The following is a 114,250-nucleotide window of genomic DNA, read 5'->3' as shown; positions in this document are numbered from 1 at the left end:
CGAAAAATACGGTAATCAAAACAACAACAACCCAATAACCCCCCCTAAAAATTCATCTGTGGTCCCTGAGATGTTACTGGACTCTAAACTCCCATTATCTCTATAGCCAATGGTTAGGAATTATGAGACTTGCAGTCCCCCAACATCTGGAGAACTGCAACTTAACTCATGGTGTATAGATCAGTGTTTCCCAAACTTGGGGTCTCCAGCTGTCTTTTAGACTACAACTCCCATCATTCCTAGCCAGCAGTACCAGTGGTCAGGGATGATGGGAATTGTAGTTCAAAAACAGCTGGAGGTCCGATTTTGGGAAACACTGGGATAAATACAATCCTGTGTAGATTTGTTTCCACAAAGCATTTGAATTTTCTTTCACTGGGATATGTGTTGGATCAATTTTTGCATGTAGGCTATGTCTTGGCTTAACATAGACATCCTTTTAATAACTTGAAGGAACTAACAAGGTCTGACACATGGTGGATTTCAACATTTCATTTATAGTGCAATCTTATGCATGCCTATTCAAAAGTAAGCCCATTGAGTTCAGCATCGCTTACTCCCAGGAGAGTGGGCATACAATTTCAGTCTTGGTGTATTATTGAGTGGAGAGTGACAGTAAACAAGAACTATTAAGTTTGGCTTCTCAATCAATTTCTATCAGGTATAGTTCACTACATTAGTTTAATACCTTGGACAAAGAAATGGATCACATCTTACTTAATTGGCAGCAATACAGTAGTGGGAAGATTTAGGCAGTCTAAACATGATATTTCAATATTTTGTAGAGTTGGTCTTGCAAGAATATGAAATTCAATCAGTTTTCACAGCTTTTTCATATACTCAACAACAAAACGGGCAAAGCATGAAAATCTGAAAAGGATGAAATGAAACAATGAAAGTTGTGATATACTAAGAGCTGGGAATTTCTCATGTGGAGCAGCAAAGAAGTATTAGAAAAACCAAAATAATTTAACACGTTTTAAACCAGATTCTTTTACATAGTGAAACTCTTCATTGGCTAGGTTAAAACAAAGTGCAGGAGTTCAGTTGGATGATGATGATGATGATGATGATAATAATAATACATTTTATTTATACCCCACCCTCCCCAGCCAAGACTGGGCTCAGGGTGGCTAACACCAGGTATAAAAACAATTGATTAAAATACAACTTAAAAACAAGATTAAAACACAACATTAAAATGCAGCCTCATTTCAGTAGCACTCAAATCAAAAACTCTTTGGGGATGAAAACGTCAAATCTTCACCAAGGCCAGCTATCTAAACTGGTCCTACGTGGGCCAGAAAAAAGCCAGGGTAGTCCCCAAATAGGAGTTCCATCACAGAAAGAGAAAGGAAAGGGGGGAAGGGGATCAAGTTGATTCCAAACCAAAGGCCAGGTGGAACATCTCTGTCTTAAAGGCCCTGCGGAAAGAAATCAGATCCTGCAGGGCCCTGGTCTCATGAGACAGAGCGTTCCACCAGGCCGGAGCCAGTGTTGAAAAGGCCCTGGCTCTGGTTGAAGCTAATCTGACTTCCTTAGGGCCCGGGACCTCTAGGGTGTTGCTATTGCCAGAATAAGGTTCTGGCATCCTTTGCCCTTCATCTTCTGTCAACCCTGAACATGGTTTGAGAGTTGGACAAATTCATAGAGGCTGTGGCTATCAGTTGTCATGGCGATATGCTCCTTCCACTCTCGGAAGTTGCTGAGCAAAAACAAAAAGCCATTGCCCTCATATCCTTCTTTAAGGCTTCCCAGAGGCATTTTGTTAGCCACTGTAGTAAACAAGTTGCTTGGCCTTTGTTCTGATCCAGCACAGATGCTCTGGAGTTCTTAAGGATCAGGCATAGGAGCCATAGATGCCTCCGGATCAGAGAGACAGCTTCCAGCTCTGTGACTTCACGCTGTTTTTTCAGTCTTTTCCATAATTTTGTTTGTCTGGTATATTTATCAATTTCATGCAGCGAAGGGCTCTAGGCGGTGTACGATGAAAGCATCAAAATGCAAACACGATAACAAAGCCAACAAAATGGGGAAAAAAATAGAAATCAACGCTGGCACGCTCATATTAACGTTTAAAAAATTTAAAAGACCCGCATCCAAGCTAAAACCAGCTAATCGTCATCCACTAAACAGAGGCTAACAATGAATTGCATTAAAATAACATTAAATTGTTAAGACATGTAGAAAGCCCTGCGGCACAAAAAATATATATTAAAGTTAGGTACCAGACAGACCTATTTAGAGGAGAGTTTTCCACAAATGTAGGGCCACCACTGTAATGACCTGTTCTCTCATTCAACTGACCGTGCTCCAGAATGAGGAGACATTCTGAGGAGATGCTTCAATTGGACATTGTACACACAGCTTCCCGTGGTTTAACGGTCTGAGTTTGCTCAATATTAACATACCGGTTCACCACATTGAATAGAATCCTGCAGCATAGCAAGGCACGCACAAAGGATCATCTTCAAATCTTACAGATACCTCCTGAATCAAATTCAAGGCTGCACTCTTGAAGCTGACACACAACTGTAGTATCATCATTAGGATACTTCATCTCAAACCTGAAGCCTGCTTTGTGTCTCAGCCTCTGCATGATTAATCCTAATGCCCTTTGCAGATGAAGTTGAAATAATTAAGATGATTTCTCATGTGTGTGATGCTAGCTCTCTGCATGAGCAGGAGATGGAAAGAAATGATAACTGCAGCCTGAATTTCTTGAAAAGGAAGTTAAGAGTCATTTCTCTCCCTTCCTCCCAGTGTTTTAAACTTGAAACAAAACAAAAACAAAAAATCTTCAGGGATTTACTGCGCACTTAATGATGTAGACTCTACGAAGGCTTTTTTACTTGTTCATTCACACATGGGACTTTTCATTATCACATGCAGGAACTGGAATGTTTTTTGTTATTCTTACTGCTTCTAGTTTAGAAGTGACAGATAGTTTTGTCAAACACGATTTTGCCTCAGAGTCGTCTTCTTTTTATTCCTTCCATTCTCACAATTTACCACAATCTGTCACCGGCCCATTTCCTTTCATTTACTTCCTATATAGGTGGATATTATTTCCCTTTTATCTGTAAAGGGAAGAAAAACAGACTTCCTGACAATACAAAAATGCCATTGACTTCGACATTCTGCCAGGTCCAAATCTGAGAGCTATGGACGGCTTACAAATGAAAGACACGGAGAAGGACAAAATGGAGGAAGAGGGTGACTGGGTTTGATTATTTTAATAAATCAATCCATTTGAGCTGCCCCTCCCCATCATCTGCTCTGCTGGATCAGACCAAAGTCCTACCTACAGTGGTACCCCGCAAGATGAATGCCTCGCAAGATGGAAAACTCGCTAGACGAAAGAGTTTTCCGTTTTGGAGGTGCTTCGCAAAACGAATTTCCTATGGGCTTGCTTCGCAAGACGAAAATGTCTTGCGAGTTCCTGCGGGTTTTCTCTCTCCCCCCCCCTTTTCCCCAAGCCGCTAAGCCGCTTATCAGCTGATCCGATCAGCAGATAAGCCGCTAAAAGCCGCTAATAGCGCTAATCCGCTAATCCGTCAATGGGCTTGCTTCGCAAGACGAAAAAACCGCTAGACAAAGAGAATCACAGAACGGATTCTTTTCGTCTTGCGAGGCACCACTTGTAATCTACTATTCTAAGTGCAGAGGGGTCTGCTAGATCAAGCCATCTGTCCATCTGTGCCAGCATCCTGTTCTTACAGTGGCCATCCAGATTCCCGTGGGAAACCTGGGCACAAGATGAGGAGGCATCAGAAGCTGAAGAGGTAACAGGGTTTAGTGAGCGGGAAGAGGCTGTGGCAGAGAGCCGGACAGAATCAGAGGCAGAAGCGGAGGCTGGAGAGGAGGGGAGGCTAAGAGGCAGAGATGAGGCAGGCTGCTGAAGGAGCCAGGGAGTCTTCCCCTCTTACTGAGACCAGCTCCCCTCTCCCTTGGTCTCCCAGAAGAGGTATGAAGAGGGCAGAGCAAAGGCACACCAGGCGAAGAAGTCTCAGGTCGCTTGGGAAGGACCCCGGGGAGGAGGAGACTTAGAGAGTGGTGGGAAAGACAAGTCCTTGCAACTGCTTCATTGGGGCAAGGCCCACTGGGAAGAGTTGCTTGAGCTGTTCTTTGAAGCTGGCACCTTGGGAGCTCTTGCTGACTGACTCCTGGCTCCTGCCTTGGCAGCTGTCCCATCCAGTTCAGCTGCACCAAATGCCTGTGGGAATCCTATAGGCTCTTGACCTGGGTCCTGCTAGGCCTACATAGCCGTCACAACCAGCAGTTATGGTATATTCCATGTGCACAGTACAGCAGCCATGGTGGCTCTAAATGGATGACACCATGCCATCTGTGTATGTCTGCTGTAGAAGCTGCTTGGACCTTGGCGTACAACTTGCTGCTTCAGATAAGTCTTGTGGAGACCTTGTCACCATGATTAGAGTAACAGGGAAATCAACTAACACAAGCAGGACACAGGCACAACAGTAATATATATATACAGCGGCTTAGCGTGAGTTGTCAGCACCCGGGGCAACGCAAGTAATTTGCGCCCCCTAACCCGGGGCAAGGCAAGTAATTTGCGCCCCCCCAACCCCTAACCTGCGAGTTGCCGCTGGCGCTGCCGCGCAAACAACGCTGCTTGCCCGGAGGAGGATGGAGGCAGAAGCAGCCGCCGCCTGTGGCTGGGCCGAGGGGATGGTGGCGGCGGCAGGGTGCAGAGGCTGCCCGTGCCCGGCCAGGCGTCGGTGGCGGCGTCGGCGCTGCTGCAGCGGCTGCTCCTCCTGCGAGCAGTGAGCGGAGCGGAGCCACAGCGACGGCGGGGGGCGCGCGCGCTAGGGCGCAAGGCTGGCGGTGGTGGCGGGGAGCCCGGCGGAGGAAGGAACTTGTCCCTTCCCTCTGGACTCGCGCCCCCCCAGATGTTGCGCCTGGTGCGGTCGGCACCCCTGGCACCCCCCACGCTACGCCACTGTATATATATATTTATTTACATTTATACACTGCCTTCGAAGCAGTTTACAAAAACAATACCCTAGCTACAGGGAAACCTGGGCACAACCCCAAGACTCGGGGAGTGGTGGGGAGTGGTGGGTGAGGAAGGTACATCTCTCTCCCCCCCCCACCAAAAACTGCTATTTGCATTTCAAGGAAAGCTCCCTCTTGGAAAAGGAAAATGGCTGCCGAATGCTTGAAGCGGGGTTTTGAGCTCTAAGGCCAACTCTAAGGCAAGTTTCTGCTCTAGAACCAACCCTTAGCACTTGTTTTTATCCACTCTTCCATTTTACTTCTTAACTCCTTTTAGTGCTTCGTTTTGTTGTTGTTGCTTTTATAATTTTTTTATTAATTTTCACAAAATTATAAACAAAACAAACAGATAGACAAACAAACATAGATCATAAGCTTATTAAAATTACACTTATTAACATTGTTAAGTGACTTCCTCGCTTCCCCTTGGTTGAATTTCCATGCACATCCTTTTAACGGTTTTCCAAATCAAAATTCTTATGAAATTTAACTTAAACATTAACATCCTTATATCCTTTAATTTTAAAATTAAACATATTAAATCATCACGTAACTTGTATGAATTCCTAAGCCAATTAAGTATCTGCAAGCTATTTCCAATTAATTTAATTTTACATATTTAATTAAATAATCATTAAATTTTGTCCATTCTTCCTGATACTCCTCCTCCTTCTGGTTGCAGACTCTCCCGGTTAGGTCGGCTAGCTCCGAAAACTCCATCATCTTCATTCGTTTTTTTGTTTTAATTGATTGGTTTATCTCATTGTTTTATTGTTCTAACTCCTCTAAACTGCGAGGCTGCATGAAGCTGGGCTGAGCACTTTGCTAGGCAGTGCCAAGCACAAGATACTAGTTATAAATTAAGGAAGAGAAACATCTTGATTATCAGAACTGTTGACGAGTGAGCCTCTTGTGCCGATAGAGCAAATAGCAACTTCTGAGAGACAGTATTTTGTTAGGACCTTGGAGGCAGAGAAATAAACTTCCCCTCTCCACTGTGCCCCCTGTCCTGAGGCTGTTCATGTTTCCATAAGGCTATTATTTACATAACAAAAAGCATGCATGCAAATTGCATTCGGAGAAGTAGCATTTTATTTAGTTTGGCCTTCTAACTCCTCTGTGCCCCTAAGCGTCTCCATACTGGAAACTAAAAAGCAGAAGGATTTTCTTTTTAACTCGCCTCTGGCTATTACTAGCTGAAGCTAACAAGTAGCTAGAGAATAAACAAAATAACATCTAAGAAAACATGTTTAGCAGAAATGTGCGGCAGCTCACAGTCCTGCTGGGCTATCCAAATAATGCAGCACCGTTGCCTAATGACATGATGGGGAGCAGGAGGAGGGCAAAAGTTACTTCCCAAATGTTGGCCGACATCCGGTTTTAAATACTTTCGTACAGAGCAGTCACAGACTACCTTGTGACATGGGGAAAGAAGAATGGAAAGGGAATAAGGTACAGGCGATAAATCAAGGAAGGGCCATAGCTCAGTGGAAGAGCATCTGCTTTGTGTGCAGAAGTTCCCAGGTTCAATCCCTGGCCGGTATCTCCAAATAGGACTGGAAAAGACCTCTGTGTGAAATCCTGGAGACTGCTGGGATGTGTCCGGGGAGACGGGGGCATTTGGCAGGCCCCCAGCTGGCTCCATGGGAACTCGGGTGGTGCTGTGGGTTAAATCACAGAGCCTAGGACTTGCCGATCAGAAGGTCGGCGGTTTGAATCCCCGCGATGGGGTGAGCTCCCGTTGTTCAGTCCCTGCTCCTGCCCACCTAGCAGTTCGAAAGCACGTCAAAGTGCAAGTAGATAAATAGGTACCACTCCGGAGGGAAGGTAAACGGCATTTCCGCACTCTGCTCTAGTTCACCAGAAGCGGCATAGTCATGCTGGCCACGTGACCCGGAAGCTGTACGCCGGCTCCCTCAGCCAATAAAGCGAGATGAGCGCCGCAACCTCTGAGTCGGCCACAACTGGACCTAATGGTCAGGGGACCCTTTACCTTTACCTGGCTCCAGCCACCGGCCAGCAACCAGGCGAACTCCAGAACAGAATCAATCAGCAACTTGAGCCTCAGATTCGTTCAGAAGCTGAGCACACTCTAATCAGCAGAGTGAATAACTTCTCACAACGGAAGTGGCGGACAGTGACATGTGTAAGCATTATTTACAGGCATTTATTCAGCGGGTGATGCAATTAGATAAATAGGTGACCCGGAAGCTGTACGCCGGCTCCCTCGGCCAGTAAAGCGAGATGAGCGCCGCAACCCCATAGTTGGGCCTGACATTGCACTTGCAACATGCACTTGTGACGTCACGCTCATGGCATACGACGTGCACTTGTGAAGTCGCTCACAGGACATTGCATGTTCAGGAGAAGGCCGGGCGCTGTGCCAAGCCCCCTGCATCTTGCACCGGAGCACCCTATGGTTGGAAGAAGGTTGGGTGCTGTGCTGAGCCCTGCACTGAGTACCCTGCACCCTCTTGGCTCCTAGAAGTTGGTTCCTATGTACCTGAATACCTATTGGGATACACAGTGTTTAGCTGATGGGCTCAGAGTTAAACCACACACTGCACTTAGGTCACAACTTCACCGTTTAAAGGACATCGAAAGCACATGGCTGCCTCCCAAGAATCCTAGGAACTGTAGATTTGTGCTGGGAACTGTAGTGCTTTGGAGGGTAAACCCAGAAACTCCAGCGGGTGCAGAATACCGCTGCGGGACTCCTTACGGGGTCCTCGCCGCGGGATTACATTCACCCAGTGCTATACCAGCTGCACTGGCTCCCAGTGGAGTACAGGATCAGGTTTAAGGTGCTGGTTTTAACCTTTAAAGCCCTATACGGCCTAGGACCCTCGTACCCACGGGACCGCCTCTCCTGGTATGCCCCACGGAGGACCTTACGGTCTTCAAATAAAAACATCTTGTAGGTCCTGGGCCACAGAGAGGTTAGGCTGGCCTCAACCAGAGCCAGGGCTTTTTTGGCTGTGGCTCCGATCTGGTGGAACGCTCTGTCACAAGAGACTAGGGCCCCGCGGGACTTGACATCTTTCCGCAGGGCCTGCAAGACAGAGCTGTTCCACCAGGCCTTTGGCCAAGGCACAGCCTGACCCCCTCCTTCTGTAATCCTCATAGAACTCTACCCCAATGCTTGCCATTAATTTGACTCTGAATTGATTTTAGAATGAATTGATTTTAGAATGTATTTCAATTAATTTGATTGTGATTTTATGTAAACTGTGTTACTTTTATTGTTGTTAGCCACTCTGAGCCTGGCTTCAGCTGGGGAGGGTGGGATATAAATAAATTTTTATTATACAGTATATTATATAAACTGCAGCTGCAAATATTATTTTCTTTTTTTGGGGGGTGGGGGAAGCCACGTGTCTTAAAGGCATGGTGTCGATTTGACCTTAATTTGCCAACGGGAACTATTTCTGCTTTTTGTTCAGCCTCATATAGCTGTGTGGAAGGGTTGGCATTCAGTGTAAACATCTCCCTCCCCGTGGCTGTAATTAACTTAAGAAAAACAAGAGACTTTAGATACACACTATGCATGATGTATAAAGCACAGTTTGACCCTCAAATTCTCTCCTTTTTTTACCTCAGCCATCGCTGAACTCTTGCCAGTTTATCAATTTGGAGCCCTTTCACCAAAGCCATGGAGAGCTTTGGGTTTTATTCAGAATGCTTGTTATTTGAGGGAAGGAGAATTGCTGGCTTTAGTTGCCTCCTGCGTACCTCCTGCCTTTTTAAAATCTCAAGCAACCGTGGCGCCAAAAAAATGTGTGGCCCCCTGCCTAACCTAGTTGACAGGGATCTAGTGCCTAGGGTTGGTGGAGAAATTTGATTCAGTTTGCATTTTAAGGGCAAACCTACCAAATCTGCCCTTTCTAAAACACTACGCTAACTGAAGCACAAGACATCTTATGAAATTCACAGAGTTTGGGAGTGGATAGAAGTTTTTATTGCTTATTTATCCCACCCCTCCACTTTATATAGCTATTTATTTATTTATTTATTTATTTATTTATTTATTTATTTATTACAATCAACAAAATAAAAACAACAACAACAACCCTAAAACCTCTAAGCAGGTTACCAAAGGAACAAAATAATAAGATTATCAGCAAAAGAAAAAGTATTTTTTTAAAAAAACTATTTGGATAAGATAAGCTTAGCCCCCCGCCCCCCGATTAAAACACACAACTGGATAGAAAAATGTTTTTAGTAGGCACTGAAAATATTAGAACGCAGTGCCTTCCAATGAAACTGAATGTTGAAAGGTTCAGGACAAAGAACTTCTTGACAAAGCACACAGTCAAACTATGAAATTCACTCCGACAACTTGAATGGCTTTAAAAGACAAATTCATAGAGTATATAGCTGCTAGCTATAGTACCTAGCTTCTACCTCTAGAGTCTGAGGAAAAATGCCTCTCTCTGTATGCCAGTTCTGAGGGAGAGACTGCTATTGAGCTTCTCAGTTGGCCACTGTGGAATAGGATGCTGGACTAGACGGGCCTTTGCCCTGATCTAGCCGCAAGGCCAGCATCTTAAAAAGCAGAGACATCACCTTGCCAACAAAGGTCCGTATAATTAAAGCTATGGTTGTCCCAGTAGTGATGTATGGAAGTGAGAGCTGGACCATAAAGAAGGCTGATAGCTGAAGAAGTGATGCTTTTGAATTATGGTGCTGGAGGAGACTCTTGAGAGTCCCATGGACTGCAAGAAGATCAAACCTATCCATTCTGAAGGAAATCAGCCCTGAGTGCTCACTGGAAGGGCAGATCCTGAAGCTGAGGCTCCAATACTTTGGCCTCCTCATGAGAAGGGAAGACTCCCTGGAAAAGACCCTGATGCTGGGAAATATGGAGGGCACAAGGAGAAGGGGATGTCAGAGGACGAGATGGTTGGACAGTGTTTGCGAAGCTACCAGCATGAGTTTGACCAAACTGTGGGAGGCAGTGGAAGACAGGAGTGCCTGGCGTGCTCTGGTCCATGGGGTCATGAAGAGTTGGACACGACTAAACTTACTAAACAACAACAACAAAGCAGCAAGGCTCTTCTTCTGTTCCTAAATTTAAGTTATTGCATCTGACAGCAGAGAGCATAATATATACTTCAGTCTCTCTTGTTCACAGGCTACATATTGGAACCCGATAGGTTTGCCAAGGAGAGGTACCAGCCGTGATCATCACAAACTGTACTGGGAGTGGATGGCTGGGCGAGAGAGAGAGTAACTGAAATTAATGCATTTGGCCTCCAATGGTTCCAGCTGGAAATCGTCTCAGGGGTGTGATAAAGTCATCTCTGCTTCCTTCAGCTGCCGCTGTCACACAAACCATGTCATTAATTCTACCTGCAAGGATAAAAGGAGTTGGAGAGGACGCTTTTCAGAGTCCGCTATTGACGAACTGCGACGGAAAGCCAAATCTGCGAAATAACTAAAATAATGCTGGTCTTTTATTGGACCAGCGTCTGCTGGCAAAGGAACATGGCAGCTTTTGAACTGCTGTCCAGCTGCCAGGCATAAAAGGCTGGGACGTCTTCTAGATCCTGCATAAGATCAGCAGGAATTTTTATTTTTGTTCATTGTCATCTACCAGTTGCCACTCTCTTTGTCTATGGCAGAGGGGGAGGGTTCAACTCCACCAGCTCTGTCAAAAGACCAGCTCCATGTGCCCACCCACCCCCAGCATTAACCGCGCCCCCCCACGCAGGATTGAACTTCCAGCCTGTCAGGGACCCTCTGTTGCACACCCAATCACTGCATAGTATCAGTTGAATCCATCAGCTGATATGTGGGAAGTACAATCCGACTTGCTATCTCATTACAGTGGTACCTCGGGTTAAGAACTTAATTCATTCCAGAGGTCCGTTCTAACCTGAAACTGTTCTTAACCTGAGGTACCACTTTAGCTAATGAGGCCTCTGGCTGCTGCCTCACCGCCGGAGCACAATTTCTGTTCTCATCCTGAAGCGAAGTTCTTAACCTGAAGCACTATTTCTGGGTTAGTGGAGTCTGTAACCTGAAGCGTATGTAACCTAAAGCGTATGTAACCCGAGGTACCACTGTACAGTGGTACCTCAGTTTAAGAACTTAATTCATTCCAGAGGTCTGTTCTTAACCCGAAACTGTTCTTAACCTGAAGCACCACTTTAGCTAATGGGGCCTCCCATTGCTGCTGCGCTGCTGCTACACAATTTCTGTTCTCATCCTGAAGCAAAGTTCTTAACTCGAGGTACTATTTCTGGGTTAGCGGAGTCTGTAACCTGAAGCGTTTGTAACCACAGGTACCACTGTATTACATAAGATGATTGTGAGTGGTCCTGTCCAGATGATAAAGGTAAAGGACCCCTGGATGGTTAAGTCCAGTCAAAGGCGGCTATGGGGTGCAGTGCTCATCTTGCTTTCAGGCCAAGGGAGCAGGTGTTTGTCCAGAGACAGCTTTCCAAGTCATGTGGCCAGCAGGACTAAATCACTTCTGGTGCAATGGAACACCATGACAAAAACCAGAGCACACAGAAACGCCTTTCACCTTCCCGTCGCAGAAGTACCTATTTATCTACTTGCACTGTATGCTTTTGAGCTGCTAGGTTGGCAGGAGCTGGAGCAGAGCAATGGGAGCTCACCCCGTCATGGGGATTCGAACCGCCAACCTTCCAATCAGCAAGCCCAAGAGGCTCAGTGGTTTAGACCACAGTGCCGGATGAGGGAGAGATCAAGGGTGGTATCAAACTAATGCATCCCGTCAGTGCAAAGATTTCCATTTGTGTATTGGAAATCCCTGCCCTCACCTCTCCCTGTGTACCCCACAAATCTGTTCTAGGTATTCCCCCAGTTCTCTGGATCAGATTTTTTTGAGGGTGGGTGGACATGAGACACATGCAGGGGGAGAATGTAGTACAGTGGTACCTCAGGTTACAGACACTTCAGGTTACAGACTCCACTAACCCAGAAATAGTACCTTGGGTTAAGAATTTTGCCCCAGGATGAGAACAGAAATCGTGTGGCAGCAGGAGGCCCCATTAGCTAAAGTGGTACCTCAGGTTAAGAACAGTTTCAGGTTAAGAACGGACCTCCAGAACGAATGAAGTTCTTAACCCGAGGTATCACCGTAGTTGAAATCCACTTAAAGATCTGGCCTGCCTAGGCCAAATGATTCCCCACCACTAAGCTAAACCAATGAAAGACGTATTTCCCCTCTTCATTTATCCTGAAGTATAATGTGATGGCTGCCGTATGTCAGGGCCATTTCCCTCTGTTCGCGAAGCTACAATCTTTTGCATTAGTTCCTGAATCATACATTATGTCGGGGGAGGGGGGAGTCCTTGGAATGGGTTCACCTAGCCGACCTGAAATGCAGCCTTAACTGAGCAAGATCCATTTGTGAGGTCACCAGCGTAATGTCCCTGCCTCCTTTCATCTGGCAAAGGCATCACTACAAAGACTTGCACGGTTATAATAGCCGGTCTGTGCGTTTTTGCAAAGTGCTTTTAATTCAGCTCAGTTACATTCTCATGCATGCCTTTCGCCCTCCCTCCCCAGCAACATCCGAGCAGCAATTGGCATATGGCTGGCAAAAGTTGCTCTGGGAAAGCGATTAAGGGAGCAGGAGCAGTCTGTGATGAAAGGCTGAAATGACAGGGGTTGTTTCCCTTTGAGAGAAGGCAAGACAGAGAGCAGGAAGTGTTACATACAGAAGGGTGAAGAAGGCACATACTGCAATGACTGGTGCGGTAAAAGATGCAGAAGAGGAAGCCTCTCTCATCAATATGCAAGGATGAGCAGAACACTAAAAAGGAAAGGGACTCCACAACAGGTTGCAGATTTGGAATGCCCATCAGCTTGGGGGCGGCGGCCCTCGCAAATGTTTTATTTTGAGGTGGGGGCAAAGATCCCTTGGCCCCTAGGAGTTGGCTCCTATGATTTCAGCTTTGCATGCAGAAAGTTCAATCCAAGTAAAGCTGAGAATGGCCACTACCATCCTCTAGGCAGCGGTTCTCAACCTGTGGGTCCCCAGATGCTGTTGGACTACAACTCCCATCATCCCTGAGCTCTGGCCTTGCTAGCTAGGGGTGATGGGAGTTGTAGTTCAACAACATCTGGGGACCCACAGGTTGAGAAAGGCTGCCTCAGGGTCTGTCAAAATAGGTGATACTCAGAAAGTTCCACCAAGGGTCTGACTCAGAATAAGCTTCCTATGTTCCAGATGGGCAACTGCTCAGTCCTGTCTTGTGGTTCTTTAAACTGGTCTTGGACTGGACAGCCCTTTGGGTAGAGGGCACCAGGGCTGGCTCACCCATGAGGCACGGTTGTTAGTGTAGCTTGCCAAGTCGTTTGGGGTTGCCCGTTTCAGTCACCAGAGTCACTCAGAAAGTCTTCCAGAATCTCCTTTCTCAGTTCCACTCATCGACTGGTGAACTCCCACCTGGGAATAAACACCTCGTCCATTTCTGTTCTTAAAGTATTTGTTGCAGAATTAACACTACAACCTATATAACTACTGGTCTAAAGGAAAGCGAAATGGAACTATATACAGAGAATAGTTCTGTCCCACTCCTCTTCAGCCATCTCGGCCAGAGTTAACAGCCTTCACACCACAGACCACTTCTCTCTTCCAGAGCCTGCCTTATAAAGAAGCCTTTTTTCTTTTCTTTTTTGCTAAGGGCAACCCTGTTGCTGGGGAAGACCTGTTGCCAGGGTCAAACTTGTTGCTATGAGCAAACGTTTCTGAGGATCAATTCAAGTCACTAACAAAAGTGAGGCAGCTGCCTCAGGCGACAAGATCTACCTGGGCAGCAGGTCCAGCCTCCAAGGAACGCATTGCCCACTACTACTGCCATTGCTGTGGCACCAAAAGCTGCCTCTACAGAGGCCTCTTGGTGGGCAGGGGGTGCTGCTCCTCCCCCCTTCCTCCCAATGTAAATAATAATAATAATAATAATAATAATAATAATAATAATAATAATAATAATTATTATTATTATTATTATTATTTTATTTACGGTGGTACCTCGGGTTACATACACTTCAGGTTACATACACTTCAGGTTACAGACTCCGCTAACCCAGAAATATTACTTCAGGTTAAGAACTTTGCTTCAGGATGAGACCAGAAATTGTGCTCCGCCGGCGCGGCAGCAGCAGGAGGCCCCATTAGCTAAAGTGGTGCTTCAGGTTAAGAACAGTTTCAGGTTAAATAAAGACCTCCGGAACGAATTAAGTACTTAACCCGAGGTACCACTGTATATCCCGCCCCCCCCCCAGCCAAAGCCGGGCTCAGAGTGGCAACCATTGGGCTAGAGTTCTGTGAGGATTACTGAAGGAGGGGGTCAGACTGTGCCTTGGCCAAAGGCCTGGTGGAACAGCTCTGTCTTGCAGGCATTCTGCACCTGCTGGAGTTTCTGGGTCAGTCTCAAGGGCAGCCCCACGTGGAGCGAGTTACAATAATCCAGTCTGGAGGTGACCGTCGCGTGGATCACAGTGGCTAGGTCAGTGCGAGAGAGGTAAGGAGCCAACTTCTTAGCTTGGCGGAGATGGAAAAATGCCGCCTTTGTTATAGCTGCAATCTGCGCCTCCATGGAAAGGGAGGTGTCGATGATTACACCCAAACTCTTACGCCCCCGCAAGAGATGGGAGTTGCCCCCCCCCAATCCCATATCGTCCCTTCCCAGCCAAAGGACCTCTGTCTTCGATGGATTTAACTTCAAATGGCTCCCATGTAACCATCCAGTCACAGCTTCCAAACATCTGATCAGTGTGTCTGGGGCTGAGTCAGGATCTTCATTCCCTCACTCCACCCCCAGTTATTCCTGAGGTAGATCTTCACTTGCCCCTTCTTCCCTCACCAGGTGTGGGTGCCATTTTGCGATTCGCCTCAGGTGCCAAAATGTCTCGAGCTGGCCCTGGGGGGAACCTTCAAATGGAGGACTGGCCAGAGGCTGTGCACCCAGGGGTGGGGCTAGCCACCCCTGGGGGCAGGGCAAGCGTCCCAGGGGGGCAATGTCAACCCCCTTCAGGGATGACACCCGAGGCGAGCCATACCCACCCCACCCCCTTCCTCTGCCAATGGGACTGGCCGCGCGCAGCATCCAAGAGAGGTCAAAGGTTTATTTTGTCATTTCATTTTTATATCCCACTTAATCATTAAGTGGTGTACTTAAATGACAAAAAAGTAAAAATATAAACCATACAGTAAGGACAATAAAAATTCATTAAAATACTGACCACTGCCTTAAAACGCCTGCTGGAATAAGAAAGCTTTTGTTCAGCAAAAGAAGTGTGCGTCTAATCTCAGTCTGGGGGGAGAGTCACACACTTGGGCCCACAAAACAGGCCCCGTCAGCACTCTACATTTAAAACAGTACAGTGGTGCCCCGCAAGACGAATGCCTTGCAAGACGGAAAACTCGCTAGATGCAAGAGTTTTCCGTTTTGGAGGTGCTTCGCAAAATGAATCTCCTATGGGCTTGCTTTGCAAGACGACAATGTCTTGCGAGTTCCTGCTGTTTTTTTCCCCTCCCCCCCTTTTTCTAAGCCACTAATCCGCTTATCAGCTGATCTGATCAGCAGATAAGCCGCTAAAAGCCGCTAAAAGCCGCTAATAGCGCTAATAGCGCCAAGCTGCTTATCAGCTGATCCGATCAGCAGATAAGCCACTAAAAGCGCTAATAGCGCTAAGCCGCTTATCAGCTGATCCGATCAGCAGATAAGCCGCTAATAGCCTCTAAAAGCCTCTAATAGCGCTAATCCGCTAATCCTTCAATGGGCTTGCTTCGCAAGACGAAAAAAACCGCTAGACAAAGAGAATCACAGAACGGATTCTTTTCGTCTTGCGAGGCACCACTGTATAATACCATTTTAGACAGCCATGGCTCCCTTCCCCAAAGAAACATGGGAACTGTAGCTTGTTAAGGGTGCTGAGAGTTATTAGGAAACACACTCAGAGAGCTCCAATTCCCAGGGTGCTCTGGGAATTGTGGCTCTGTGGTGGGAACAGGGTTTTGTTTTTGTTTTTTTGAGGAAGCCATGAGAGATTAAATTGGTATGAAACTGCTTTAAATGTATAGTGTAGATGGGGGCCACTGAATGTACAGTACAAAGTGGTTGGTGTTTCATGGGGGACACAGTTTTAAAATGTGGTTTGAAGTGTATTCAAATACATATATTAACATTAGACCAGCGGATGAACGAAGAGGATGAGCTTTATACATATTCCATCTTAAGAGACAAATACAGATTACCTACAAAGGCTCAATGGCAATATCTCCAGATAAAACACTTGCTAACCACCACCTACGGACCAGCAGCTTTTACAGCCTCAGAGACCCCAGAGATATTGAAGCAGTTGATTAATTCTTACGCAATAAAAAAAATGGCCATCAACATATATAAATCTTTGTTACTAGCAAAACAAATTGATATGCAGGTATTGAGGGAGGAACGGAATAAAGAATTAGAGATCTCAATTTTATTGGGATTTATTGATGTTTTAATGTATTTTTAATCTTTTGTTGGAAGCTGCCCAGAGTGGCTGGGGAAATAATAATAATAATAATAATAATAATAATAATAATAATAATAATAATAATAATAATAAATTTCAACCACACCGTGCTATAACAAGGGTGTCTCTGGACCTTAAATTGAGGCCCATTCAACAAAACATTAATATTTGGAATATACTGGACCCCATTATGTTTGTTTAAAAAAGGGCTATTTAAGGTAATCTAACTGTTGGAGATGCAATAGGGATAACGCTTCTTTAAATCGTATGCCTTTTCATTGTCCTATATTGAAAGAGTTTTGACAGAAGTTAACTGAAACTATCAACAGAACTGTACGGAACAGCCTTACATTTACAGAGCAAAATATCCTTTTGAATTACTGTATATACCCAGCACATGGAACCTTACAAAAGGACAATACGAGTGGACTCTCTGTGCCATTACTACATCAAAAAGACTGATACTGATGAATTGGAAAAATAAAAATGCGGCTCCTTTCTACGATTGGATTGAAGACTTATACAAACTCACAACATATGAACAACTTGCATATAAGCGCAGACTTGCCATGGACAAATTCAATGATATTTGGAATCCATTCTTACAAATACTGTAATAGGTGATGATGATGATGATGATGATGATGATGATTATATTAATATTATCTGGTGGAGTACAATAACAACTTTGTAAAGTATACAGTTTTGTGTGTCCCCCTCCTGCCCTTTACTTTCCCTTCTACACTGGCGCTGTTTCTCTTTTTCTTTCTCTCTCTTTTATTTATGTATAATTATGTACTTTTTAACTTTTAATAAAGATGTCGGGGGGGGGAGAGAATTAAAAACAACAACAAGCAAACAAATACACATATTGAATGTGGGCCATGAAATGGCTGACATTCTTTCCATGGAGAAAACTGGCAGCTGGTTTGCGCTGTCCTTCTCGGTGGGTGGCTGTCAATCCTGGGAAATAATAGTAGTTTTAAACAATTCATGTCCATTTGTGTCTCCAAGCTGTATCATTATCTCAAATCTTTTTTGCCTGGCTTTTGTTTTTATAGACAGGAAAGGTAAAATAAAGTGAGGTGAAGTGATTCACCTCGAGTCAAGAACAGCAGAGCTGAGCTGTCGCTGCCTCACACCTCTCTGTCAGGGAACGACATTTCCATGTTCAGAAAAAAAAGGAAAACCGTTGTGGTGGCTGCGGATGCTTGCGGCTCTCAAAGAAATGGTCATGGTGTTCTCCAAGCAAGTCATCTCTCTTTCATCTGTTTCCAGGGCCTTGGAGTCTCTGCTGGGAGGTCACTCTGGGCTGATTCTGCACTGTGGGGGAGGGTGTGTGTGTGCCAGGATGCAACCTGGGCATAGCTGTCAACCGTCCCTTATTTGGCGGGAAACTCCCTTATCCCAGCGCCGTGCCCCGCTGCTGTCCCTTATTGATGATGTCCCTTAAATTTTCCGGGTTTCATGCTCGCCCGGCTCGGGAGGGAAGCAGCGGCTCGGGGTCCTCCGCCTCGAGAGAGCGTGCATGCACGACCTGCCACGTCTCGGTCTCTCCCTTTTCCCCCTCAGGGGCGCGTCACAAGGAGACGGGTGGCGGTGGGCGGGCAGGCAGCCCCTCTCTTGCGAGACTTCTGCCACGCTGCCAGGGGAAGCCGGAGGCGGCGGCTGAGGCGGCGGCCTGAGGGAGGAGGAAGAGGAGGGGATGGGGAGGGACGCAAAAGGGCGGCGCTTCAGTGGCCGCGGCGGTGCCGCAACCACCTCATGCTGGGCTCGCGGGCAGCATGGGCGAGAGTCTCTCTCCCTCCCTCCCTCTCTCTCGGGTGGGGAAGGGCCGATGGAACTCCTGGCGCCAGGACGACGGCATCCCCGATGTGCTGCTTAGCATACCTTCCAACCAGTTCAGCATCCTAATGTAGTGATTTCCCCCTCTGCATCCCTTTCATAACTCTATTTTTATAAATCATTTGTCCATCCATAGTTCAAATTTTTACTACAAGTTTTCTGTCAATCCTACCAATGTATGTAACTCTTTACAATAGCTTTTCCAATAAATTATAAACTTTCCCCATTCTTTATTAAAGAGGCCCTCTTCCTGGTTTCTAATTCTGCCTGTAAGCTTTGTCATCTTGACGTCGTTCATCAGTTTTGTCTGCCACTCTTCTTTGGTCGGAGTTGTAGACCCTTAGGATCATCTAGTCCAACCCCCTGCAAAACACAGCCAGTCGCAGCAAAAGCAGCACGGCTCCATCAGTGCCGGATTTCTGTATAAGCTAAGCAAAATCCCTTATTTTGGCTGCTGATCCCTTATTTTCGAGGCTGCTGGTCCCTTATTTTCAAATCTGTATGTTGACAGCTATGAACCTGAGTTTGCAGAAAACATCCAGGCACAGGGAGCAGCTACACAGGTTACTGTTACATGCATCGCAATCTCTGAGCAGTTCGTTTTCCCTGAAAGGAAGGTCAATGGAAACTATGGTGCCTGTAGGGTATATGGTTCTGTTTACACATATACACAACCAGGGCCGTCTTTAGCATATGCGCAAATAGCGAGGACTGGCTTGTTATATCTACCTCCCTGAAGCTCAGCACTGGCACTCCCCAGGGATGCATGCTAAGTCCATACCTGTATTCATTGTATACATATGATTGCATTTCATCTGACCCATCTACTGCAATTACAGTGGTACCTCAGGTTACATACACTTCAGGTTACATACGCTTCAGGTTACAGACTCTGCTAACCCAGAAATAGTACCTCAGGTTAAGAACTTTGCTTCAGGATGAGAACAGAAATCCTGTTCCAGCGGCGTGGCAGCAGCGGGAGGCCCCATTAGCTAAAGTGGTACTTCAGGTTAAGAACAGTTTCAGGTTAAGAACGGACCTCCGGAACGAATTAAGTACATAACCAGAGGTACCACTGTATTATGTTTGCTGATGACACCACCATAATGGGTTTAATTACAGGCGGAGACGAATCGGCGTACGGGGGGAGGTTCAAAAGGTATCTACATGGTGCTCAGAGAACAATCTGCACCTAAACATTGGCAAGACAAAGGAGATGGTGTTGGACTTTCGGAGGAAGAGAGGGGAGCTAGCCCCGTTGAATGTCAGGGACGGCTGTGTGGAGAGAGTCTCTTCCTTTAAATTCCTGGGAGTCCATCTTAGTGAAGATTTTACTTGGAAGGTCAATACAGCCCAGGTGGTTAGGAAGGCCCAACAGAGACTTCATTTCCTTAGGGTCTTGCGAAAGAACAATGTTAGACAGCAACTGATGATTTCCTTCTATCGGTCCACGATAGAAAGCGTTCTCTCATACTGTATTACGGTGTGGTACGCTGGTTTGACAGCCATGGACAGAAAGTCCCTACAGAGGGTGGTGAAGACAGCACACGATATCATGGGCTGTCCCCTGAGTCCGCTAGATGTTATCGCGGGAGACTGTTGCCTCAGAAGAGCGAGGAACATTCTCAGGGATGACTCACACCCTGGCCTCAGGCAGGAGATATAGAAGCATGATAAGCCACACCAACAGGTTAAAGAACAGTTTCTGCCCGTGGGCCGTGAGGCTGCTGAATGGAAGACAGCAACATTGCAGCTGACGTTCGGGGCTGGTGGTCGTACGACAGCACACAGAGTGTAACAAGGACTGAGAGATTGTGGGGGGGGGGCGCTCATTTAATCTCATTGTAAACAGCTGGTACAGTGACAATACAGTAATTCTATTCTATTTCTATTTCTATTTGCCAAGGTGCAAAGATCCACCCAGCGCCCCCAGATTTTGTTTAGCCACCCCCAGATTTTTTAGGGGAGACGAACTCAAAGTTGTTGTGCTTTTGTTTGGGAGGGGGGAAGCCAAAGTTGTTTTGGGGGAGGAAAATCGTTCACCTATAACAACGACGCAGTGGCAATAACTGTCGATCACACAGGGTCCCCAGACGTTTCACCGTCTATTGATTCCTGTGCCACCACTTTATTTCTCGCTGCCACCACCCAGGCCCTACCTGGTACAATACTGGGTCCAGTCAGGGTTAAATTGGAACATAAACCTCTGTTTATTTATTGCAGTTTAACAAGTGTGTGGTTTCATAAACGGTATCGGTCCATTACAATCATGGGGTGCCTATCCAGACCTATAACTTCTGCTACCTGCTCTCACTCACTAAACCATCTCTCAGATATTTACTTGTCTTCCTAGCCCCTAACTGTTCCTGACTCAGCTTATTTCACTACACTAACTCAGCCTACCCACAGACTCTATCCCAATTCACTCCCACTCCAACCAACCACCCAACTCCCAACAACTCCTCCTTCACCCCTCCCAGAGCTGGTTATATAGTCCCTCTGACTTCACCCCCCCCCTGGGTTCTGATTGGGTAACTTGTTTAACTATTTCACCTCCAGCACTCTCATATGTTAACGTCACAATAACTGCTTTTGTTTCCTGACTCGTCAGGAATATTTGATGCTACGGAGTAACAGAGCGGCTGTGGAGTGGGGCGGGGACTTTCACTCCATTGCTTTTCACTGCCGCTGACTGAGAGGGACCGGTATACAGTAGGTATACATCTGGCACCACCCAGAATTCGGCACCCGGGTGCACTGCACCCCTTGCACCCCCAGGTAAAGACGGCCCTGTACACAACCTGAGCATAGGATGGAGAGGCTCACAGCATTAACACTCCTGCAAGCTTTGCTTCCCCATTAAGTTTCCAGGGAAGCCCTAGGTCACAGCTTTGGATCCAGCACAGAGCTGGACAAGACAAGCTTCTGTGTCTCCAGCTTCCAGCCAAAACTCTAATACCCATATAAAAACTCAATGGCTTATTGTCCCCCACCCTGGGATGGCGTGGCATCCAGCCAGGTGAGGGGCAGTGGAGAAAGGCTCTCCCATCTGCCTCTACGGCAATTGCTTAGGGTATGTAAATGACAGCACATAACTGGTCAGCCAATATCATTACTACCCTAAACAAAGGGACTGGGTTGGCTGGTTTCCTATTATTATTGGGAGTGGCCGCCGAGACCATATAACACTGGTCCTGAAAGACCTACATTGGCTCCCAGTACATTTCCAAGCACAATTCAAAATGTTGGTGCTGACGTTTAAAACACTAAATGGCCTCGAACCAGTATACCTGAAGTATACTGGTATACCTCTCTACCCTCATTGTTCAGCCCGGACACTGAGGTCCGGCTCCGAGGGCCTTCTGGCGGTTTCCTCACTGTGAGAAGTGAGGTTACAGGGAACCAGGCAGAGGGCCTGCTCGGTAGTGGCACCCACCCTGTGGAACGCCCTCCCATCAGATGTCAAGGAAATAAAGAACTCTCTGACTTTTAGAAGACATCTGAAGGCAGCTCTCTTCAGGGAAGTTTTTAATGTTTGATGTTTTATTGTGTTTTTAATATTCTGTTGGGAGCCGCCCAGAGTGGCTGGGAAAACCCAGCCAGGTGGGCAGGGTATGTATGTATGTATGTATGAATGAATAAATAAATAAATAATTTCAGTTTATATCCCGCCCCTTATCAGAAGATCCCATTAAAGCACATTCCAGAACATCAATGATAAAATTATAATAAAAAGCATACTGACAGCCTAATAATAAAATAGTCATCATAATAACAGTCATCTCCTCAGCACTTTCACAGGCCATAGAGTATTTACCGTATTTTTTGCACCATAACACTCACTTTTTTCCTCCTAAAAAGTAAGGGGAAATGTCTGTGCGTGTTATGGAGGGAATGCCTACAGGTGGCATGCCTACGGATTTTCCTCCTCTAAAAACTACGTGCATGTTATGGTCGGGTGCGTGTTATAGAGCAAAAAATACGGTAATAGCCATGGGTCTGGGTAAAGAGGAGTGTTTTTGTTTGGCGCCTAATGACATGTAGTGACGACGCCAGGAGAGCCTCTCTGGGGAGAGCATTCCACAACCAGGGAGCCACCACAGAAAAGGCCCATTCTCTTGTTCTCTTATACAATGTACCCTCTCAGATACAGGATCGCAGGTTAGGAACTCACCCACATCATCCAGGCTGACCTCCTTGGATCTGCAATATTATGTAGCATATATACCGTATTTTTCGCTCTATAAGACGCACCAGACCACAAGACGCACCTAGTTTTTGGAGGAGGAAAACAAGAAAAAAATATATTCTGAATCTCAGGAGCCAGAACAGCAAGAGGGATCGCTGCGCAGTGAAAGCAGCAATCCCTCCTGCTGTTCTGGCTTCTGGGATAGCTGCGCAGCCTGCATTCGCTCCATAAGACGCACACACATTTCCCCTTACTTTTTAGGAGGGAAAAAGTGAGTCTTATAGAGCAAAAAATATGGTAATTGCTCTGTCTATTAGGGTTGCCATATTTCAAACAGTGAAACCCCAGAAAGAAAAGTTGTTGAGCTTTTTTTGGCAAATTCACAAAGAAAATGGAAGTTTTTGAGCTTCCGACTGCAACCCTGCAGTCTATACCAATGTTTCCTACAGCACTGACACATAAATGAATGCATTTCTTTAAATATCCATACAGATGGCTTGGAGAAAACCCTGGTTTCTGCCTTCCTCTGCATTTGATTCATAAAGTCACTTGCCTTAATGTCAGGCCAACCAAGTGATGGGACAGACAACCCCTTTCCTCTCTTAAGGCATATAAAAACACGAGCTGGCGTCACCTTGGGTGTGAATTTGTGTTTTGCTGCCTGAAGTTTTGCTGTTACTTGTTAGAAACAGCAAGTGTTATATATAGTATTTGTGGAGTGAGGATAAAGTACAGCCACATGAATGTGAATTGAGTCCTGCCAGTGAAAGACCTGCATAACAAAACAACAACAACAACATATTTATACCCCGCCCATCTGGCTGGGTTTCCCCAGCCACTCTGGGCGGCTTTAATATTAACAGAATATTAAAATACAATAATCTATTAAACATTAAAAGCTTCCCTAAACAGGACTGCCTTCTTGTGCAACAGGGATTCCCCCCGCCCCAACCATTGCCTCCCCAATGCTCCACTTCTCGAGTTAAGCAGAAAATAGTCTGCTCCCTTGATTCTGCCTTTCCAAATGGTTATTCCTCACCTGGAGACTTTTAGGACACTGAACTTTCAGCACTGGAAACTTTAATGCCAAAGAGTTACATGAAGAGTGGCCGTGAGACAGTGGAAACACAGCTTGGTGGTTTTTTTTATCAAGCTCCTTTATCCTGGTTTCATTAAAAGCAGCCAACTTGACACCAGTGGTTTGAATGCAGCATCCCTTGAGAAGATCTGTGGCCAAAGACAGCGGGGTACTAATAGCCTAGACAAGATATCCCAGCAATCTTCCACCTCAAATGTTCAGTTTGGCTTGCGTCGCGTAGAAATAATAACAGCCTGTGTGTTCGTTAACAGGATGAAAGCAGTCAAAGCAAAACAGAAAAGAAATCAGTTCTCGTATTAAAGGGCCACTTAGGTTGATACACGTACTAGTAAGAACAGAGAAATAGTAAATAGGTGGTAGAAGAGATGGGTGGATCTGTCAATTTCAGGTCTCTCGATTTCTCATTTTTCCAACATTCCGATCTCTACATTTATGCAGCAAGTGGTGAATTTTCTTTTTTCTTTTTAAATCCTCATGAAAATTTATTCAGCATTTTGGTATGAGTTTCTCCTGATATAACACATTTGTGTTTGCAGTTTTGACCTATGTACACATTTTTTTTTGCAAGCTATTTATCCCACCATAATACATTTTTGTTATTTTCACCAATTCATTCATTTCAATGCACCCTATTACCTGATATATGCATTTTTGTAAACACTGGTTGAACGCTTGCAAGATTCAGATAAGTGGGGATTTCGAAGGATGAGCGTGCTTGGATTCCCATATTGTTTTGGAAAGTACAAATTTGATAAATTTGACTTTAAATGTGAACTGGATTGCTTTCTTTCTCCCCCCCATCCCTAATGGGTGGCAATGATTTCTCATGCCTATTTATTGGGGAGGGGGGCATTACCTGAGTGTGGTAGAGTGAGGACCCTGGCCCTGACTGTGGGCATAATTTAAAAGAAGAGCAAATGGCCAGCTCTTTCATCATTTCATTTCTTCACTGGGTATGTCATTTATTAATTTATTATTAGATTGTTGGTGAGTGCAGTTTGCTCAGGCGGTGTTGTTGATGAGGAAGAGCAAGCTGCTAGATTTGGCTTCTGCAAGCCTTGTGCTTGACTCTGGAGGTTGTTGCTTTTGAAAACACTGCCATTCGCTTCTCAGGTGGTTTTTAACAGCACAAGTTTCATAGCACCTTTTGGTTCGTGTTTGATTTGCACTCGCAACCCGCCAGTGGATGCAGGGACTTGACGTTTGCTTTTATATGTGGATATTTGCTAAGATTTAAGGGTTTTCTGGAGAATGCCTAGCTGCACACCAGATGCATTGCAGAATAGTAAAACTGGCCATTGTCTCACACTCCAGGCTATGCTGTTGTGATTGCCTCTGAATTAAGCCATTCTTCTTTCCTGAAGCTTTTATGAGCTAGCCTTCCTTTCCAGTGCAACCCACCAATTTCTATGGGCTTATGATAAGGCATACAATTTTTTTTTTTTTTTTTGCATTTTAAAATTTTTTATTAATCTTTCCATATATATACATTAAATCCGTGTTTCATACATCTCATTCTTTTGGACTTCCTTCAACGTCCTTGACATTCATTCGTATTTATCTCTTTATAACGCATTCCAATCTTTCGTACTGCCATTAGTATCATTTTTCAGACATTGTTTTCCATAAGCAATACTTCTTAGTGTTTTACAGTGCCTCTTTAAATCCTACTAGCGTTGTGTTTACTAAACATTTGTTCTCCAGATAATCCGCAAATTTTCCCCAGTCATCTATAAATTTTTGATCCTTCATATATCTAATTTTCCCTGTTAATTTATCTAACTCCGCATATTCCGTCAATTTTAATCTCCACTCTGTTAATGTTGGGCTTTCTTCCTGCTTTGTATGATAAGGCATACAATTTTACTGCAACATAGCTCTGCCTTGCACACACAAGAGAGCCTGCCTTTTCACTGTTCATGAAAAGTGGAGCTTGTCCCCTGTTATATCCACCACCCTGAGTCCATGCATGGGAAATAAGTTCAAGGAATTATTCACTAACTACTGTGTCCTGGCTAGCCTCCCCACTGCACTACTGCTAGCTGTCAGCCAGTGGACTGAAGCTCAAGCCAGACAAGATGGAGATACTATTGGTGTGGTTTGGTCAATCAGGTGAGCGTTCTTCAACCTGATGTGGACTCCCCTGGATAGATCAGGTTTATAGCTCAGAGCGAGAAGGTGGAGGCTCTTAAAATTGACCCTTCTTGGATCCCAATCTCAAACCACTGAACTAAGCAAACTTTTACTGCCTAAGCATTGTGTACCAGCTGTGGCCAACAGCGATAGACTTGTTTATGGATATAAAATTTACAACATGTTATGGTTTAAGAGAAAATCATATGAAAATGATATATAGTTGGTATCTAACACCGAGTAAACTGGCAAAAATGTATAAATCTAAAACAAGTGTTGGAAATGTTAAGAGAAAGGAGGTTCTTTTTATCATATGTGTTGGTCTTGTAGTAAGGTTAAAGCATACTGGGAAATGATATACAATGAATTGAAAAGGGTGTTCAAATTACCTTTTCTTTAAAAAACAAACAAACAAACCAGAAGTTTTTCTTTTGGGAATTATAGGGACAGAACTACCCACAGCAGCAATAATGCTACTTGCCCCAAAGTGGAAAGAAGAAGTCCCAGCAAAGGAAGAATGGATACAAAAACATGGAATATGCAGAAATGGCAAAACTTACCGGAAGAATAAGAAAGCAAGATAAACAAACTTTTTATAAAAGAATGGAAACGGTTTATTGAATATTTACAGATAAATTGCAAACAGATAAAAACATCAGCAGGATTATTGTAATAACCTGCAGTTTCATAAGAGTAGATATTTAAAGTAGATAATTAAATGAGCAAATTAAATGAATTTGGATATGCAGAAGATATTAAAAATAATAATTAAGGAACTGCAGAAAGAGGAGGAAGGAAGTCAATTTTGGAAATGTTATATTGATAGTAAAATTAATGAAATGTATAAACTTGAAAAAACTTTTTTTAAAAAAAAAACACACAGTGATAGGCTTGCTGCTGTTGTCCTTTCAGGCTAGACTGTTGCATTTGGATATATGCGTGGGATCAGTTTGGAGATGTCTTGAAAACTTCAGTTGGTCCAAAATTACTGCAGCACGGCTGCTGGAGCAAGTTGGGTCATACAGAACATATCTTCCTGTTGCTTAAAAAGCTGCACTGAGAGCCAGAGTGGTGTACTGGTTAAGAGCGGTGGACCTGTAATCCGGTGAACCGGGTTCGCTTCCCCACTCCTCCACATGCAGCTGCTGGGTGACCTTGGGCCAGTCACACTTCTCTGAAGTCTCTCAGCCTCACATACCTTACAGAGTGTTTATTGTGGGGGAGGAAGGGAAAGGAGAATGTTAGCTGCTTTGAGATTCCTTCAGGTAGTGATAAAGCGGGATATCAAATCCAAACTCTTCTTCTTCTTCTGCACTGGCTGCTGAGTGCAATTCAAAATGTCAAGAACATAAGAGGAGTCTGCTGGGTCACACCAATGGCCCATTTAATGTGGCATCCTGTTCTCATAGAAATCAACCCATGGGAAGCTCACAAATAGGACTTTAGTGCTACAGCACTCTGCTCATTTGCGATTCCCAGCAACTGATATTCGGAGGCAAACTGCCTTTGAAAGTGAAGCTACATGGCCATTGTAGCATGTCCTCCCTGGGTTTGTCTAATCTGTTTTTAAAGCCATCCAAGGTCGGCCACCACTCCACTTCTGTGGGGAGTATGGCTCCTCCCTGGGGAGAGCATTCCACCAACAGGAGACCACTGCAGAAAAGGCCCATTCACAAAAAGTGCATATGTTAGGGGGATAGGTGCAAAAAAGAAAGAAAGAATATATTGGTGAAAACAACGTACAAGTGCATAGTATTAGAGGAGATTTCTTGCAAAAAATGTGTACATTAGTCAAAACTGTTTATTAGGAGAAACTCACACTAACAGGCTGAAGAATTTTCTTGAGGGTTTTGGGTTTGTTTGTTTTAATTAAAGAAAATGTAAATTGCTGCAGAAATGTGGAGGACCGCATTTAAGACTGGACAAATAGGAACTGAAATTGGCAGATCTGCCCATCCCTATTCTCAGAACATCTCTTTGGCTGTATTTATGCATCCTTTTCACAGTCAACACGAAAAAGGGATCAACACGACTGCAGAAATAGACGCAGGCTGCTTTCCAGCTATAGACACACTCTGTAGCTGTGGCTTCAAATGTGAAACCCTCTTTGGGAATCAGTAGTCATGCTGGGAGGAGTAATTATTCTTCTGTACCCTTGTACCCTGTCCAAAGAACTGGTTTGTGTGGCTACTTATTTTTAAAAGATGTCTCCATGTGCACAGCGCTGGCAGAAGGAACAGAGAGAAGCACTGCTCATTAAGCCAACATTTGTGCCTGTGGTTTCCTAGGGAGACATATGTGGAGGCCTGATTCCTCATGAATTTAGCCCCTAGCTAGATGGCAAACTGGTACAACCTCAATAAGAAACTGCTGCGATCTGGAATAGCGATTATTATTCTTAATGGTCCCTCTGTATAATTTAGCTTTTTAGAAATAGGAGCTGAAAGCAGATCCACTCGTCCTGGTCTCCCCCAGCTGGACTCCAGCTTGCATCCAGAGAACACATTGTGTTTGCGGTACCTCTTAGCAGAGGGGTAATGGATGCTTTGAGCCATGCTCAGGTGAGGCAAAGTCTCATTCAGGCAAGGGGAGGCAAGGCAAGACCTTTCAGGACCCTGGCCAGAGGAATGCAAAAGACCATTGCCTTGTTCTGCCACCACTGACTCCTATGGTGTGGGGATGGTGGAAGCTGTTCTAGGAAAGAGTATTCCAGCAAAGCTATGTCTGGAAGAACTGGGGTGATGTTATGAATATTCTTCATTTTGACTGTCCTCCAGGCTTGAGAGGAACATGGCTGTGCCCTGTGCCAGCCCCTCCTCCAACCTGGGGAATTGTAGTTGACCTATCAGCCAGCTGTCTGGTCTGCAGCTGCTGTTGCTGAATGCCAGGTCGACTCTGAGTAAGATCTCCCTCATCTATGAGGAGAATTTCCTCATTCTTCCATCCTTGTGCTATCAAGACTCTTGCCGCTGTTGTAGCATACATGCAGTAAATAAGTTCTTTATTTTTCTTGGCAGGTCTTGTCCTACAATCCCTAGCAGAAATGCTTCTGTTTTTTTTTTTACAAATGTCATTTTTTTTACAAATGTCATTTTAAACATTTTTTTCCAATTCATTATATATCATTTCCCACTTTTTTAAAACTTCTCTAAATTCCCACCACATATGATAAAAAGTCCCCTCTTTTTCTTTACATTTCCAACATGTGTTTGACCCGGTTTTGTACATTTTTGCTATCTGTACTGGTGTAATATACCATCTATACATCATTTTCATATAATTTTCTTTCAAAAGAGAACAATCTGTAAATTTCAGATTTACTTTCCACAATTTTCCCTCAAATTGTATATTATGTCCTATATCCTCTGTCCATTTGATCATGACCGATTTGACCTCCTGGCTGAATAACATTATTTGGTCTTTTAAATGTGTTTGTTGGAGGGGAGTTGTTGGTTTGTTCTTGATTTATTATATATTTCGTGTTCTCATTTTGTATTTTTATGTTGTAAACTGCCCTGTGATATAATAATGATAATGATAATGATAATGATAATGATAATAATATAGTCATACTTTGGATCCCGAACCCCTTGTGAGTTGAACTTTTTGGCTCCCAAACACCGCAAACCCGGAAGTGAGTGTTCCAGTTTGTGAACGTTCTTTGGAACCTGAACATCCAACGTGACTTCCACAACTCCCGATTGGCTGCAGGGACTTCCGGAACGGATTCTGTTCAACTTCCGAGGTACCACTGAACTGGTTTATCCAAGCAATAGAGATTTCTGTTATGAAATCTCTATTTTATATAACCAGGAGATGCAGAGGGTAAGCGCTCTTGCAGAAAATTGGCGGTATCAGTAAAGCGTTGCTATTTCTCACACGTTGAGAGATCAGGGAAAGTGTTACGAATTTTGCTTCTGAGACTCTGTCCTAATTTTGCCTCCAGGGAGAGAGGGGGGCAAAAACTACAAACAGACATGGTTCTCTTCCTTCTCCATTCTCTCATCTTTTGACCCATCCCTGCCTTGACGTCTCATATGTGGGGTTAGAAAAAGGAGCCACAACTGAGTTTGTCGGATAAGAATGAAAAACCACCCACTGTCCAAAGGACAATGTGAAGCCATTTCTGCTAGTTGCTTTCTTTCAAGAGCATTAATTAGGAAAAAGAGAGAGTGCCATTTGGCACTATTATTAGTAATTATGAGATAACAAGCATTTCAGAGAACGAATGAGCAGAAATGGATAAAGCGCGGCAGTTATATAGAATGTTACCATTGTGCAAGCAGGGAATAAAATCCAATTAATTAAGGCTCAAAGATATCTTCCAAATCGTTTTCAGAACTGGGCTCTCATCGTCCTAACCTACAACCCCATTTCCTGAGGAGCAGTTCCATGAATGTTAATAATGCTACTTCGGAGTAAGTGAATTTTGGATTGCAGTCTAACAGCAAGATCCTGGGACCAGCTGCGAAGTCAAATATGTGCTGAAAAGGGCATACTAACTGTTGCAATTTTTGCTATTTATTTCCTTGCATCTCTTTTAAAGTTTTCTCCCCTTTCATATTTTTACCCAAGGGTTTATGCTAGCAATGTCACGTCTTCCCTGACATTTTAGAGACTCAAGGGGAGGCCTTGATAACTGAATCTTTATCATTCATTCATCACAGACACAAGCAGCGCATGAAGATCTGATGCATGTTAGATGTGCTTTGGGGGGGCGGGTATGGGGTAGTATTTCTGGTGGGGGACACATGGTGCTCCTTCTGGGTTTGTTTGTCCACCTTTGGTCGCCAGCCTGAACTCAGCTCTCATTTGTGGCTCCAAAAACTGCCAGCATGCGACAGCAGCCACAGTGCTGCATGTATTCATGAAAATGCATGTATTAGTGAAAAATAGCATACCAGAAATGCATTGTAGCAGGGGAGATTGCTTTGCAAAAATGTGTCTAGCAGGTAGAAGGCAGCCCTGTTCAGGGAAGTTTTTAATATTTAATGCTGTACTGTTTTTAACATTTGATTGGAAGCCGCCCAGAGTGGCTGGGGAAACTCAGCCATATGGGCGGGGTATAAATAATAATAATAATAATAATAATAATAATAATAATAATAATAATAATAATAATAATAAAATTGCATACAAAAATGTGTGGATATGAGGATAAATGTGTGAAAATTGGGATAAATTTACACTAACATCCTGGTGAATTTTCACGAAGACTTAAAAAAATAAGTCACTAACTGGAACTGTGGAAAAATTTGTAACCAAGAGAACGGAAATTGACATATTTGCTCACCTCTAGTTCCAAGGGTTAAAGGTAAAAAGCACCACCTTCTCTCCCCCCTCCCCCCCGATTTAGGGGTTCACATGCTGTACAGGCTTGCAATTGTATTCAGGTTCCTTTTCTTGAGGTGCAGGTGTGATTTTCTGAATTGTGTTTTGGATGCCGTTCTTTTGGTGCAAGGAAACCATGATCCTGATCGTACTATTCATACACAGCCTATTCTGACGCAAAGAGGAAACTCTGTGTCTTCCTCTCAGCTCCCTGAGACGGGAGCCTCTTCAGTCTCACAAAGTCCCCTTCAAGTTCCCAGGTGTCACGTGACGCTGGAGGGCTCCAAAGTTCACTGGGAGTCCAAGAGGAGATAAAGTGCAATCAACAGGCTGCAAAATGAAGCCTCTGCCTTTCTTCTACATTTTCTTACATCTCCTTGGTAAGTAATAGATGGCGACAGAAGCACATAAGACTGAAGGATGAGGGAGAAACCAGTCCACCCACATGCCCAGCTTTTGTGATGAGCAATGGGACTATGAATCTGGTAGTTTTGTGAGTTACTTAAATTTCAAGCAGGGGTAAAAAAATCATTTCCAGGTGGACAAAGAGATAGCACTGGAGTGGCAATCTACATATCCAGAGCAGTGCAATTATGAAAGTTGGATATTTTCTGAGTTTTTTGGGGGGTCTGTCTTCTATCCCTGAATTCCCGACACCCCACCCCCACCCCATGTAAGGCCTGAAGCGATGCACTGTAAAATGACTTCTGTTGAATATGCATGGCTATTTAGCATTCAAAGACCACAATTCCTTACTGCGGGAACCGAGTAAAGCAGAAGACAGAATATTTATAGAAATGGAAAACTGGAATCAAAACTGGACAGCAGCAGTCCATGCAAAATCAGCAGCAGTAGTAAATACTAGTACAAATAATATGTAAACAGAAAACTTGATTAAAATCAAGCTCCAGGGGAAGAGGTTTTTAGAATATTTCTTTGAGCATCATTTTCCTTGTGAAAATTGCTTCCCCCTCCCCAGATTGCTATTTTCCAAAACAATACACAAACAGTAACACAGCTATCATTTGAAATTCAGAGTTCTCAAATTTTGTTTTGCAGATCTCTAATGCAAACATGTGTCTACTAGGGGGCAAATGTGCATATATTCATATAATTCACATATTTTTGAACATAGCACTACAAAAATGCACTCTGTTAGGGGATATTGCATAGACGAGATTGCTTATGATGCCCTAAAATGCTGATGAGTTTACATTGTTGTTGTTGTTTAGTCGTTTAGTCATGTCCGACTCTTTGTGACCCCATGGACACTAGAGCACGCCAGGCACTCCTGTCTTCCACTGCCTCCCGCAGTTTGGTCAAACTCATGCTGGTAGCTTCGAGAACACTGTCCAACCATCTCGTCCTCTGTCGTCCCCTTCTCCTTGTGCCCTCCATCTTTCCCAACATCAGGATCTTTTCCAGGGAGTCTTCTCTTCTCATGAGGTGGCCAAAGTATTGGAGCCTCAGCTTCAGGATCTGTCCTTCCAGTGAGCACTCAGGGCTGATTTCCTTCAGAATGGATAGGTTTGATCTTCTTGCAGTCCATGGGACTCTCAAGAGTCTCCTCCAGCACCATAATCCAAAAGCATCATTAGGACTTTAAAAAAACACACACACAAAACCACTCAGAAACTGATGTGGAAATGTAGCAATCTGAGAGAAACCAAAAGTGACAGATTTTGTCCTTCCCTGCCTCCAACAAATATGATCATCAAATAAATATCAAAGGCCCTGAGAGTATGGAACAGCCATTGTTTGGAATCTACTCTGTTCTCTCAATCTCGAGCTGATTGTGAACCATAAAGACATCCCTTCTTACTCACGGCTGCCTCATTAGCCAAAAAGCACACAATTTCTGTTGCTTCCTTGCCTCAGACAGGTGAGGAATTAAAAAGAAGAAGCAGGATAAGAAATTGTTCTAAGCTTTTATAGAACGTTCGCTCTGGAGTCAGATCTTTCATATTGGACACATCTAAAACAAACCCAGTAACCTTCCTAGAGCCTCGGAGCTTGGAATCCAACTAATTAAACTTCCACCATCGTTGGCCCACAGGGCACCATTTCTTCAGAAAAAGGCTTTATTATCGTGAGCCGTCCTGCCGCCCCCTTATTCAGCCAGCAGCCTTCAGCTTGGTGTGACTTGGCCACTCACAACACTTGCTAACTAACTCACAATCAATGGACCAAAGACGCTTAAGCGCTGGGGGCTGGGGGGGGGGGCTTCTCTGTCCAGCTTCAAGCAGTGCTTGGAAGTCATTTGCTCATTTTAGGCTCAGAGCAAGGTTGGGGCGAGAGAAGGATTATTCAAAGGAATCGGATCCTCCTCCACCCCCTGTGTTTTGTTTTGCTTGTTTCTGGCTAGAGCTTCTTGGCTGTTAATAAGCGATTTCTGGAGAGAGGCAGGTATATAGGGGATGTGAGGAACAGACTCTTTGTTTGTGCGTTCCTTTGCCACGTGTCTGCTCCCAACATACGGCCATTTGCCCCTACCCAGCCACCCCCAGCTCCTGCCCCCCAAGCTGGCTTCTTTGCTAGTTCTGAGGCAGGGAGGATGGGAACGGAAAATAATTGATGGTTGCTTAGCAACCACCAGGCATGGCCTACAACTTGTGAGGGACTGAGAAGTATATCTGGAGATGGGCAGGCAACACTTGCTCCCTCTCTAAAAAGACACCTCCCCCCCCCAAAGATACACACATGCCGGCGAGAGAAACTGGCCTTGGCAGAGAAACTGGTAAAGCAGACTTTCCCAAACTTAGTATGGTTGAGGGAACAGACAGAGCAGGATGCAGGAGAACTGTGACAGGGCTTCCTGAGGTGCGCAGATCAGACAAGCACACATGCCCTCTTGGTGAGTGGGATATTAAGGCGTGCCATTTTAGGGAGTGATACTTAATTTTTTGCTATTTTCTTAATGGGTTTTTTTTTTGTAAAAATATGTTTTTGGGTGGAAGAATTCAAATCTGCTCTTATTTTTGTGATTGCACAACATCTCGTTGAGTAAGAAGCACACAAGCTGCTTTCAGAAAGCCAAAGAATTTTAACGTTACCTTCTGAAAATGCCAGGTGACGCTAAACAAATAAACAAGCAAAATGAATACATAATATAACTGCAAGTACTCTGTAATCACTTTTCATGGTTTCTGAGCCATTTTACACGCATTTTACTCACCAATTTAACAGAAATATCATTGGAATTCCCAAGTCAGGCTGCAACTTCTTAGCACCCCTCATTTTAGAAGCTGAAAGCTGAAAAATTCAACATGCCCTAGTGGGATATTGCCACTGCCGGCCATGCCCCCAGGCCCTGGAGAGGCCTCCTGGAAGTTGTACATGATTCGGCACGTGCGAAAGGTGGCCTAAGTGTTTATCGGTACATGGGGGTACAGGTCGTCCATGAGAATGGGAAGCCTGATAAGGTGTCTTAACATGCTTCACCCCTCCTCCTTTCATACCTAGGGCAAACATATGACTGCATGGGTGTGCTAGAAGATACTGATGATGGATGCACTATTATCATTATCATTTCATTTATATCTATATCTCACCTTCCCCCCTAATAATAATAATAATAAATTTATTTATACCCCACCCATCTGCCTGGGTTTCCCCAGCCACTCTGGGCGGCTTCCAACAAAACACTAAAATACAATACAGTGGTACCTCGGGTTGCATATGCTTCAGGTTACAGACTCCGCTAACCCAGAAATAGTGCTATAGGTTAAGACCTTTGCTTCAGGATGAGAACAGAAATCGTGCTCCGGTGGCGCGGCAGCAGCAGGAGGCCCCATTAGCTAAAGTGGTGCTTCAGGTTAAGAACAGTTTCAGGTTAAGTACGGACCTCCGGAACGAATTAAGTACTTAACCTGAGGTACCACTGTAACCTATTAAACATGAAAAACTTCCCTAAACAGGGCTGCCTTCAGATGTCTTCCAAAAGTTTGGTAGTTGTTTTTCTCTTTGATATCTGGTGGGAGGGTGTTCCGCAGGGCGGGTGCCGCCACTGAGAAGGCCCTCTGCCTGGTTCCCTGTAACTTGGCTTCTCGCAGGGAGGGAACCGCCAGAAGGCCCTCAGCACTGGATCTCAGTGTCCAGGCAGAACAGTGGGGGTGGAGACGCTCCTTCAGATATACTGGACCGAGGCCGTTTGTGGGACTCAAGGTGGCTTACAACTAAAATGTTGTTGTTTAGTCATTTAGTCGTGTCCGACTCTTCCTGACCCCATGGACCAGAGCACGCCAGGCACTCCTGTCTTCCACTGCCTCCCGCAGTTTGGTCAGACTCATGTTTGTAGCTTCGAGAACACTGTCCAACCATCTCGTTCTCTGTCGTCCCCTTCTCCTTGTGCCCTCAATCTTTCCCAACATCAGGGTCTTTTCCAGGGAGTCTTCTCTTCTCATGAGGTGGCCAAAATATTGGAGCCTCAGCTTCACGATCTGTCCTTCCAGTGAGCACTAAGGGTTGATTTCCTTAAGAATGGATAGGTTTGATCTTCTTGCAGTCCATGGGACTCTCAAGGGTCTCCTCCCGCCCCATAATTCAAAAGCATCAATTCTTCAGCGATCAGCCTTCTTGATGGTCCAGCTCTCACTTCCATATATCACTACTGGGAAAACCATGGCTTTAACTATACGGACCTTTGTTGGCAAGGTGATGTCTCTGCTTTTTAAGATGCTGTCTAGGTTTGCCATCGCCTTTCTCCCAAGAAGCAGGCGTCTTTTAATTTCGTGACTGCTGTCACCATCTGCAATGATCATGGAGCCCAAGAAAGTAAAATCTCTCACTGCCTCCATTTCTTCCCCTTCTATTTGCCAGGAGGTGATGGGACCAATGGCCATGAACTTCGTTTTTTTGATGTTGAGCTTCAGACCATATTTTGCACTCTCCTCTTTCACCGTCATTAAAAGTTCTTTAATTCCTCCTCACTTTCTGCCATCAAGGTTGTGTCATCTGCATATCTGAGGTTGTTGATATTTCTTCCGGCGATCTTAATTCCGGTTTGGGATTCATCCAGCCCAGCCTTTCACATGATGAATTCTGCATATAAGTTAAATAAGCAGGAAGACAATATACAGCCTTGCCGTACTCCTTTCCCAATTTTGAACCAATCAGTTGTTCCATATCCAGTTCTAACTGTAGCTTCTTGTCCCACATAGAGATTTCTCAGGAGACAGATGAGGTGATCAGGCACTCCCATTCCTTTAAGAACTTGCCATAGTTTGCTGTGGTCGACACAGTCAAAGGCTTTTGCATAGTCAATGAAACAGAAGTAGATGTCTTTCTGGAACAACTAAAATAGAAACAGCTAAAGACATTTTAAAAAGCAATTGTTAAAAAACAACTAAATGTTACTTTGGCATGGCTAGTAAGTGTGATGCTAAGTAGAATCTTAGAGCTGGAAGGGACCTTGAGGTTCATCTAATCCAACTCATTGCAACGCAGAAATCCTGCCCACAGCTAGTTGGGCTTCAACCACCCACCTTCTGGTTAACAGCCAGTTGTGCTGACTCATTGCGCCACAGTAGTCAAGAGGACTCCCATTTTGACTGGAGCTGCCATAGAGGTTGAGGAGGGTGTTTTCCTGGTGTAAATGACCACTCCTAATGGCTCTGCACCTGGGAAAATATAAATACTGTGTAGGCTATCTTTCCCCTCCCCCTTTTGTGGCGAATCAAAGCTTATGGGGCTTATGGCCTTCAAATGAGTGAGTCAGGGCCCAATGGTGGCCTATAGTGGTCTCCAGCAGTAGGACTACCACCATATAAAAATATGGTGAAAAATTCAAAGGTGGGCTTTGAATCCGTGTCTGGGCTAAATATACGGCTTCGGCCCAGTATACCTGAAGGAGCGTCTCCACCCCCATCGTTCTGCCCGGACGCTGAGGTCCAGCGCCGAGGGCCTTCTGGCGGTTCCCTCATTGCGAGAAGCAAAGCTACAGGGAACCAGGCAGAGGGCCTTCTCGGTAGTGGCGCCCTCCCTGTGGAATGCCCTCCCTTCAGATGTCAAAATGATAAACAACTACCTGACATTTAGAAGACATCTGAAGGCAGCCCTGTTCAGGGAAGTTTTTAATGTATGATATTTTACTGTTTTTTGGTTTCTATGGAAGCCGCCCAGAGTGGCTGGGGAAACCCAGCCAGAAGGGCGGGGTACAAATAATAAATTATTATTATTATTATTATTATTATTATTATTATTATTATTATTATTATTGGTCCCTGTTTGTGGGCAGTTGATTTAGATGAGGAGACTGGTGTGCAGGAGGCTTAAACAGCCTCTCCTCCAACGCCACTACTTAAATGGAAAGTGAAACTCTTGAGGCAGCTGTAATTTAAAGAACACATTACAGTTTTGGGGGGTTTTTTAAGCAACATATCAGGAGATCTGATCATGGTTGTACCATGTGGTTTTGCTCCCCATCACCCCCGTGACTTAAGAGAAATTCACTACTTAGACTTACTTTTATAGACTCAAAAAGAAAATTTAAAAAGTAAGGGTGAAACTTGACGTGACATTCATGTGCCCAGGTTTCCCCTTCTAAAATAGCAGCCGTTGGAGGGGGGGAACCCCCTTGGAGGAGGCCATTTAGAAGAAGAAAAACTTTACATGTCTTGAAACGTGTAACGCCTTTAACATTATATCTAGTAATTTAGTTCTAAGAGGAGCTCGCCCCATTTTTGTTTAATCACAAGTATTACTATGAGTATTACTGGGTTGTTAACTAGGGATGGGCGAATTGGTCAGTTTCATTTTCTCTCAGTTGCTCATTTTCCCAATCTTAAATTCAGTTCCCCACATTTCCACAGCACGGTTTACAGTATAAAGCCAGAAAAATACATAACAAGCAAAACTATACCACCACCACCCAACTTAAAAGGCCATAGATTGTTTAATTAACGCAATGATAATATAATAATACATTTTTCTTTATACCCCGCCCTTCCTGGTTCAGAAAACCAGGCTCAGGGCGGCTAACAACAAATTTAAAACACTTAATTGATGCAACAACAAAAACAACAGCATAAAATACAGTATAAAACGTGAATAACAATAAATTCAGAATTCAAAAATCAGTTGGGGGGGGGGAATTCATCCAATAAACATTAGATGATCACCAGGGCTAGCTGGCTAAATTAGTCCTATTTGGGCCAGTGAGACCAGGGGAGAATTAGCTGTGGGATCCCAGAGCAGGTAATCTTCATTAAAAGGGGAAGGGGAGGGAAGGAAGGGGAATAAAAGATCAGGCTAAGTGCAAATTGAAAGCCAGGCGGAATAGTTCTGTCTTACAGGCCCTGCGGAAGGAAGTTAAATCCCAAGGCCTGGGAGAAGAGGAATGCTTCTGCCTGGTGCCTAGATATAAGTACTGAAGGTGCCAGGTTAGTCTCCCTGGGAAGAGTGTCCCAAAAGTGGGGCGACACCACAGAAAAGGCCAATCCTCATGTTATTTATTACATTTAAATACCACCTTTTCTCCCAAGAAGGTCAAGGTGTAACACGGTTCTCCTCCTCCTCATTTCATTCACACAACAACCCTGTTGTTAGGCTGAGAGACAACTGGCCCAAGGAGACTGGCCCATAGCCCACCACTCTAGCCATCACACCACACTGCCTCTGTGTATCATTGGCTCTCATGTATCATTGGCTCTCGCGCCCCCTACTGTCTAGGCTCCCTACCTTCTGCTCAACCACTCACCATGGGTGCCAGCCATCACTGCAAGCAGTAATATATACCGTATATATTGGGTTTGTTTTGAGGGGTTGCTGGTGGGAAAAGGCATGGACTGGATGTCTCTGGCTCACTATGTTTCTCGCCGTGTCTAATGAGGACAGGTTGGGCAGAAGCAGACACAGGGATCAGACGGGAGTTTTTGAATCTGCAGGCTGGAGGGGGCAGGAGGAAGTTCCACCAGAGCAAGGAGCTTAATTGTTGTTGTTGTTTAGTCATTCAGTTGTGCCCGACTCTTCGTGACTCCATGGACCAGAGCACGCCAGGCACTCCTGTCTTCCACTGCCTCCCACAGTTTGGTCAAACTCATGCTGGTAGCTTTGAGAACACTGTCCAACCATCTCGTCCTCTGTCATCCCCTTCTCCTTGTGCCCTCCATCTTTCCCAACATCAGGGTCTTTTCCAGGGAGTCTTCTCTTCTCATGAGGTGGCCAAAGTATTGGAGCCTCAGCTTCACGATCTGTTCTTCCAGTGAGCACTCAGGGCTGATATCCTTCAGAATGGATAGGTTTGATCTTCTTGCAGTCCATGGGACTCTCAAGGGTCTCCTCCAGCCCCATAATTCAAAAGCATCAATTCTTTGGCGATCAGCCTTCTTTCTGGTCCAGCTCTCACTTCCATACATCACTACTGGGAAAACCATAGCTTGAACTATATGGACCTTTGTTGGCAAGGTGATGTCTCTGCTTTTTAAGATGCTCCTCAAAGCAAGCAGCACATTATTTGAGCATCAGCCACACAGACAAAAAAAGAAAGATCACATCGCTTGCAAAATTCGCCCTACTGGCCCTTAGCGTCACTCACCAATGCAAGTAGGAAGGCAAAGAAGATTCTCGGGCCACGGAGATGACTTAGCCCTCCTAACAAGACATAGCAAGCTCTCTGTGAAGAAGCAAAATACCCTTGGAGGTTTAGAGTAAAGCTCGTGGTGCTCCAATCAGGAGCACTCAGCGTTGTTGCTGGGAAACTGATCGAATTGCATGTTCTCTAAAAGAGAAGGCTGTATGTCGCTGTGCTCAAGCTACAGGTGCGATTCTTGGGTTTTGTTTGTCCACCCTAGACTCGCAGCGAACATGCCTGAAATCTGGAAGGGGCAGAAGTCCTGCCAGCATTTGCTATCTGTCGTGCACACACACACACACACACACACACACACACACACACACACACTGCTTTGGGGGGAGGTAAATAAATAAAATAATAATAATAATAATAATAATAATAATAATAATAATAATAATAATAATAATTTTTTATTATTTATACCCCGCCCATCTGGCTGGGCTTCCCCAGCCACTCTGGGCGGCTTCCAAAAGAATATTAAAATACTATAATACATCAAACATTAAAAGCTTCCCGAAACAGGGCTGCCTTCAGATGTCTTCTAAAAGCCTGGTAGTTGTTGTTCTCTTTGACATCTGGTGGGAGGGTGTTCCACAGGGAAGGCGCCACTACCGAGAAGGCCCTCTGCCTGGTTCCCTGTAACTTGGCTTCTCGCAGTGAGGGAACTGCCAGAAGGCCCTCGGTGCTGGACCTCAGTGTCTGGGCAGAACAATGGGGGTGGAGACACTCCTTCAAGGTATACTGGACCAAGGCCGTTTAGGGCTTTAAAGGTCAGCACCAACACTTTGAATTGTGCTCGGAAACGTACTGGGAGCCAATGTAGGTCTTTCAAGACCGGTGTTATGTGGTCTCTGCGGCCGCTCCCAGTCACCAGTCTAGCTGCCGCATTCTGGATTAGTTGTAGTTTCTGGGTCACCTTCAAAGGTAGCCCCACATAGAGTGCATTGCAGTAATCCAAGCGGGAGATAACCAGAGCATGCACCACTCTGGCGAGACAGTCCGCAGGCAGGTAGGGTCTCAGCCTGCTAACCAGATGGAGCTGGTAAACAGCTGCCCTGGACACAGATTTGACCTGTGCCTCCATGGACAGCTGTGAGTCCAAAATGACTCCCAGGCTGCGCAGCAGAGACGGACATCTTGCCCAAATATGCTGGATTTTGCCTGTTCAGCAACTCCCTCCCCCTCAAAGATGCTGCACCAACTGCCCTTCTGACAAGTGATGACTGGAAACATCCTTTTTTGGTTTGGGATTCAAGCAACGGGACTCAGGATGCTTCCTCAAGCGTGGCTCTTCTGTGGCCACATTTTGCTTTGTAGATTTTCTTCAACATTTCTAAATAATGGCAGCCGGCGATCCTTCGCCATAATGAGCCCAAAGCACTTTCTTGGCTGCCCTCTTCTCAGTAGATTGGGAATGGCTTCAGGTGTGAAAGAGGGCTGGGCGGGGGCGAGGGCGGTGAGCAATTGCCATGCACCCCCTGTTTCTGCAGTTAACAGCTTGCTGCCGTTACCCCTCTGCCATTTCTGCTTTGGATGCTGCAGCGAAAGCAGGAACTGCCTGTCAATCTGCTTGCTGTAGTGCTTGCTAGAGTTTGCCAAAATATATGAAGCCATTCTCTGCCTAGAAATCGCCTGCAGACTCGGCTCTAGTCTTTTGTGAGCTGAACAGTAGAACATTGTGGGAACAGCAGGGCAATCTCTCTCTGGCAAACAGCCATAGTTTGGTGGTACAGTATAACTCCTGGTTCCAATTCCCTGCATTTTCACTCAGGGCTAGGAATTCACCTAGGCTTCCTGGTGTATATGAGGCTTATTTTGATCAGAATCGAGTATATACTTCTAGAGTTAACACTAAATTTGTTTTTTCTGGTAAATGAGCCACCGTAGTAGCTAGAGGGCCATGAAAATTTGTGTCCTGGGCTTTTTAGACTTGTCTACCTATGTGCTATCTGAAACCAAAGGGGCAAATTTCAGATGTGAAATATATTGGTATTATTTTCATTTCTCCTATCCCACTACCACTGTTAGCTTCTCCAGTGGTCTTGCTCCACAACAGTTCAACACACCTTTACAACATCTGTGCTTTGTTGTTGTTGTTGTTGTTTAGTCCTTGTTGTTGTTGTTGTTGTGTCCAACTCTTCGTGACCCCCTGGACCAGAGCACGCCAGACACTCCTGTCTTCCACTGCCTCCCACAGTTTGGTCAGACTCATGCTGGTAGCTTCGAGAACACTGTCCAACCATCTCGTCCTCTGTCGCCCCCCTCTCCTTGTGCCCTCAATCTTTCCCAACATCAGGGTCTTTTTCAGGGAGTCTTCTCTTCTCATGAGGTGGCCAAAGTATTGGAGCCTCAGCTTCAGGATCTGTCCTTCCAGTGAGCACTCAGGGCTGATTTCCTTCAGAATGGAGAGGTTGGATCTTCTTGCAGTCCATGGGACTCTCAAGAGTCTCCTCCAGCACCATAATTCAAAGGCATCAATTCTTCGGCGATCAGCCTTCTTTACCGACTCTCAAACTTTGGGGTTGTTGAAAGATACACAAGAAAATAAATCAATCAATTTGACTCAAATCAATGTGACTCCAATTGGGTCTCTTAGATCCATTTTTTTTAAAAAGCAATGTGGAGTAAAGTTGCTTCTGGGCCCTCTCTGGAATTAGCTGAAGCTTCATTAGATTCATGGTAGATCTGTCTCTGGCTGAGAGAGACCTGGAGAATTTCTGCCAGCCAGCAACATGTCTGCCTAACCAAGAAGCCATTTCTGCAACGCTTGTGTCCACACAGGCACAGCAGTCCCAGTCAAAGCTTATTGTTATTGGTGTTATGTATTGAAGTTCTCACCCTGGGCCAGCAGGGGGATACTGTAGATAGTTCAGGTCCCCATATGCAAATAAAGGATCAAAAGTGACGTTTAGTGATTGGATAGTTACAGAAAATGGTTACTGTTGCGTTGTAGTGAAACTCTATATAAGCAGGCTGGATGAACCCTTCAGTTCAGTTCTGTCCTGGCCTGTGAATAAACAAGAGCTGTTTGAAGAATCGCTGTGTCGTCTGATATGTTCACCCACAACTTAACAATTACCTTCTGTGGTTTTTTGGTCATTCTCAGGGACTTCAAGTGCAGTGTACAAACAATGGATTCCAGACACCAATTTTGAAAATGCTTCCAACTGGGATAAGGGCCGAACCCCGTGCGGCAACGATGTCGCCCTTTTTCGGAGCAATGAGGTACCTGGTTTTGTTTCTTAAAACACACACACACATAAAATTTACTGTGGCGAGTTTTTCTGGCAGTTTGTGAAACCGTGTCCCTGCTTCTTCCAGGTTGTGTCAGTCTATGTCCAGTCATCCCACTCCTTGGCAGACATGGTAAGTGCACCTGAAATCGTGGCATGTAGAATCGAACGCAGGGCAGGTGGGGCTTGTCTACCTGGGAAGGGAGCCCATCTAGGAGAAGGAAAACCCTGGTCCAAAACTCTGCTGCCTTGCAGGACATCTTTGGAAGAAGAGAAGGCCAAGGAGTAAGCCCTACACAAATGCAGAGTGGAGTCCCTAAGACGTTTCGGTGGCTCACTGTATGCCTCCTTTTGGCAACTGCTGCAGCCAAGCTGGTGCCAAATGTAAATAATAATAATAATAATAATAATAATAATAATAATTTATTTACACCCCACCCTTCCCGGTTCAAAAACCGGCTCAGAGCGGCTAACAATAAATTTAAAACACTTAATTGATGCAACAAAAAACAGCATAAAATACAATATAAAACACGAATAACAATAAATTCAGAATTCAAAGATCAGTTTAGGGGGGAAATCCATCCAATAAACATTAGATGATCACCAGGGCTAGCTGGCTGAATTAGTCCTATTTGGGCCAGTGAGGAGACCAGGGGAGAATTAGCTGTGGGATCCCAGAGAGGGTAATCTTCATAAAAAGGGGAAGGGGAGGGAAGGAAGGGGAATAAAAGATCAGGCTAAGTGCAAATTGAAAGCCAGGCGGAATAGCTCTGTCTTACAGGCCCTGCGGAAGGAAGTTAAATCCTGCAGGGCCCTGGTCTCATGGGACAGAGCATTCCACCAGGTTGGAGCCATCACTGAGAAGGCCCTGGCCCTGGTGGAGGATAATCTGACTTCCTTAGGGCCCGGGACCTCTAAACTATGATTATTCATGGACCTTAAGGTTCTCTGCGGGGCATCCTAGGAGAGGCGGTCCTGTAAATACGAGGGCCCTAAGCCCTGCTTTCCTTTGGACCACATCAAAGAGGCCAAGAGGCGATGTCTTGTCAACTGTGCAGCCCAGGACATGCATGCACACTGCCAGGGAGGTCACTTCAGTACTGCTTAACACTGAGGTTTTGACTTCACCCTCAGAGGCACACTCCATTGTTTGTTGAGCCAGATGGATGAAAACAAATCTCAAACACAAATAAGAAACAGGGTAAAGAGTGGGATGCAGGGATTATCTGAGGGAGGCATGCATTAGGAGCCAAGGGGGCAGCAGGGGTCACTAAGAGGGAAGTGGGTATCAGGAGGGCGTTGGAGGTTGGGACTTTGGAGCACATTGACAGCTTATTTACAATTGACCAGGCTAGAGCTCAGAGCGAAACACCTTCCTTGTTTCATATTTAAAGTTTTGCTGCTTTTATTGCTTTCAAAACTATTTCCTTTGGTCACACTTGCATGTATTTACCATTCTGGGTCATCACCAATCACAGGGGGAAGCAATTATTGGCAATAGCTACTAATTTTCTTATAAGTTAGTTACCTGAAAGAGGTGAAGTTTTGTGCATGTGCAGTAAGTAGTTCTATATAAATATTTTATGCTATAAATTGCGTTATTATCTTCCTTGGTGGGTCGTGCAAGCCACTATCCTGAATAATGTTTTTTATAGGGTGGGGAGCCCTGGGGATGAGCTTATGGAACCAAGGGGTGGTGAACTGAAAACGTTTGAGAACCACTGGGTTAGATGAACTAGCTTGTTGACTATGTTGGAGTAGGACTAGGGGTCCATTTTTCTGTAGGTTCTTATTTTGTTGTATTAGCTGCAAGCTTTGCCATGTTGGAGGTATTGAAACAACAACAAAATCAACTTTACAGCCGTTTGTTGGATGACATTGATGTCTAGTTTTATAAGAAAGGTATTTTAAAAAAGTAATTTGCATTCACCCTTTAAAAACCACCTTGTTGTTGTTTAGTCGTTTGGTTGTGTCTGACTCTTCGTGACCCCATGGACCAGAGCACGCCAGGCACTCCTGTCTTCCACTGCCTCCCGCAGTTTGGTCAAACTCATGTTGGTAGCTTCGAGAACACTATCCAACCACCTCGTCCTCTGTCGTCCCCTTCTCGTTGTGCCCTCCACCTTTCCCAACATCAGGGTCTTTTCCAGGGAGTCTTGCCTTCTCATGAGGTGGCCAAAGTATTGGAGTCTCAGCTTCAGGATCTGTCCTTCCAGTGAGCACTCAGGGCTGATTTCCTTCAGAATGGATAGGTCTGATCTTCTTGCAGTCCATGGGACTCTCAAGGGTCTCCTCCAGCACCATAATTCAAAAGAATCAATTCTTCAGCGATCAGCCTTCTTTATGGTCCAGCTCTCACTTCCATACATCACTACTGGGAAAACCAAAGCTTTAACTGTATGGAGCTGCCATCAAATAAATTTAATTCTGGTCCGGGAGTGATGTTTTTATAGCATTCATGCACGAATGTCAGTTTTTATAATGTAACAAGAAAGCAGGCTAAATACTAAAGCAGCGGCTTTGAAGCTTTCTTTCTACACTCACATTAATTTGTTTGCTAATGGACCCCTTTGTCTCTGATGCCGGGCTTTGTGGCTCACAGTTTGCACTGTGCTTTAATGTTGAGCCATTTACAAAGCTATATAATAACTGAAATGTGGAAAGTTGGGAAAGGCTGTGACTGAGTGATAGAACTTCTGCTTTGCATGTGAAAGGTCCCAGTTTGATCCCCAACATCTCCAGGTATTTGTATATAGAATATTTGTATTTTTAAAATTTCTATCCTGCTGTTCTGCCAGTGCGGAATGCAAGGCAGCAAACAGCATAAAATAAAACAGATACAACAACAACAAACCACAATATATAAAACCTCACAATTAAATAAATAACCCTCCTGGAAACAGCACTGGAAACACTCACTATTTAAAAGCATGCACACACACAAACACCCACCCACCCCCAGAAGACCCTGCTGCTACGACAGTTACTCTTATAAGAGTAACTACTGTATTTTTTGCTCTATAAGACTCACTTTTTCCCTCCTAAAAAGTAAGGGGAAACGTGTGTGCATCTTATGGAGCGAATGCAGGCTGCACAGCTATCCCAGAAGCCAGAACAGCAAGAGGGATTGCTGCTTTCACTATGCAGCGATCCCTGTTGTTGTTCTGGCTTCTGGGATTCAGAATATTTTTTTTTCTTGTTTTCCTTCTCCAAAAACTAAGTGCGTCTTGTGGTCTGGTGCGTCTTATAGAGCGCAAAATACGGTATTTTGCCTGCCTGTGAAAGGAAAGGGGGGGAGCCTACCCTCTTGTGGAAGGGAGTTCCAAAACCTAGGAGCAGCCACCAAGAAGGCCCCTTCTGGTGTCCTCACCAAACTCGCCAGTGAAGGTGGCGGAACTGAGAGAAAGGCCTCTCCAGAAGATCTCAAAGCCCAGGCAGGTTCATTCAAGGAGATACAGTCCTTTGTTTCTCCTAAACTGTCATCTCTTTCTCAGACACTCAAACCTTAGCTGGAGAAAGCCCTTTCCAAGCTCTGATGGGCCTCTCGTTCAAAACACATGAGAGACTCCTTGCTAACAGGAGACCATTGCCTAACCATGAGCTCCCACTGATAAACAACAACAAACCTCCCAGACTGCTAGCCAGCAGTCCACCGAAGAAATAAATAAGGCCACCCATCAGCCATAACATTATAGCTGCCCTCCCTTGTCTTTCTTTTCAGTCTATGCTATCTCCGCAGGAGCCAAAGCATCCAGTTGCAACCATGCAACGAGGGTTGTCATATCCGGAATACTGCAGTCGGCAACAGTGTCTGGGCAGAAATCGGGACAGTGTCCAGGAAAATACAGGCGTATGGCAGCCCATGTCGGCAGTGCTGTTTTTGCTGCTTTTCCATAAAAAAATAGCTCAAAAACAGCATTTGCCCAAAAAGCTCAACAACTTTGGCCAAAAAAGCTCATCAGCTTTTCTGTCCAGATTTTCACTGTTTGAAATATGGCAACCCTGGAGGCCACTGACTGAGCAGAGCCTGTTTTCGGGCATGTTCTGGAGGGAACAATTCCACGTTTGTGAATCGCTACATGACTGAGTGGTTCTCTCCTCCTCTCTTCTGTATTCTGTTGCTTCATCCAGGTGCCCAAGCAAGAGAGCGTCATGCAAAGATGGGCTATACTCTGAGATGCCGTTTCCCATCCAAGAATATCATTTTTGACTCCCATGCTCGGCCGTTCTCAGAGCACTTAAATAGCCATGTGAGCACACAGAGACGAAGCAAAACTACTTTGCAGCAAGGAGCCCTTTGTTGCTGCTGTAAACAACGATTGTGTCAAAATATACGCCTTTTAATTCTCCCCGCCCTTCTGCTTCCAACAGCGCTTGTTCTGGGAAATGGCAACTGAGGTTGCTACGGTGATTTGATTTTTCTCAGCCACTGACTTACCAGCCATTATCTAGTTGAATTCGGGAGAGTTTGTATTCTGCAGTGGCACAGGACAAAATGAAAGGGCTGTCTTGCCCACGCAGGATTCTTCCCACCCGCCCTGGACGTTGGCCCAGCTCTAGGTCCTACCTCCATTGCAAGAGCAGTTGGTTGGGGACACATGGCAGGGTCTTGTCAGCTGCTGCACCCAGGCTGTCGTCCTTTCCACCCTGGGAGACCCAGTTGGCAGTGGAAGCTGGTCTATCACATACCCTCCAAGTGCCCCGATTTTCCAAGGACAGTCCCAGAAATTATGAAAGCCATCCCAGCTTCTGATTTGATTCTGTTTCCCCCGCCAGTGCTACCGCTGCTGAGCTCAGGGGGAGGATGTTTATCCTGAGTGGCAGCTACAAGGGAGCATTGGGTTACCTCTCCACAACTGCTGCTCCCAGCCACCTCCTATGGGCATCTCGTAGCGGCTACTGGAGAGTAGGCAAGGAGGAGGAGATGCTGTACCTGCTGAAACCCAGCCTTGAGTGAGGTGCCGGCTCTGAGGTGCAGGCAGAGGGCTGCCCTGGGCAGGAAGAAAGGGGAAATGGAGCAGAGCACAAGGGGCCTTATTTTTTTTTTAATGCTTTGTGCATCCACGTCTAATCTTGCCCCTTTCTCAAATTTATTTATCGGTGTGTGGCTTTGTCAGAGACTGATCTGAGGGGGACTGGACTAAGGAGGGATGGTGGAGACCGGCCCACCCTCCTCTTGAACCTTCCAGAGAAGAGGAAGACAATATTGATTTACAGCCGTGGTTAGAGGAAGGTCACAGCCCAGAGACAGGTGAACAGAATAGTTGGGAGGTGATGGGAGAAGAGGAGGGGGAGACAGAGACAGAGCAGCCAGCTGACATGTTGTCACAGATTCCTGATCCCCCTTCTCCCAGAACCCGGCGTGCATTGAAAGTGCAAGAGCAAAGAACTCAGAGACAAATAGCCCCTGGTGGCCGGGGAGCGGGAGTGTTGTTGCCAAGAAGGGAGGGGGGAGGAGTTCAGTAGGAGCAACACCATGATCCGATCGGATGCCTTTCCGCCTCTCTCTGTGAATCTTGAATAAATACGTCGGCAAGAACGTCTTGTTTTCCCCGTTCACATCCTGAATGGAACGTAAGACGCGATGGCGCATCTATGCGTGTGTGGGTCACATTTTTTCGCACATGCGTGTGATGTCATTTTGAGTGTCTGTGCATGCGCGAGCGGCGAAACCCAGGAGTAACGCACTCTGTTACTTCCAGGTTGCCGCAGAATGCAACCCGAAAGCACTAAACCTGAAGCAGATTCAACCCGAGGTATGACTGTATACCTTTTCTCCAAGGCGTTCGGTGTACTAATCTTAGTCCCTTCCATACCATCAGCTGGATAGCTCAGCTGGTTAGGGGGTGATGCTGGTAACACCAAGGTTGCAGGTTTGTCCCCGTAAGGGATAGCTGCATATTCCTGAATTGCAGCAGTTTGGATCAGATGATCCTCAGGATCCCTTCCAACTCTATGGTCCACACTTTTTCCTCGCAACAACCCTGTAGGCTAGGCTGACTGCCCCAAGTTCACCTAGTGTGCTTAACGGCTGCGTGGGGATCAGAATCCTGCTCCCCCCAGTCTATCAAATACTCTAACCCTTTGTTTTTCTCCTCTTTCCTAATGTCCACTGACAGAAAGCAGACAGAACTAAGCTGAAATAATACAGGAAAATTGTGGGGGGGAAGAAGGTCACTTGGCTTCTAGTCATTATGGTGTGTGTGTGTGTGTGTGTGTGATTTGCCTCTTGCACCATTTGGAGTGGGTGGTTTGTAAGAAGGTTTGTGTGCAAGTGCCTCTGTTCAAATAGCCACTATAATTTTATGAGCCATAATTTATCCAAGCTGCTTAAACTGCTAATTACTTGGATGTTTTAATAAGACAGCATGCTGTGTTTAACTGGTCTATAAACACCCACATGAGGAATTTTGTATCTCCCTGTGTATGCACTAAAAAAAAAAGCATGTGGAATGTTAGCAGACAGGAAATGGACAGGTGGAATGTTTGGAAATATGGGCCTTATTATAACGTTAAAGCTGAACAGTTCCAATTTCTGCAGAAGGTTTATGGCTTAATGGTTTGTGGTTATTTCTGGCAAAGCACTTCCCATTCAAAAAGAACTGCAAAGTATCTGATTAGGATGCTGATACAAAGTGTTGGGAATATAGAGACCTGCCGTATACAGAATCAGACCACTGCTCTGTTTAGCTCAGTACAGTGGACCCTCGGGTAACGTAACCTTCAGGCTGTGACCGTGGCAAACCCGGAAGTGGGTTTGCCGCTCATGCATGCGCAGAAGCGATCTGTGGCTCTGCACACATGCGCAGAAGTGATCCTCCACTTACAAAATCTTTGGGATATGGCCAGGCCTCTGGAACGCATCCTGTTCGTAACCAGAGGTACCACTGTATTGTCAACACTGACTGGCAGCCGCTGTTCAGGGTTTTAGGTACGGAACCAAATAACCCAGCCTGAAGCCCTGGAGAGCCACTGCCAGCCTGTGTAGGCAATATTAAGAGAGATGGAGCAATAGTCTGACTCAGTATAAGGGTGCATCGTGTGTCCTCCAGTGAATCTTAACAGTTTGGAGAATCGGGTCCAAACAGATGCAATTCAGTAGAGACAAATGTAAGGTTCTACGCTTTATATGTCCAGCTGTCCTTTGTCAACAACAAATTGTCGCTGTTTTTTGTGTTCAATATATGCTACATGGTAATTTGCAACCAGCCCATGCAGAACGTAGGCACCCTATATATAGAAGTGAGCAAACCAGTGATATTTTAGGGAGCAGGCCAGCAGGCGGGCCCATGACTTACATCATAGGCGCCTACACAACACAAAACCCTGTTGCTGTATGTAGGTTTTATTTTATTTGTTTTTTATCTTATACTTTGGAAATGTACATCCAGTTTTTTCCCTTTAATTCCCCCCCCCCCAATATAGTTTGTTTAGCTTGTATAGCTTGTTTAGCTTATATGTAAATCCGGCACTGACTCAAATGCTCACAAGGGTTCCGAAAGGGTTTTTTCTCCCTGATGGAATCGGTGAGCTCGTTCGGACAACCTCAGTGGCGTAGCATGGGGGGTGCAGGGGGGGCCGGCCGCACCGGGCGCAACATCGGGGGGGGGGCGCGCTCCCACTCGCAGCTCTCTGCCCCTACCTGGCTCATTCACTCTCTCTCACTGCAGTGCTGGCTGTGCGAATCCGATCCAAGCCGCTGGGTCGCCGCCCACTGTGGAGGGGGTGGGTGCCAGGCGTGCGGTGCGGAGAGAGAGCGAGGGACTATCTGGGGGAGGGACAGTGCAGCGGCCGCCCAGCGCAGCGCTGAGCGCGGGAGAGAACCACACCAGACCAGACCAGGCAGCAGCAAGAAGAAGCTGGCAGCGGCGGCAGGTTAGGGGTTAGGGGGCGCAAATTACTTGCCTTGCCCCGGGTTAGGGGGCACAAATTACTTGCCTTGCCCCGGGTGCTGACAACCCATGCTACGCCGCTGGACAACCTGATTATTCAACGTTCATACTGAATTGCTTGTGCAACACTTACGTAGAGATTAGAAAACCTCCAGTCTTTATTGGACATCTGTTCTAATCTGCTTGCTGGAGGGTTATACAACAATGAGCATTCACCCCGATTGCATCCTGATTTGCTTTCCCAGTGGCTGTGCATTTTCCTCTTAACTGGTCATCCCATATGTTGTAGTGCAATTCTGCATGATTTCCATAACCTCAGAAAGTCCTTAAAAAGAAAAAAAAAGATGATTTGTTGTGCCAGACTGCACAAACCTAAATTTCCAGTATCAGTTCTCAACCTGGGATTCTGTCACTTATAGTTCCATCTCTAGAAGGGAAAGATGATCTCGTGGGACGTGGGCAGTGCCCACTGCCAGCACCGTGCTCCAAGATAAGCTTTTAGGCCTTGGTATGGCGACAACAGGACACGGGTGGCGCTGTGGGTTAAACCACAGAGCCTAGGGCTTGCTGATCAGAAGGTCGGCGGTTCGAATCCCCGCAACGGGGTGAGCTCCTGTTGCTCGGTCCCTGCTCCTGCCAACTTAGCAGTTCAAAAGCACGTCAAAGTGCAAGTAGATAAATAGGTACTACTCCGGCGGGAACGTAAACGGCATTTCCGTGCGCTGCTCTGGTTCGCCAGAAGCGGCTTAGTCATGCTGGCCACATGACCCGGAAAGCTGTCTGTGGACAAACAGTGGCTCCCTTGACCTGAAAGTGGAGATGAGCGCCGCATCCCATGGTTGGCCAATAAAGCGAGATGACTGCTGCAACCCCAGAGTCGGTCACGACTGGACCTAATGGTTAGGGATCCCTTTACCTTACTATGGTGACAGCAGAGGGTGCTTGCCCTTTGATCTTTCTGTGAACATTTGAATCGAATGCACATTCATGCCTTTGTGAGCATTTGATTGGAATTCTTGCTAGTAGTCTGCAACTATGGAGCAAGCAGCAGAATGTTTATTCACCCCCATGTCTGGGTAAGTGTGGCTTGGATTGCAGCCTTAACCAGGCCTCATTAAAAATAATAACAATACTATTTTGAATTATAAGTGCTTTGTATTTTATCTTTAAACCATGCTGAGAGCAAGCGCCATCTGAAAATATCCCCCCTCCCTTTCCCACTGCAGAGACTGCCTCTCCTAAGGTGATCCTAACTGCAGCTCACGCAAACCTTGTCTAAAAGCAAATAATCCTTTTTTTCCTTCCGAACTACTGTTTTTATGCTCGCATGCAAATTGATGCAGACATAATAGATAAAATAATTGGCTAAGGCTCATTCAATTAAAGACTTCTTTAACCGAGTGCTTTTATCAGACTTAGGAGAAGGAAACATGGACCATGATAATGGGAGTGTTTCGTGTTTTTGCATAGAAGTCTCTATTTAGGGATCATTAACTGGTCTCAGCTCCTCCCCCCCCTCACCTCTGCTTACACTGGCTGCAAAAGCAGATGTCATAAAGCTTGATGCCATGAGAAGCACAGCCATGAGGGCACACCTCTGGGGCAGAAGTCAGGCAGGAGCCCTATCTGGAAATGCCAGAAGAAGCAGCTAGTGACCAGGGGTCAGCAAACCTTTTCAGCAGGGGGCCGGTCCACTGTCCCTCAGAACTTGTGGGGGGCCGGGCTATATTTTGAAAAATAAATAAATGAACGAATTCCTATGCCCCACAAATAACCTAGAGATGCATTTTAAATAAAAGCAAACATTCTACTCATGTAAAAACACACTGATTCCCGGACCATCCGTGGGCCAGCTTTAGAAGGTGATTGGGCCGAATCCGGCCCCTGGGCCTTAGCTTGCCTACCCATTGCCTACCCATAAGGGCAAATACGGGTGAAACTCAGATAATTATTTCAGTAATTCAACTTAAAAGGTGAACCTAATATATGAGATAGACTCATGACATGTAAAGCGAGATATGTCAAGCCTTTATTTGTTATAATTGTGATGATCATGGCGTACAGCTGATGAAAACCCCAAATTAACAATCTCAGAAAATTAGAATATTAAATGAAATCAGCAAAATGAGGACTGCAAATAGAGCAATATTGGACCTCTGAGAAGTAGAAGCATGCATATGTACTTAGTACTTGGTTTGGGCCCCTTTTGCATCAATTACTGCCTCAATGCGGTGTGGCATGAATGCTATCAGCCTGTGGCACTGCTGAGGTGTTATGGAAGACCAGGAAGCTTCAATAGCAGCCTTCAGCTCTTCTGCATTGCTCGGTCTCTTGTCTCTCATCTTTCTCTTGGCAATGCCCCATAGATTCTCTATGGGGTTCAGGTCAGGTGAGTTTGCTGGCCAATCAAGCACAGTAATCCCATGGGCATTGAACCAGGTTTTGGTATTTTGGCAGTGTGGGCAGGTGCCAAAGTCCTGCTGGAAAATGAAGTCAGCATCCCCATAAAGCTTGTCTGTAGAAGGAAGCATGAAGTGCTCCAAAATCTCCTAGTAGACAGCTGCGTTGACCCTGGACTTAATGAAGCACAGTGGACCAACACCAGCTGATGACATGGCTCCCCAAATCTCTTTTCTGATGAGAGCAGCTTTTGTATCTCATTTGGAAACCAAGGACTCAGAGTCTGGAGGAAGAATGGAGAGGCACACAATGCCAGATGCTTGAAGTCCAGTGTGAAGTTTCCACAGTCTGTGTTGATTTGGAGCACTTGATGCTGCTATTGAAGCATCCTGAGTACATATGCATGCTTCTACTTCTCAGAGGTCCAATATTGCTCTATTTGCAATCCTTGTTTTGCTGATTTCATTTAATATTCTAATTTTCTGAGATTGTTAATTTGGGTGCTGTATGGTGCTGTTCCCACCAGCCTCTGTTTACTCTCAGGTAGCCCCCACCTGCCTACCTTCTTACCTGAGCGCAGTCCAGAGGGCGGCAGCACCTGTCTGCTTCCTTTTCCTTAGCCTCAGTGTTCTCCTTGTTTAACTCAGCAGAGAAGAGACTGGGGATGAAACGAGAATTAGCCGGCTTGCTCCAACTGCTTCCACCCATTCCCACTCCAGCAGAAACTGGCCAGTTCTGCATTAAATTTGGGAGCTTCTGCATGGAAAACTCTGCCACTGAGCTGCAAAGTCGAGGGCCTTTGCCAAAGTCGAGGGCCACTCTGCAGAACGAATAGGAGTGCCCCCAAATTGAGCAGGGCTAGCTAACAAACCTTGTAAAATAATCCATGTGGGTCGTCTAAACAGTCTCCTCACCCCGCCCCCAAAAGCTGATTAAATCCAGCGTCTAAAACTACCTCAGTGCACTGTTGCTGCCATGGGGCACTAGGTTTAAACTAACCATTGATTCAATTTAAGACTGATATTATAAGCTGGAAGATGATCTGGAAACCAAATCTTATGAGGTGCAATTGAGGGAGCTGGAGTATGTTTAGCCTGGAGAACAAAAGACTGAGAGAAGATATTTCCAAAGCCCGTGCCAGATTTACGTATAAGCTCTCTTGGGGGCCCCCCAAAAAATTAAAGGAAAAACAACAACCTGGATGTACATTTCCAAAATATAAGATAAAAAACAAATAAAATAAAACCTACATACAGCAACAGTGTTTTGTGTTGTGTAGGCTCCTGTTTGTTATGTGCAAATGGCTTTAGATACCTGTTAGGTCCATAAATTACCATATAGCATATATTCAACACAGTAAAACAGTGACAATTGGTTGTTGACAAGGGACAGCTGGACATATAAAGGGCTCCATTACCTTCAGTAGCTTAGGGCCTCATCAAACCTAGAGCCAGTATGTAGTGGTTAAGAGCGATAGTCTCGTAATCTGGGGAACCGGGTTCACTTCCCCGCTCCTCCACATGCGGCTGCTGGGTGACCTTGGGCTAGTCACACTTCTCTGAAGTCTCTCAGCCTCACTCACCTCACAGAGTGTTTGTTGTGGGGGACGAAGGGAAAGGAGATTGTTAGCAGCTTGGAGACTCCTTCGGCTAGTGATAAAGCGGGATATCAAATCCAGACTCCTCCTCCTCCTCTTCTTCTTTTTCTTCTTCTAACTCTGGCCCTGTCCAAAGGGCTGTCACATTAAGACGGAGCAAGCTTGTTTTCTGCTGCTAAAGGGGCAGGACCTGAACCAATGGATTCAAATTGCAAGACAAGAGATTCCAAATTAAACATTAGGAGGAACTTTCTTATGGTAAGAGCTGTTCAGCAGTGGAATGAGCTCCCTCAGAAGGCAGTGGACTGTCTTGTCATGGGAGGTTTTTGAATGGACGTTGGGTGGTCGTCTGTCAGGGGTTCTTTAGTTGTTATTCCCCAATGGCCAGGGGTTGGATTAGATGACTCTTGTGGCCCCTCCCAACACTACAAGTCTTTATTTCAATAATTCAAAAATCCTGGTCCCCAATGTGGCCAGGGGCAGCTCCTGATATCATAGACTCATAGAGTAGAATTTGTAGACTTGGAAGTGACTCCAAGGGTCAAAAATACAATTTTAAAAAAATCAAATGTGGTCATTTGTATTCCAATGCCTCCATGCATATGATTTTGTTGAAAGGCGGCTTGGATGAAGCCCACAAGAATGTGTGTCGGGTGACTTTTCCCGTGGTATTTCCCCCCTCTCGTTTGCTCATCTGTCATGGGTACTTTAGCTGAGATTCCAGCATCGCAGTGGGTTGGGACTAGATCGCTGTTTCGCACCCTTGGGATCTCCGGCTGTTTTCGGACTACAACTCCCATCATCCCTAGCTAGCAAGACCAGTGATTGTTGGGGATGATGGGAATTGTAGTCTGGAGACCCAGGGTTGGGAAACAGTGGACCAGGTTACCCTTCCAACTTTACAATTCCAGGGTTTTGTACTTGGCCTTATGCCAAATTCCTATAACAAGAGACCAAGGCAACTTCACCAGGTTATTTAGTTGCTGTCAGGCGAAGTGTGCTGGGCCCGGGGGTAACCCAAGCAACACCATCCAGGTCCAGTCCCAAATCCAAGGGTTTCGTGAGGAGTCAGTCCGACAGGGCCAAGGCAGGACACAAGGCAGGGTCAGGCACAGGGTCTCAGGCAGGTTCTAGCAATGTTGCTCCCACAACCTGGGGTGGGGTCCGACAGGCTTTTATCTCTGTCGGGGTAACGGCTGGTCCTGATCCCCCGGTGACTCACCTCCCTGTCTCGCCCGAAGGCGAGCACTCCTCCTGCGAGTACTCAGGTCTCTCCTTCTCTCAGACCTCAGTCTCTGCAGCTCAGGAGACGTCGGTGGGTTACTAGACCCAGAGGCCACCTCAGCCTCTCCTGACCCAATTGGTAGTGGAGCAGCTGTAAGTGATGGACCAGCTGGAGGCAACGAGGTAATCCCCACATCTGGAGCCAGGGCAGGCCCCTGACTTGGCCCAGCTGGTGCTTGTTGCAGGGGAACCTGTGCAGACTGGGGCTCTTCAGGATCAGGCCCCAGACTTGGTTCAGATGCCGCCTGAGGCAAAGGATTCGGTGCAGACTGAGACTCCTCTGGCTCCGAGTCCGAGCCCAAGTCCCAGACCATCACACGAAGGGAACAGAGACCTGCATTTATCGCACTAGAATCCTCCAAACTGGAAATCTTTCAAGGGTAAAGTCAGATTTTCGGAGGAGGGGAGAGAAGCAGGGCTCTGTTTTGAAGTCTCCTCAGTGCCGAGGCTCCTTTTAAAAATCTCGGCATGTTCACGCAACGCACATAATTCTGTACGCCTGCCATGCTTTCCTGTATTAATCTCGCTCCCGTTTTAACAGTGGCCCATAAACCAGCTGCAAGTGGAAATCTAATAGGAACCGTTATGGAGGAACAGGCTGCCAGAACTTGCTTCCCAGCTGACTGGTTCACCCCTCACATTTCCAAGGAGGAGGCCTGGCATTAAACATTTAAACGGCCCTGGTAATTCTGTCCTCTCCTGCAGAGCTTCCTTTTAGAGCTTAAATCCTGCGAGGATTCCAAGTACCTACAGCTCCCCAATCGAACCTAATTTCTGAAACAGGCACAGAGGAGACAATGAGAGCAGCATTAGCCACCCCCAACCCATTTATTTTTTAAGCATTAAAGGGATAGGGCAGGCCAGGAGCAGGGGAGAGAGAAAGAAACCATTCTTCAAAACCCACACTTCTCTGAATTTTGCAATGCAAGTTCTCCAGCTCAAGTAATGCATACAAAAATGCACGTGCTAGGATAAGGTCTGCATATAAGGTATATATTCTTGAAAATAGCATACAAACACTGCATTATATTAGAGAGCATTGCTTTGCAAAAGAAGAAGAAGGAAAAAAGGTGTATATTAAGCCAAATTGCATACAAAAACATGTATACGTATGAGCAGAAATCCGGAAAGAAATGCAAATGCAGGGGTTCCAAACTGTGGTCCGCGAGCTTCATCCAGGTGCTTTGCAGCATGTCTGCAAAAATAAACTTAAAAATCGTCCAGCATCCAGCCCATTACAATTGCTACGACAGGCAGCAAAATTATGAAGTGGCTTGCCAAGATCCTCAACAAATTATTTCAAGGGGCAGGGGGCAGGGGAGTTTGGGAACGACTGTGCAAACAAATTTTCATGAGGATTTCTTTAAAAATAAAATAAAAAATCACAACCTGCTGTGGAAATGTGGATAATTGAATTTGAGACTGGAAAAACGAGGACCCGAGGGAAACCATGATTGGCAGATTCAACCACCCTAAGATAGGCTCACCGTATATATTTGTTAGCAGATTACAAAGCAGAGTCTGACTTTTGTTTCTTTAGAGCCACAATAGGCAAACTTCAGGCTGGTGGGATCTTTTGGGTTTTTGGGGTTTTTTTACCATTTCCTTGTGTCTGTTAGCTAGAGCAAGATGCCGAAGACATGAAAGAACTCTGAGCCCAGGAGCTCACAGTCCTTTCACACACAAATGTGGGGAAGGGTCTGTGCAGAAGGTGGGCTCTCCTTAAATGGAGGCTTTTAAACAGAGGCCATCTTTTGGGGATTCTTTAGTTCTGGTTTCTGCTTCGCAGAGGGTTGGACTAGATCCCTCCCAACTTCTGTGATTCTGCGAAATCCGCTTCCGCAACACTCCCCTCAGCTTTCTTAGTCTCAGTAGTATGATTCAGAGCAAGGGGAATTATTTTTGTGGTTTCATAGCTAAACAACTGGGAGTCAGGACTCCTTCCTGATTGACTTCAAATCGCCCAGAGATCTTCCAGTAGAAACCGATTTACTTTATGCCCACCCCTCTAGAGCAGTGTTTCCCAAACGTTTTTGGGCAACGGCACACCTGTTAGCCGGAAAAAAATCTCGCGGCACACCACCATTAAAGCCCCGCCCCGTGACGTCAGCGCGCAGCGTCACGCCGGGAGGGACGCACAAAAGCGAAAGTTTTTTCCCTCCCCCTTGCCGGGGTGGGAGGAGGCAGCAGAGCGAGGGCAGCTGAGGCGGCGGCGGCTGTTGTGGTGGTGGCGGCGATAGCGGGCGGAGGAGGGGGCGGCGGCGGGAGTTGCTGCTGCTGTTGTTGCTGCTGCTGCCCGGACATGCCGGCCTCCTCCTCCTCCGCTGTCTCGCGATCCTCCCTTTTGCGCGCGCTGCCCCGCCGCTCGGCACCACCACCGCGGAGCCGCCCCCGGCTCGACGCGGATCCTCGCCGCCGCCGCCGCCTCTCACCGCCCGACTCGCCCGCCTTCCTCCCACGGCACACCAGCCGATGTCTCACGGCACACTAGTGTGCCGCGGAACACCGGTTGGGAAACACTGCTCTAGAGAACTGAAGTATGTCTGAAATTGGATTGCTGCATGTGGTGCATATATTTGCCCTACAATTGCTTCTGGCTAAACAGGCTTTGCAGGTTTTTGTACGGCAACAAAACATGCCCAACCTGTTTGACCAGAAGTGATAGTCGGACAAAGTAAATATGTTGTATGGCCACATGGTGCGAAGTGAAAATTCTTTCAAAGCGTTTTGCGTTGTCTTAGAAACGATCCTGCATTTTCTGGTGAAGTTGATTGTTGAAGCAAAAGACTCTAGATTTGAAAATTAAGGACTTCTTCTTTCATCAAATCTTGCAGACACAGTAGCTTATTATGCTATAGACTTAAAGCCTATAAGGAGTTGCACTTTCAGCTGTGCTTAGCCGTTCTAATATACAAACGTATGTCCTGAGCTTTCCTTTTGTATAACTGTCTACCCAGGAATCAAGTATCATTGCAGTTAAATCAGCGTATTATGCCTGCAGGGAAAATAGGCTGGATTGAACAGAAATTAGTTCTCCTTGGTAAGGTAGCACATCTGAAAAGGATCTAGTGGGTTAACATGAGCCAACAGTGTGATGCAGCGGCAAAAAAAGCTAATGCTATTCTAAGCTGCATCAACAGAAGTATAGTGTCCTGGTCAAGGGAAATAACAGTACCACTCTATTTTGCCTTGGTCAGACCACACCTGGAATCTTGTGTCCAATTCTGGGCACAATTTAAGAAGGATATTGACAAGCTGGAAGGTGTGTAGAGGAGGGCAACCAAGATGATCAAGGGTCTGGAAACTAAGCCTGATGAGGAATGGGTGAAGGAGCTGCGTATGTTTAGCCTGGGGGAAAGGAGACTGAGAGGAAAATCACCTAGCAGTGAGGGGTGAAGGCCGCTCCCTGCAAGGCCCTTAACACCTGGCTTAGGGGGCGGGGCCCACACTCACCCAGCCCTACTATGTTAAATATGTATTCTGTAGTTGACCTCCTTTGTAATGTTTTATTTTGAAATCTTTAAGATAATATTTTAGCTTTCTGTTATGTTGCTTTGACTGTATACTCTATAATTGATTTTCTTCTGATTGTTTTATTTACATTTTATTGATTTAATATGCTGTAAACCGCTTTGAGATTTTTCTTGAATAATAATAATAATAATAATAATAATAATAATAATAATAATAATAATAATAATAATAATTTATTATTTATTATTTATACCCCGCCCATCTGGCTGGGCTTCCCCAGCCACTCTGGGCGGCTTCCAAAAGAAAATATAAAGGGGTACAGAAATTTTTAAAAATAAAAAATTAATAAAAATAGATATGTTAGCTGTCTTCAAATACCTTCACATGGAAGATAGAGCAAGCTTGTTTTCTCTTCTGCTCTGGAGGGTAGGATTCGAACCCATGGCTTCATGTTACAAGTAGGGAGATTCCAACTAAGCATCAGAAAGAACTTTCTGACAGTAAGAGCTGCTCAACAGTGGAACGGTCTCCCTCGGGAGGTTGTGGGCTCTCCTTCCTTGGAGGTTCTTAAGCAGAGGTTGGATGGCTGTCTGTCATGGATGCTTTAGCTGAGATTCCTGCATTGCAGGGGGGTTGGACTAGATGACCCTCAGGATCCCCTCCCACTCTACAGTTCTATGCTTCTATGACTCCAGGTCACAGCCCAGTCCTTCATTTGTGTCTTAGGGATCTAATGGGTGGCTTGATGGGGATGAATGAGCTGCATCTCTTGCCTCTGCATCTCTTGCATTACTGACATAAGGGCAGTGCAGGATCTACATTTTTTGCCTGTCAGTTTTGACAACAGTGCCGGATTTATGTATAAGCTAAACAAGCTATAGCTCAGGGCCCCACTTTCTTGGCCACCACCCCCCAAATTTTTTTAAAGGAAAAAACAAACTGGATGTACATTTCCAAAATATAAGATAAAAAACAAATAAAATAAAACCTACATACAGCACCAGTGTTTTGTGTTGTGAAGGCTGCTATGTGTAAGCAATGGGCCCCGCCTGCTAGCCTGCTCCCTAAAATATCACTGCTTTGCTCATTTCTATACATAGGGAGCCTACATTCTTGCCAACAAAGGTCCGTATAGTTAAAGCCATGGTTTTCCCAGTAGTGATGTGTATGGAAGTGAGAGCTGGACCATAAAGAAGGCTAATCGCCGAAGAATTGATGCTTTTGAATTATGGTGCTGGAGGAGACTCTGGAGAGTCCCATGGACTGCAAGAAGATCATATCCATTCTGAAGGAAATCAGCCCTGAGTGCTCACTGGAAGGACAGATCCTGAAGCTGAGGCTCCAATACCTTGGCCGCCTCATGAGAAGAGAAGACTCCCTGGAAAAGACCCTGATGTTGGGAAAGATGGAGGGCACAAGGAGAAAGGGACGACAGAGGACAAGATGGTTGGATAGTGTTCTCGAAGCTACAAACATGAGCCTGACCAAACTGCGGGAGGCAGTGGAAGACAGGAGTGCCTGGCGTGCTCTGGTCCATGGGGTCACGAAGAGTCGGACACGACTAAATGACTAAACAACAATAACAACATTCTGCATGTGCAAATGGCTTTAGATACCTATTAAGTCCATAAATTACCATATAGCATATATTCAACACAAAAAATGGCGACAATTTGTTGTTGACAAAGGACAGCTGGACATATAAGGGCCCCATGACCTTCAGCAGCTTAGCGCCTCATCAAACCTAAATCTGGCCCTGGTTGACAACACTCCGTGTAAGGAGGCTTCCTAATAGTGATGCAAAACATACGGCATCTGGATGCTGCCCTCAAATTTGATGAACCTACTGATGTCTTGCACTCCTCAACACGTTCGTTAAATTCACAGTTTGCCATTTCTGGTGCGCAGCCTTAAGTGCACGCCAAGAGAAGGTGGCATGCGAATCAGCCGCGCACGAAACCCAGTGGACTTAGACTGCATGTGTGAAGCTGCCTCAGCCGACCTGTGACAAACAAGAGGTCGCAGTCTGGTGCCACAAGGCTTGGCAGCCTTCGTCAATCTAAGCCCTGCCCCGAGGCTGCGATTTCAAAGAGGCTCTTTGGGTGCCCACAACGGCTTCGTTTCAATCTCACGCAGAAGTCGCTTAAGCAGGGGCAAAAGCCACTTCCATGGAACAAGCACCATATGGCTGCTGAATGGGGGCATTATGGAAGAGAAAGCTGTGCAGATGTAACTACAAGGAGGGGCCCCCTTTGCAGCGACTGCCAATATATGGGGGTCGCTTCCGCCTTTGTGCGGCAGATGGGGAGGTGAGAGGCGGTCGTGGCGAGCAACACACAATTCCCTGCTCTTGTTCCGCATTCTCGGGGCTTTGCTTTTGTAGATCACGAATGCCGCATTGACAAATCACGTCCCCCTCTTCCATTATAAATAAAGGGCAAGCGTACGTGTGGCTCCAGCTCATGCCTCTGAAGAAAGAGTTGCTGACAGCTGCTCGTCTGGCATTTCTTCGTCTAACCCTTAGGATCAAGATATGGCCAAAGAAGGAAAACAAAGGAGCAAATAAAGAGGGCTGAATTGTTGACACCTGACCAAAAACATAGAGTCTCTCTCCGGCAACTCTTTCAACCATTCCACCCCAAACCAGAGACCTAAGGCATCTGAGTAGCATCTTCAGGGAATGGTCCATTGCACACTGCATCCTTGCTATTTAGGCAGGCAAGGAGGAGGAAAGCAAACGAAAGAGATGGCTGCCGGGGAAGAGGCAGAAGGTGACAACGTCTAACAAGAGTTTGGGGTCCCGGTGGTTTATTCTTAGCCTCCTAATTGGTATGGGAAGAATGTACCAAACTTCGCTTCAGCATCCTTCAGCTAGCAGGAAGGTTGATCTTGAAATGCCAACTGCTCTCCAGAGAGGCAGCTCCTACCCAGCTGAAATGTTCCACTGAAGTCTTAAGGGCCTCAAATGTTTTCAGCCTTCCCCTTTCCTCTAAAATAGCGGGGATACTGGTTAAAAAGAAGCAGAGATCTGAAAGGGATTATGACAATTCGCATTAAGCTGATGAATCAAAACTCAGGCAGAGGCTATTTACCAGTGGGGTGCGGTGGGGGGTCAGGGATGGGGAAGGAATTTGATGCCATTTCCCTTTGAAAGCAAACCTGACTATCTCTCATTTTCTGAAACCTGAAGCGAATTGAAACACAGGTATGCCTCAAAATTCACACTTTTGCATTCCCATTTCTCGAGGCAAGTAACGCGTACAAAACAATTATTTCTTTCAATTAACAAGTTGTATTGATTGTAATAAATCCTATACACAGTGTATAAAAATACATATATGAGGGTAAAATGCACATTTGAAGTATACATATTAGTGAAAATAGCATAAAAATGCTTTGTATAAGGAGAAATTGCTGTTTAAAAATGTGTTTTAGGGAACACTGCATGTGTACTGGGAGGAGTTTGCACTGAAATGCTGCTGGATTTTCATGAGGACTATTTTTATTTTATTTTTTTAAAAGTCCCTCACAAACTGATGCAGAAATGTGGAGCCCTGAACTGACAGTCCCCCATCCTTACCTGGAAGTGAAACTTTAATCAGTGACTCCGCCAGAGAGCTGGTGAAATCTGCCTTGGCTTTTCCCATGACATGTCCTAGGAAATAATCTAGGTTGTGAATATACCCTGTCAAACATCCCCTTTCCTAGCTTCTACCTCTGGAGACATGTACAGACCCACTCTTATCTCAAAGGGTGAATCGACACTACAAACTTCCATTAGTTTCATATGACTTGAACTGATGCAGTTTCTGTCCAAGGGACCTGGGCAACTAGTTTGCTGTTGTTGTTGCTGGCATCTGTCCGTCTCGAGAGACAACACAGTGCGCCTCTGGGGGAGAAATCAAACTGAAGTGTGCAAGCCTGGGCAGCGTGTGTGGAGGTCCAGGGCTGCCCAGATGACAAGACCCCCCTCTCTGAGGCTTGCTGATGTGGTACAAAGGAAAGCAAAGCAATACAACAGCTTGGCTGCAGGAGTTGCCGAAAGGAGGTCTAAACCACTGAGCCTCTTGGGCTTGCCGATTGGAAGGTTAGCGGTTTGAATCCCTGCAAAGGAGTGAGCTCCCGTTGCTCTGTCCCAGCTCCTGCCAACCTAGCAGTTTGAAAGCATGCCAGTGCAATTAGATAAATAGATACCGTTGCAGTGGGAAAGTAAACAGCATTTCTGTGCCCTGTGGCTTCCGTCATGGTGTCTTGTTGCACCAGAAGTGGTTTACTCATGCTGGCCACATGACCCAGAAAGCTGTCTGTGGACAAACGCTGGCTCCCTTGACCTGAAAGTCGAGATGAGCGCTGAATCCCATGGTTGCCTTTGCCTGGACTTAACCGTCCAGGGGTCCTTTGCCTTTTACCTACCTACAAGGTGAGGAGATTTCACCCCTCCCATATCCAAGAATCTGCTGATGAGTCTGGTGATTTTCCAGAGAGGAGGGGCGGTGTTCTGCTCTCTACTTATTCTGCTCCAGCCTAACATCAGTCAGTCAGTCAGTCAGTCAGTCAGTCAGTCAGTCAGTCAGTCAGTGTGTCGGAGAGAGAGAGACTGAGTGTTAGAGATCGTGTGTATAGATAAGGTTGCTGCTAAGAGCAGCTGCAGACACTCAGTGCAGTTCAGCATTCATTTATGCTTAGACCTCATTTAGCTCTGTATATAGTTTGTATTATAGTTGTAGTTAGAATAAAGAAGATATTCTACAGAGCTGCTCTCCGAGTGGTTTATACTCTGCTATACTCTGCTGTGCGACAACTGTCTTCTTGTGGGTGAATCCGGTGCTCACAACACTAAGCTGTGAGTCCACAGCACTTTGACCTGTTCCTGTGCAGAAGGTGGTCTCTGGAAGTGCTACCCAGGTCACCTAGCCCAGTCGGGGTTGAAGTGGATGAGTCCAGTTAGTGGCACTGGCTCAAGGGCGATGCTGACACAAGGCACCATCCAACCACCTTAGAGACTCCACTCCAGTTTTGTGTAGTGTTTTTACTCCTTAGCCTTTTCTTCTCCCAAAAATATCCCACAAGGCGATAGTGGTTTAGGATCAGAGTTTTCCTTCTCTTAGATGGGCTAACTTCCGAGGTCAACAAGCCCCATCTGCCCCTCACTTCCCTCTACAGCATGTGCAGAATGTAGGAGTAGTAGTAGTAGTAGTAGTAATAATAATAATAATAATAATAATAATAATAATAATAATAATATATTATTTATACCCCATCTATCTGGCTGGGTTTCCCCAGCCACTCTGGGCAGCTTCCAACAGAATATTAAAATACAATAATCTATTAAACATTAAAAGCTTCCCTAAACAGGGCTGCCTTCAGATGTCTTCTAAAAGTCTGGTAGTTGTTTTTCTCTTTGACATCTGACGGGAGGGCGTTCCACAGGGCGGGTGCCACTACCGAGAAGGCCCTCTGCCTGGTTCCCTGTAACTTCGCTTCTTGCAGAGAGGGAACTGCCAGAAGGCCCTCGGCGCTGGACCTCAGTGTGCAGGCTGAACGATAGGGGTGGAGACGCTCCTTCAGGTATACTGGACCGAGGCCAGTATAACTGCCTTCTAAACTCTTGGGCCTGCTGTGGGTCTCGTCTGCTGAATCCTCAGAAGTCTGTCTTCACATGCAGGGGACGTCACTGAGGGTTTGAGACCCATCGGCTACCCTCACCTGGTTTAGCCAGCCAGTCAAACCGGTCCCAGGGTGTGGCCGCTGTCACACATGCTGACAGCTTCTAGGAGCCACAGGTGAGAGCTAGATGCATGCTGGGGACCAAAGATGGAGAAGCTACCCCAGAAGGAGCACAATATGTCCCCCTAATGGAGGTCCTACCTACTCTAAAACCCCATACATCCCAAATTTTATTTTCTGATATTTAATGCCCCACTGCGTCACTTGGAAGGACCCTCTCCATGTTTTACAAATGCAATGAGATATGTAAAAGCCCTGTTGAAGAGCTATCTTTCACAAGGTCCTCTTGGAAGAAGGAGATATTATTCAAGGAATCCGAAGTTTGCAGATGTTTTGGGCCACAACTCCCATCAGTCCCACTGCCATACATTAGAAATGCAACACATTTTGGCATAGCGGAAAAGGCTATGACCAGGTGGTCCGTCACCTGCCCGGGTGCTAATGGCTGGTGGGTCACTTCAAGGCCCATCTGCTCTCAAAGCTTCACGACCTTTCAAGAGGTCTTGGGCGAGACAGCCCATCGCAGTGTTTCCCAACCTTTTTTGGGCAAAGGCACACTTGTTTGATGAAAAAAATCTCGAGGCACACCACCATTACAGCCCCATGACGTCAGCACGCAGCGTCACGCCGGGAGGGACGCACGAAAGTGTAAGTTTCTATTTTTTTCCCTCCCCCTTGCCGGGGAACCTCCAAGCTTTGGGGGGGGGGAGGAGGCAGCAAAGCGAGGCAGGAAGGAGAGCGCGGCTTGGCTGGGTGAGCTTTGGCAGGGGCAGGGAATGAGAGCCGCGAGGCGGGCGCTGCGGACGGAGGCGCTGCCCGCCGAGCTCGCAGGCAGCCAGGCAGGCAGACGGCGAGAGCCCCGCGCTGGGCGGCCTCTCCTCACCGCCGCCGCCCCGCCTCTCACCGCCCGACTCGCCCGCCTCCCTCCAGGCAACACCTCGCGGCACACCAGGCAACATCTCGCGGCACACTAGTGTGCCGCGGAACAGTGGTTGGGAAACACTGAACTAGAGAATGGTCCTCTGTAAATAGGACACATCCCTCCCCCAGCAGTTCATCTGCCCATGTTGTCTCACCCTCCCATCCTGTGCAGCGACACCAGAGATCACATCAGAGATAAACAGTGCTGCTTTTGTTGCTTTGTAAAGGACGATTTAAAAACCGTAACCGCCAGCTGCTTAGCAAAGGCATTGGTGTGCTGGTGTGTATGAAAGGAAGAGGGTATATGGGGTTTTTTCTTTTTTTCATTTGCTTCTGAGCAGCAGAAAATTTGGGCATATAAATATAGGGTACTTCTGCTCCAAACCCTTCCTTCCTGAGTTTGATCAATACATCATTTAGCAGCAGTGCTCCCAGCAAAATGAACATCAATTCCACGATTGGCAGCGGCCCAGTGTCGAGAAGATTGCTCCATCAGGTTGCGTAAGAGTAAATGACAGCCAAAAACTGGCTTGGGCTGCCTAATGGTCTATATTTTCAGATGTGCTTTTTTTTGTGGCACTGCAAAGAAGAAGGAAAATTCAGAGGCTTTCAAAGAGAGGCCAAGCCAGGCCAAGCCAAATGAAGAGATTTTCAAAAGAAAGGGGGGGGGATTTCCTTTCAGAGATGAGAGTGGAGCCAGAGTCCCCCTCCACAAGACCCCCACTGTTAGCATAGCAAAGCACAACTGGTGCACACAAGGCCTTCAGGTTTTGTTGGATAAATTCCCCCCCCCCCCCAGAAATTTTTTATTAGTTTTTTTCCAAAAGATTTTAAAACAAACAAACAAACAATACAAACAAACATAAATCTTCGCTCTATTTAAACCAAACTTCAGTAACTTTGTTAAGTGACTTCCTCGTATCTCCCTGGTTGAATTTTAGCGCAGATCATTTTAACGGTTTTCCAACACCAACATTCTTAAAAAATAAAAAAATTCTTCATTAATATCTTTCTTTCTTTTCAATTCAGCATTACGACATCTTAATTCATCACTTAACATATTAAAATCCTAAGCCTATCTGGTATTTACAAGCTTTTTCAATTAAATTAACTTAACATGTTTAACTAGATAGTCTTTAAATTTCGTCTATTCTTCCTGGTAGTCCTCCTCCTTCTGGTCGCGGATTCTCCCAGACAGGTCGGTTAGCTCCGAGAGGTCCATCATCTTCATCTGCCAGTCTTCCACTGTTGGTAGGCCTCTGGTTTCTTAATGAATGTATATTTCAACATTTTTTTCAATTCATTATAAATCTTCTCCCAGAAGTCTTTCACCTTGGGGTTTTTGATGGATAAATTTAATGAAATGTAAGAGCATAAGATGGATCTAGCCTAACATCCTGTTCTCAAAGTGGCCAACCAAAATCATCAGTGAGAAGCCACATGTAGGAGCTGAGTGCAACAGCATTCTCCTGACTTGTGATTCCCAGCAACTGCTCCTGAGTTGGCTCAATTGGCAGAGCAAGAGACTTTTCATCTCAGGGTTGTGGGTTCGAGCCCCATGTTGGGCAACAGATTAGTTCCAACTCCACAATTCTATGATTCTATGAAACTGGTATATTCAGCTGCCTCTGACACTGGAGGTAGAATTTAGATACACTAAGCTTCATTCATAGTACATCCACTGAAATTAACAAGCACAATGACCATTAATTTCAATAGGTCTGCTCTGCCTAGGACCCACGTTCCTATGGGACAGCCTCTCCTGGTATGCCCCGCGGAGGACCTTAAGGTCCACAAATGACAACACTTTGGAGGTCCCAAGTTCAAGGTGGTTAGATTGGTCTCAGCAAGGGCCAGGGCCTTTTCAGTACTGGCCCCGACTTGGTGGAACGCTCTGTCACAAGAGACTAGGGCCCTGTGGGACTTGACATCTTTCTGCAGGGCCTGCAAGACAGAGCTGTTCCGCCTGACCTTTGGTTTGGACTCAGTCTGACTCTTATGTTTTCCCCTCCCCTTACGGTTTTGATCTATGGGCTACTTTTAAAATGAGGCTGCTTTTTAAATTGCATTTTAACCTGTATTTTAAATTGGTGTTTTTTCCCCTATTATGTTTTTATTGTAATTTTATTGGTGTTAGCTGCCCTGAGCCCGGCTTTGGCCGGGGAGGGTGGGGTATAAATAAAATGTATTATTATTATTATTATTATTATTATTATTATTATTATTATTATTAAAAACTTAACTGAATACCACCCCATTGAATCAGGCCAAAGACCCATTCAGTCCAGCTTCCTGTTCTCACAGTGGCCAACCAGTTGCCTATGGCAAAACTGTAAGCTTGGCATGAGTGCAGCAGCGCTCTGCCCTGTTGCAGTTCCTGGCAACTGGTATCCAAAGGCAAACTGCAGTGGTTTTCAACCCTGGGGTGCCTTGAATGATGGCCAGGGGTACCACAGGCAACATTGGCCTCTGTCCCTCTTTCCTTCCCTCCCTCCTCTGCTGCCCTCTTGTATCTCTGCCACCCTAAGGCTTACACAGCTGTTTGCTGCAGCAGCCCTGGCTACAGGCGCCGCAGGCGAATGGTGCCTCTGGGGTTGTCCAGGGGGTGCCTCCCAGGCCCCTGTGGGGCAGGGAGGAGACACCTTTCTTTGGGGAGGAGGCCCAGAGGACTCCCAAGGAGAGGGGAGAGGAGAGGAGGCTGAGGGAACACTCCACAAGGGAGGGCGTTTGAAAAAGATTGAAAGGCTGCCAGCTTTACAGGCAAGGGGTGACATAAGTGGGCTCCTGAGCCCCACAGGGTGCTGCAGTAAGAATGTAGTTGGTCAAGGGAGCTGTGGACTCAAAAACGGTTGAAATCCTCTGGCATATTGAGTACAGATGCATGCTGAATGCAAAATCAAACAGCACCAGGAGGGGGTTTGGTTGGCGAAGACTGCTGTAGAGCATGAATAAATGAATGAATGAAATATATGGATATATACATACATAGCTATGATACTGATTTCAATCCTGACCTATGTTCCTCATAAGCAGTGCTGTTTCTTTCCTGCTGCAGTCCAGCTTCTTATAAAAACTACATTATTTGCCTTGCAGTCCACTCTGGTGGAATTCGACATAATTATTCATGCAGTTATCGTTACGCTATTCGACACCATCCATTTCAGCGCAAAGGAAACACAATGCAAATTGGACAGGCGATGGGGGAGCGAGTAAGCAATTACGTATCCTTTGTGGACTGAAAACAGCAACAGCGATTATTGATCGTAGTTGCTGGATTGATTTCTGTTCTGGACATGGGAGGAGTAAGTGAACGCCAGCAGTTTCCACTCCCGTTTCCGCTAAAATTCTACAACATCTCTTCCTGGAAGGGTCCGTTTCTCAAGTGGCCGATCGCACTCAGGCACAGACACAGAGTTGCAGAATCTAAGCACCTCATTTCTGTTAATGGCATGGAATATAAAGTATGTAGCTAGAAGCAGACACTTCTCAGCAGCCAGCTCTTAGCTGGCAATAAATTAACCACAGTTGTCTTTTCTGGCAGTCAGTCCTGGTGGCTCAAAGGGCAGCAAATTGCCACCTGCTCCTCCGGGTCCAGGCTCCTCGCTCCTGACGCCGAGCACGTGGCTTCTGTGGAATCCCATGGCTGACACACCCCATCAAAGAATTCTGAGCTCTCAGAGAGGGCAGGAGTGTTTCTAGGAAGAAGGCCATCTCATCGCTTCCAGATCTCAAGTGACACCAGAATTTCCTTGCCTGGTTCTTCGGTCATTTATTGCGCCACTATGGTCTGCAACACATTGCCTGGTCATTTTTATGGGATCTGGCAGGCTGTGCCTGTTTTGCTCATTCAGTAAAAGCCATTAAGCTCCATCATTACTGGGATTTTTTATCTGTTTATTAATGCCTTTCAGTGCGTCCAGTCTCATCCATGTTTGGGAGGGCTGGCTGGCTGGTGGCACATAGCTGTGCTACTGGGATTCTAACGGGAATGCCATTAGAGCCACCAGCCACATTCCTGCTAGTGGAAGATTAAAACCTGCCCAAGCGCATTTGCAGAGGTGTACATATCACAGCTCCTGTTTACATATCTGAATTCTCTCTTTCTCCTCCAGCCTGCATTGACCTGCAACAATAAGCCAGGCTTTCCGCCATACTGTGGTTTACTGTGAATGAGCGCATTGCTGGTGCTCTAGCTTTGTTCCTTCAATGTTGTTGTTGTTTGAATTTATATACTGCCCTATACCCAGAGGTCTCAGGGCGGTTCACGTGTTGTGAGCAGGGAAAGCAAGCCAGATCCACACGGCCAGAAGCAAGCCAGGCAAGATGCAGGTCAGTGTGAAGAAGCAAAGGCAGTTGCCAGGGAAGTTAACTATTCGAGGAAACGAACGTGCAACCCAGCTACCCTTCCCAGTAGCCCCTATGGGGGAGTTGCCAGTTGCCTTCCACCCTTTCTAAGACTCCTCCTCTCCTGGATGTTCCCCAAGCAGTCTCAAACTGTGTCTGGGCACTTCTGGTCTCTGTTCTGCTCTCCTCATTATCCTGTGTGTTCTTGGAGACCCGGGGAAAGAGGGAGCTTGTCACAACGGGAGAGGCAGATGTCCTGGGATTCTGTTTCAGCCTTGAAGTCTGAACAGTGATGGCTGTGGTGCGCTGGGCTCCTTGGAAACTTGATCTGCCTCTTGGTGAATAGGAGGTGCTGCTGGTCTCCTCCCAGGGAGGAGGAGAAGAAGAAGAGTTTGGATTTGATATCCCGCTTTATCACTACCCGAAGGAGTCTCAAAGCGGCTAACATTCTCCTTTCCCTTCCTCCCCCACAACAAACACTCTGTGAGGTGAGTGGGGCTGAGAGACTTCAAAGAAATTTGGCTAGCCCAGGGTCACCCAGCAGCTGCATGTGGAGGAGCGGGGAAGTGAACCCGGTTCACCAGATTATGAGTCCACTGCTCTTAACCACTACACCATAGGAAATGGCTGGGGCTGCCCTCTGGCTTCTCCTAGGCTCTGCACCCACATGGCATGATTCAGAGTGCCGTCTGCAACAGCCTTTGATTCCCACCCCAACCCTCAGGTGAGGTTGATTTGATCCCCCCTGGGTTCCCAATGTAGATCTTCATTCCCTCCTCCTTTCCAGTGTCTTTATTCTCCTCTTCCTTCTGATGTACATTTTCACTCGCTCCTTCTTCCCTGGCCAAAGGAGGCACCATTTTGTGGTTTGCCTCAGGTGCCGAAATGTCTTGGGCCAGCCTTGGAGGCAGAGCATAACCACCATCGCTAGCGGCAGAAGGGCTTTGCATTTACGGTTGAAGGGAGAACTGAGAGAATTCTGTCATTCTTAAAAAAATATGGAGATCCCTAAAAATAGCACATTCATCCTGGGTAGAACATTCAGAGTGTGCAATAAAACTATCTATATGTTTAAAGTAAATACGCTGAATATTTATATGCCGCAATTATGACTATTCATATCTGCTGCATTGCAATTAACTCCAATTAATAATATTCATTAGTGTTCTTCCAAGGCTGTAATTCATGATTTTAAAATAGAGATACATCTGCAGAATCTTGCAGTGGAATAGAGCGTCTTCCTTGGCTATCCACTTCTACTTGCACAGTGTAAATTCAGAATGTTTGTGGATTTTATGAGTCTACTCTTGGGAGACCAGTGAGGAAAGAAACTGGTCACAGCAAGAAGGGGAAGTTCCCTGGCTTCTTCAGCAGCCTGCCTCATCTCTGTCTCCTGGCCCCTCTCTTCTTCTGCCTCTGAGTCTGGACTGTCCTCTATGTTGGGAATATGAATACGTGCAGCTACGCACACAGAGTCAATTAGGGTTTGGCCGACAGCCAAGGCAATGTGAAGGAGTAAGTCTGCCTGGTGATACAGAGGCATGGAGACAGCTCCATGATTGGTCAAGCTCTCTCATGGGAATAATGATTAATGGTCTAGTAACGGGACACGGGTGGCGCTGTGAGTTAAACCACAGAGCCTAGGACTTGTCAATCAGAAGGTCGGCGGTTCGAATCCCCGCAACGGGGTGAGCTCCCATTGCTTGGTCCCTGCTCCTGCCAACCTAGCAGTTCGAAAGCACCTCAAAGTGCAAGTAGATAAATAGGTACCGCTCCGGCGGGAAGGTAAACGGCATTTCCGTGCGCTGCTCTGGTTCGCCAGAAGCGGCTTAGTCATGCTGGCCCCATGACCCGGAAGCTGTACGCCAGCTCCCTCGGCCAATAAAGCGAGATGAGCGCCGCAACCCCAGAGTCGGCCATGACTGGACCTAATGGTCAGGGGTCCCTTTACCTTTAACTGGAATGTGTTAGTATGAGGTTGAGTTCAGGAGTTGAGAGTTGAGAGTTGTGTGAGAGAGAGCTAGTCAAAGATCCATGTTCTGTTCTGTTCCTGTAAATAGTCCACTGTATATAATAAACACCTAACTACAAGTTCCTGGTTCCTGCTTCGCCCATCCTATCTGCAGCCAAGTTGCCAATTGCTTTCGTGAACTCTGCATTTACTCTGCTAGGTCTGGCTAAGGTCCTGCAACTAGTCAGAAAGTTGCAAAACACCAATAGGTTTTGCCAATACTCTACCCCAGCCTCTCCCTGCTCACTAAACCCTGTTGCCTCTTCAGCTTCCATCACCTCTTCCTCCCAGTCCGCTCCCTCTTCTCCCTCTGACCACTCATCGTTGTCCCACCACCAGTGCCCTGGTTCTGAGCCTTCTTCCCTTGCTGGTTCCCCAGCTGGTGCCAGCTACCACTCTTCTGCGTCCAGCCAGTCCATGACAGTCATCTGTGCAGGGATCTTTTGCCCAATGTGGGGCTCGAACCTGCAACCCTGAGATTAAGAGCCCCATGCTCTACTAGACAAACCTAGACAGCATCTTAAAAAGCAGAGACATCACCTTGCCAACAAAGGTCCATGTGATGGCCTGGGATTCATATTCAGATGCTGAACCCGAGGAATCCCAGCCTGCACAGGATCCCCCGCCTTCAGAACCAGCTGAGCCGGGGCTGGGGCTTGAGCCTGAAGGGTCCTCACCTGTGCTGGATCCTCAGGTGCAGGCACCAGCTGAGTCTGCTCTGGCCCCTTGCCTTCAGGTGCTCCACTCTCAGCCCCATCAGGGGAAGCTGAGGTTGCCTCTGGGTCCGGTAACCCTCCAGCGTCTCCTGAGCTGCAGAGGCTCAGGGCAGAGAGGCGGAGGGAACTAAGTTCCCGCAGGAGGAGTGCTTGTCTCCAGGCCAGGAGAGGCGAGTCACCTGAGGATCGGGGCCGCCCTATGCCTCGGGGCAGATAAAAGCCAGCCAGCCCCAGTCTTGGAGCAACATTGGTGGTTGTCAGCCCCTGCCTGAACCCTGCCCAGCACCCAGCTTCGACTTTTACAGACTGCCTTCATATTGCTTCATCGACCACGAACTGGACTTGGACCTTGCTTCTTGATTAACTCCCAGGACCAGCACAGTCCGTATAGTTAAAGCTATGGTTTCCCCAGTAGTGATGTATGGAAGTGAGAGCTGGACCATAAAGAAGGCTGATCACCGAAGAACTGATGCTTTTGAATTATGGTGCTGGAGGAGACTCTTGAGAGTCCCATGGACTGCAAGAAGATCAAACCTATCCATTCTGAAGGAAATCAGCCCTGAGTGCTCACTGGAAGGACAGATCCTGAAGCTGAGGCTCCAATACTTTGGCCACCTCATGAGAAGAGAAGACTCCCTGGAATAGACCCTGATGTTTGGAAAGGACACAAGGAGAAGGGGACGACAGAGGATGAGATGGTTGGACAGTGTTCTCGAAGCTACCAGCATGAGTTTGACCAAACTGCGAGAGGCAGTGGAAGACAGGAGTGCCTGGCGTGCTCTGGTCCATGGGGTCACCAAGAGTTGGACACGACTAAACGACTAAACAACAGCAGCATGCTCTATTATATATGAAACGGCTGTACATATATGTATTCATGGTTGATGTTCTTATTGTTCAATGCCTGCGAGGTGTTTCGTAGGAAGCAATTCGTAAATGAAATAAAATAATATGTTGCAGTATGAAGAGTAGCTGCAAGAAATGTTCTCAGGGGACACAGGTCTTCCCTGATGAACAAAGGCACTACAGCCTTTGTACCTTTCTCCCTATCTTGCTCCACTCCCATCGTTTCCCACCTCCGTGCAGAAATCCAAAATGGCGCCCCGGGGTCACTTTATGTCTTGCTTGCTTCGGAACCTGCTATCTCCTTATGCCTCTCCAGGCGGTTCTGTTCTCTGCAAGAGCAGGCTCCCTGCAGCCTGTGGGGGTGAGCCCCCTTTCTGGAGCTGTAAAGAACCCAGCAAAGTCTCTCCTTGCCTCTGATCCCTGAAGCGCCTGCTATAAATCACAGGAAGGCAGATTTTTCTTGAAATGCTGGGTCAGTGTTACGGTGTCCTGCGCAGAGATTTATGAGCGCTGCCACGGTCACAGCTATGGACAGCCAACAGAAGGATGCTGACAGCTCAGGGTATCTTAAGACTTCTCAGGAGGACAGAGCAGAATGCATTGCTGTGGTGATTCAAGTCAGTCAGCATGATGGCGTGAAAAACGGCTTAGATAAATTGGATAAAGTTAAGGCTTGGGTCCAGCGCTTGATTTTGGGCTCTGTCATGCTCAGCCAGGTTCTAAGCCCTATGGCAAGCAGCTGGGTCTGGGAGTTACAGTTTTATTCAATTTAAAAATAATAAAATAAAATAAAATAAATTTTCCATACTGTCTTGGAGTAAAGATGAGAAGCTGGAGCTGGCTGGCAGGTCAAATCCTTACCTCCACCCTCCAGGGGCCATCTTTGGCAAGTGGGAGGAGCCTCTCACCTGCCAATCACCTGACATCATTTGGAGATGCTGTTTGCAATCAATGCTACTTGGTAAGGAAGTAAAATTAAGCATGAAAATTGCATAGGGAGTCTTCTGGACTTGAAGAGGATGTTACCAGCAATGTCTCGCCTGTGGAAGTCCACAAGCTTGTGTCAGAAAGGGGCAAGAGGCGTCAAATGTCACTTGCCCCTTTCTGACACAAGCTTGTCATCTAAAAATGTGAATTTGTATAAAGACAACTACGAAAAATGTTGGTCAGAAATTAAAAAAGATCTAGAAATATGGTCAAATTTGAAATTGTCAATGTTAGGCCGAATTGCTGTGATTAAAATGAATGTATTGCCTAGAATGCTATTTTTGTTTCAGACCTTGCAGATTCTGGATAAGATGGAATGTTTTAAGAGGTGGCAGAAAGATATTTCGAAATTTGTCTGGCAGGGCAAAAAGCCCAGAATCAAATTTAAAATATTGACAGATGCTAAAGAAAGAGGGGGTTTTGCCCTGCCGGACTTGAAATTGTACTATGAGGCAGCAGCATTTTGCTGGCTGAAAGAATGGATGCTCCTCGAAAATACAGACATCTTAGATCTGGAAGGCTTTAATAATGCTTTTGGCTGGCATGCATATCTATGGTATGATAAAGTTAATAGTGCCTTTAAGAATCACATTGTTAGAAAAGCATTGTTTAATGTTTGGATAAGATACAAAGATCTGTTGGAAAACAAAACCCCTAGATGGGTCTCACCAGTGGAGGCCAAGGCAGTGAAGAAACTCAATATGGAGGTCGGTTGGCCGAAGTATTGGGAAATCTTGGAACAAGATGGAGATAAGTTCAAATTGCAAAGTTATGAGAAATTGAAGCACAAGGTACAGAATTGGTTTCAATACCATCAAATAATGGAATTTTTCAAACAGGACAGGAAAATTGGCTTCCAGATGGAAAAATCAAAACTAGAAACTGAATTGTTAGAACCCAGTACTAAGAATTTATCTAGAATGTACAACTTGTTGCTGAAATGGAATACACAGGAGGAAACAGTCAAATCAGCTATGATTAAGTGGGCACAGGATGTCGGTCATAACATCATGTCAGATGACTGGGAATGGTTATGGAACACCGGTATCAAATTTACGGCATGTAATGCCTTAAAGGAAAATATTATGAAAATGGTATACAGGTGGTACATGACCCCAGTCAAGCTGGCAAAAATTTATCATCTACCCGACAACAAATGTTGGAAATGTAAAGAGACTGAAGGTACCTTTTACCACCTTTGGTGGACATGCCCGAAGATTAAGGCTTTCTGGGAAATGATCTATAATGAAATGAAAAAGGTACTTAAGTGTACTTTTTCTAAAAAACCAGAGGCCTTTCTCTTGGGCATTGTCGGCCAATTGGTGTCAAAGAGGGATAGAACTTTTTTTTATGTACGCTACAACAGCAGCAAGAATACTCATCGCAAAGTACTGGAAGACACAAGATTTACCCACTCTGGAAGAATGGCAGATGAAAGTGATGGACTATATGACATTGGCTGAGATGACAGGCAGAATCCGTGACCAAGGAAAAGAGACGGCGGAAGAAGAATGGAGAAAATTCAAAAATTATCTTAAGGACTATTATAAACTTAATGAATGTTAGAGTGTTGTGGTTTTCAGAAACAAAGGGATACAGTGATATAAGGTTAGAATACAGAGATGACTAAGATGACAGAGGTTGGAAAGTAACAATTGGGAGTTGCTATAAAATTATGGACATTGGGATGCAGAAAGGGGGGGTATGGGGAAGTCCCAGAAAAGAGGTTTATGAAAATATGTCATGAAATTATACATGTATGTTTGTCTTTTTAAGTGTTTGTTTGTTTTCAAAAATTCTGTAAAACCAATAAAAATTTTATAAAAAAAAAAAACAACAGAAAGGGGCAAGAGGCAATGAAGAGAGATGAACAATTTCAGTTTGTTATGCTATATGCATTTGGGATGGTTACAGTAGCAGAAGAACAATAGACCTAAGTTTTTATTTTATTTAAGAAAGCTATTGTGCAGTTTATGGACAGTTAAGTCCAATGAACTGGCGGTGAAAAAAGACTGTCACTCCACGTGCTTTGAGGAAAGAGGTTTTATAAGGACATACAAAATGTTGTGAACCGGCCAAACAGACTGTGTGGTGTATCAGTAAAGGCGTAAATCATAAAGAACTGATCTCAATGCCTTTGCTGGAAGAACCTCTTAAGAGGTTTACAGTTCATATATGAGAATATAATGGACGTTTCTTGGTTGTGGTTGGGTACTTACTGTCAGAAGGTTCTTCCTGGCGTTGAGTCAGAATCTCTTTCCTTGTAACTTGAAGCCATTGGTTCGAGTCCTACCCACCAGAGCAGGAGAAAACAAGCTTGCTCCCTCTTCCATGTGGCAGCCCTTGAGATATTTGGCTATCCTTTCTCCTCTCAGTCCTCCTCTTTCCCAGGCTAAACATACCCAGCTCCTTCAGCCATTCCTCATAAGGCTTGGTTTCCAGGCCTTGAGGATCATGGTCACCCTTCTCTGCGCACGTTCCAGTGTGAATATCAGGGTGGGGTACCTACTTAGGGTGCTCTGGGTATTGGTGAACTCTAACTCCCACCATGAAAAGCAATGACAAACCTAGAGAGCATCTTAAAAAGCAGAGACATCACCTTGCCAACAAAGGTCCGTATAGTTCAAGGTATGGTTTTCCCAGTAGTGATGTATGGAAGTGAGAGCTGGACCATAAAGAAGGCTGATCGCCGAAGAATTGATGCTTTTGAATTATGGTGCTGGAGGAGACTCTGGAGAGTCCCATGGACTGCAAGAAGATCAAACCCATCCATTCTGAAGGAAATCAGCCCTGAGTGCTCACTGGAAGGACAGATCCTGAAGCTGAGGCTCCAACACTTTGGCCACCTCGTGAGAAGAGAAGACTCCCTGGAAAAGACCCTGATGTTTGGAAAGATGGAGGGCACAAGGAGAAGGGGAAGACAGAGGACGAGATGGTTGGACAGTGTTCTCAAAGCTACCAGCATGAGTTTGACCAAACTGCGGGAGGCAGTGGAAGACAGGTGTGCCTGGCATGCTCTGGTCCAGGGGGTCACAAAGAGTCAGACACAACTGAACGACTAAACAACAACAACAACTCCCACATCCCAGACCATTGGCCACGCTGGCTCAGGCTAATGGGAGTTGGGGTCCACCGATTTCTGTCGGGCTACGAGTTCTCCATTTCCGACATTCATCACACAGCAAGGATTAAATGTAACCAGAGGAAAGAAGATGCAACAGGGAACTCAACTGCTTTGCTGCTTTCCCAGCTGCAGGCTGCTGTGTCCGCTATGCTGCTGTTCTAGACGGTTCTTAGCAACACACCATTTCCACTAGCGCAATTGTTGCATTGGATTTCTCTGTTGCACAACATGAAAACACACATGCCGTCTAGTGCACGAGCCCACGAGTGCAGCTTATGGTCTCAGCACGCCTTTCCTTTCTTCCCTTTGATCATGCCCAATTTCCCCTACGTATGAAAAAGGTGTACGGTTTTTCTGAATTAGTAGCCAGAAGACACAGGCCCAGCCTCTTTATCCTTAAATTACCTTTTTTCCTCCCCCAGCTGGAAAGGGAAATTGCGCCTCATTCTAGACAGTACAGATAGCTCTGACCAACTGCTGCCACCTGCAGGTCAGCGCTGGCGAGGACAGGCGAAGGCAGCTCAAAACCGACAGAAAGTAATTAACTGGGTAACAGCAGAATCTACATTTCTCCTTCTTTTCCTTCCCCGGTTCTAATCCCAGAGATGTGGTCCAGGGCAAAGAGACATGCTGGAAGCTTCTATATTAAGAGTCCCACATTCCCCCAAGAGGCACCTTAATCAGCGCCAGGCTAGCTAAACGGCTCTCGCTCTCGCTTTATGGCGGGAGAAGGGAACTCAGAGCCCAATCAGCGCCATCACAGAGGCTTGATTGCAAATGAGCTCTTTGCAGCACTCCCAAGTGCTTCCAGCATTGCAGAACAGCATGCTCTGATGATGCAGACTGTGACAGGAGAGCAGGACAGCTCTGGCACGACTGCAGGCAGAGCGAAGCAGAAAGAGTTCTTGGCTCGGAGGAACCAAATTAAAACGACTGCATAGCAGGAGGCCTCCGCTTTAAGAACTTAATTCTTCCCTGCCCTTTTCCCATCAGCTTTTTTCTGGTGTGGTGTCCTGGATACTCTTGAAACTGGGAAGACTTGGGCTTGAACCCGCTGGGACCTGTGGGTCAACCTCTCTCTCTGATTAGCCGGTTGCCACACTGGGTTGTTATGCGAGGACAAAGTGGGCTCCCTCCTCTCCCCAATTTATGCTGCCCTCCCAAATGTGCTCAATATACAAGCCAACTTTCACCATTCAGATGTTTGGGACTCTAGTTCCCATGGTAAGTAGGCAGCCATGATGGGAGTCATCATCCAGAGACGAGAGCCAGTGTGGTGTAGTGGTTAAGAGCGGTAGTCTCGTAATCTGGGGAACCAGGTTCGCGTCTCCGCTCCTCCACATGCAGCTGCTAGGTGACCTTGGGCCAGTCACACTTCTCTGAAGTCTCTCAGCCCCACTCACCTCACAGAGTGTTTGTTGTGGGGGAGGAAGGGAAAGGAGAATGTTAGCCGCTTTGAGACTCCTTCGGGTAGTGATAAAGCGGGATATCAAATCCAAACTCCTCATCCAATGACATCTGACACAAACTATTGCAAACTTTGTGGTAAAAGTAGCCGTGTTGGCCCCTGAGGAGAATTTGAAAATCCGTATTAGGTTATTAGGTCAACTAAAATGTCCCCAAACAGTGTGCAAGCTTTTGCCATCTAGAATACAAAAGTTGGTGTGCTGTTTTGTGACACTTTTGGCTGGCCTAATCAAGGTCTTGCCCTATTATGGGTTTTGAAATTCTACAGTGCAGTTGTGGTAGCACTGAGTCTGACCTTTGGAGAAATACTGCCCTGATTCAGACATTGTGCCAAATCACGGTTTGGTGCTACGTGAACGATCCTGGGCCTCAGCGACCCAGTCCAATTCTGTCTAGAAGCTGCCTTCCAGTTTTTCTATCTAGCTGGGGATTGTCTACCCCAGGGGTCAGCAAACTTTTTCAGCAGGGGGCCGGTCCATTGTCCCTCAGACCTGGGGGGGGGGGGCTGGACTATATTTTGAAAAAAATATATGAATGAATTCCTATGCCCCACAAATAACGCAGAGATGCATTTTCAACAAAAGCACACATTATACTCATGTAAAAACACCTGGCAGGCCCCACAAATAACCCAGAGATGCATTTTAAATAAAAGGACATATTCTACTCATGTAAAAACACGCTGATTCCTGGACCATCCGTGGGTCAGATTTAGAAGGCAATTGGGCCAGATCCGGCCCCCGGGCCTTAGGTTGCCTATCCATGGTCTAACCTGACAGGCAGGGATCCTCCAGGGTCTTAGGCAAATGGTTTTTATACCACATTTATTTTATAATGGTTTTATACTGGGCGTGCTTCATCACTGAGCTGGTTTGCAAAGCAATAGCAACCTGCCCTTTGCTCCCTAATAGAAAGGAGAGAATCTCAGCACAACAGGAAAGGAGAGAGCATGAGACAGGCGAGGACGGAGCACTTGTCCTGCTACTTTCTCCTGGGAAAACCTGTTCTTTACTGCTGAATCGCAGGAAACGTCCACCGGGTTTGCTGCAAATTGATGGTTGCTCCGGTTTAGCAGTAAAGAGTATGTTTTCCTGGGGAATGCAGCAGGGCAAAGGAAAATCCTCTTGGACCCATGTCTAGAAAGCACAAAACCAGCAGAAAACCTATTGGACCCATGCTTTCTAAGCATGGGGCAAGCAGAAGAGTGGATGTGCCCTCTGGCACCCAGACAGCAAAAGGTCAACATCATATTTGTGCAAACTTTGAGTCCTCTGGCTTGCACTTCAGACTATGTGGGCTGGCCTTTGGGAATGAATCAATCCATGAATCTTGGGTTGCACCCAATGTAGTGCCAATTTGAAGTCACTTAGCGGTACCTGAAATGTTTTGCTCCAGGGAACGTTATTGCACAAGAGAAGTGCAAGCAGGTTAACTTTGCTGTGCAATTTGTTGTTGTTTATCATTTAGTCGTGTCCGACTCTTCATGACCCCATGGACCAGAGCACGCCAGGCACTCTTGTCTTCCACTGCCTCCCGCAGTTTGGTCAAACTCATGCTGGTAGCTTCGAGAACACTGTCCAAACATCTCGTCCTCTGTCGTCCCCTTCTCCTTCTCCAACATCAGGGTCCTTTCCAGGGAGTCTTCTCTTCTCATGAGGTGGCCAAAGTATTGGAGTCTCAGCTTCAGGATCTGTCCTTCCAGTGAGCACTCAGGGCTGATTTCCTTCAGAATGGAGAGGTCTGATCTTCTTGCAGTCCATGGGACTCTCAAGAGTCTCCTCCAGCACCATAATTCAAAAGCATCAGTTCTTCAGCGATTGGCCTTAGAGAGCGCAATCAGTTGCCTAATAGTTTTCTGCTAGCACAGCGGCTGTGTTGGATTCCTTCATTGTACAATAAGCAAATTCGCCCGTCCACTAACCCAATAGCCCTTGGGCTAGCGGACAGAGGATTCTGGCCCTATATTATTAAAGCTCATCGTGTGTGGAAAGGATTTATGGAGAGGAGCCGTGCAAGAATGTTGTTAATGTCGCTCAATTATGAGGCTGGCTCAGGCAGAATAGAGCCCTGAGATGCAACATTTCTTCCTTTTGTTTGTTTTTTCAGTACATCCCACTGGATGGAGAATTCATCCTGGCCCCAGGTGCTGGGTTTGCAGCCTTCGACGGCAGTTTTGATCCAGGATGTGAGACAGGTATTGTGCTCGACCTACCGTTCATTAGTCATGCAAATTAAGCGCAGAGAGAATATGCCTCCGTTACGCTGCTGCTCACAAGTCATTCTCCCAGTCATAATTAACTTTCCCCTGGAGCCCCCTCCCCCAAAGTTTCGAAACTAGCTTTCCTTTTCATAATTGGGGTTGGGGAAAAGAGAGAGAGAGGAGGAGGAGGAGGTGGAGGAAATGATAAGCATTGGTTGCAGGCGTTCCTGCAGGACTGTCTCCGTAGAGGTTCCCTTTGAAATGAGTTGTTTTGCTCTTGCCAGAGAGCTGCATTCATTTCGGTGCGGCTTACATGGGGGAATATTCCCAGTGGGATCACGCTCATTGTTTGCCTTTCCATTGCATCTAGTACAAGCATAGGGAGACTAAAATCCACGTTCTCTGGATTCAAGGCCTATAACAAAAAGGATGCACTGGGCTTAACTTAATCTGGAGCCAAGTCTTGGAACCTATGGGTGGTACCCAACTAAATAACCAAGAAAGCAAAACGACTTCGCTTGTGCAATGGGACTTCCCCCGCCTGTCTTCCCTCTGCTCATCGCCCGCACTGTCCAAAGGACTAGTGCAACCTAACACTATTTTGGATGCGATTCATTTTTGTGTGGATACAGGCGACTCCCCATTTCCGCGGGGGTTACGTTCTGAGGCACCGCATGTTGTTTACGTGAAATTGCATATATTGAGAACACCATCTGAAAAGCCTGCAAACACCCTCTAAACATCTGGAAACCTTTGGAAAACCTTTTGGAAAACCAGCAGCACTTGCCAGATGCCAAACTAGGCCTCAATGGTCAGTGCAAGGGCTCCTGGTATTGCACTTGCAAACACTTGTGGGGTTGCCAGGTGCAGCTTTTGTGCCCTTTTTCATCCTTTCCGGTCTCTTCAAGGGCCACTTTTGCTATTTTTATTTTTATTTTATTTTTTAAGTTTTCCAATTTTCCATTCTTATACAGTAGTTCTGTTTAACTTCCCACCCAAGCATTCCATGACAGTTCTTTTCACATCTTGATTGGTTGCATATACACCAGTTCATTCACTTTATTTTCCACACTCTCGTATCTTTAATATTGTCAGCTGTTGGTCATAAAGTTCCCCTTACCTGGAATTTATATTTTAGGTCAAATTTTTGTAAATATTCCCCCAAGTGTTCCCACTCACTCCTCATCTGTTTATCATCTTGATTTCTTATTTTAGATGTCATGCTGGCTAGTTCTGCATATTGTTAATTTATATAGCCATTGTTCTTTCCCTGGGATCTCTCTCTGTTTCCAGCATCTTGCATATGCTATCCTTGCTGCTGTCGTTCCATGTAGAAACAAGTTGTGGGCTTTCTTTGGTAATTCGTTCCCAACTACACCTAGAAGAAATGCTTCCAGTTTCTTGGGGAAAGTAAATTTTAAAAATTTTCTTTAACTCGTTGTACACCATCTCCCAGAACTCCTTTGCCTGTTTGCATTTCCACCATAAATGAATAAGCAAACCAGACATTTCCAGCACAATTTTGAACCTGTTTTGCACATTTTGGCCAATTCTTGGCCAATCCATATTGCGTTTTGTTGCTGCTGCATATTTTCTCCTATTTGATAACATTCTGAGAAGTTCCTTGTTGAGTTCCATAATTTTCCCCACTCAGCAATTCCCAATATTATGCCCAATATCCATAGCCCACTTTTGCAGTTTTTAAATGCACTTCCGGGTTTGGTGCAATGTGCCTGTGTGTGATTGCACGTCTACTGGATACGCATTCTATATATATAATGCCTGCATTCTGCATGGACTGGCTGCATGTCAACATGTGCAAATGGTTTTAGATACCTGTTAGGTCCATAAATTACCATATAGCATATATTCAACACAAAAAATGGTGACAATTTGTTGTTGACAAAGGACAGCTGGACGTGTAAAGGGCTCCATTACCTTCAGTAGCTTAGGGCAGCCTTTCTCAACCTGTGGATCCCCAGATGTTGTTGAACTACAACTCCCATCACCCCTAGCTAGCAAGGCCAGAGCTCAGGGATGATGGGAGTTGTAGTCCAACAACATCTGGGGACCCACAGGTTGAGAACCGCTGGCTTAGGGCCTCATCAGACCTAAATCTGGCCTTGCTCACGGTGCACGGAATGGGATGGCCCATGAACAGCAGCCCTCTGCTTAAGTGAACTGGGAATCCCCTTCACCCGCATCTCCTTGTCATATCCAGATGGAACTGCATGGTGCAGGCAGAGCTCCACACAGGGAGATGTGCATGTATGGAGCTCTGTTGTATGGAGACAGAGGCTGAGGCTTTATCTGTAGATGAGTGGGCAGGATGTCTATGGCCCCATGCCATCTAAGGAGACCAGAAGTCAGACCTAAATTCTACACCAAGGCCCTTGACGTCCTTCGTTCTTATGGGCCTGCCGCGTTATGCGCAAATCTGTGACAGCTTCGTTAATATTGAACGGGAAGAAAGTTGTTAATGAATTAAATATGAACCTCGGCAAATAGACTGTGTACAGCTGCCCCTGTGTATTGTTTATTTTCATATTAAATTCCCCAGCAGAGGAACTATGGGATATAGTTCGTGCACGGCATGTTTACAATTGCACTTGCAGAGAGCCGGGTCTGGGGTGGGGGCGGCGGCAGGGGAACCAGTGGCTGATACATTGCTAATAAAGTTGTTCCGGTTATCGTCATCCATGGCTTTCCCCAGGATTACTCACACTTGATGTTTGTGGAAGATCCTCCCCAGCGACTTCCATAAGATCTGTGCAGCGTTCTTGTAATATGTCTGGGATAATAAACCAGAGGATAGCCGCGTAGAATCATAGAACTGTAGAGTTGGAAGGGACCCTGAGGGTCATCTAGTCCAACCCCCTGCAATGCAGGAATCTTTTGCCCAAGGTGGTGCTCGAAACCACGTCCCTGAGGCTGAGAGTCTCATGCTCTGCCGACTGAGAGCTAAACTACTGGATCACACCAAGCCAATCCGGGCTGCATACGCACCATGCATTCAATGCACATCACTTTCTCCAAAGAACCCTGGGAAGTGTCTATCCCACACTGAGAGCTATAATTCCCAGCGCCCTTAACAAACTACAGTTCCCAGAATTCTTTGGGGGAGTAGTCATGTGTTTTAGATGGGTGATATGTATGAAGCCACAGTAATCAGCTGTGGGCTATCACCTAGAAGCTCAACATCAAATAAACTAAGATCATGGCCACTGGGCCCATCACTTCCTGGCAAATAGAAGGGGAAGAAATGGAGGCAGTGAGATATTTTACTTTCTTGGGCTCCATGATCACTGCAGATGTTGACAGCAGTCACGAAATTAAAAAACGCCTGCTTTTTGGGAGAAAAGTGATGACAAACCTAAACAGCATCTTAAAAAGCAGAGACTTCACCTTGCTGACAAAGGCCCGTATAGTTAAAGCTATGGTTTTCCCAATAGTGATGTATGGAAGTGAGAGCTGGACCATAAAGAAGGCTGATCGCTGAAGAATTGATGCTTTTGAATTATGGTGCTGGAGGAGACTCTTGAGAGTCCCATGGACTGCAAGAAGATCAAACCTATCCATTCTGAAGGAAATCAGCCCTGAGTGCTCACTGGAAGGACAGATCGTGAAGCTGAGGCTCCAATACTTTGGCCACCTCATGAGAAGAGAAGACTCTTATGTTAGACCCTGTTGTTTAGTTAGAGAAGGTCCCTTCCAACTTTACAATAGAGTTAGAGACTAAACAACAACAACATCACCTAGATCAGTGGTTCTCAACCTGTGGGTCCCCAGATGTTGTTGGACTACAACTCCCATCATCCCTGAGCTCTGGCCTTGCTAGCTAGGGGTGATGGGAGTTGTAGTTCAACAAAATCTGGGGACCCACAGGTTGAGAAAGGCTGACCTAGATCAAAGGTGCAGTTAATGCACCTTGCTGCCTCTTAAGAGTGGCCAGAGGGGAAGCAAGGCTGAACTTTCTGGGGAACAAGACAAAGATGGACCTCAGCCCACATTGTGTGCATTCTCACATGGAAGGGAGAGAGGGAAGATGGAGGGAGTGTGGGAGAAGGAAGCCTCCACCTTTGCACAGATAATCATAATATTGTAAAGTTGGAAGGGACCTTCAGGGTCACCTAGTCCAGGTATCTTCAACCTCTTCTGACCCATGACGCACCTTTAAACCAAACATGCATTTAGGGACCCACCATATATTTGCATGGTGGCAGTGCTCCTGTTGCAACGCATCTTGGATCAAGCTGTGACCCACTAGGGGGTCCTGACCCACCAATTGAAGACCAGTGATCTAGTCCAACCCCTTGTACAGTGGGGGATCTTCAACTGCAGCATCCCTGGCACATGGCTGTCCAGGAACTTCTTCAATACCACCAGGAGAGGCCGATGTCTTCCATGACAGCCTGTTCCACAGCTCTTAACATCAGGGCATTTCTCCTGATGTCCAGGCAAAGTCTGGTTCCTTGCATTTTCCCTCCTTTGGAACACAGAAAGCTGTCAGACCATTGGCCCTTCCACTGGTCTATACTGGTTGACTGAAGCTCTCTGAGGTTTCAGGTAGTGGGCATTCCCAGCCCTACCTTTAGATACAGGCGATTGAGCCTGAGAACTCCTGCATAAAAACAGATGTTCTACCACTGAGCTATGACCTTCCCCTTATTGTTCTAGGCCTGTTCATTGGAGCCATAGAGAAACATGTCTGCTCCACCTTCTTCATATAATTTGAAGACTGCTATTATGTCTCCCCTTCATCTTCTTGTCTCCAGGCAAGACATAGCTTGCTCATTCAACCTGCTCTCTTAGCGACTTGATTTCCACAACCCTCAAAATCCTGGTCACTGTCCTCTTGGAATACTCCAGTTTGTCAATGTCCCCCTTAAAGTGTGGCTCCCATGATTGTAGACTTCCCTCCATATTATGTAAGGCCAAGCAACACAAATTTTGTTGTTCTTTAGTCGTTTAGTCGTGTCCAACTCTTCGTGACCCCATGGACCAGAGCACGCCAGGCACTCCTGTCTTCTGCTGCCTCCCGCAGTTTGGTCAAACTCATGCTGGTAGCTTCGAGAACACTGTCCAACCATCTCGTCCTCTGTCGTCCCCTTCTCCTTGTGCCCTCCATCTTTCCCAACATCAGGGTCTTTTCTAGGGAGTCTTCTCTTCTCATGAGGTGGCCAAAGTGTTGGAGCCTCAGCTTCAGGATCTGTCCTTCCAGTGAGCACTCAGGGCTGATTTCCTTCAGAATTGATAGGTTTGATCTTCTTGCAGTCCATGGGACTCTCAAAAGTCTCCTCCAGCACCATAATTCTAAAACATCAATTCTTCAGCGAGATATATATATCTGGGGAATTCAATGGAGAACAAAAAAGAATACTGGAATATTTGAAATAAGTTAGGAATGTGCTATATTTGTAATGAAAGCTCAGATGATAGGAATTTCAGTGGATTTATGAGCTTTGGTATTAGAGGTTCTGTTCTGCAATTTACAATATCAATATGGCATGGGTGATGTAATGTGTATGGGTTGCTCATGCGTAAGTTGCCGCCTCTCCAGGCTTTGTTGCCTTGCTAAACCTTTCAGTCTGGGCAGCCCTTCACTTCGTGGCTGCCTCAGTCGCTAGCCGTCAGTGGGCGTTTCTTAAATCTTTTCCAACATAAAAGTTGTTCGACACCCAGTCTCCTCCTACTCTCTCTGCGCGGAAGTCTTCTGCGCAGGGTGGGCGTGGGTAGCGGAGGACCCGTGCTCTCCCCACTGGTGTCTGGTGAAGAGTCCTGGAGCCCTCTCACCGATTCCCCCATCAGCCCCTCTATATCCCTGGTGTTGCGCTGATTTGCTTCCCCATCTGCGGAGCTGCCTCTCTCCCTGCTGGGCCCTTCTCCAGCATCATTTGAGAGCCTTCCCTCCGCCTCTAGCTCCGATGTCAGTTCCCTGACAGGTGATTCCCAGGGTCCTTGTTCTCATTTATTTTTAATTATGAAAATCGGAAGTCGCCCATGTGCAGCGGCTGGCCATGCAGATGGGTGAGTTTACCTCATGCACTTGCCACACTTAAAAAAAAAACTTAGCGTTAATTATAAACAAATAAAAAGAATAAATATCAGTGAAGCAGAACAGACTCCACAAGCTTCTCCCTCCCTCCTCCTATTAGCTTCAGAAGTCACCTTTGCGGGTGCAGACAACTTCCATTGGTATGACCCCACCCTGTGGCATGCTGCAACCTCATTGGACAACCTCCATCAAGGCAAACACATCTTCTCCGTGGATGAAGAAAGAGTCCCGTGCCAGTACGATGACGTTATCTTTCCGCCCGAAACGTCCTTCCGTGTGAACATCGAGTCGTCTGAGCAGGCCATACGGCTCAGGAGCATTTCAGTCATGGGGCAGGTAAAACAGGGCGTTTGTGAGATGAAACCGTGGCTGCTTCACCATTTTCTGTTTTGTGATTCCAAAAATAAAATAAAAGATTGCGAGTGGAGATGGGCAACTTCTTCCAGATTCACTGTGAATAGCCTGGGGAGGGGAACAGGTATAGCCCTACTGCTAGATTAAAGCAACAGCCCACCTCCCCACGCCAGCTAAGCTAGGATGCTCTGGGGGAGGGCATGATCCAGTCTTCACTATTGAAGGGTCCACTATTGAAGGGAGCCAGTGTGGTGTTAAGAGCGGTAGCCTCGTAATCTGGTGAACCGGGTTTGCTTCCCTGCTCCTCCACATGCAGCTGCTGGGTGACCTTGGGCTAGTCACACTTCTCTGAAGTCTCTCAGTCCCACTCACCTCACAGAGTGTTTGTTGTGGGGGAGGAAGGGAAAGGAGAATGTTAGCCGCTTTGAGACTCCTTCGGGTAGTGATAAAGCGGGATATCAAATCCAAACTCTTCTAAAGCCCTCCCTTCTCTTTCCCAGGTAATCACTTGCCCGGTTTGGGGGGAGGAGGCAGGAAGACTCCAGGACCTTGTCAGAGTCCTCATGCCTCCTTGCTGAAGCCTGGCAAGCGCTTATCAGATTTGAAAAGAACATACTTCAGCTGCGTACCCAGTGCCACTGCACCTCTCGCGCTGCCCTAAATCCACTTCTGTTCTTGCATGCACACATGCAAGCAGACACACATATATGCACACACAGAGATACACATCCTCCGGTGCCATCTTGGAAGATCAGGAAAAAATTGCTTGTGATCGAGACCTCAAACTGCCAGTTAGTCACCTCTGTATTAAGCGCATTGGTTGTCTGAAACATCATTTTCTCTGGCACTGTGATAAAGCGACATCGCCATTTCAAGCAGCCTTCACACATGAAAAACCTCGCTGTGTTCATGCACACTCTCGATTTCAAGTGGCCCGAATTGCATGAATCAAGCCTTATCCCTCACTATTGTTTCGATGCTTATCCAAGGTCACAGGGTCTTCCCTTCCATTAGCAGCTGGTTGCTATTTCAGAATCACAGCAGTTTACAATGCTTAGACATAAAAACAGTTGTACTTTTTATCTGATCATGTTGTTGGTGAGACATAAAAACAGCTGTACTTTTTATCTGATCATGTTGTTGGTAATTTTTCTTGAGGGAACTGTTGATTTCTGAGTTTTGTTTTCCCCCTGCCTCCCCATTGCTGCCACTTTCTCCTGAACGGGAATTAGAAGTTCACCAGTGACAACACCCTGGCAGAGTATATGCAAAGTTCCTCTGCAAAGCTACAGTTCCATGGACAAGGGACATTCCAGCTGTCAAACACCAGGTGCCCTGACAAATCGGGCTGCGAATGTGGAAATGCTGCGGTAAGTTCTTGGCCACTGGCATTCTCTGAGGCACTAGGTTCTGTTATCAAGGGACTTCAAGAGAGGAGTTCAATAGGAGTCTGGCCTATTGAAAACCCACATGAGCACAGTTATATACTGCTAGATTATTGAAGCTGATTCACTGAGAATACTTCGCAGAGATATAAGGATCAATGCAGCCAGTGAAGTCTTCTGGGGCTCTTTTTCTGCATAACCAGTAATAATAAATAATAATAATAAATTTTTATTCATACCCCGCCCTTCCCGGTTCAAAAAATTGGGCTCAGGGTGGCTAACAAAAAATTTAAAACACTTAATTGAGGCAACAAAAAACAGCATAAAATACAGTATAAAACGTGAATAACAATAAATTCAGTAAAGAAAGGAGTAGGGATATTGGAGACTTCTGACAGAAACGGGAGGCATTAGGTGGACAAAGGTGTCCATGAGGGCGCAGGACTGCCAGCCCAACACATGGATTGCCAACATGGCACCTGTGGGGACAGGTGTGCCTGCAGAGATGTTCCTTGCTGGAATTAGACAACAACAACAACAACAGCTTTTGCCCTGCCCATCTGAACGGGTTGCCCCAGCCCCTCTGGGTGGCTTCCAACAGAATACACAAAAACAGTACATCAGACAAAGAAATTGAAAGAAAGGCTCTCTCCCCCCCACCCCCCACCCCGGCCTAACTGCTCTGTAGGGGGTGATTTTAGGATAGTTGCAGTTGAGGAGAGGAGCGTGGCAGTGATAATAGCTATGTTCTGCCTCCACCGTTTGGGGCAGCAATGCTTCTGAATACCAGTTGCTGGAAACCACAGGAGCTATTGCGCTCAAATCTTGCTTGTGGGCTTCACACAGGCATCTAGTTGGCCACTGTGAGAACAGGATGCTGGGCTAGACGGGCCCTTGGCCGGATCCAGCAGACTCTTCTTATATTCTTCTTACAAGCTTTCCCCCCCTAAAAAAATGATTAGGAGTACTCTCATTTGAGAGCCAGTGTGGTGTAGTGGTTAAGAGCGGTGGACTCGTAATCTGGTGAACCGGGTTCACGTCTCCGCTCCTCCACATGCAGCTGCTGGGTGACCTTGGACCAGTCACACTTCTCTGAAGTCTCTCAGCCCCACTCACCCCACAGAGTGTTTGTTGTGAAGGAGGAAGGGAAAGGAGAATGTTAGCCGCTTTGAGACTCCTTCGGGTAGTGATAAAGCGGGATATCAAATCCAAACTCTTCTTCTTCTGCTTCTTCTCATTTTCCTACTCATATTGAAATCCTGCCCCTCAATAAGACCAACTTTAGATTAAATGTTTTGGGGGGTGCGTACTCCTGCGTACCCCCCCCTCCAGGAAAAAAAGCACTGGGTATCGTAGTCTTTGTCTGAGCACCTAGGTATCTGCATTGGAGATCTCTGGAAACCAGTTCATTTGTGCAGGTGGAAACCTTTTTCTTCACTGAGTAATCTACCTGCTCTTGTTGAAGGACCACGACAGAATCTGTGCTGCCTTGCTCCAGAAGTCTGGGAATCAATGTCCACCGGTGATGTGCAAGGACCCCCTGAAGCCCATTGGCCATTGCTGTGAAATGTGCGGTAAGTGAAGACCAGCTTTGTTATAGCTGTTTACAGGACAGAGGAGCAAATCAGTTCGCCTGCAATTCGCTCTGCCAACAGGTACAATTGCAAGGATTTGGGAAATACAGCATAGATTGTATTTTGAATGTCAAAGGCCCCGGGTTCAGTCCTTGACATCTCCTACCTGAGACTCCGAGAGAGTCACTGCCAGTCAATAACTCTAAGCTAGACGAGCCAGTGGACTGACTCAATATTGAGGTCAGCCTGGATAGCTCAGTTGGTTAGAGCACGGGGGTGATAATGCCAAGGTTGCAGGTTCGAACCCCGTATGGGACAGCTGCATATTCCTGCACGTCCAACTCCCAAGAGACTGCGATCTACTCCCAGTATTAAAAAAACTGACGGTGATCTACCCATTGGAGGGAGGAGGAGCGTGCATGGGATGGGTGGAAGGTGGCGGCTAACTGGAAGCGGGGGGAGATTACCAAGAGTTGTTGAGCTTCTTTTGGGGAGCCTCTTTTGGGGCGGAGGGTGGCGACATTCCTAGCCCTCTTCATTTAATACTGTGATCGACCAGGATCACCCACGATCGACCAGGATCACGTCGGGGATCTACCTGTCGATGGCTGTCGAGCGGTTGAGCATGTCTGGACTAGATATTCAGGGTGCCTTCCAATTCTACGATTCTATGATATAAGGCAGATTCCCATGTTCCTATATTAGGGCTTATCTACATCTACTTTTTGCCCCACTCTTTCTAGGCAGAGGTCTGTGCTTTAACACTCCGTGTCTGAGTTTGTTTTTTTTCCACCCCAAGCTTTCCCCGTGCAAATCCGCTCTTCTAAGCTGAATCGGAGCAAACGCTAGTTGGGGTTTGCTGCAGATTGACGTTTGCTCCAATTGAGGTTTAAAGAGCGGATATGTGCAGGGAAAGCTTTGGAGAAAAGGGGCGGGGGGATGGGATGGTGTTTGGACACAGAGCTTTAAACTTCAGACTGTGCCTGGAAAAAGCAGAGGGAAGCTAAGTGTGGATTAGCCCTTCATGGCAATATGTGTACTGCATCAAAAGTAAAGCCGGAACAGTGCTATGTGTTGAAATTCAACATAAGTTTAAACTTTTCACATTTTGAACAGTTACAGATGTTGCTTTTGAAAATTGACTTGAGGTGAGGTGTTGTTTTTTTAAAGAAAGAAGGGAGCAGGACCTTTGACAATGGGAGTCAATAATAATAATAATACGGTAATTCAATTTATATACTACACTTTACCAGGAGATCCCAGGGTGGTGTAAACATTAAAAACACATTACAGAACATCAATGAGAAAAACAAAATAAAAAGTTGAAGTTGTATTTCAGCAACATCGGGCAGCTACAGGTTCTCCATCCCCACTTCAGAATATGATCTCTCTTGGTCTGTGGGCAGGAACATTTCATAAATGGCTACCCAGTTGGTACCTTCCCTCCTTTTCAGCATCTTGCCTATGTCCCCATCTATGTACATACCTGGGGTCTCATCAACAGTTAACTCAGGAGGACTTATAAGTGAAAATATTGAGGCGGGGGGGGGGGAATTAGTTAATAATGCAATCCTATCCATGTTTACTCAGAAGTAAGACCCACTGTATGCAGGGGGACTTACACCCAACTAAGTGTGGATAGCATTGCATCCTGAATTTGAAATTCCAGCAAACATCTTGCAATAAAAAATGGTTAAGTAGCTTTGCATCTTTGCCACCCTCCCAAGATGTCATGACAGAATGGCATATTTTAAACACACACAAGTTTATTCTCCTGGCAGCCCCTAACACCGTGAATTTATCAGCTTTTAATGGAGATGTGATCCTAGATTTTCCCCATTCTGATACTCAATCCATTACATAACACTCTGCTCTTTTCACATTAGGCAACCATCCATCATATGGTAGCTTCTTTAAATTTCTCCAATGGGAGCTCAGACTGCATGGGGAGTCAGCTTATTTGCCAGATGCATTCCTATCTTATCCTTCTTCTTAAAAGCCCCAGCCTGACATTCACAGGATTATCTCATTTTTCCTAAGGAACAATTTTGTGATCTAGGCGAGGGTGAGAGATAAAGGCTATTTCTCCACATTTATCAATATCCTACTCTTTCTCCAAAGAATTCTGGGCATCGCACATGGTTCTTTCCCTCTTTTCCTTTCAGCAACAAGTCTGTGGGGTACATTCGGTTGAGATATGATGACTTACCCCAAATCACCCTGTCAGTCAGCTCTGTAGCTGAGTGAGGTTTCAAACTCAATTCTCTCCAGTACTCCTCAAGTGAGTTTAATGTAGAGAAATCTGACCAAAAAAACCCCAAAACCTTAAGTCCAGGAAACGAGGAAACAGTGATAAAATCCTCAACCTGGTTTTAGACTACAACTCCCATCACTCCTGACTGATGTGGCTGATGGGAGTTGTAGTCCAAAAGCAGATTGAGGATTTTATAATAGATCTGCCTGTCCTCTCTCCTGCTGAGGCAGTGCCCAGCTCCTGGTAGTCCAAGGCTGGAGCTAGACACATGAAAGAAGTGTTTCGGTTAAAAGCGTTGCAAACTTTATATGAGAAATTGGGTAAGCAAAAACAGGACTCTGCAGCGCCACCTGGTGCCACAGTGTTAGAATGTATAAACAATGCATATAAAGCGTTTTTTCTTGGCTAATGTAGCGGAGTCCCAAGTCTGGTAGGCTGGGTCACGACAGACAGTGCTTCATCTTAAACCTAGAGTTGCTAAGTGGCCAGGGGGAAACCGAACTTGGGCTGCTTTAGCTCTATCAGCAACAAGCCTGAAATCAGCAGGTGGAAGTTTATCACAGCGTGGAGATCAGACAAGATCACCCAAGGGGCCTGGTGTGTTGTCTATATCTCATTGTCTATACCGTAATTATATCAGCCATGAACACAAAAGCAAAAGGTCGCGAATTACCAAATTATTTCATCCCCTATTTATTGCTAGGAACCCATTCCAGCCTACAGCTGGAAATCAGGCCAACTAAAGACAACTGTGCTGGACCTAAATGTAAATGCAATTTAAAAATGAGACATATATATCCAACAGGTTAGTTCCATTTCTCGTTCTTCTTCCTCGTGGTTTTCGTCTGTTAGTTTACCTGGGAGGCAGATGTGGAGGTTTTCTGTACAGTGTTCCTAATTACCATATGAAAACTGAATGCTTTAGGGTGCCACCATATGCTGCTTAGGCGAGTCTTTTAAAGCAATTAAAATAACATTTTTTCAGAAGCCGCTTTTTTTCTTCACCAGCGAAAAACCAATAAACTAATACAGAGTCATGGAGAACATGAGGTTCAGTGGCCTGCCACTGTAGTTCCTCCTGGGTAAAGACAGGGCTGGCTGCACCTCTTGAAACACCCACAACCACCAGTTCTGTGCCAGGAAAATCCAGGTTTACTCAAACCTATAAGTGGCTGGCAAGCAGGCTTTTTTGTGCTAAGTTTGCACCATGTTTTTAATAATAATAATATTTGTATTTGTACCCCAGCCAAAGCTGGGCTCAGAGCAGCTAAAATCATAAAAAGAGGTGATTTTGCATGACTATAAGTAGTGCTTTTTTCCCCCAAGAAAAAAACCACAGCATGCTGTCTCTCTAGCTGGTTTTTTTTGGGGGGGGGTCCACCCCTGTTTCTGGTGCAGGTCAAATAAATGCCCCTCTGCCACCTCCGAGATTCAGGAGGATGGCTAGAGCAGCTCAGAAGGCCCCTTGCAGAAATCTCTCTCTGTGTGTGCAATGATAGAGGCCTTGCTGCAAAACTTAAAGCCTGCCGCTGCTACACGAGAGATGGACTGAAGAAAAGGAAATATGAATTGATTCCACCTCGCAGCTTGACCAATCAGGGCTAGGAGCGGTTAGGAGCCAAGTGGACTCACAGATCTAAAAAAACAACAACAAGTGTAGACTCGCACAAGCTAACCAGCTTCTGTATTGACTTGAAATGTTTGTTTTGGGTTTGTCAGAAGTACTTAAAAGTAAGACGCAGGCGGAGGGAGCATCAGCCCGCAATGGCACCCACTTGAGAGATGCCAGAACTGCACCCTGGCCTTCTCCAGCTGAAAAAGAAGCAGCACTGACTCTAAGCCATGGATGGGGAATCTTTTTCAGCCAGAGAGCCATGTGTAACGTTTGGTGGCCACCTTCAAGTGATGGATGGGGCCAGAAGCAAAATGGAGTAATGAATATACAGAGGTACCTTGGTTCTCAAACGTAATCCGTTCCAGGAGTCCGGTCGACTCCTGAGACAGTTCCAAAACCAAGGCACAGCTTCCGATTGGCCGCAGGAGCTTCCTGCACTCAATTGGAAGCCGCATCGGATGTCCGGCTTCCGAAAAACGTTGCGAAACTGGAACACTCACTTCCGGGTTTGTGGCATTCGGGAGCCGATTTGTTCGTGAACCAAACCGTCTGAGTACCAAGGTACCACTGTACATAGTACAGCAGGCTGGTTTCTGCAACACACCCTTCTCTATCCTTTGTGCAGGCAAGAAAGAGGCATTATCAGAGTTCAAGGATACATTCCACCCAGGGGAGAACACTGAAGGTGCAAAGTCGGGTTTGTGAGAGCCAAAGCCTAGAAAGAAGGGTTGTGGTTTGGAGTCCCAGTGGTCTTGGAGGGGCACATTTGGCCCCCCGAGTTTGAGTTTCCGCACCCTTGGTTTAAGCGATCTAAGCATGGAGGTTCAGTCTGGGCAGAATTTACCATTTGGGAGCGGGAGCAATGGTGTGGTAGGCAGACAGGTCTAATCTGAGTAGTAGTGTGGAGATGTGAAGGGGAAAGAATAAGCCGATGCAAGTTGCTCCAGCTGTCTGTAAAACGGTGCCCCTTGCAGAGAGGAAGCCAAGTCCCATTAGCATTGATAGAGCAGCAAATTAAATGGATCAGAGTTCCTGTAGAACAGACGAGGCTGCATCGACTCTTTCCATGAAAACGGCACATTATAGCTGTCTCGCACTTTGCATTGGGTGGGGGCAGAAGACATTGAGGCATAGTGTTGTAAACAAAATCTGCCCTTATTCCCTTATGGGGGACACAAGAGCCCTTAGAGTCCTTTGTAGGTTCTCCATCAGTAGGAGAAAATAACAGAGGCCAACCAGAGAATATTGAGAAGCAAAGCAGCTAGTAAGCCTGATCTTTCTTAAAGCTGTTGCAACAGGGTGCTCTCCTCACACACAGCGGAGGAGCGGAGGAGGACCCAGAACAAAGGTGTGCCTGCCCTTATATAGACATTTTAAATTCCCTGCCCTGGAGCTCAAGACCACCCCTCCATACATCATAAATACATCACAGAAGGGGTGTAACCCAAGACCACCACCCCCCAAACATCATACCTACAACACAGAAAAGGCGGTCTGCAACAGAAATCTGCGTGCGTTGTTTATCTCCTGTCTGGCAAGTTACCTGATTGCCTTACCTGATTGCATTTTCTGGGAGTCTGGCCATTCCTTTGAGATGGTAATCACTTAATTCCTGAGACAATGGGAAGGTTCCCTCACCCCCTCCCTCCTGGCAGAGAAACATTTGGTCAGTTTGGGAGTCAAAATGGTTTCAGGACTGTCTTCCTGTGCTGCTTCAGACATGTGGTTTGTATATTTATGTACGTGTTTGCTTGGTACATTTATGAACATTTATTATATATATAAGACCTTAAAAATTTATTACAATAGGAAGGTGGCCGATACAGAGTCCATCTAGCTCAGAATTGTCTGCCCTGATTGGCTGTGGCTCTCCAGGTTTCAGGCAGGGGTATTTCCCTCCCGGCTTCAGGTGGAGATACCAGGGGTTGATCTTTTGCCTGCCAGGTGTGCATGCACATTAATTCATCTCACATGAAGCTGCCTGAAGCTTGGGCTGCCCCTAACTTTTTTTCCACCCTGGGCCACGAGGATGGATTTGGATTCTAAGCCCACAAGGTGGGAGTTGGTTAATCATGGCTGCATCGTGAGAAAGGGGGGGGGGGCAGGGGGAGCAGGAATTTGGCCAGAATGTGTATTTTCCCTGACTGTCATTAGCCTCAACCCTGCCCTCTGCTGGGCTTAAGCTTGCAGCTTACACATATTTAACTTGTGCACATGCAGTTTTACGTGTTTGGGGAAAATATAATTAAAAATGGTGCTGAAAGGGGCCCACATCTGGGGGGGAGGGAGGGAAGGCTTTGGCAATCCCACCTGCCATTGAACCCAATGTGTCTTGACTACAGTGGAACCTTGTGTTATGTACCATCCCCCTTGCAAACACTACGAGTTACGAGCTCTGCTAACCCAGAAGTAGATGCTCCCGGTTGCGACTTTCGCCCCAGGATGCGAGCGGAAGTCGTGTGCCGGCAGCGTGGCAGCAGCGGGAGGCTCCATTACTGAAACGCGCCACATGTTACGAGCGGTTTCGGGTTACAAACGGACCTCTGGAACGGATTGAGTTCGTAACCGGAGGTACCACTGTGTACACAATTTGGGCTTTAGGTGCAATCCCCGGAACATAACCCCTGTGTAAGTTGCTGGCTTACTGTATGCAACGATCTAGAAGTGCCAATTAGGATTGTAGGATTGCTCTGGGATTCACAGGGTCATCTAAAAACATGCACCACCCTGTAGCAACCAACTCAACTACTAGAGCTATGAATGGCCACCTATAGGTAGGCGGTTCATAGCAATTGCTAAACCAATGGTTATGTTTTCTTGCCTTCTTTCTTTTTTATATAAAAAACTGCAGGAGCCATCATTTCCTTGGAATATTCTGCTGGTTTTGAGATCGAGGTGTATCAGAACAGAATACTCCACACATTTCTCAGTTTGGTATGTTGCTCCTGTTCTTAGAGCTGCACATGGTTTAAGTGGGGCTGGAGGCCCTCAGTCCACCTGGGAGAAATCAGTATTGCCACTACAAAACAAAAACTTGAGAATGGGAAGAGACAGTTTGGAGACCAGAGTCATATGCATCTGGCTGATATGGGTCCAGCTAACTGCCCCAGCTGACCCACAATTGTTGGTTCTGACTGACTTTGTATATTACCTGTCAACAGTACCCTCAGGACACAGAAATGACAAAACATACAACGGAAGTCACACTGTCATCCTATAATAGCTTCAAAATATAGCTAAAGATAAGCAATTAGCAAACATCGAGAATCCATCCCAGATATAATAATAGCGCAGCAGTTCTCAACCTGTGGGTCCCCAGATGTTGTTGGACTACAACTCCCATCATCCCTGAGCTCTGGCCTTGCTAGCTAGGGGTGATAGGAGTTGTAGTTCAACAACATCTGGGGACCCACGGTTGAGAAAGGCTGTAATAGGGGATAATATTTCCCAGGCCACACCTCTTTCCCAGGCCACACCCCTCACCAGCCTTGCCTTGCATCCTTCCCAAATGTTTTTGCCTGGCTGGAATGTGTCCTTGAGCTCTGATCGGGTCTTGCTTGTCCGGATGGAGGATAGAGAGGGTTGTGCAAATGCATGTAGAAACTACTAGGCTACCTTAGAAAGATTAAAATTTACATTGGTTTCTCCGCCCACTTTCCCACCTGGCTCTTCCCACCTCTGGCACGTGGCCCCCAGAATGTTGTCCATGATGGAATGTGGCCCTTCAGCTGAAAAAGTTTCCCGCCTCCTGCTGCAGAGGCTGGGGAAGGAGAGCTGCTTTTGATGAGGGCAACCAGCCATGCTTCTTGCTTTTCAGATGGAAGGCAAGAGGCAATGTAGTATTCTGCAACTGCAATTATTTATTTTGCTGAAAGGCAATGGGTAAGGGTAGATCTTTAAATTCTGGGTACAGAAATGTCTCATCACAGCCTGCCAACATGCGGACGATATGATTATCAGTTTCAACAACACATTAAAGGGCTAAAAAGACTAGTGCAATTCTTGCAGTGTCCAGATTGCAAGACGTCATGCTGCATTATGTATTTGGACCAGCCTCACCTGGAGTCCTGTGTGTCCAGTTCTGGGCAGCCCAGTTTTAAGAAGGATATTGGAAGGTGTTTTAGAGGAGAGGAAAAGAGATGTCTAGGAGACCACAGCTGAAGGACCTGGGTATATTTAACCTGGCGAGGAGATGATTAAGAGGTGATGTGATGGCCATCTACAAATATCTGAAGGGCTATGACATAGAAGATGCAGGAAAATTTCATTTCTGCTCCTCTAGAGGACAAGACCCAAAACTACAAGTAAAGGGGTGAGGGTGTTCAATCCTGTAATAGACTATTTGGGAAGGTGGTGGAATTTCCTCCATTTTTAAGCAGATGCACAATGGACACATTTTCAGTAGTGGACTTCCTAGTCCAGCAGAGCTTTGATGCCTCTGCCAACTTTATGACTCTGTGGTGAAGGTTTAGGTATGGGACTTAATCTAGCACCCATCATTCCTGAGATGAGGAGCAGCTGAGATGGGGTGATACTTGCTTTCCGTGCCAAACAATTCCCGAGTTCATCTTGCCACGTCCAATTAAAATCGCTGGGAAAGACCTTTGTCCAAGACTGTGGTGAATGTGGCCAGTCAGGGAAAAAGACAGTTGAGGTGCAAATAGGCCACTGTCCTCACTCAATCACCTTCCTATTGCAGTGGTACCTTGGTTCTCAAACTTAATCCTTTCTGGAAGTCTGCTCCAAAACCAAAGTGTTCCAAAACCAAGGCGCGCTTTCCCATAGAAAGTAATGCAAAACAGATTAATCCATTCCAGACTTTTAAAAACAACCCCTAAAACAGCAATTTAACATGGATTTTACTATCTAATGAGACCATTGATCCATAAAATGAAAGCAATAATCAATGTACTGTACTATAAAATAAAACAGTATTGTAGATGATAAAAATTAAAAAAAATTCTTACCTGCACTGATGATAGTCATTGTTTGGATGGGGGGCTTTTATCCATTTCCACAGTCACACAATCAATCAATCAATCAATCAATCAATCAGTAGCTGAACTAGGATCCACACAGTCACAAAATCAAATTAACTGAAAAAGTCTCAAAACAAAAAACGCAAAATAGATAGCAAAAACAAAAGCACCAAATATAATCTCCAAATATCACATCAGAACACTGCAATCGGAAACGGAACGCTTGAATTACAATGGGGGGGGCACAAATTAGCAGCGCAACAGGAAACACAGGGGGACTCAAAACGGAGCATGTTTGGCTTCCGAAAAAGGATTTGAAAACCGGAACACCTACTTCCAGTTTTGCAGCATTCAGGTTCCAAGTTGTTCGTGAACTAAGCTGTTTGAAAACCGAGGTCCCACTGTACAGAGATTCTACCGGGCACACCACAGCAGACATGGTGACTGGGTTCCGTGTGTTGTTTGTGTTTTGCAAAGCCCAAGAACGCAGGAATTCAGGCGGCTGTGTCAAAGGTGCGTGAGCGGCAGACTTTCCTGAGAACGATACCGCCTAGCTCAGCCTCGTTCATCCAGATTGTACTGGTCGACAACAGGACCGGATCTGAGACGGGGACTCAAGCCGAGCAACTGGCCCAGGACATTGTGAAGGATATAGCAGAGCATGGTAAGGCTTGCCAGCCCCTTGCTGCTTCAGATCCTTGTTCCGTTGCTCTTGTGTGAAGCCTCCAACGCTAGGGTAAAGCATTTTGCCGTAGGCAGCAATCTGTGCCTTGATGGTGTGGCAGGGATGTGCGGATTTGTGGCTTTCAGTTTCTCTCAAGTTCAGTTCTCTACATTTCTGCATGACTTACAATAATAATTTATAATGATAATTTTGTTATTTATACCCCGCCAATCTGGCTGGGTTTCCTCAGCCACTCTGGCCGGCTTAAAAAGGTACCCCTGCCCGTTCGGGCCAGTCTTGCCAGACTCTAGGGTTGTGCGCTCATCTCACTCTATAGGCCGGGAGCCAGCGCTGTCCGCAGACACTTCCGGGTCACGTGGCCAGCGCGACAAGCTGCATCTGGCGAGCCAGCGCAGCACACGGAACGCCGTTTACCTTCCCACTGGTAAGCGGTCCCTATTTATCTACTTGCACCCGGAGGTGCTTTCGAACTGCTAGGTTGGCAGGCGCTGGAACCGAACGACGGGAGCGCTCCCCGCCGCGGGGGTTCGAACCGCCGACCATGCAATCGGCAAGTCCTAGGCGCTGAGGTTTTACCCACAGCGCCACCCACGTCCCTGCCGGCTTACGGTACATATAAAAACATAGTAAAATGTAAAACATTAAAAACATCCTGATACAGGAGTGCCTTCAGATGTCTTCTAGAAGTTGTGTAGTTCTTTATCTCCCTGGCCTCTCCACAGGGAGGGCGCCACTGCAGAGAAGGCCCTCTGCCTCGTTCCCTGTAACCTCACTTTTCACAGTGAGGGAACCACCAGAAGACCCTCAGAGGAGGACCTCAGTGTCCAGGCTGAGTGATGGGGGTGGAGACGCTCCTTCAAGTATACTGGGCCCGAGGTATGAAATGAGCAAAACAGCAGTGACCCTTTACAAGTATTACAAGCCAGGAGAGATAACTCACTGCAGGAAAATTGTTCCATGCTATTATCATGTTTCTGTCCCTTCATGTCTCTCTATTAAAACCCAGGCTGCACTTCACAAAAGAACCTTTGTTTCCTCATGAAAACCCACCAGGTGTGAATTTCTCCTTTGAAATATCATTTTGGTTGCATAACCATTTTTGCAAGCAGTTTCCCCTAAAATAATGCATTGTGTGTGTGATTTTTTTTTTAGCTAATCTATGTTTGGGGTTGGGGGGGGGTTGGCACACTGTCCCCTAATATACACATTTTAGTACAGTGGTACCTCAGATTACATACGCTTCAGGTTACAGACTCCGCTAACCCAGAAATAGTGCTTCAGGTTAAGAACTTTGCTTCAGGATAAGAACAGAAATTGTTCTCTGTTAGGAGACCCTTATTCCTCTCACAGAGCTTCAGTTCCCAGAGGGGTTTAACAATCCCTCTTCCCAGGGAACTGTGGGAATTGTAGCTCTGGGAGGCAAATGAGGGCCTCTTCCTCTTAAACTCAGGGCCATGGGTTCAAGTCCTGCATTGGGCAAAAAGATCTCTGCCTTGCACAGGGTTGGACTAAATGACCCTTGAGGTCTCTTCCAACTCTACAATTCTATGGTTCTTAACAACGCTCAGCACCCTTAACTAACTATAGCTCTGTCAGTAGAGTATGAGATTCTTCATCTCTGGGTTGTGTGTTCAAGTCCCGCTTTGGACAGAAGATACCAGCATAGCAGCAGTTTGGACTAGACGACCCTGGTGGTCCCTTCCTGTTCTATAATTCTATTATTCTACCATGCCCAGGAATCTTTAGGAGAGGCCATGACTGACAAAATGGTATTATAGTGCTTTGGGTGTACAATGGTACCTTGGTTCTCAAACTTAATCCGTTCCAGAAGTCTATTCCAAAACCAAAGCGTTCCAAAACCAAGGTGCGCTTTCCCATAGAAAGTAATGCAAAACGGATTAATCCATTCCAGACTTTTAAAAAGAACCCCTAAAACAGCAATTTAACATGAATTTTACTACCTTACAAGACCATTGATCCATAAAATGAAAGCAATAATCAATGTACTGTACTATACAATAAACAAAACAGTATTGTAGATGATAAAAATTAGAATTAAAAAACTTTCTTACCTGGACTGATGATAGTCATTGTTTGGATGGGGGGCTTTTATTCATTTTGCAGTCACACAATCAATCAATCAATCAATCAATCAATCAATCAATAGCTGAACTGGGATCCACACAGTCACAAAAACAAATTAACTGAAAAAGCCTCAAAACAAAAAACACAAAATAAATAGCAAAAACAAAAGCACCAAATATAATCTCCAAATATCACCTCAGAATTACAATGGGGGGGGGGTGCAAATTAGCAGCGCAACAAGAAACACAGGAGGACTCAAAACGGAGGATGTTCGGCTTTTGAAAGAAAGTTTGAAAACCAGAATACCTACTTCTGGTTTTGCAGCGTTCAGGTTCCAAGTTGTTCGTGAACTAAGGTGTTTCAAAAACCAAGTTACCATTGTACAGTGCTAATGTGCCCTTGGAAATAACATTGCAGTGGCAGCACCAATTCTGTCTGGTATAAGCAAATCAGCAATAGAATAATGATGGGGGCAATAGGTAGAATAGAGTCATTTGCTGTCTAGCAGAAAATGGATCATTTACTCCATGCAAACTAATTGGACACCTCATCAGGGCGGTAACATTTTGTTTGGCTTTTGCAGGAGTGCCGTTTGGCATTGTGGTGAGGACCCTGCATGCAGCCACTGGCAGTAACCGGAGTACTCAAGAGGCTGGTGCTACAATTGCTGGGACAGTCGTTGTTCTGTTCCTTGTCTTGCTGCTCTTGGGAGCTGTCCTGCTACTCTACAGAAAAGGGACTTTAAGGTAACAGGGCTAGGCTACATATTCAGTACGCGGTATGGTATTTCGGGAACCGTATGTACCATGGGAGAGCACATATAAATGCTCCTCTGCAATTTTTTATTGTTTAAAAAAATCCTTGCATGCAGAAAACAAGCATGTCAGGAAGAAGGCGAGGTTGGAATTTTGCCCCTTGGCATGCTAGGTTTTGATAGGTTCTCGGACCCACCCAGATACACAATGCAAAGTAGTGTCCAGCATTCTCCAGCAATCATCAGATCTGTTGCTCTCCCGTTTGGTACAAAAGTTCATCATTCAGTATGAAAACAAAAACTCCCATGGAGCTGGCCTTGTGTCAGGAGCGAGCCAGCAATAAATCACAAGGAGTAAGTGAAGTTAACTCACTATGAAACGAAACAAGGTCTGCTCAGGAGTGTCAGGCCTAATGAGCACAGCAACTCTTCTTTGTAGGTCTTGCCCCTATGAGGCAGTTGTGGAGGCTGAAGATCCCTGGCCTTCCCTGAGCTGCTGAAGTCTCTTCTTCCCCTGAGTCCTTCCCAAGTCATCTGAGACTATGCCAGCGCGACTGTCTCCGCTTCTCCCTCTTCATACTTCTCCTGGTCCTGGGAGACCAGGGGAGAGGGGAGCCTTCTAAACTAAAAATTCCCAAACGGTACAACATTCCTCATGGGGAAGTTACTCCAACCCCAGAGTGGCTGGGGCAACCCAGTCATATGGGTGGGGTACAAATAATAAACATTGTTGTTATTGTTGTTGTTGTTGTTGCTGCTGCTGCTGCTCTTTTGCGAACCTCTTCCAGCTCTGCAATATCCTCATTGAGTTGACCAGAACTAGACACAGTATTCCAAGTGTGATCACACATGCATCTTTATAATGGTATTCTGGCACTGGCAGTTTTGCATATATATATATATATGTGTGTGTGTGTGTGTGTGTGTGTATACACACACACACTTCGAAATATTCATTTAAACAACCTTAAATCAATGACTTCCCTTCTTCTCTTTCCGTGGTTCATTTTGCAAACCATGTTGTTGTTTAGTCGTTTAGTCGTGTCCGACTCTTCATGACCCCATGGACCAGAGCACGCCAGGTCCTCCTGTCTTCCACTGCCTCCCACAGTTTGGTCAAACTCATGTTAGTAGCTTCAAGAGAACACTGTCCAACCACCTCGTCCTCTGTCGTCCCCTTCTCGTTGTGCCCTCCACCTTTCCCAACATCAGGGTCTTTTCCAGGGAGTCTTCTCTTCTCATGAGGTGGCCAAAGTATTGGAGCCTCAGCTTCACGATCTGTCCTTCCAGTGAGCACTCAGGGCTGATTTCCTTCAGAATGGATAGGTTTGATCTTCTTGCAGTCCATGGGACTCTCCAGAGTCTCCTCCAGCACCATAATTCAAAACCATCAATTCTTTGGCGATCAGCCTTCTCTATGGTCCAGCTCTCACTTCCATACATCACTACTGGGAAAACCATAGCTTTAACTATACAGACCTTTGTTGGCAAGGTGATGTCTCTGCTTTTTAAGATGCTGTCTAGGTTTGTCATTGCTTTTCTCCCAAAAAGCAGGCGTCTTTTAATTTCGTGACTGCTGTCACCATCTGCAGTGATCATGGAGCCCAGGAAAGTAAAATCTCTCACTGCCTCCATTTCTTCCCCTTCTATTTGCCAGGAGGTAACGAGACCATTGGCCATGATCTTCATTTTTTGATGTTGAGCTTCAGGCCATATTTTGCGTTCTCCTCTTTCACCCTCATTAAGAGGTTCTTTAATTCCTCCTCACTTTCTGCCATCAAAGTTGTGTCATCTGCATATCTGAGGTTGTTGATATTTCTTCCGGCAATCTTAATTCCGGCTTAATTGCATACCATACATCCCTGCATATTTTGCATGAATTAAACCATTCAGTAATCCATTGTTACATCCATCAAAACTCTTTACACTCTTGAATTTGTCTTAATGCTGCCAGCGTTTTTAAATGAACACAATTCCCCCCCCCCGACATCCAGTAAACATTTTCCAGTCTTCTTTGAACATACATTCTTCTTGTTCTCTTATTCTATATGCTAAATCGGCAAGCTCTGCGTATTCCATCAGTTTATGTTGCCATTCTTCTTTGCTTGGGACCTCACTTGTTTTCCAGGCAGTTTTGCTTTCAGCCCTTTCCTAACCATCTCTAGCATGGGATTGGACCCCTTTTCGCAGCTTCTGCACAACTCAGTATTGTCTACATGGGCAGTGGCTCTCCAGGATCTCAGACAGGGATCTCCCCCTTCCCTGGAAATAACTCAGATTGAACCTGGAACCTCCTGCATGCAGAGTAGACGCGCTAACCATTGACAGACCCCAGATCTTCCTATGCCTATGCTATAGGCAGGAGGCGGGTGGATGGATGGAGAGAACTTGCCAGGCAGCCCTTTCCTCTGCCCTAGACTGACCTGCTTGCTCATCGCCGTTCTGCCGTTTCAGTAGACTATATAAACACATGCTGCAGATATCCAGTGGGCGTAGTGGTTGGTCACGGTGTGTGCATGCCCCTGGCAAGCTTCCAGCTGAAGTCCCAAATGCTCCTTCTATGCGCTCTCAGGGGTAATCTTCGTTCTCGGTGTGCTCCACCAGCTGGCAAACCAATGCGCCATGCTCTGTGCGCTTGGGCTGTTCCTGTTCATTAGTGCTAGCCTCCCCCCCCCCCCACACACCAGGCAGCAAAGCTCCTGGGCCTTGCTTGTTTTCCTTGCTAGTGTCAAGCTGATTAGCATTTCCCAGCAATAAAACAGGAGCTTCGTTTAATTTCTAAATAAAACTCCAAACTTCCGTTGCTGAGAATATAGCATGCATTTCCCTGTGGTGTGGATTTGGAAACTGGGTTTTCTATTGAGACAAAATGTCCTCTCTCTCTCCCTCTCCCTCCTTTTTTTTAAAGGCAGGAGGTGTTTGGAGGAAATCTTTTTGTAAAGGATCAGAGCAATCAGGCAAGGAACCTTCCTATTCTGTGCCTAATTGCATTATCGGTTGTTCTGGGAAAATGTTCTTTGAAGTCACTACAGCCTGTTGGTTTGTGACTATAATCAGGTGGTGAGTAAGAGAGTGGATTGAGTTTGAAATGGTCAGCAACTTGAGACAAGACAAGGGACTCTTGACTTATTTCTCCTTATCCCAGGTTAAGCAATCATGTAAATTATGGGACTGTCATCATCAATGGTGTTTCAGTTTCATGGTCCCTTGTTCAAACATACACACTATATATACCCCCAGTGCTTTTTTCGGGGGGGGGGGTTGTGCAAGGGTACGCATACCCCTAAACATTTTGTGAATCTAAAAAAAATATTTTTTTTAGTTTCTTCTCTAGCACTGTGAATCGCCAGTTCTGTTGCTACCCCCAATGGCAGCCTCATTTCCTCTCATGGTGTTCCTGAGTCTCAGACAGAAGCGAGCGTTTAATGTGTGAAGCAGTGTGGAATGTGGGTGCATGGTGTTTTACTGATGAAAGTTTGGCCTGATTGAGGGGCAGTATTTCAATATGAGTAGGAAAATTACTATTTTTCATCATCACAGCCAGCAATGAAGTGTAAAGTTAAGGATGACTCTGTAAAAACAAAAGATGGGATAACGGTGTTGTGCATGTTCTTTGTACTTTTGTCCATTTACTGTATTTATTCTTCCCAATTTGAACTAGGAAATGGTGATTTTCTTGATTCAAAATGAGAGTGCCCCTAAACATTTTTTCTTTTAAATGAAAAAAACAACACTGTATACACCACAAACTGAAACTGGCTTGGGAACCGTAGTTCTAATCGGAATTATGGCATCAATTTCAATTCCAACATGTGTTCTGTGTACGCAGGGCTATTTCTGTTCCCCTGCAGTTTAGCTTCTGGGGGGAAAATGCACCAATCATCTCCCTCTGCACTGAAGGAGGATTTTACATAATTATGTTTATATTCCACACTGTTCATCTCAACACAAAGGCCGTTCATTTAAATGTAACGCAAAGGAATCGGAAGCATGGGAGTCTTATTATGTATCATTTGTGAACGGAAAACGGCAGTGAATGCCAATTGCATTTGGAGGGTTGGTTTCCATTACAGACATGGTGAACACCAGCCATTTCCAGCTCTGTTTCTGTTGGAATTCTCTAATGCACCTAGTTCTTAGAACTATTTTAGCAGCCTTGGGAAGAGGGGAGCATATTCTGCTGACAAGGCAACTTCACCTAGCCTTTGCAAGGTGTGTCTCCATGCACATTCCATGGGAAATAACACCAGCTCAGAGGAACCCCTGAAGGCAGAAGTCAATCTTCACCACTGCACATCGGCTGCATGTTAGCAGAGCCAGTGTGGTTAGGGAGGCAAACGAGGGTTCAAATCCGCTTTCGACCATGAAGCTCATTGGGTGACCTTGGGCCAGTCACTACCTCTCAGCCTAACCTACCTCAAAGGTTTGTTTGTGGGTATTAAATGAAGAGAGGGAGAACCATTTATGACACCTTCAGCTCCTTGGAGAAGAAGATGGGATTTAAATGCAACTAATCAATCAATTAAACTTTCTGATACAAGGGAGTACTCACCTGGTTACCTAAGCAAACAGGAATGCATGTGTTCTCGCTCCCCACCCAGCCCCACTTGGCAAGTGATTGTGGAAAACAATAAATCCCCTTGGGAGCCAGTGTGGTGTAGTGGTTAAGAGCGGTAGTCTCGTAACCTGGTGAACCGGGTTCACTTCCCTGCTCCTCCACATGCAGCTGCTAGGTGACCTTGGGCCAGTCACACTTCTCTGAAGTCTCTCAGCCCCACTCACCTCACAGAGTGTTTGTTGTGGGGGAGGAAGGGAAAGGAGGATGTTAGCTGCTTTGAGACTCCTTCGGGTAGTGATAAAGCAGGATATCAAATCCAAATTCCTCCTCCTCCTCCTCTTCTTCTTCAAGAGCCTTTGCTGTACGAAAGGGTCAAGCTGGGCTTCCACAGAGCTTGGGGGGGGGGCAATAGCCAAGGAGCAACTTGACATGAGGGTGGCATGATCAGGTGCAGTAAAGGTGAAGCAGGTGCAAGAGGCAGGGGTTAGGAAAATCCACAGGGCAAGCTTGCCAGGGAAGGAGTTCTTTTGTAGGGGATGTGGAAGGGTCAAGACTTCTCACATGACTTCTGTTGGCCTACTGGTGATCAAGAGGTAAGGTAAAGGAAAAGGACCCCTAGACGGTTAAGTCCAGTCAGAGATGACTATAGGGTTGTGGTGTTCATCTCGTTTTCAGGCTGAGGGAGTTTGTCCACAGACAGCTTGCTGGGTCAGGACTAAACCGCTTCTGGCACAACAGAACACCATGACAGAAGCCAGAGTACACGGAAATGCCGTTTACCTTCCTGCCACAGTGGTACCTATTCATCTACTTGCACTGGCATGCTTTCGAACTGCAAGGTTGGCAGGAGCTGGAACAGAGCAACAGGAACTCACTCTGTTGCGGGGATTCAAACCGCTGGCCTCAAGAAGCCTCTGTTGTATCTGGCTGTCCACCCTCCTTCAGCCAGTGTTCAGTGATGGTGCATAGCTTAAATCTTTGACCATTCCCTGAGTTCAGGGCCTCCAAATGAAACCTCTTATAGATCAACACAGAATCATAGAATTTCATGGCGGCTGTTTGTGCTGATTTCCAGTCATTTCTCCTTCTACAGATCTCTCGCGTCCGTTCATTTTACCTCCTTGTGGAGCCGAAAAAGGGACTTGGATCTTTCAGGAGAAACAGCCGACAAGGGGTTTGATAATCCCATTTTCGACACACCATGTGACCCAGTGGTAAGAATTCCACCTTTATGTAAATCATCATCTTGCAACAGTAGCTCCTCCTGCATCGTCTTAGCACAGGGAGAGGGCTGCTGCGCAAGTCAATGGATCCCAAAAATGAACGGCTATGAAGTTGCACAAATGCCCGATTGCAGCTTATGTTCGTAGGGTAGCTTGCAGCAAAGCCAGGGGATTCTTTTAAATGGCAGTGGGGCGGGGGGTGGTTAGATAGTAGCCCTCCCCTCAGGACAGGGGTCAGCCCCCTTGTATGGTGCAATGCACATTTCATGGCACTGTAGAAATAAATACAGTGGTGCCTCGCAAGATGAAAAGAATCCGTTCCGCGAGTCTCTTCGTCTTGCGGTTTTTTTGTCTTGCGAAGCAAGCCCATTAGCGGATTAGCGGATTAGCGCTATTAGCGGCTTAGCGGCCTTAGCGGGTCAGCTGATAAGCGGTTTAGCGGCTTAGCGGATCAGCTGATAAGCGCCTTAGCGGATCAGCTGTTAAGCGGCTTAGCGGATCAGCTGATAAGCGGCTTAGGATCAGCTGATAAGCGGCTTAGCAGCTTGGGGGAAAGGGGGGAGGGGGAAAACCCCGCAGGAACTCGCAAGACATTTTCGTCTTGCGAAGCAAGCCCATAGGAAATTCGTTTTGCGAAGCACCTCCAAAACGGAAAACCCTTTCGTCTAGCGGGTTTTCCGTCTTGCGAGGCATTCGTCTTGCGGGGCTCCACTGTAATGAAATTGTTAAGGCAGGAGAAGAAAGGAGGATTTATATTCCAAGTGCTCAGCAAAGGTCCTTCTGTGCAGCTGGAGGCTTCCTCCCTTTCTCCTGATTCAGAGACTCCAGAATCCTATAGACCCATTTCAGTCACTGGGCAAGATGCTAAAATATTTTCTGGTATTTTAGCTAATAGATTGGCAAATATATTACCGTATTTTTCATTCCATAAGACGCACTTTTTCCCTCCTAAAAAGTAAGGGGAAATGTGTGTGCATCTTATGGAGCAAATGCAGGCGGGAGGCTCTGCTCAGCGCTCCCTTTAAAGAGCCTCATGGAGCTGTGTGCGGCTCTTGGGGGCTTTTCCCCAAGGAGGGAGAAGGGCAGCCCGTCAGTCCCCTCTCCCTCCTCCGGGAAAAGCCCCCAAGAGCCACACACACACTCCATGCGGCTCGTGAAAGTGAGCGCTGAGCAGAGCCTGTATTCATCCCAGGCTCTGCTCAGCGCTCCCTTTCACGAGCCACGTGGAGCGTGTGTGCGGCGCTTGCAGGCTTTTCCCCGAGGAGGGAGGAGGGCAGCCCGTCACAGCCAGGTACCTAGTATAATCTGTGCTGGTCAAGCAGGTTTCATTAAGCATAGGCATATAGCAGTTCCTGGATGTAAGATGCCGAACGCAGTATATTACGGAAAACTGTATAGAAATCCATGTGTGATCGCTTCATTAGATGCTCATAAAGCTTTTGATAAAATGCATGGGAATTATTTGTACCTACTCTTCTCTCAAAAGAACTTCGATGATGGTTTTATATTAGCACCACAACCTTTATATACTAATAGCAAAGCAGTAGTTAGGGTTAATGTACACGACTCTTCCACTCTGTAGATGTACAGAGAGGTACAAAGCGAGGCTGCCTCTGTCAATGCTACCTTTCATGTTTGCAATGGAACCACTTGCAAACACTGTTCAAAATAATAATAAAATCAACGGTGTTATATGTAATGGTCAATCCTATCCACTCAATTTGCTTGCTGATGATATAGCTCGGGTGGTCTCTGATCCAGAGGTGTCACTAATGGAGGCCATCGGGGAAATTAAAACGTTTGTTAGATTTGACTGGATTGAGAAATAATAAAACAAAATCGGAATGGTTGCATCTGAATGTACCAGTTGATTTACATGATGAATTAAGAGAGAAGACAGGCTTTCAGATCTGTCCACGATATATTAAATATCTTGGAATTCACCACCCTTCCACATTCTTCGTTCCAGCAGTCCAGGCTGGAATATTCCAAAACCCACCAAGCTATAGATTTAGGACTAAACCACATGTAACATTGAGCACATCATCAGCACACCCCCTTTTGTTAAAAAGCAGCAATCAGGATTAGGAGGTAGCTTTGATTTAACCATTTACATGCACCACAGTTGCTTTCTGGATTGAACCCTCCCAAGCCAAGAAAGAGTGCAATTGTGAACAGCATGCTTAACACAGCATGCAGTTTGGTCCTTAGAATAAAGCAAAGATAGGGAAAAGGTTTTGTGCAGTATAAGCAACTTTGCATATATATATATATATATATATATATATATATATATATATATATATATCCACAGATATCCAGCTTTTCTAAGTGCAGAAGTGGGTTATCATGTGCACAGCAAACGAACAGCCTTGAGCATTGCTTTGTGAAACGTAAGTGCTGCGTTGACAATATGGATTCATCTCAACCCATAAGATCGACTTTCTCTTCAAAGGATTTAAGCTCCAGAGTTATATTTTGCACCAGCCGCATTAAAGACTCTGGTCTCTCTCTCTCTTCTAGGCTTTAGCTGGAGCGTGCTCCGTGGAGGAGGAGGCACCGAAGGAGATGGCGAGCAAAAATAGCGAGCTCTATTACATTAATCCTTTATATGATGAAACGGAACTTTGTGCTTAACATCAAAGCTGTCAGAGGAAGAAAATCCTGCCATCCTGTACTTTGCTTGCCATTTCAACAGGCTGAGCCACTGCAGAGACCGGCTCACCAATGCACAGATCCTGCTCACTTCAATGGGGACAGTGCAGAAGAATTCCCTGGTGATCGGCCCCCAAAGTTATTTTGACGCCGCCTTGTCTTAAAAATACTGCTTAATTTTCAAATGGGAGAGCATATCAAATTGCTGGATGGTCCTCATGAAAATCAGAAAGGGTCTGCAAATCTTTTTCTCATCAGTAGTGGAATATGTATCGTCACTGAATTTCAATAAAGAATGCCTATAGCACTAAAGCAATTAGAGCCTATTTCGTATCATTTGTGCATTGCTATTCCCTCCCATCCTTAAGGGAGAGCAATGAGTGGGATGGCATCACCCGAGAACCTCTCCACCTGCCTGGTGACTGTGGAATGCCCTCCCATCAGATGTCAAAGAGACAAACAACTACCAGACTTTTAGAAGACATCTGAAGACAGCCCTGTTCAGGGAAGCTTTTAATGTTTGATGCATTACTGTATTTTAATATTTTGCTGGAAGCCGCCCAGAGTGGCTGGGGAAGCCCAGCCAGATGGGCGGGGTATAAATAATTTATTATTATTATTATTATTATTATTATTATTATTATTATTATTATTATACCCCAACAGCTCGGGGTAGGCTTGGGAGTCACAGGCGGGTGGCGCGCCGAATGGCACCCCCCTCAGTGAGGGCACCCGGGGCGGTCCGCCCCGACCCCCTTCCGACGCCCCTGCTTGCATGCAGAACATTCCACATTCAAACGCTAATATTTCTGGCTAGGACTGGGGAAGACTCTCTGGCTGAAAACATGTCATGTCTCTGCCACTCAGAATGCCACTTAGACACAGTACTGAGCTAGATGGAGCAATAGTCTGGGTCAATATATGGCAACTTCCTGCATTGCTGAACTTCTAGCTGAACTCAGTATGTTAGAATTCTCACAGACTTTTGGAACAGTCTCTCTCTTTTAAAGATCCTCACCATCAAATTGCTGCCTTGTAGAAAGACACCTTGAAAGGCAATGAATTCAGGCAACCCCCCCCCCAATGAATTCTCAGTGAGAATTCACATATTTTCTTCTTCTAGTGCTTCGCTCAGCATTGTAGGGGCTGCATATGCAATCAGGCAGTGATTTGTGTGAACAGAACTGGCACAGATAAGTTTCAATGTCACTTGCTGTTCCTCTGGCTGCTTTTAGAGAGATTATCTAGAGATTTTCTCCACAGAATTCTTAGCAAGTGCTCCCTTCCTCCCGTCTTTTACTTACGCTCAGATTTTCTCGTTTCATTTTATCGGAGTCTGACATTTGGTCTCATAGCTTCTTTGGGATTCTCCAGACGGTTTTCTGATGCCAGAAGAGAAATACGTTGGCAGAATGAGAAAGGTGAAGAGAGGTGAGGTGCAAAGGACCCTGGGTAAGATCACAGACACATTCACACATGCAAACCCAGACCTTTAGAACAGGGGCGGGGAAGCCTTCTGAGCCCAAGGACTCCAGCGATACAGCTGCAAATAAAACAGGCTGTAAAGTGCAATATACAAATGTGACACCAGATGGCAACAGTGAGCTATGCCAAATTCAATGTATTTTTTAAAATGGTTTGGTTTTTTAAAGCATTTTTCCATGTGTGAAGATTCCACCTATGTCTTGCTTTCCACGGTGGGGAACATTTTGAGAGCTGTGGGTCAGTGATAGGAAGGGCAGAGCAGGGGGCAGAACAGTGTATGTGATTCTTACTTTCACACAATTCACTACTTTCCTGTCATGCAAAGGACACTCAAACTCCTTGACAGGAGCGAGCCAGCAGTAAATCACACTGAGCAAGTTGAAGCTGATTCTTTATTAGCAAAAACAGGATCTGCAGAGGAGTGTCAGGCCTAATGAGCACAGCAACTCATCTCCGGCAGGTCTTGCTCCCCTGAAGCCATTGCTGAGATTGAATGTCCCAACCTTCCCACAGCTGCCTCCTCTCCAGGGTTTTCCTCAAGCAACCTGAGACGGAGCTTGAGTGAAGCTAACTTCTCCTCCTCCCTCTTCATGCCTCTCCTGATTCTGGGAGACCAGGAGGGAGGGGAGCTTGTCACAACAGGAGGGGGAAACACCTGTGACTCTCCACC

General features: G+C 46.0%; 1 protein-coding gene across 5 annotated transcripts; it reads left to right on the top strand.

The window, feature by feature from the left end:
* The first annotated feature begins 31,432 nt into the window (after positions 1-31,432).
* AMN (amnion associated transmembrane protein) lies at positions 31,433-112,391 on the top strand. 5 transcript variants are annotated; one of them, XM_081193007.1, is made up of 12 exons: positions 31,433-31,501; positions 42,800-42,918; positions 43,015-43,059; positions 81,826-81,913; positions 88,075-88,310; positions 89,561-89,698; positions 91,179-91,287; positions 98,008-98,090; positions 100,613-100,799; positions 103,489-103,651; positions 109,311-109,431; positions 111,964-112,391. In XM_081193007.1, the coding sequence occupies exons 1-12, from the start codon at positions 31,459-31,461 to the stop codon at positions 112,075-112,077; spliced, it is 1,446 nt and encodes a 481-aa protein (XP_081049133.1). In that variant the 5' UTR covers positions 31,433-31,458; the 3' UTR covers positions 112,078-112,391. The 5 variants fall into 5 exon arrangements, with proteins under 5 accessions (XP_081049133.1, XP_081049136.1, XP_081049134.1 ...); XM_081193010.1 differs by lacking the exon at positions 31,433-31,501 and adding an exon at positions 33,078-33,210; XM_081193008.1 differs by lacking the exon at positions 31,433-31,501 and adding an exon at positions 33,561-33,858.
* Positions 112,392-114,250: the final 1,859 nt, after the last annotated feature.

Source organism: Podarcis bocagei (genome assembly GCF_964188305.1).
Source record: "Podarcis bocagei genome assembly, chromosome: 1".
Classification (NCBI taxonomy): Eukaryota; Metazoa; Chordata; class Lepidosauria; order Squamata; family Lacertidae; genus Podarcis; species Podarcis bocagei.
The sequence above is the reverse complement of the archived record's forward strand: the minus strand, read 5'-3'. Positions and strand labels throughout refer to the sequence as shown.

What these genes read in the sequence shown, in the direction of transcription:
- AMN (XM_081193006.1), top strand. Translation starts at nt 33,822, where the DNA reads ATGCCGGCGAGAGAAACTGGCCTTGGCAGAGAAACTGGTAAAGCAGAC. An exon ending in TGATCCAGGATGTGAGACAG is followed by an intron (nt 81,914 to 88,074) that starts GTATTGTGCTCG and finishes TCCTCCTATTAG; the next exon opens with CTTCAGAAGTCACCTTTGCG. An exon ending in TACAGAAAAGGGACTTTAAG is followed by an intron (nt 103,652 to 109,310) that starts GTAACAGGGCTA and finishes CTCCTTCTACAG; the next exon opens with ATCTCTCGCGTCCGTTCATT.